General features: G+C 43.0%; 1 pseudogene; it reads left to right on the forward strand.

The window, feature by feature from the left end:
* Positions 1–120,790: 120,790 nt before the first annotated feature.
* Positions 120,791–122,145, forward strand: LOC148443049 (uncharacterized; annotated as a pseudogene).
* Positions 122,146–144,179: the final 22,034 nt, after the last annotated feature.

Raw genomic sequence — 144,179 nt, forward strand, 5'->3', positions numbered from 1 at the left:
ATCTAACACTCCCCCACTCCACACTCAGCAGCTCTTATCAAACATGAACAACATCCAGCCCCTGCTCAGCAGCTTTTATCTAACACTCCCCCACTCCAAACTCAGCAGCTCTTATCAAACATTCCCCCTCTCCACACTCTGCAGCTCTTATCAAACATGCACATCCAGCCCCTGCTCAGCAGCTTTTAACAAACATTCCCCCACTCCACACTCAGCAGCTCTTATCAAACATGAACATCCAGCCCCTGCTCAGCTGCTTTTATCTAACATTCCCCCACTCCACACTCAGCAGCTCTTATCAAACATGCACATCCAGCTCCTGCTCAGCAGCTTTTATCTAACATTCCCCCACTCCACACTCAGCAGCTCTTATCAAACCTGAACAACATCCAACCCCTGCTCAGCAGCTTTTATCAAACATTCCCCCTCTCCACACTCAGCAGCTCTTATCAAACATGAACAACATCCAGCCCCTGCTCAGCAGCTTTTATCAAACATTCCCCCACTCCACACTCAGCAGCTCTTATCAAACATGAACATCCAGCCCCTGCTCAGCAGCTTTTATCTAACATTCCCCCACTCCACACTCAGCAGCTTTTATCTAACATTCCCCCTCTCCACACTCAGCAGCTCTTATCAAATTTTCCCCCACTCCACACTCAGCAGCTCTTATCAAACATGCACATCCAGCCCCTGCTCAGCAGCTTTTATCTAACATTCCCCCACTCCACACTCAGCAGCTCTTATCAAACATTCCCCCTCTCCACACTCAGCAGCTCTTGTCAAACATGCACATCCAGCCCCTGCTCAGCAGCTTTTATCTAACATTCCCCCACTCCACACTCAGCAGCTTTTATCAAGCATTCCCCCACTCCACACTCAGCAGCTCTTATCAAACATGCACATCCAGCCCCTGCTCAGCAGCTTTTATCTAACATTCCCCCACTCCACACTCAGCAGCTTTTATCAAACATTCCCCCTCTCCACACTCAGCAGCTCTTATCAAACATTCCCCCTCTCCACACTCAGCAGCTCTTATCAAACATTCCCCCTCTCCACACTCAGCAGCTCTTATCAAACATTCCCCCTCTCCACACTCAGCAGCTCTTATCAAACATTCCCCCTCTCCACACTCAGCAGCTCTTATCAAACATGCACATCCAGCCCCTGCTCAGCAGCTTTTATCTAACATTCCCCCACTCCACACTCAGCAGCTCATATCAAACATGCACATCCAGACCCTGCTCAGCAGCTTTTATCTAACATTCCCCCACTCCACACTCAGCAGCTGTTATCAAACATTTCCCCTCTCCACACTCAGCAGCTCTTATCAAACATGCACATCCAGCCCCTTCTCAGCAGCTTTTATCTAACATTCCCCCACTCCACACTCAGCAGCTCTTTTCAAACATTCCCCCTCTCCACACTCAGCAGCTCTTATCAAACATGCACATCCAGCCCCTGCTCAGCAGCTTTTATCTAACATTCCCCCACTCCACACTCAGCAGCTCTTATCAAACATTCCCCCTCTCCACACTCAGCAGCTCTTATCAAACATTCCCCCTCTCCACACTCAGCAGCTCTTATCAAACATTCCCCCTCTCCACACTCAGCAGCTCTTATCAAACATTCCCCCTCTCCACACTCAGCAGCTCTTATCAAACATTCCCCCTCTCCACACTCAGCAGCTCTTATCAAACATTCCCCCTCTCCACACTCAGCAGCTCTTATCAAACATGCACATCCTGCTCCTGCTCAGCAGCTTTTATCTAACATTCCCCCACTCCACACTCAGCAGCTCTTATCAAACATTCCCCCTCTCCACACTCAGCAGCTCTTATCAAACATGCACATCCAGCCCCTGCTCAGCAGCTTTTATCTAACATTCCCCCACTCCACACTCAGCAGCTGTTATCAAACATTTCCCCTCTCCACACTCAGCAGCTCTTATCAAACATGCACATCCAGCCCCTTCTCAGCAGCTTTTATCTAACATTCCCCCACTCCACACTCAGCAGCTCTTTTCAAACATTCCCCCTCTCCACACTCAGCAGCTCTTATCAAACATTCCCCCACTCCACACTCAGCAGCTCTTATCAAACATGCACATCCAGTCCCTGCTCAACAGCTTTTATCTAACATTCCCCCACTCCACACTCAGCAGCTCTTATCAAACATGCACATCCAGCCCCTGCTCAGAAGCTTTTATCTAACATTCCCCCTCTCCACACTCAGCAGCTCTTATCAAACATTCCCCCACTCCACACTCAGCAGCTCTTATCAAACATGCACATCCAGCCCCTGCTCAGCAGCTTTTATCTAACATTCCCCCACTCCACACTCAGCAGCTCTTATCAAACATGCACATCCAGCTCCCGCTCAGCAGCTTTTATCTAACATTCCCCCACTCCACACTCAACAGCTCTTATCAAACATGCACATCCAGCTCCTACTCAGCAGCTTTTATCTAACATTCCCCCACTCCACACTCAGCAGCTTTTATCAAACATTCCCCCACTCCACACGCAGCAGCTCTTATCAAACATGCACATCCAGCCCCTGCTCAGCAGCTTTTATCTAACATTCCCCCTCTCCACACTCAGCAGCTCTTATCAAACATTCCCCCTCTCCACACTCAGCAGCTCTTATCAAACATGCACATCCAGCCCCTGCTCAGCATCTTTTATCTAACATTCCCACACTCCACACTCAGCAGCTCTTATCAAACATGAACAACATCCAGCCCCTGCTCAGCAGCTTTTATCTAACACTCCCCCACTCCACACTCAGCAGCTCTTATCAAACATGAACAACATCCAGCCCCTGCTCAGCAGCTTTTATCTAACACTCCCCCACTCCACACTCAGCAGCTCTTATCAAACATGAACAACATCCAGCCCCTACTCAGCAGCTTTTATCTAACACTCCCCCACTCCAAACTCTGCAGCTCTTATCAAACATGCACATCCAGCTCCTGCTCAGCAGCTTTTATCTAACATTCCCCCACTCCACACTCAGCAGCTCTTATCAAACCTGAACAACATCCAACCCCTGCTCAGCAGCTTTTATCAAACATTCCCCCTCTCCACACTCAGCAGCTCTTATCAAACATGAACAACATCCAGCCCCTGCTCAGCAGCTTTTATCAAACATTCCCCCACTCCACACTCAGCAGCTCTTATCAAACATGAACATCCAGCCCCTGCTCAGCAGCTTTTATCTAACATTCCCCCACTCCACACTCAGCAGCTTTTATCTAACATTCCCCCTCTCCACACTCAGCAGCTCTTATCAAATTTTCCCCCACTCCACACTCAGCAGCTCTTATCAAACATGCACATCCAGCCCCTGCTCAGCAGCTTTTATCTAACATTCCCCCACTCCACACTCAGCAGCTCTTATCAAACATTCCCCCTCTCCACACTCAGCAGCTCTTGTCAAACATGCACATCCAGCCCCTGCTCAGCAGCTTTTATCTAACATTCCCCCACTCCACACTCAGCAGCTTTTATCAAGCATTCCCCCACTCCACACTCAGCAGCTCTTATCAAACATGCACATCCAGCCCCTGCTCAGCAGCTTTTATCTAACATTCCCCCACTCCACACTCAGCAGCTTTTATCAAACATTCCCCCTCTCCACACTCAGCAGCTCTTATCAAACATTCCCCCTCTCCACACTCAGCAGCTCTTATCAAACATGCACATCCAGCCCCTGCTCAGCAGCTTTTATCTAACATTCCCCCTCTCCACACTCAGCAGCTCTTATCAAACATGCACATCCAGACCCTGCTCAGCAGCTTTTATCTAACATTCCCCCTCTCCACACTCAGCAGCTCTTATCAAACATGCACATCCAGCCCCTGCTCAGCAGCTTTTATCTAACATTCCCCCACTCCACACTCAGCAGCTCTTATCAAACATGCACATCCAGCTCCTGCTCAGCAGCTTTTATCTAACATTCCCCCTCTCCACACTCAGCAGCTCTTATCAAACATTCCCCCTCTCCACACTCAGCAGCTCTTATCAAACATTCCCCCTCTCCACACTCAGCAGCTCTTATCAAACATTCCCCCTCTCCACACTCAGCAGCTCTTATCAAACATTCCCCCTCTCCACACTCAGCAGCTCTTATCAAACATTCCCCCTCTCCACACTCAGCAGCTCTTATCAAACATTCCCCCACTCCACACTCAGCAGCTCTTATCAAACATGAACAACATCCAACCCCTGCTCAGCAGCTTTTATGAAACATGCTTCTCTCCACACCAACCATTGTCAACACGGGACAGGTACGGGATGCCGGTGCTCAGGATCCCGGTGGTTAAAATCACCTGCCGGTCGGTTTCCTAACCCTCCCCCTCTCCCTACCCTTACCCTAACCTTAGCCTGCCGATGTTTGCATTCTGCACATGCGTACACATCGCAGTACGCATGAGCGAACTAGTCCATGCGATCGAGAAGTGTTCGCTCACTGCGCATAGTCACCTCACCAGAATGAGTTACAGGAGAAGCCATTTGTGGGTGGTAACAGGGGATGGTCGATGGAAAAGGGGGAGTGATGGTGCAAACGCAGGCATGCCTGAGCTTCTTAACACCATTTCAGAGGCGTGCATAATTAAGATGCAGCATCATAGTACACGTCACATGGTTGTTTTGCACAGTGAAGCACTCGCAGTGTTTGCGGTAGGGTATGGTCAGCCACAAGTGCTGCGATAGCGTCCGATGGTACTCAATGTTACCGATGGTTGCATAAACATTCTGGAGATGACGTGTATAAGTGGGCGTCTTAAGACCGGCTGCTGGACATCTGCATACACGACGCGATCGCACGGTAAGACATAGTGGGCATGCTAATGCCTTGCCGTGCAATAACGATTTGCATACTTTCGCTGCGTGTTAACGCATCTAGCGAGCGGGTCTGAATGGAGCCCACAGTACCAAACATACACATAGACACAGGGCTCGATTGAGACCCGCTCGCTAGATGCGTATGCTCGCTAGATGCTTATGCAAATTCGCAAGAATGGAACTATAAAAATAGTAAATGGGGCGCTGCTGTGAGAAGTCTTCCCAGCAGCTGCAAAAAAAGGGAGGTAGTCAGCCTCATATAAAGCAATATAGAAAAGAAAATATGCAGCGCTGATAATAGATGCAGTTTAATATAAATTTGAAAATTTCAAAACAATACAATCATGAATATAAAAACATATCAGAATATTTTATGTGGTAATACTGTGGATCCACTGCGATAGTAAATAGAGGTCCAAATTACAACCTCATAGAACATGCATGATATCCTATAGGCACTATTTGCTGCAGCAATATAGACTGCTGGTTGAAAAAGCTACCAGGTGGTAGTGAAATGCATTGGTGGTTCTTCCTATACCAGGCACTCATCAATTGGACACCATTCAGGAACTGTACTGGAGTTTTATTCAACTTGGGACGCCATCTCTGGTTCCAGCATCAATCTTCTAGAGGTCTTTCCGTGCGTTGGATGTTCGCCGGTGTAATACCATCACTAATTTTGGGACCCTCGTTTCATCTAAATACAAGCTGGTAAACTTTTCTCCCATTGTTGGATTTACAACTATATCCCAAGTTCCTCTTGCGAGACTTTATATCAGTGTCCACCCGATTGACTTTATCTCCATCCAAGGCTTAGTAAATAGACCCCTAAGTGCAGGAGAATAGTACAGGAGTTGCAACTACTCTTTATCGCAAGAGGACAGCCTCTCAGGGTGTATCTATAATGGGTGCAGAGTGTACGGTGCACATGGGCCCCTGGGTCCAGGGGGGGCCCACACCACACAACCTGCACCCATATTATCTAATACTTACCTCTCCGAGGTCCCACGTCGGGTGTCTGAGCCCTGCATAAAACACCAGAAAATTTCCGCCATGGCCATTTTTCCAGCATCATGCACAGGAAATCGCCAGGGAAAATGGCGGCTGCGCCATTTCCCCTGCGACCTGCACATGCGCAGTAGACTCTGGGCACAGCCTAGTGCCCAGAGCATACTGATGCTGCAGTCGGCGGTCAGACTCATCAGTCTGCTGCCGGTCACCAGGGAGAGAGGAATGGACCCCGGACGGGGAATGCACATGGGCAATCTCAGTAGCTCAGAGCTCCTTCACAGTCGGGGGGTGCTGACAGGTGCCTACAAGTTGCCTGTCATACAAGAACAGTGATGCATTACTGGGACTTTGCACACTAGTCCTGTTGGTCCACTAGAAATCTTACCAGTGAATTATAATCAATCCGCCCCTACTAACAGACCCACAGCCTTGTATATGTTATAAGGAAGTGCCGCATAATAGCCATAGCTAAGTAAAACACTCTGTTGAATACATACAGACACAGCTGTATACTGTTACTGTTGCATAATACAGGAGTTGCAGCTGAAAGACATTAACAATCACCAAGTAAAACACTCTCCAGGAAAAATGCAGAATATGCATTGTATACAAGTGAGTGAACATAATAGTTGCAACAAAATTACTTTATTCAAATACAAGTTTTGCTAGGAATATGCAGACATACAGTAGCTGTTTATGTTAATTATATACCCATGTCCAACTGTTCCAGTAAGTGCGCCAATCAAAGAGTGGCCATAAATTGTCACACTATTGGTAAATTAATTATATTTAAAGTATAAGTAAATTGCTACTTAGTATATCTTGTCAGAGTGAATTGTAGATCTTCGGTAAAATGGTGACTGTGCCATTTGCATGGTGATTTCTGTGGCACCAAATGCAAAGAGTTAAATATAATTTAACGCACCCATTATACATAGATATGCCCATGTTGACATACACTAAATAGGAAACAAGCAGCATTGTGAATAATCCATATTTATATTTTAAATATCCCCTCCAGGGGATCCATATGTCCAGTGTAATAATGTGTAGTGGGGGGCAAGTCACCATGACATGATTCAATCCATATTGCATCATCAAGCCCCCGGTGAAGTGGGCATCGTCCATCAGCCTTATCTTTTCTCCTGGGAGTACAGGAGTGCTCACCATAATTTAGGATTCTCCCAGATATTCCAGGAGGAGAATAGAATGTCAAAAATATTATATTAAAAGTATTATTACCAGTTATTTATATAGCACACACATATTCCGCAGCACTTTACAGAGTATATTTGGCCAATCACATCAGTCCCTGCCCCAGTGGAGCTTACAATCTATATTCCCTATCACATGTACATGCACACACATACACACTAGGGTTAATTTTTGGTGGGAGCCAATTAACCTACCAGTATATTTTTGGAGTGTGGGAGGAAACCCACGCAAGCACAGGGAGAATATACAAACTCTGCACAGTTAGGGCCGAGATGAGAATCAAACCCACAACCTCAGTGCTGTGAGGCAGTAATACTAACCATTACACCATCTGTGCTGCTGTCTGTGCTGCAAGTATGGATGAAATGCTTATATAAAAGTGAATTAACATGGATTTTAAAAACATGCTTGCAAATTTATTAGCTTTTTGACCAAACCTATACTTAGTAAATTGTTAGTTAAATTTTTACTCATTATGCTTCATATACAACTGCTATTTGTTCATAATAAGTATCATGGAGTCTAATGAGCGATACAGTAAAACACAAAGAGGAAAACATACAGCCTGCCTTCATGGGATTTATTTTTTGTAAGGAGCCAAAAATAATATGTCATGTTGATAGATGAAATATGTTTTCTTATGACAATTAATTGGGGTCAGACTTAGGGGCTAATTCAGCTTTGCACGTAAGTGCAATCTTCCTGATTGACAGGCAGAGGCATATAAGGGGCGGTGCGGGGACGGTCGGTGTTCCCCGGAAACAGGGGCGTGTTGGCCCCATTTTCTGGGAGTGGCAAGAGGCCAGGATCTTCTTCGGCTGACAGAGATTTCTTGGCCTTTTCCTCTCAACTGCGACGGCCCATGGGTCACCTTAGCCAGCCGATGTTACGCAGATGATCCGATGCTGTGTTGGACAACGCAGCTGAGATAAGTAATGCACAGGACAGGAGGCGTGATGCCTTCTGCTGCATTACCATATCTGCAAGGATAGCAATTGCAAAGCTGCCTGCGTGCATACATCATATCTATAGTCTGCGTGCAGCTTTGCAATTGCGATCCTTGCTGAATCAGGCCCTGAAAGCGTTGTTTAGCCTACATCCTTAACTACTGATTGAACAACATATAACACTGATAAACAAAAAGAAAGAAGGGGTCCCTAATGCTTGCAAAATGTTTGCCAAACCATTTTCTCTGTTGTTTCATCATACATCTATTTTTAGTTTTAGATTTAGTGGTCATTTTATTTTAGGGCAAAAAGCCTTATGGTCGGCAAAACAGATGTACAGTATATAGCAAGGGGGAACAGTTTACTATTCTCAACAAGTTGTTTTTTGTCTTGCAAAGGACACAGCAAAAGAGGTAACTTTATTGAGGCAGCTGACTATCACTGTCCTGCCCTGGTGATATGTTGTTAATAAATAGGCTGTTTAATCTATTGCTCCTAGATTTACTTTTATAAAGGGACAAATGTTACATTTAGTTGTAGTTGGGTTTGTATTTTCCATATGCTTAGTAATCTATGGGCCTCAGTCAGATTTGCACACTAATAGCACAGTCGCAGCATCTTACTGCGCAGCAGCTGTGCTAAAATAAGCAGATGCAGCAGGAGACGTCTTGTGTAAATAGATGCCTTCTGCCAGCTTCTCTGATCCACTGCTACATCCAAAGACACAACATCAGATCCCTCTGTGTGAACATCGCTCATCTGAGTAACTCTCATGTTACTGAGGATGGCTGTGTATTTCACATTTCCGGGGCCAGAGTAGTTGTATCCAAGGACACAGCCACTGGCCTCGGCATGCCCAGAAAATTGGTCTGAAACACCCCATTTTCTATAAAGCTGTCCATCACTGCTCCTCAAATGGGGGCACTGCAACCGCCATGACTGACAAAGATGTGCACACATAAACATAAAAATTGTAACAGATATAATGGCGCTTTGGACAAAATATACTCCCCTGTTAATGTGGATCTGTATCCTCAATGAAGATTCTCAAATAGACATGTAAAGAGAGAAAAAACAAAATACAATCGTGTAATACTGTTTTTAAAGTATATATATCATGTTTTCATTAATTGTCCTTTTTCAGATTATACACTTCTTTCAATCCGTGAGAAAATAAATTTTCGTGGATGCACCCCACACATCTAACTCACAGCCTTAGGCATGTAATCAGGTGTATCACGTTATCTTTCTACCCACGCAGACCACCACCATGAAGATAAGAAATTCGGAGTTGCCCCCCTTGCATAACACTCACAAAAATCCACTTGGTACTAGGCACATGAAGTTTCCCGGAAAAGAAGTATCCAGACACTTTGTTCTCATTAAGTCAGCTCCAAATTGAATTATTCCCAAAACAAAGGTTGAATGCTAAAAACAGCCTTTTATTACAGCAAATTCCAAGTTCGAGATAAAAATAACAAATATATACCCAATAGAGTTTCAAATAGTCTCTAATACCGGACTTCTAGATGTTAGGGTTCCCACAAGAGTCCAGGTATATAGCGTCCTTCTATCCCATTGGGTAAATAGGCCAACAAATGAAGTCAATCGTCCCCAACCAATCGTCCCCCACCAATGCGTTTCGACCCTTTTGAAGGGTCGAAACTAGTTTGTGGGGGACGATTGACTTAATTTGTTGGACTATTTACCTAATGTGACAGAAGGACGCTATAAACCTGGACTCTTGTGGGATCCTAACATCTAGAAGTCCGGTATATTTGGTTTGAGTATTGGTGAAACTCATGTTCCAAAATATATAGGCTACATTGGTGAGCGCATGAGAGGGTATCCTATTATATAAAAGATGTGCACATGCGTGGTACAGTTCCTGTCAATGCACAGATTACTGAACATTGGAGTTGTACTATCGAGCTTGTGGACAACTCTGAATCAAGCCCTAAGTTCATAAATCTCAAAATTAGTATCTACTTAAACATGGAAGCTATTTAGCTCAGGTAAAAGCGGTGTATAAATGCTTGCAATGCATACAGAAACTAACCTCAGATGAGAGGTGATTGAGAGATGGTTAACCAATACTTTCCAGGGGTTGCTGAGACAGGATAAGCTGACTATCACCCCACTCCATCCCCATTTTTATTTTTGCAATTTTCTGGTTTCCACAACAAGTCATCACTAACTATTCCACCTGATGTTTCTTGACCTAGTCAGCCACTTGCCAACAGTTACTGTCAGCTGTCCACCAATGTGGTGTCAGCAGTTGTAGGAGTATAATTGCTGTCATTACCAGACTCTTTTGCTGGCATTTAACACGACTCACACTTCTTGGGCAATGTTGCAGCACATACAGTACTTTATTAGCCTTTTATCCCAGGCTGAATCCTTATTGGCCACTTACTGTTGATCAAGTCTGTTGGGTAGATGCTAGAGCACCAATCAGGAAAACTGGATGAAGGACAGTCAAGGAATACAGTAAATTGTGAGCCTTAATGTGCTCATTAGAGGAATACAGCAGTGCCAAGATAGGTTGACACAGGAACATGCTGGGGTGCTTAATAACAATGGTGATTAATATTAATGAAACTAACTTAGGAGAACTGTCCCTTTTAGTGCAAGCACATATAACACAAGAGTGTTTTCATTAAACATGCAGATCAGGAAGTGGGTAGACCAGCCCCCAGCCTCTCTAACCAACCCAAGCTATCTGTACACACATGACTTTTAATATTGGGCTACGGGATCCAAATTTTAGATCTCCCATCAGATTTACTTAAAGGGCTTTCTTTCTGGGGTCTAGTGCCACCCCTAACATACAGTAAATTCAGCTCCAGAAAGTTTGATACCAGATCCCAAGATGCAGTTTGGCAGTGACAGCAGTCTGACCACCCTGACGTCTGCTGCAGCAATTAAAATATTTTTTATTATTTGAATAAAGCATTTTATGAATTATTGTTTACAAATATAAAATTTTTCAAGCAAATTTATTTTTGTATGTAAAACTTTGGATACAAAATTTGGGCTTTCCATTCTTTGTATCTTTGGAAGTTACTTTATCCCCATTTATCCCATGTAAGTTACATTGAGCAGGAATGTGAATAATTGTTGTTACTGAACTATTTTAAATTGCATGGTCTTTGTATAATATAATAATAGAAATTTGGAAAATACATGGTTTTAGATTAATTACTATGTGAAACATCCATTACATCTACAGATTAGTTTTAAGCTACTATATATTAATTCTGAAGAATAACCTTGTCACTATAAATGTGTGCAGCATCATGTTTTCCTCCTCCAGATGACCAGATCCATGATAGATTGGAAATGTAAAATGCTATGTATCACAAATGATGTGATTGAAAGCATCGGCACTCAGATTGCATTATCTTGATCAATAAGAGAAACACTGTCATTGATAAACTGTTATCTTACTCAGAAAGCTATGAATAAGGATTCAGCAGTGAATTCATGTTTGTTTTTCCCCGCAAGTCATGCTTAGGACACATTTCTGTCATACAGTATCTAATGGAGCATTAATATTTAGGGACTCATTTTAGGTAGAAGTAAATAAATCTGAAGTGTGTCACTTTGCATCTTGGCAAAATACCCCCATACACCTAACCACTGATTGTCCGTTCCTGCACTGGGATCGGAAACACCAATCCGCCGGTCGCAAATGGCGTTTGCGTCGGCCACCGATGTTCCGCGATCCATCGGAGGATCGTGAAATTATACATGTTAACGATCAGATTTTGATCGTTATCGTCAAATCAGTGAAATCCAACATGTTGGATTTCACCGATCCTCCAGCCTGGCATCTCAGGATCGCAGCATTGCGACAATCCGTCGCTAGTATATGGGGGCCAAAACTCTTGTTGGATTACAGGGGTGGAAATTGAAAATGTGTGTTTAGATTTACAATGTGAGGGATGCCATAGCTTAACTCTAAATTTTAGTGTCAAAATAAAGCTGCTTAGTACTGTATTTGTGTGACACATGCAAATGCAGCCAGTATTTTCCCTGCACCTCTTCCATTGCTACATAGTTTGCCCTGGTGCAAATTTCCATCCTTAGCTGGATTTCTTCCTACAAGAGAACATTAATCTCAAAATATGAATATCTGGCAGGTTTTTTATTATACATTTTAATTTAATTTGAAAATCTCCTTTATTCAAGTTGACAAATCATATTGCAAGTATAGTATTCCTTTTGAGCTGTAAAATACATATAATAGGTTGGGCTTTGATATTCTATTCATAATGATAAGAAAACCAGCAGTGATTTACAGGAACGCCTTGGAAAATAGCATAAAAGTCATGAATTAAATAAATTTCCAGTCCAGTAAAAAATTATATTTAAGAAGTTCTCCAGACAACAGGTGGATACAAAAGACAGAAGCCTATACAGTATTGGTGAGTACATAAGCACTTGTCCCCATAATGGAAATGGATACTACTACACTCACAGTCTATGGAATTAGAGATGGTACTCCACACCACTCACCTGCTTAGATAACAATGAGAGGGATAGGGTATGACATACCAGCGGCTGAAGAGCCGCCGGTTCAAATCCCAACACTGGAAGCCCGGCTAGGACAGAATCCGGACTGGCTGCTAAGTATACTATCCCTCTCCTCTAACCCCCCTAACCCTCCTTTTGTTGTGCCTAACCCTAACCTCCCTGGGGGGGTGCCTAACCCTAACCCCATCCCCTGGTGGTGCCTAACCTTAACCTTCTTTCCCCACACCCTAACCCTAAACCTAAGTATCCCGGGGGGGTGCCTAACTCTAACCCACCCTAATGGTGCCTAACCCTAACACTCCCAGGGGGGGTGCCTAACTCTAAGTTCCCCCAGGGGGTTCCTAAGCCTATACCCCCTGCCCCTGCGGCTGTCGGGATTCTGATGCCGGTATCCTGATGTGTAAGAGGATACTGGCGTCGGTATTTTGCCCGGCAGCGTTATAGCGACCATCGGCATCTCTTCCGCCGGGATGAAAACTACATCCCAATGAGAGGGGGTAGCCATCTCCCAGCTTCCTTTGGCCCTGGTTGGATGCTAGAGGACAACAGGATTTAAAGGTAATATGTCGAATTTAGTGTCACATATTGTTTTAGGTTCTTTATAGAGAACAAATTTCCACACATTCCAACTAGATAAGTAATCCGCTAGGAATTGTGGCGTTTTTATGTCAGTCTCAAACAGAATTTCAAAGAGTAAAAGCTGATTTAATACATGTGAAAAATCAGGTGCAGATATCTCTTACATGCAGAGATGACGAAAGCACGAGACATTAGACATCACATACTGTATCTCATTTCAAACTGCTTTACTGTTTCAGTTTTATCATCTGCATAGCAATTGACATTGACAAAGTAAATATTTAAATATGCATGTCCATAATAAGTATATACTTCCTATACAGAATATTATAAAATGTATCAAAGTTATAACAAGATTAAGGCCCTATATACTACAATCCGCATTGCAAATTTAGGAAATATCAGTTGGATGTACTAACATCTGCATGCAGGAACAGAGCTTGCGATAAAGCTCTGTCCCTGTGAATCCCATCTGAACACTTCTTACTTTATTTTTCGCAAAATATACAGTGAGAAGGTGCCCACACATGCATCACCGGCTCACCATAACCCTCCCCGCGACTGTGATCGCCCCTCAGAAACCCCCCCACCCCGCGAACATCCCCCCAAATATCCTCCTTTCCTTCAGCTTACACTTACCTGCCTGGTGAACGGTGCTCCGGTGAGGTCCTCTGGGGCTCCAGCCAGCTGGTCTCCAGGCTCCTGCACTGTTTCCCCAATCACCTGCTCTACGCAGTAAACTGAGATCCCGGCATAGAGAACATGGCCGGGGTCACAGTGCAGGAGCCCAGAGACCAGCAGAGGACCTCACCGGAGCATAGATCTCGAGTTCCTGGACGCAGGTAAATGGGGTTTATTTACTTTTTTTATATATATATATATATAGTAAACAGTTTGTGGTCTACAATATTTAGATCACAAAGCTGATCTCAGGGGCCGGCTCCCGGCTCTGCTGTGCATGTCAGAGCAGAGCAGGAGTCGCAGAACCGGGGGAAAGTCTAGATAACGCCATCTGAAGGTGGCATTATTATCACAGCACTTTATCGATCCTTGATAAAGTGCGTTTATCGCATGAAACGCGTTGGAGGCTATCAGTGGAGACCACCAGGACATTCTGCACACCTAGCGGAACTCCCCGCATCCACACCATCACCCGCGGCACCCACCAAGTACATCATCACCCTCCGCAAGGCTGGGCCAGTCACGCCGGGATAGAACGCTGTAAACAACCCACAGCTGCAAGCCGTGAGAGACGCTTTACCACCAGGAGGCAGCAGTGGGAAGGAGCGCAGAGATTAACATCTCAGTACCATCGGCAGGGATCGCATCATCACCGGGACAAGACCAACGGGACTTTACTGCCACTTCCATTCCAGGATAGAGGTAGGGAAAGTCAGTATGTGATCCCTTGTACACCTTTTGGAAATTATCCTTGTAGGTCTCCATTGAATTATCTCAAAAGAGCTATAAATCATCTATGGTGTTTGTAAAACTTTTTTCCTTTTTTTCTTTTCTTCTCTCTCTGTTTTTCCTTGCTTGGTTTATTTTATTGGTTTTATTACATCAATAGCGCTCTTATCATTTTTTATCAAGTTATTATTATCACAGCGCTTTCCCCTGTCACAATACATTTTTAGCGAATCTGAGCAGATTACATTTACCATTAAAAGTATGGGAAATGCGATCTGCTTGCTAAAAATATACTAATTGATGAGCTTGGAGATGTTTTTCATGAAAACTGCTCCAAAAGCCCTTTACTATATTAATGTGATAGTAAAATAATGTGAAAAGGGTGTGTAAACACCTTTTCTCACATTTTTTTGTAAAAATAATATTGATAAATAGGGCCCATAGGGAGTTTTCTATAAGAGTGGAGTAGGCTGCAAAATATGGGGATTGATGTAGCAAGCAGTGAAAAAAAATAGAGAAGTGGACCAGTGGAGAAGTTGCCCATAGCAACCAATCAGCTTTGAGGTAGCATTTACAGGGTTAGATCATGATGTACTAAGCATTGGCAAGAGACAAAGTAGACAGTAGACAGAGATAAAGTACCAACCAATCAGCTCTTAACTGTCATTTTACAGGCTGTGGTAGAAAAATGACAGCAGCTGATTGGTTGGTACATAAATCTCTCTCCCCTTTATCTCTCTCCAAAGCTTAGTACATCTCCCCCACAATCTTTATGGAATGCAGCAATAAAATGCCACATTATGCGCTGATATGCTAACACTAGTTTAATTTGATAGAGAGGAATATTAATATTAGGTTCATGGGATGAATATATATAACACTTTTTAAAGCCATTAACAGTTTAGCAAAATTATACAACATTAACCCATATAATACAATTACATTATACATTTAAAGCTAACAATTATTTTACAATTGAAAAAAGGGAGTACTAATGTACCCTGAGTTACATAATAAACATTGACTTTTTGCGCCGTTCATAGGGGACATGAAAGGAAAAGTGTAAATGAATAGGGGCGAGGTAAAAATGTGTGACTAGGCAGTACTTTGATGTTGATTTGATCACAGGCTGTTCTGTCATCATAAAAAGAAATGTGTATATGCACCACTCATATGTTTCTTTTGGTGTGTATATGTTAATTATCTGCAATTTTACATAGTAAATGTTTTGTTCCTTGAGTGTTGGCAGCGGACGCCAATGTCAACTAATGGGCTGTCACTGTACTGTGTTTACAGAACTAGAAGTAAAATGTTTGCAAATGACAATGATGTACTTGGCAGATTCCAAACTGTGGTCTGCTAACATGGGCGTAACTATTAAGGGGTGCAGCTGCTATGAGGCCCAGAGCTGAGGGGGGCCCATTTTGCCTGTCAAAGTTACATGTATTATATAAATTTTTCACCATTGGGTGGTACATAGGGACCCTTACAAACTTTTTGTTATGGGACCTTCAAATACCTAGTTACGCCTCTACCTGCTAATATGTAAGACAGTTCATAAGCTGTTGCTATTTAGATTGTTTTCAAATGCAATGACAGCAAATGGCATTTTATGAAGAATATTTGCACGTGTAAAAGCTCCTTGCATTGTTTTACTCATGGTGAGAAGAAAAGTTGTCCTTTTTGGAAAATGGCGCAGATTGGACAGCAATGTATTATTTTGTTAATTGTAGCAAAGAACTGCTGGCCTGATGTTCTATTAAGAAAGGTAAGAGTGTGAAAGAGGACTATGGGTTTATTTAAAAAATGCATCAATAGAAATAATTTTTTATCAGCGCACAAAACAAAATCACTTATCGCTGCAATGTGTAAAAACAGTATTCAGCTGTCTCTGTGATACTAACCCAGACCCAAAGGGGTTACTTTACCACTGCACCAGGCCAGCCTCTGGGGATATGCACTGACTAGTCAATGCACAATAGAACTGATATCACAGATCTGGCTTTTTATATTCCAGTAATAAAAATAATTAAACACTAAATAAAAAATATTTTTTTTTAAGTACAGATTAAAAGTATTATAGTATTTTGTGTGTGTGTATATATATATACAGTATACTATATATATATATATATATATATATATATATATATATATATATATATATATAGTTATACAGAAAGCCCGGCTCGCCCACAAAAAATATGGTATGCTTGCTTAAGGTGCCTTTCCTGAGTGTAAAACAGGCACTCAATGTAGTAAACAGAGAGAAGGACGGCACTCATGAGGCTTCTTAGTAGGTTTTTAAATTAGTCCTTTAATCCTACGTTTCGGGGTCTCCCCCTTTGTCAGGGACAACAGTACAAAATAAAAATAGCAATTCACAGATATATTTACACACAAATAGTGTTGCTAAACAACTCACCAGAGAGACGCCGGCATCAGACCGCCCAGCCGCGCGCCAGACCCAATGGTCGCAGCACCTATGATATCATCAGCCGGCGTCCAACAGGAAGACATGCACAGTGTACGCGTAACCTAGCAACAGCCAAAGTGCCACTTGCAGGTGCGCTCTGAAAGAAGTAAAAAACAACACCATAATGTAAAAACTGTCCTGAACAACAATCGTTATAGCCAGCACAGTTGATTAAAATCATGGACAGTCTGCTCATATCATAATAAATGTTAGTCTTGAAAAATGAAATACATTTGTATGCAGAATTACATTCTATATGGATCATAATCTTACAGAAAACATTGCAACCCTAGTGTCTCATTGAGACCTCTAGGAGCAATGGTATCTAAAGAAAAGATCCAATTACTCTCTTTTTGCATAAGTAATTTATTTCTATTGCCTCCTCTCAATAAGGGGGGCACATGATCAATTATGATGGCTCTAATGGATGCCACCCCATGTCTATAATGGGCAAAATGCCGAGACACTGGTTGCTCACTTGTCCCTTTCTCTATGGCCTGTCATATGGCCGAACGATGAAACGCCATACGTTCTTTAAATTGCCTTCTGGGTTTATATATATATATATATATACACACACAATACCAGTCAAAAGTTTGGACACCTTCTCATTTATTGTTTTTTGTTTATTTAAATTATTTTCAACATAGATTAATACTGAAGACATCAAAACTATGAAAGAACACATATGGAATTATGTTGTAAACAAAAAAAGTTTTAAACAAATCAAAATATGTTTTATATTTTAGATTCCTCAAAGTAGCCCCCTTTTGCTTTGATGACAGCTTTGCACACTCTTGGCATTCTCTCAATCAGCTTCATGAGGTAGTCTCCTGGAATGGTTTTGAATTAACAGGTATGCCTTGTCAAGAGTCAATGTGTGGAATTACTTGCCTTCTTAATGTGTTTGAGACCATCAGTTGTGTTGTGCAGAGGTAGGGTTAGTACTCAGTGGACACCACTATTTGACTACTGTTGTAATCCATATTATGGCACCAATCACTCAACTCAGTAAAGAGAAACAACACTCCATCATTACTTTAAGACATGAAGGTCAGTCGATACGAAAAATTTCAAGAACTTTGAATGTATACTCAAATGCAGTTGCAAAAACCATCAAACGCTATGATGAACCTGGCTCTCATGAGGACCGCCCCAGGAAAGGAAGACCAAGAGTTACCTCTGCTGCAGAGGACAAGTTCATTAAAGTTACCAGGCTCAGATACCACTACTTAACAGCACCTCAGATCAGAGACCACATAAAGTCTTCACAGGGTTCAAGTAGCAGATAAATCTCAACATCAACTGTTCAGAGGAGACTGTGTGAATCAGGCCTTCATGGTTGTATTGCTTCGAAGAAGCCACTACTGAGGATTAACAACAAGAAGAAAAGAATAGTTTGGGCCAAGAAACACAAGGAATGGACATTAGACCAGTGGAAATCTGTACTTTGGTCTGATGAGTCCAAATTTGAGATTTTTGGTTCCAACTGCTGTGTCTTTGTGAGACGCAGAAAAGGTGAGCGGATGGTTTCTGCATGTGTGGTTCCCACTGTGAAGCGTGGAGGAGGAGGTGTGATGGTGTGGGGGTGCTTTGCTGGTGACACTGTTGGTGATTTATTAAAAATTCAAGGCACACTTAACCAGCATAGCTACCACAGCATTCTGCAGCGCCATGCCATCCCATCTGGTTTGCGCTTACTGGGACCATCATTTGTTTCTCAACAAGACAATGACCCCAAACACACCTCGAGGCTATGTAAGGGCTACTTGACCAAGAAGGAAAGTGATGGAGTGCTGCGTCAGAGACCTGGCCTCCACAATCACCCGACCTAAACCCAATTGAGCTAGTTTGGGATGAGTTGGAATGCAGAGTGAAGGAAAAGCAGCCAACAAGTGCTCAGCACCTCTGGGAACTCCTTCAAGACTGTTGGAAAACCATTCCAGGAGACTACCACATGAAGCTGATTGAGAGAATGCCAAGAGTGTGCAAAGCTGTCATCCAAGCAAAAGGGGCTACTTTGAGGAATCTAAAATATAAAACATATTTTGATTTAACACTTTTTTGTTTACAACATAATTCCATAGGTGTTCTTTCATAGTTTTGATGTCTTCAGTATTAATCTATGTTGAAAATAATTTAAATAAACAAAAACCACTGAATGAGAAGGTGTGTCCAAACTTTTGACTGGTACTGTATATTATATATATACACATACATTCATGTACAATATATATAAAACCACTAAACAGTGGAAGCAGTGCATAATAAAGAATTTTTCTCTAGATTTATTTAATGTGTTATCACCATCCTTAGCAATAATATAACAAGTATTATTGTGATACCTATACAGCTGCTATTCTTGCTAAATAGGCTTTTCCATGCCAAGGCAATATGATAAATCTTACCACCAGTTTGGTAGCCTTTGGTGATAGCAGTCCCACCTGCTGTACAAAAACGTTCACAATGCTCTAAACCAGTGAGGAGTGCTGATGGGCAGGGCCGGATTAAGGGCAGGGCGACAGGGGCGGTCATCCTGGGGCCCCCACAGACCTTAATCCGGCCCTGCTGATGGGTTGTGATAAACTCACCCAAATTCACATAGCGATATTTGAATACATCACAAGGATGTATTAAATATCGCATGCAGGGACAGAACTTGTGAGAAAACTCTGTCCCTGCGAATCTCTCCCCCACAACTCTCAGGGTATTTTTTGCAAAAAATACTCAGTGTGACTATGACCCCCCCCAACACCGTTCCACGCTAAACTGACACTTACCTGCATGCTGCTGCACCCAGGGATCGGTGTCCCACACCTACTCTCAGCTGATCAGTTCTGTAAACTTCAAGGAGGAGGTAGATACCTGCGCTAAGATTAATATGTGGCTGTATATGCTCAGTGCTTGCTGCGTACCTCCCTGGGAATACCCACCCCAAATACATGCAAGATTGTATCAATTATTGATGGAGGTCGGCGCTACACTTGGTGTAGTATGTAAGACTAACACAGTGGGTAAAGATAGAAATAGGTATTTTATTGGTAAAATTGGGGGTCACAGTGCCCCTATAATGAGTACTTAGTGCAAAGTTTGTAAATCACAGTGTGGATATTTAGATTCGGGACGGGGTATAGTATGAGATGGTAGGGGAGTGTATATCAGCTGGAGTACAGAATCAGTCAATGATACTACCTAAGGTAGTGCAAACGTAGTGAGATGCAGCTGTAGTAGCATCCACCACAGCTCTTCTATTTCTGTGAGTCAGTGTGGAGTCTTAATACGCAGGGTGTCCATGTCTGTGTCTGGCGGGGCGGCGTCCCGTATCCCCCAGGTGCACAAAACTTACCCTCGGCTTCCTTGTCTATTCACCTCCAGGTGAACGGCGTCCTCTTCTCCCATCTGGGATCCTCCGGTCCTTAGTTCCGCTATGTTGGGCAGTGTGTGTCAGGAAACACGCGCCGCTGGTGAACAGTGTCCCCACCAGCGGTCCGTGAGACTTCCGGGTGTATGCACTCTCGTGAGATTGTGCAAACTCCCGGGCTCAGCAGACGCTGCATGGTGGCTCAACTCGTTGCCGTGAGGAGACTAGGGAGTGGGACTTGGCTGTAGTGACGAGTCTGTGATCAGATTCGTGTATAACTTCCCAACGTGTATCGGCTATTGCCTTCCTCAGGGGTTAATGCTTGCCCTCTTGTTTGTTGTTTATATAGTCTATTACGGCCGCCATCTTTGTTTAGGTCTCATTAATCAGACAAAAGCGGCGGCCATCTTGTTTGTGGGCATATAGATGTTTTTCCAGCATCAGTATTTGTACTTCCATATTCTATATATGTATGTTCTCTGTCAATCCTCACCATGCCTAAAACCATATGTACATATATATATATACATATAAATGTATATGTACACATACATATTCATGGTACCAGTCTATTGGTGTGATACTATGCACCCTATTGGCATATGACATCCATAGTCAAGATAGAAAAAAGGGGGGGGTTTGGCATAGTGTGATAATGGTTTATTGTGTGATAACGGACTTCACTTCGTTATCTGCATTGTGGCCATGTGGTACCAGGGTTTTAAGTGTGTAAATCTACTTTAGCTCTTCTCTATTAAGTGTACCCTCGAAATCTCCTCCTCTCCAATTTTTCTCCACATAGACAATACCCATATATTTCATTCCTTTGGGGTCCTGCCCGTGTACTTCTTTGAAATGTAAGGATAGACAGTGTGTTTCTAGTCCTTTCTTTATATTGCAGCGATGTTCTGATATACGTGTTTTCAAGTTCCGTTTAGTCCGTCCAACATATTGGAGGTCGCATGGACATTGAATCAGGTAAATAACCCCAGTGCTGTTACAGCTAATGTGTTGTCGTACTTTGTATATCATATTTGTGGTGTTAGACTTAAAGTGATCAATTCTTTTCATTGTGCTATGTCCCTCTCTACAGTTCTTACATGTGCCACAAAAATAGAATCCTTCCATGATACTTGTATTTTCTAGAGTGATCTGTCTTGCGGGATTGATCCTAATATGGTTCCTGTCTAATTTCTGTTTCAGATCCGGAGCTTTTCTAAAAATTAATTGTGGTCTGTCTGGTAAAAAATCTGAGAGGATGTTGTCTTCTTTCAGAATATGCCAGTGTTTGTTTAAAATCTTCCTAAGCTGTTGGGTGTCTCTGCTAAACCTAGTGATAAATGCAGTCTTAAATTGGTTACTATCATTGTTGTTCTTGTTTTTATATAAAAGTAACTTAGTTCTCTTTGTGTTTACTAGTTTCTGGTATGCTTCCTCTACTAATTTCGCGTCATATTGTTTGTGAAGAAATTGTTCCTTCAAGTCTTCACTTTGTGTTTTAAAATCATCTATTTTTGTACAATTGCGTCTTATTCTGGTGAACTAACTAATTGGAATGCTTCTGAGCCAGTTGTGATGGTGTCCGCTACTTGACAGAATATAACTGTTCACATCCACAGGTTTGGTGTATGTCCTCGTGTGGAGTTGATGGTTCTCTATGTATATTGTTATGTCCAAGAAGTTGACACTAGTCTGGCTATAGTTTGTTGTGAATATTAAGTTGTAATTGTTATTGTTGATATGTCTCAGGAAATGTGTCAGTGATTCCTCATCTCCCTTCCAAATAAAAAGACATCATCTATGTATCACCGCCATAGGACTAGATTCGTGCCAAAGTTATGCCCTGACCAGATGTTATGGTCTTCCCAGAAACTCATAAAGAGATTGGCATAACTCGGCGCAAATCTAGTTCCCATGGCGGTCCCAGTTCTCTGACGGTAGTATTTCCCCCCAAACCAAAAATAGTTGTGTTGGAGAATATAGTCAATTGCATCGATAAGAAAATTGGTTTGTTCTATTTGTAGGGTACAATCTTGTGCAAGGTAGTGTTTTGTAGCTTCTATTCCTTGTTTAAGGTCTATAACTGTGTACAGCGACGTGACATCACTTGTACACAGCCATAGACCATCCCTCCATTGTACCTCTTGTAGGGTATTGAGTATGTCTGTGGTATCTTGAATGTATGATCTCTGTTTTTTTACATGCGTTTGTAGATACTTATCAATATATCTCGACAGATTTGCAGATATCGAATTAATCCCAGATATTATGGGTCTTCCCGGTGGATTGTCTGTATTTTTGTGAACTTTTGGCAAGTAGTAAAAGACTGGTATTACCGGGTGTGCTACATTGAGTTATTCATACTCTTTCTTGGTCAGAATCCCTGTGTCGTTACCTACCTTCAGTAAGTCTCTCAGAATTTTCTGAAATTGTGCTGTGGGATCCTTATCTAGTACCTCATAGGTGGAACTGTCGCTCTGTATTCTCTGTGATTCTAGGTTGTAGTCCAAGATGTTAAGTATGACTATACTGCCTCCTTTGTCGGCTGGTTTTACGACAAGATTTTGGTTATCACTAAGTTCTTGTAATGCATCTTTTTCTGCCTTTGTGAGGTTCATGGTTCTACCCTTGTATTTACTTTGTATATGATCAATGTCTTTCATGACTAATGATTCAAAACTGCTTATGAGATAACCCTTCAGATGTTGGGGATAGAATTTGGATTTAGGTCTAAGGTCTGTGTGTTTATATTTGTCTTGTTCCTGTTGTTTCTGTATGTATGCATTGTTGATATGGTATTTTGCTAGTGTGAGTTTCCTTGTGAATTTATGAAGATCCAGATATGTCTGAAATTTGTTGAGTTTAGCTGTTGGGGAGAATTTCAGCCCTTTGTTCCGAAGTTTTGTTTGAGTCTCTGTCAGTTCTATACTGCTTAAATTTATGATTCCATTGTCGATGGGAGCATGTTGGGTCATTTTATCGGTCTTTCTCTTACTGTTTCTTCCTCCTCTACATCCCCTCCTAGTGTGTCTAGTTTTCTTTTCTGTTTTTTTTCTATTGTGGTGCAGGGATTCAGTCACGTTTCTTGATCTAAAAAAATATTTCCCCATGTTTCTTCTTTCCTTGTATCAGTATTGATTTCTGATGTATTGATTCTGAAGCCTTGTTCTAAAGAATGCCTTGCTATAGTGTCATATTCATCACTCTCATCCAAAATATACGTAGAGAATGATGTGTCGAGTGTGGAGTCTAAATCTGATGCCTGTAGGTCCTCTGTCTGTCTAGTTATTTTGTTTGTATTGACTGCTATCATTTGTGTATGTAGCTTGGTCATATATTGTTGATAGGTCAGCAGAAGTCTTTTATATATTGGTGTTCTTGGGGGGTTGTCCCTACTGATGGTAGTTTGTCTTGTACTTTTGTTCTTATGGGGGGATTTGGTGAGTCATTTTTTCCCCTTGGTTTTAGCTATATTTTTGTTGAGTTTGTCTCTGATTATGTTAGATTTTTTTGTTGCTATAATGGTATCCTCATTCTTTTTTAGTCTTGTCTGAGCAATAGTCTCCAGAGCTTGGAATTCTTTATCCTCTTTGAATTGATCTAGGAGTGAGTTAAGTGTTGTTATTTCTTTATCTATTGTATCTAATTCTACCATATGTGTGTCGACTATCAAAGTGATCAGGTTCATTGAACATTCTTTAAGTATGGCATTCCATTGTGTCATAAATGGAAGGTTATCTGTGTTGTGTGTGGGGGATTTCTTGAGTCTAAGCCCTTTGGGAACTATGCCATTTGTTTTATACCAATTAAGGGTTTGATTATCCCACCACAATCTAGATTCTTTGTTCACCAATTTTTCAAGTTGGAGAACATTGTTACAGAACTTATGACCATTCTCCTGTAGTGTGGATGATGTTGTTAAGTCTGTAAAGAATACCTCAGCCGTGGCTGTTCTTTGTCTTCTAATTGTGTCTACAAGCCCCATATGTACAGAGCTGCGGGTCTCCTGGGTATTTACTGATAAACAGTGTAGTTAGTATCAAGGAGGAGGTGGAGACCTGCACTAAGGTGGCTGTATATGCTCAGTGCTTGCTGCAGACCTCCCTAGGAATACCCACCCCAAATACATGCAAGATTGTATCAATTATTGATGGAGGTCAGCGCTACACTTGGTGTAGTATGTAAGACTAACACAGTGGGTAAAGATAGAAATAGGTATTTTATTGGTAAAATTGGGGGTCACAGTGCCCCTATAATGAGTACTTAGTGCAAAGTTTGTAAATCACAGTGTGGATACTTAGATTCTTGACGGGGTATAGTATGAGATGGTAGGGGGGTGTATATCAGCTGGAGTACAGAATCAGTCAATGATGCTACCTAAGGTAGTGCAAACGTAGTGAGATGCAGCTGTAGTAGCATCCACCACAGCTCTTCTATTTCTGTGAGTAAGTGTGGAGTCTTAATACGCAGGGTGTCCAAGTCTGTGTCTGGCGGGGCGGCGTCCCGTATTCCCCAGGTGCACAAAACTTACCCTCGGCGTCCTTGTCTATTCACCTCCAGGTGAACGGCGTCCTCTTCTCCCATCTGGGATCCTCCGGTCCTTAGTTCCGCTATGTTGGGCAGCGTGTGTCTGGAAACACGTGCCGCTGGTGAACAGTGTCCCCACCGGCGGTCCGCGAGACTTCCGGGTGTATGCACTCTGGCGAGATTGTGCAAACCCCCGGGCTCAGCAGACGCTGCACGGTGGCTCAACTCGTTGCTGCGAGGAGACTAGGGAGTGGGACTTGGCTGTAGTGACAAGTCTGTGATCAGATTCGTGTATAACTTCCCAATACGTATCGGCTATTGCCTTCCTCAGGGGTTAATGCTTGCCCTCTTGTTTGTGGTTTATATAGTCTATTGCGTCCACCATCTTTGTTTAGGTCTCATTAATCGTACAAAAGCGGCGGCCATCTTGTTTGTGGGCATATAGAGGTTTTTCCAGCATTGGTATTTGTACTTCCATATTCTATATATGTATGTTGGCTGTCAATCCTCACCATGCCTATAACCATATGTACATATATATATATACATATAAATGTATATGTACACATACATATTCATGGTACCAGTCTATTGGTGTGATACTATGCACCCTATTGGCATATGACATCCATAGTCAAGATAGAAAAAAGGGGGGGGGGTTTGGCATAGTGTGATAATGGTTTATTGTGTGATAACGGACTTCACTTCGTTATCTGCATTGAGGCCATGTGGTACCAGGGATTTAAGTGTGTAAATCCACTTTAGCTCTTCTCTATTAATTGAACCCTCGAAATCTCCTCCTCTCCAATTTTTCTCCACACAGACAAAACCCATATATCTCATTCCTTTGGGGTCCTGCCCGTGTACTTCTTTGAAATGTAAGGATAGACAGTGTGTTTCTAGTCCTTTCTTTATATTGCAGCGATGTTCTGATATACGTGTTTTCAAGTTCCGTTTAGTCCGTCCAACATATTGGAGGCCGCATGGACATTGAATCAGGTAAATAACCCCAGTGCTGTTACAGCTAATGTGTTGTCGTACTTTGTATATCATATTTGTGGTGTTAGACTTAAAGTGATCAATTCTTTTCGTTGTGCTATGTCCCTCTCTACAGTTCTTACATGCGCCACAAAAATAGAATCCTTCCATGATACTTGTATTTTCTAGAGTGATCTGTCTTGCGGGATTGATCCTAATATGGTTCCTGTCTAATTTCTGTTTCAGATCCGGAGCTTTTCTAAAAATTAATTGTGGTCTGTCTGGTAAAAAAATCTGAGAGGATGTCGTCTTCTTTCAGAATATGCCAGTGTTTGTTTAAAATCTTCCTAAGCTGTTGGGTGTCTCTGCTAAACCTAGTGATAAATGCAGTCTTAAATTGGTTACTGTCATTTTTGTTCTTGTTTTTATATGAAAGTAACTAAGTTCTCTCCGTGTTTACTAGTTTCTGGTATGCCTCCTCTACTAATTTCGCATCATATTGTTTGTGAAGAAATTGTTCCTTCAAGGAGGAGGTGGAGACCTGCGCTAAGATTAATATGTGGCTGTATATGCTCAGTGCTTGCTGCGGACCTCCCTGGGAATACCCACCCCAAATACATGCAAGATTGTATTAATTATTGATGGAGGTCGGCGCTACACTTGGTGTAGTATGTAAGACTAACACAGTGGGTAAAGATAGAAATAGGTATTTTATTGGTAAAATTGGGGGTCACAGTGCCCCTATAATGAGTACTTAGTGCAAAGTTTGTAAATCACAGTGTGGATACTTAGATTCGGGACGGGGTATAGTATGAGATGGTAGGGGAGTGTATATCAGCTGGAGTACAGAATCAGTCAATGATACTACCTAAGGTAGTGCAAACATAGTGAGATGCAGCTGTAGTAGCATCCACCACAGCTCTTCTATTTCTGTGAGTCAGTGTGGAGTCTTAATTTGCATGGTGTCCAAGTCTGTGTCTGGCGGGGCGGCTTCCCGTATCCCCCAGGTGCACAAAACTTACCCTCGGCATCCTTGTCTATTCACCTCCAGGTGAATGGCATCCTCTTCTCCCGTCTGGGATCCTCCGGTCCTTAGTTCCGCTATGTTGGGCAGCGTGTGTCTGGAAACACGCGCCGCTGGTGAACAGTGTCCCCACCGGCAGTCCGCGAGACTTCCGGGTGTATGCACTCTGGCGAGATTGTGCAAACCCCCGGGCTCAGCAGACGCTGCACGGTGGCTCAACTCGTTGCTGCGAGGAGACTAGGGATTGGGACTTGGCTGTAGTGACAAGTCTGTGATCAGATTCGTGTATAACTTCCCAATACGTATCGGCTATTGCCTTCCTCAGGGGTTAATGCTTGCCCTCTTGTTTGTGGTTTATATAGTCTATTGCATCCACCATCTTTGTTTAGGTCTCATTAATCGTACAAAAGCGGCGGCCATCTTGTTTGTGGGCATATAGATGTTTTTCCAGCATTGGTATTTGTACTTCCATATTCTATATATGTATGTTGGCTGTCAATCCTCACCATGCCTATAACCATATGTACATATATATATATACATATAAATGTATATGTACACATACATATTCATGGTACCAGTCTATTGGTGTGATACTATGCACCCTATTGGCATATGACATCCATAGTCAAGATAGAAAAAAGGGGGGGGGTTTGGCATAGTGTGATAATGGTTTATTGTGTGATAACGGACTTCACTTCGTTATCTGCATTGAGGCCATGTGGTACCAGGGATTTAAGTGTGTAAATCCACTTTAGCTCTTCTCTATTAATTGAACCCTCGAAATCTCCTCCTCTCCAATTTTTCTCCACACAGACAAAACCCATATATCTCATTCCTTTGGGGTCCTGCCCGTGTACTTCTTTGAAATGTAAGGATAGACAGTGTGTTTCTAGTCCTTTCTTTATATTGCAGCGATGTTCTGATATACGTGTTTTCAAGTTCCGTTTAGTCCGTCCAACATATTGGAGGCCGCATGGACATTGAATCAGGTAAATAACCCCAGTGCTGTTACAGCTAATGTGTTGTCGTACTTTGTATATCATATTTGTGGTGTTAGACTTAAAGTGATCAATTCTTTTCGTTGTGCTATGTCCCTCTCTACAGTTCTTACATGCGCCACAAAAATAGAATCCTTCCATGATACTTGTATTTTCTAGAGTGATCTGTCTTGCGGGATTGATCCTAATATGGTTCCTGTCTAATTTCTGTTTCAGATCCGGAGCTTTTCTAAAAATTAATTGTGGTCTGTCTGGTAAAAAAATCTGAGAGGATGTCGTCTTCTTTCAGAATATGCCAGTGTTTGTTTAAAATCTTCCTAAGCTGTTGGGTGTCTCTGCTAAACCTAGTGATAAATGCAGTCTTAAATTGGTTACTGTCATTTTTGTTCTTGTTTTTATATGAAAGTAACTAAGTTCTCTCCGTGTTTACTAGTTTCTGGTATGCCTCCTATACTAATTTCGCATCATATTGTTTGTGAAGAAATTGTTCCTTCAAGGAGGAGGTGGAGACCTGCGCTAAGATTAATATGTGGCTGTATATGCTCAGTGCTTGCTGCGGACCTCCCTGGGAATACCCACCCCAAATACATGCAAGATTGTATTAATTATTGATGGAGGTCGGCGCTACACTTGGTGTAGTATGTAAGACTAACACAGTGGGTAAAGATAGAAATAGGTATTTTATTGGTAAAATTGGGGGTCACAGTGCCCCTATAATGAGTACTTAGTGCAAAGTTTGTAAATCACAGTGTGGATACTTAGATTCGGGACGGGGTATAGTATGAGATGGTAGGGGAGTGTATATCAGCTGGAGTACAGAATCAGTCAATGATACTACCTAAGGTAGTGCAAACGTAGTGAGATGCAGCTGTAGTAGCATCCACCACAGCTCTTCTATTTCTGTGAGTCAGTGTGGAGTCTTAATTTGCATGGTGTCCAAGTCTGTGTCTGGCGGGGCGGCTTCCCGTATCCCCCAGGTGCACAAAACTTACCCTCGGCATCCTTGTCTATTCACCTCCAGGTGAATGGCATCCTCTTCTCCCGTCTGGGATCCTCCGGTCCTTAGTTCCGCTATGTTGGGCAGCGTGTGTCTGGAAACACGCGCCGCTGGTGAACAGTGTCCCCACCGGCAGTCCGCGAGACTTCCGGGTGTATGCACTCTGGCGAGATTGTGCAAACCCCCGGGCTCAGCAGACGCTGCACGGTGGCTCAACTCGTTGCTGTGAGGAGACTAGGGAGTGGGACTTGGCTGTAGTGACGAGTCTGTGATCAGATTCGTGTATAACTTCCCAATACGTATCGGCTATTGCCTTCCTCAGGGGTTAATGCTTGCCCTCTTGTTTGTGGTTTGTATAGTCCATTGCGGCCGCCATCTTAGTTTAGGTCTCATTAATCGTACAAAAGCGGTGGCCATCTTGTTTGTGGGCATATAGATGTTTTTCCAGCATCAGTATTTGTACTTCCATATTCTATATATGTATGTTGGCTGTCAATCCTCACCATGCCTAAAACCATATGTACATATATATACATATAAATGTATATGTACACATACATATTCATGGTACCAGTCTATTGGTGTGATACTATGCACCCTATTGGCATATGACATCCATAGTCAGGATAGAAAAAAGGGGGGGTTTCGCATAGTGTGATAATGGTTTATTGAGCAGAGTTGGAGTAGTGGATATGGGAGGGAAGCCATAATAACACAGCTGAAGTTAGTGTTATTATCACAGGGCTCACTCCGCTATTTTTTTACAATTTCATTATAGTAAATTTGGACGGATCACATTTCCCATTACAAGTATGGGAATTGCGTTCTGCTTGCTAAAATATGCAAATTTAAGGGCTTGGAGGAGAGTTATGCAAATTCTCCTCCAAAAGCCCTTTAATACATTTAGGTGATACTCAAATAATGTGAAATGGGTGTAAAAACACCTGTTTTTCACATTATTTTAGTAAAAATAATATTGCTAAATATGCCCAATAACATGGTGTCTGGCCGGGGTGAGACAGGATGTGTACGCGATCCCACTGGTCGGGATGCAGTGGTCAGACTACCGACAGCGGCAACTTGATAGTCAGAATCCCGATGCCTGAAGATAAGTAGCCTAACCCTAAGCCATAACCCCCCCCTTAACCCTAACCCACCTTTGCCGCATCCTAACCTAAACCCTCCTCTCCCGCAGCCTAACCCTAACCCTCCCCCTGCAGCCTAATCCTAACCTAGTTCCTAATCCCTAACTTTAAACCTAACCCTAATACTTAACCTAACCCTAATACTTAAACCTAGAGTTCACCAATTTGCTAATCACGATCATATTTTGTTGGATTTCACTAATCCGTCGCTAGTGTATGGGCCCCTTAACTCTACATATCGGCCAATGTGTGAGTGTATTTATGTCCAACTCTCGTGCAACTCTGAATTGGGCTCTTAAACCTCACTGAATTGACAGTTCAAAGGAGAAAGTGAATGATTTAATAAAAATAACTTATCTATAGCTGTAATATTGTCTGTATTATTCAGATGAATTTATTTTATTATCAATTGACATTAAACAATTTAAGATGATTTCAAGATCATGTTTCAACATCATGTACCTTTTTCTAAATTTGCAACACAATGGTGCATTTGTAGTATTGCAGTAGAAGAAAATACTAAATAATCTAAAAAATTCAGCACCTGCACTTTTTCCATTTTATAAAGCTGACTCACATACGGAGAATATGAATTAACCCTTCTAACATGGTATCTTTAAGGATGAGAGAGACCAAATCAATGAAGATGCAATGTCCTCCAATCCTTCCCCCAACCCTTGTTATGACTGTATACAGGAGGTCATAAGACCTTGTAGGAAGAGAAGAGATTGAGGTCACGCTGGAGGTAACACCAGAATATAGATGAGCTTGAGAAAAGAACTACTGAATGTGAATTTTTCATTTCATACTATACTTGTATTATTTAACGTGGCTAAACATTTTAATGGTGAGTTACAAGCAAAAAGAATGTTTAGTGACTGCTGTAAAGAAATTTTTACTTTGGTAAACTCTATTGAGGTTAATTAAGCTGTCATTACAAAGCACACTGCTAACCGCTATTATTTTAACCACAATAAACTGCAATTTCAGAGCAAAAAAACATTGCAGTGGTGTAAGAAACGAAAGCAGTTAATCTGCAAGGCTGCTTATCAGATTATATCCCAGGAAATTCCAAGAGGGGAAAATGCTTTAGCCAGCAAAGGAGATAATTGCTGAAGGCAACTGAGAGAAGGGCCACACAACTTAAAGAGCAAGTAGCTTCTAATAAAATTGTTAAAGTAAATAATCTTATCCAGTCCTAAAATATATGATAACATAGGGTAAAAGCTCATTGTGAGGTCAATAATGATAAGGTTAAATACAATAGTTTATCATGCTGGACAAATACAAATTTGTTTTTAATTTGGACCCACATGTGGTTGGCTAATTTGACCAGATAAAGCCGGTTGCCTCACAAGTGACCAGATCATATAGGATCCTGCTAGTAACAGAACACACAAGCCAATAAAAGTCATCTGCTGACTAGAAATCAAACTAGTTTTTTTTTATCTCTCAGATTACTCAAGTACATGGGGCTGTGTGTTGGGCTAAGGAGAAAGGCTGCTGTAGCAGCAGTCAGTCCTCTCTCTCCCTGTGTAATATGCGGGGGGGAGCGATCGCACTCGCTTTCTACCCAACACCGTATCTGCCACCGGACCTGCCATCGGGGGCCTCCCTGTGCTGCATGCACAGCCGCACACATAGTATATTTTTGATTTTTTTATTAAAGAAGGGGTCTGGCCACACCTCCCTGATTTGGCCACGCCACCTTCCAGTATCAGGGCCCGATAGAGCTATCAGTGGCCCTGCCCATGTCGATTGTGAGCGTCTGAGGGGTGGTGCAAACGTACACTGATGATGATGACATCAAAACACTGCCTAGTTGCTGCTGATTGACTGGTGGCAAAGTAATATATATAGATACTTTCTTCATTGACTGTGCATTTAGTATAAGATTTTGGGGGCATGTCCTAAAACTAATTATATGATACTTTTATTTATACATTAGAAGACAAATTATACCTGCTGTCTTATAGAGAAGTAGTTCTCAACTCTAATCTAAAAGTACCCCAGTAATGTTTTCTGTATTTCTTTAATCATGCACAAGCTAATCAATTTAACTGGGTCATCAATTATCCCACCTGCTTCAACAGACAGAAAATATTACCTGTTGGGGATACTTGAGGACTGGAGTTGAGAATCCCTGTAATGTAGAGTTGTTAATAATAATAATAATAATAATAATAATAATATTATTATTATTATTATTATTATTATTATTATTATTAACAAATGTGTTTTTCATTATGTGTATCAGTATGTAAGTACACATATGCAACTACTGCAGAGATGAATGTATCTTGTGACGCCTCTTAGTATGCACTTGGTCATAAATATGTGATTTTTTTGCAGTATTATAGTATTTATAAAATATTTTTTAATGCATAAGCCCCCAACTCAGCACCAGTCTATAAGAATTATTTGATCGGAACATTTTTATACATAGATTTTTTTTTTTGTTATTTTTCTGCTTCAAGTTTCTAATTTAACAAGAGAATGTTCATTTGTTTGAATTTATTTGATGCTAGATATTGCGAAAGTCTAATAAGCCGAATGTTCATGTTCTTGTTATTTCAAGCAGACTGTCTACGAACCCTAGTATTATTTAATAACATTTAATACAGCCTTTTGTGAAACAGGGAACATGATAATGATGCCTCTGTGCAGCTAATTCATGATATTGCATATTAGCGATAAAAGAATATGCAGTAAAGTGAGACCTAGTTCCACAATGTGTGATCAAGTTGCATTAGTAAAATATATTTTTTTAAAGAGTTATGTAGAAGAAAAAATTATAGAGAACATAAAACATCTTCATAGAGCTGAAATAATAATACATGTACTATTCGAGATAAATTAGATTCCCATTGAGTTGGGGCATATTATACTGTACATCAGGGGCATAACTAAAACTTTGTAGGCCCCATAGAATTTTTTTTAAGACCCCCTCCCTCCCCCAAACTCAGGTCTCAACCTTTATATGTGTATATATATATATATATATATATATATATGTGTGTGTATATATGTGTGTATATATAGTCTCTGGATGCTCGGGACTCCCAATGTAGAGAGGAATGTCGCCCGGTGCCTTTCCCAAATAGTAGATATACAAATAGAGATACTGGATGGCACTCCTGGCTTCTGAACCAAAATAAACAGACTTGCACACTGCAAAGTTGAAATCGACGTTTCAGAGAATTAACTCTTTTATCAAGATACCATTTCAACTTTGCAGTGAGCAAGTCTGTTTATTTTGGTTCAAAAGCCTGGAGTGCCGTCCAGTATCTCTATTTGTATGTGTGTGTATATATATATATATATATATATATATATATATAATGTCCTGGAAGTGGCAGCACTCTTCAATACAGATCAACAGCATTCCTGGTGCTCATCCTCACAATATGATAGACATAGCCAGAAGAAATGGATGTCACTCAGGATGTCAAGATGTGGTAATTTTTGACATCCTGAGTGACATCCATTTCTTCTGGCTATTTATATATATATATATATATATACATACTCATCCTCCAGACGCGGCGCTCGTGGTACTTGATTCCAACTTTAATCCATATAATGCACACAGCAACGTTTCAGTGCAGTGAGCAACAATACATAAATGAATAGCGGAATGTACTATTCGCACCTCATCTGGTGTGCTGTAATAGACACAGCATCATAATTAGATTATCAGTTACTATAAATGCATCATAGTAGCTAAACAGGTTGCATCTTACTTGTAAAACGATAACTGTATTATGTTATGTATCAATATCTTAAATAGCCAATATATACATTACATATAGCGCAAACTCATTAATATATTGTGCAATTCAACGGAGATATAAAATACATATAGACACCATGCCATCTATTTACATAAATGATATACAGTATAAACTATAAATTGATCCTGGCATGAATGTATTGACAATTATATATTCACAGCTATATAGTAGAATATCTCAATACCTATATGATATCGGTCATATTAATAATGATCGCCTCTGCTTGCACTTGTACTTATGGACATCTATACTTGAATTGTTATTACTGTCTTAATTAATAGTTTAGCTACATTGTAGAAGCTGCCCTAACTTCATAGAAAGTTATGGAGCCCCAGGTGGTCATTGAGCCCCTTGGTTACAAGGGTCCCCAATCTATAGGTCCACCGGCTCTCTAGCTGAAGTAATTTAAGGGCTCGGCCACCAACCCTAACCATGTTAGGGACGTGATCAATAATGCGGTATTGCAACGCTATCTGCGTTGCGCTACCGCATGATTGACCACGTCCCTAACATGTTTGTCAACCTGCCAGAGTTTCAGCTGGGTTGGGTATCAGCACGCCAGGGTTTCAAGGAGGCAGTGGACAGCCGGGCCGCTGGCAGGCAGCACTGCAGCAGGGACCAGCAGGCTGTCCACCGGTGCCATTGTTAATCCAGCCCTGGGTGCAGGGGGTTGCTTGCTGGGCTGGCGGGCCCCCTAAGCTGCTGGGCCTCATAGCAAGCGCACCCCTTGCACTCTCTATAGTTACTCCACTGCTGTACATGTTTCCACTATCAAACTATGCAGACAACGTGGTAAGCTAGCCAAGGAATGGCATATATGGTTGTCCTGCTAGACCTAGGCTTTTAGAACAATAATACTACATATATTTTACATTAATTGGTAAACTGAAAGGTGTACAGCAAGCTGGGTAGCAGCAGTGAAAGTCACTTGAAGAAATATCATGAATGACATAGGAGATTGCCTTATTTAGTAACTGTTCTTATTAAGTACTGTAACTATTGGTTTATACCTTTACATCTTTTCATTGCCAGGACAGTTCTATATTGGAAGAGCTGTCTTGCCTGATAAGTATAGCCGCATACCGGAAATAAAAATGGCAGTATGCAGGTAAATAGGGGCAGGATGTATCGCAATCTAATTGCATTACTTGATCTACTGGGCACAAGCTTTGTAAAATTATAGGTTCCAGAGCTTTATGTATGCTTAACCATGGCAGCCCAATAGAATCCTATGGAGACTGCTGTACCAAGGGTCCGCAGCAGATATTGGAGATATTGGGACAGCTGGGCCACAGGTCTATAGAGATTTCTCCGATATCTGGTGCAGAACTATTTAATACATATAGGATCTATATGCATTGTGGTAAACCTCAGAAAACTGCCATATTACAAAGGTCCGCAGCAGACGTCTCCAATAGGATTCCATACCTCCCAACATGACCCTCTCCAGGAGGGACACAATGCTCTGGTCCTGGACTTCCCTGGTAATTTATGATTGGTGGCGGCTCCAGAGGCCGGGCTGCAGCACAGTCCAAAATTCAAATAGGGGAGTCACACCAACTGCCAGTGAGTCCCTGCCAGTGATGTTTGGCAGCGTGTGAAATGACAGTTGGTGTGGTTCCCCTATTTGAAATTTGGACTGTACTGCAGCCTCACCTCTTACCAGGGAAGTCCAGGACCAGAGCATTGTGTCCCTCCTGGAGAGGGGTCATGTTGGGAGGTATGGGATTCTTTGGGGCTGTGAAGTTACTACATGCATCGAGCTCTGGAAAAAGTAACTTTCTGGAACTTGTGCCTGTTAGAACAAGTATAGCGATTTTAGCACTTTTTTTTTTGCTTGATACATCCCGTCCTGTCTTACCATAGATTGATGAACATCAAGGCTTTTAGAGGTACCTTTGAAACTCTTTCCAGTTTTATGTAAATAAACATTTTTTTTATTTTAAGTCTTCTGAAACCTCTTTGGTTTGAGGCATATTCACATCAGGCAATGCTGCCTGTGAACTGCAAACTCAAAATTTGTGAGTGGTTTTATAGGGAAGGTCAACTCTAACCAACACCTCCAATTGTGTCTCATTGATTGGACTCCTTGATAACTAACTCCTGAAGCCACTTAGAACCCAGGGAGTCACATAGAATGTTAAAAACCATGGGGATTATTCATAGAGAAGTGAAGAGCCCTGCTTAGCTGAAAACAGGGATTTTCACTGCTTTTGGCAATTCATACAGGGGGTTACCATGGAGAAGATTATTTCTTCTCCAGCTGCACCCCCGCTTCATGTATGAATCCCATCACCATACTTTTGTATGGGGAGTGCGACTCATAGAAGAACGGAAAGCTCAGCTTTCCATTCCTCTGCAGTGTACAGATTGATGGCATAATCTGTACTGCGAAAAGAACAGAGCAAGGAAGTTGCATACTTCCCTGCTCTCTGCCCGAAACCCAGCACTGGCTCCGCCCCCTTTTGCCTAGCATCCATTGCAGCAGGTCTGACCTGACCTGCTGCTCTCAGATGCTGGCGCATGCACATTGGGAAGCAGAAGTATCGGGCATCCAATATGTCTGTATTCTCATTGCGTCCAGGGATCGCAGAGGGGCCATAACTGCACGAAGACGTCGGACAGGTAAGTCTACATGAATGGCTACTAAGCATCCCTATATATCGCACCGATGTGATGCGAAATAAAGTATAGTGATATTTTTCGTTAGCCACTTCATCTTCTTAATGAATAGACCCCCATGTTTTCACAGTGTCAGATTATAGACAGGGCAGCTGGAGTATTCGTCCAGGGACCTACATACACTGGGTCCCCCCACAATATACATGTCTAGATAATTGTGTAGAGCAAGTATACACATTTGTACACCCCATAATTCTGGTAGATATACTACTGTTTTTGAGTCTGACTGAACATAGGCACCTAAGTATGCTTTTTACTGTGCATATTTTATACATACTGTATATTCAGACTGCAAATGTGTCCTCCTCTAAATGAGCCTTCTGGTATACATTAATATGTACACAACTGCATGGGATGCAGCTGTGTAATGCAGGCCACTGGTTAGGAGTAAACGAAATGTCAGGGAATGACACATCCTGGCATATACCAAAAGAGCATTTGCACATTTCAGTCTGTGGAAATAAGTTAAGTAAAAGCTTTTTGCATTTCCGTAAAAATAAAGTAATGTACTTACACTGCATAATGTCTGTTAATTACAGAAAATGTAAAAAATACTGTAGGCTTTAAAACCATAAAAGAGTAAATGTTGCAAATGTTATTTTTAAAGAAATCTGTGATTGAAAACTGTCCTACTTAAGGATATGAACACCACATTTTCACATTTATTTTATTAAAATGTGACAATTCTTTAAACATGCAGCCATATTAAAAAAACACTTTAGCTCCCAAATATCATTATGTATAAATCAGACAAAATGGTGTAATCATGCAGGGGTTTTTTTCGATTGTATTAGCCATTTCCCTTTTACCGACAGAATCCAAAATCAGATAAATTATTTGTAAAGGAAAAAAGCGCGAATATACAGTCTACTAACTCTTTTATACAACTACAGGTTTTTTAAATGTACTCCAACATATCATAACATGTCAGAATGGTGGGCCTGATTCAGAGATTGACGTAATGCCGAGATTTACGCAGATTAAGAGATTGTTAGCCATTTCGCATGCGTGTAAGCCGCACTGAGCTCGCACAGCGAATGAATTACAATTACACTCACACAAAGGACTCACTGGCACAGTATTTGGGAGAAGTAACAGGGGGTGGTTAGAGAAATTAGCCATTGCATCCTTGCTGTTTACTGTTTAGAAATAGCAACAACACAGCCCCTCTCACCTAAATGGTTAATAAACCCCTCAGTCAGTAATCTGACACCACAATTAATTCAGTACCCACAAGATCTTAAAAGTGTGAGGGCTAGAACGTATGCTGGACCCATCTAGGGGTTTAATTATGCTCAGCCAGAGTTACCTGGCTTGCACTTCAATTCTAAAACCTTCCAGGAAAGCTCAGCTGTCCCAGCTTTTGTTCCTACTGATGACAGTCTAAGAAGTCTTTTACAAATGTGAAAAATAATTGGTATTGGTAGTGTATATATTTAATGTGTTATTGGGCATAAGCAGTTAATAATTTGTGCTTACTTGGTCTGTGCATGCACAACCTAATAAGGCTGTACATTTGCAGTAAACATGAAGAATGTGAAGATCGACTTTACATGCAGTTCAGGTAAGCATAGCGCCATCTAGTCATGGTAGCAGGTATGCGTCAAATCTGGAAACCTGATCCAGCCGCCTAAAGTCATTGCAAAAATGTATGGCTCCTGATGACATTGGGACCAACACAATAGAACTCAATGTTGGAGCATCTCTTTCACCTCTTGCTGGACTGCTTGCTGCTGCGCATCAGGGATGTGATACGGTCACTGCTTTACAACCACTCCTTCAGGTGTATTTATCTAGTGCTCTATTAAGACAGTGCGGCCTGGCAGGGAGAAAACACATCCTGATTATTGCGAACTAAGGATTCCGCTTCTTTTCGCTGTTTTGTTGACAAGGTGTCCTCCAGTGGAACTTCTGTATTGGATATAACATCTCTGCAAATATTTTGTCTGGCCGTAACCAGGCAAAGTGTTGCGGACTTCATTCCTCAGACTTTAATTGCACAGAGGTTCCCTCTCCAAAGAGGACTGGCCGTGCTTTTCCACTCTTCTCCCTTTCCAGAAGTAGGGCCTTGGAGACTTTATATTGGCGTTGTCTCTGTGGTTCCATTAAGACCTTAACAAATCCTGGAAAATTGTGTCCCAATATGATAGGATAGGAGAACTTAGGACCAACTGCGGCAACCACCTCATACAGGTGCCCCTTTATGGTGAGGTTCACTTAAACCCGGGAGAAGTTTTCTGTGGATCCATGAACGCAGAGTACTTCAACTAACCCTGGCACATTTTCTACTGCCCTGGGCTGGACAGCCAGGTTAGCTCACTCCCTGAGTCTATAATAGCTGGGATTTCTTGGCCATTCAGCAACACAGATTCCCACATTAACCAGGGTCAGGAATCTAGGGGTACCATTGTGCAAATTTGTGGGGTACATAGCACCCATACTAGCAACCCCACACTCCATATGCTCTGTTTTTCTGGGACAGACCGACCTTATATGACCTGGCTCTCTGCACTCATAGCAAATGAGCCTGGCATTTCCAGTGGTGTTTCCATAAGGAGGGTGACAGTTGGGGTCACAGGCCAATGGGGTGCCATCTTAACGGGTCGCTCATTCCCTGGTTTCTTTTCTGGCATTTTTGTCATATTTCCTGTGGTCTCATACTGCTCCAATACTGTAATTAATTCCTCTAAATTCTGAGGATCAGCATGTATGACTCAGTGCTGTATAGTCTGCCCTAGGGTTCTTATACATTGGTCAATAACCACTGTCTTTACAATCTGAGCAGCAGTGCAGTCTTCTGGCTGGAGCCAACTCTGCCCCTGTCAGGCGAGTTCTGTAATATGCTTCTGAATAGGGACCTCTGGTAGTAGAGACCATTCGAGGAAGCCCTGCGCTTCCCCAGAAGGAGTGAGACCTGTCCTGGCCAGAATAGCACTTTTGACTAGGTCATATTTCTCTGCATCCGCAGCGGACAAATCAGCATAGGCTTTCAGAGCATCACCAGTGAGATAGGGGGCAAGTGTATCAGCCCAAGTATCTACTGGCCACTTTAAACACTGTGCAACCCTCTCAAATATCAGCAAATACGCCTCTGGGTCATCTGAGGCAGACATTTTATTCAAATGCCCTGCAGCATTTGCTGTGCCCATTGATTGGTTCACTAATTGTAACATTTGTTCCTCTGTCTTTTGGTGAGAGGCCAACAAATTTACTATAGTGTGAAAAACTTCCTCCATTTTTACAGTGAGAGGTATATGTACAAGTGTAGGTGCTTTTATATAAGAGCAATGACAAGCCAGTATACACAAATATATATCTCTTTCCTTCAGTAAATGACTGTTTTTCATGTTTAACACAGAAAATGAAAACACTGCTTTTTTCTCTTCTAGCACTGCAGTGCTTAATTAGACCTCAGTAATATGTGTATCTTGCTCTTGTTCAGTCAACAGGTGAACTTAATTAGACAGCATACTAGCTGGTGAAGATACTAATCAGCATTTGTTATATCTCAAGCACCTTAGTAAAAACAAAGCAAAGTCACTTTTTTTTCTCAGTACACATAAACAGAACTGAACTTTTGTACAATGCATTGCAAGTTACAGTGTCCTTAATAGAACTGCGGTTTCTCTGGTTCGCCAACCATACTCACGTATACCAAACATTTTGCCTACTCAGCTCCTTTGCTACGCCATAGGTGTCTAGCAATTGTGCTGCGACACAGCAGTGCAGAGTCCCCGTACAGGCCATCATATGTAACACAGGGTTTAGAAATGAGGACTCCAGACAGGCAGGTACTTGGTAAAGCAGTGGTTTTTAACAGCAGCAAACACTGCACCTTAGCATAGGTGAGCATAGGCCTGGATATAGACAGGCACATAACAGAAAATAAGCAAGCAACATAAAAGTAAATGTCTCAGCAGCTGTAAAATCTATGGACCCCCCAGGTCCTGGCACCCTAATGCTAACCACCCTCAGCCTATCGCCTGGCCAGTTTGTCCAGCATCAGAAGCAAGGAGCATCAGGTGTGTGGGAGTTTTAAACCCTTCCTGTGCTCCAGTGATTATTCCAGCTGGGTCTGTGTACATGTGGAAACCTGGAATGCCACACCTCCACTGTTAATGCAGAATGCACAGGTTTCACTCCAGCCTCCCCTGGAGGGAGTTGATCCCACAGGAATGTGGGCAGTTCAGGTTAGAGACAACCCCTCTCACTACAAAAGTTAGAACAGTACCAAAGAGTAATAGATTAAAATGATAACTTTTTTTAGAAAGTGCACCAAGAACTGAAATCATACCGCAATGTCTTTGTAATGAATCCATTTCAGATGATGAGATCTTAATAGATGCAAAGTAAATGCATTAAATCAACGGGTTTCAACTCCAATCCTGAAGAGGTTAGGTTTATTTTGTCAACATTCATAATGTCGATGAAATATCGACATGATTATAATGTTGACAAACTGGTGTGTTCCTGCAGTGCGCATTCTTTTACCTGGTAACAGTTTCTGCAGCTCCAGTGGTGTCTTTTGGTTCTGGCAGTCAGCTGATCCAGAGTTCCAGTGGCAGTGAGTAACACTAACCACTAATCTTAACCCCTAAATCTAACCCACTCTCTAGTGCCTAATCCCTAATCCTCCACTCCCGTAGCTGGAATTGGTATGAAATACTGGCGGCCGGTTCGAGTCCCGGCAGCGGCAGCCCGACATCAGCAGAGATCCCGACAGCGGAAGCCAGACAGCGCTGGAAATCCCGATCATGGATAGGTAAGTATTGTCTAACCTAACCCCCCTAACCCTAACCCTCCTTAGGGGTGCATAACCCTAACCTCCCCCACAAGTGCCTAACCCTAATCCCCCCTCTAAGTGCCTAACCCTAACCACCCCCTTCCCCGCTGCCTAGACCCCGGGGGGTGCCTAACCCTAAGTCCCCCCCCGCGGTGACTAACCCTAACCCTCCCTCCCCCTAGCCTAACCCTAACCCTCCCGGGGGGGTGCCTATCCCTAAGTTCCCCCTGGGAGCCCTAAACCTAACCCTCCCCCCCACAGCTGTCCGCTCGCAGCGCCCGGCATCACTACGATCGGGATGCCCGGCGCCGGTCTCCTGGCGTCGGGGAAATGCCGGGCGTCTACATCTAGATGCCCGGCATTTCACCCTTGCCGGAATATGACAGTCGGGAAGCCAGCTGCTGGTATTTAGGCAGTCGGCTTCCCGATTGCATACCCCGCAGCTTAACCCTAACAATCCCCCTAGTGCATAACCCCAACCTTCTCATCATGCAGCCTAACCCTAACCATCCATTCACATGTTTTGAGTTGACATTTCAGCAATGTTGACATCATAACTAATCTTTCGGCAGCTGCCGGGCTCAGTACACCCCATCCTCCTCCTATCAGCTGGGCTAAAAAAGGGAGCAATCCTAAAAGGATCACCCACATGTGGCTGCTGGAAACCAATTGAGTCAGGCACTGCCAGGGGGCAGCTATGATCGAAGATAACAATAGGATAGCCCACCATCCTGAGCTAAATGCACTGCAGCAGTTCCATCTCCCCCTGTTCTCACCCCCTCCCAGCCAGCAGTGAGTCATGGGCTATCTTTTCTAAAAATGTCCTCAAAATTATTAATTTTTTAAATGAACAAATAATGTAAATAAGAGCTGTTTCTCCCTTATTCTGTATAATTTTATTAACAAATCTGCATATTTGTACATAAGGTTATACTTAATCAGGTTTTAAAGATATTTTATTTACATAATTTGATCATATAAAAATCGACAATTTTGAAACAAATTTGGAAAATTATTAGACAGTTGAGTGGATAAGAATAAGATTTTGCACTATTTTCTACTGTGTTTATACATCCACATATCAACATTTCTTTTTTCATGTTCATTCGTTGCTCTATTGTTTTTCAAGCCATGATCACACCTGCAAAGAATTGTTGCCATATATCCAAAATCTGGGACTGGGTCGCTGCGTCTCAATACTTACCTGGTTGAGTTGTTTCTGATTAATACTGGGAAAAGCAACAACCTCAGCTGACTCAGTATATGGCATTATCTTTTTCACAAAATAATAGTTTCTGTTTCATACAAATTGTCTGGCATTTAACGGGATTTGAAAATCCCCATTAAAATGCCTAAGTTTTATAAATAACGCTTAATTGTTCCACTGTCAGAATTGTCAGACACATATATTAGTTACTAATTAGTTACTAGACATTTATATTACATATCAGTCAGTAATGGTTTCACTACACTAGTAAGATAATTCCTGTTCCTCTGCTAATATATGTGACAGGTTATCTTAATTCTCTTTTAAAGCTGTAGGACAATATTAAATGTATAATATGTTGCAGGTGAATCTTTGTACTTCAAAGCAGGGCCGTGTCTAAGGAACTGATCCCTGTATGATCAAATTACAGTGTTTGTTGTGACATGGAGCATAATTATATAATTTGCATAAATATGCAAGTATGATAATAGGGATCACAATAAACATAAAAATCAAATGGATTGTCTATTAGGCTGCACTGTCATAACACATTAGAAGTAACTTGCAATAAACAAAGGCATTATTTTAGATTAAGGGAAAAAAATTCTAATGACTAACCCCTCATCTCCTTTTATCTAGAGATGTGCGCCAACCCTCGTGTTTTGGTTTTGGTTTTGGATCTGGATCTCCCCTGGTTTTGGATCTGAATCTGGTTTTGGATTTTTTTCCTTGGTGTTTTGTTTTCATGTTTTGGTTTTGGATCTGGATTTTTTCTTTAAAAATCATAAAAACAGCTAAAATCACATAAAATGGGCCTGTTTTTGTTCCTACAGTATACCGTATATACTCGAGTATAAGTAGACCCGAATATAAGCCGAGGTACCTAATTTTACCACAAAAAACTGGGAAAACTTATTGACTCGAGTATAAGCCTAGGGTGGGAAATGCAGCAGCTACTGGTAGTAATCCCCCCTCTTGTACTGTCCCCAGTAGTAATCCCCCCCTGGTAGTGCCCCCAGTAGTAATCCCCCCATGGTAGTGCCCCAGTAGTAATATCCCCCCCTGGTAGTGCCCCCAGTAGTAATTTCCCCCCCTGGTAGTGCCCCCAGTAGTAATACCCCCCCTGGTAGTGCCCCAGTAGCAATACCCCCCCTGGAAGTGCCCCCAGTATTAATCCCCCCTCTGGTAGTGCCCCCAGTAGCAATATCCCCCCCTGGTAGTGCCCCCAGTATTACCCCCCATGGTAGTGCCCCCAGTAGCAACATCCCCCCCTGGTAGTGCTCCCAGTATTAATCCCCCCCTGGTAGTGCCCCCAGTAGCAATATCCCCCCTGGTAGTGCCCCCAGTATTAACCCCCCTGGTAGTGCCCCCAGTAGCAACATCCCCCCTGGTAGTGCCCCCAGTATTCCCCCCCTCCCTGGTAGTGCCTCCAGTAGCAACATACCCCCCTGGTAGTTCCCCCATTATTAATCCCCCCCCTCTGGTAGTGCCCCCAGTAGCGATATCCCCCCCTGGTAGTACCCCCAGGTAGTAGCCCCCCCAGTAGAAAGAAATTAAAAAAAAAAAACACTTACCTGTAACCCCGCTCCTGGTCCCGACGCTGCTACAGGCTCCTCCTCCGCTTTGCATAATGGGAGAGACGTCATCATGACGACGTCTCTCCCATTAACCACTGCGGGAGCCGGAAGATGGCTCCCGCAGTGGGAGCAGCAGTAGCCGCTGAGAGTCTGACAGACTCTCAGCGGCTGCTGATTACACCAAACACATAGCTGCCGGCTCCGGCGGCTGTGTGTTTAGCAGTGTGTAGTGCTGACCGAACTCCGTCCGGTCAGCGCTACACACGTGGTGCTGGCTGTGTCACAGTGACACAGTCTGCACCGCGGCCCGCATGGTACGCTACTCAGCAGCGTACCATGCGGGCATGACTCGAGTATAAGCCGAGGGGGTGCTTTTTCAGCACAAAAAATGTGCTGAAAAACTCGGCTTATACTCGAGTATATACGGTAATTAACCTCAATAACATTTATTTCCAGTAATTTCCAATCAATTTTGACCACCTCACAATATTATTTGCTTAATCTAGTTAAGGCCAAAAGGTTGAATCCAGCTAGCTGGCTGACTAAGCTAAGTGACACAGTTGGCTGCACTAACATGTGGCAGTTCAGTTTCTAATTTCCAACACAGATACAGTGTGTTATACAGTGTGGGTTGGATACACCAATAGTGCACTTACTGTGACAGCAGTGTCGGGAGAGCGGGGTTGCTGACGGTGTCCTCAGTACATGGAATGGCAGTGCTGGCAGTGTCCTCAGTGAAGGGTACCGGTGATGTCGGCAGTGCGGGGGTGCCAGCAGTGTCTTTAGTGCAGATTTGCTGGCTGTGTCGGCAGTGCGGGGGTGCAGCAATGTGTTAGTGCAGGTTTGCTGGCTGTGTCGGCAGTGCGGGGGTGCCAGCGGTGTCTTTAGTGCAGGTTTGCTGGCTGTGTCAGCAGTGCGGGGGTGCCAGCGGTGTCTTGGTGCAGGTTTGCTGGCTGTGTCGGCAGTGCGGGGGTGCCAGTGCTGTCTTAGTGCAGGTTTGCTGGCTGTGTCGGCAGTGCAGGGGTGCTAGCGGTGTCTTTAGTGCAGGTTTGCGGGCTGTGTCGGCAGTGCGGGGGTGCCAGCGCTGTCCTCATTGCATGTTTATTGACTGTGTCGCCAGTGCAGGGGAGTTCTCAATGCAGGGGTCGGCGGTGTCAGCAGAGCGGGGGTTTCAGCGATGTCTTCAGTGCAGGTTTGCTGACTGTGTCGGCAGTGCAGGGGTGTTCTCAATGCAGGGTGTCAGCGGTTTCGGCAGAACGGGGGTGCCAGCGGTGTCCTCAGTGCAGGTTTGATGACTGTGTCGGCAATGCAGGGGTGCTGGTGGTGTCCTCACTGTGGGAGTGTCGGCAGTGTGGGGGTAGCTGACGGTGTCCTCAGTACGTTGGGCAGCAGTGCAGGAGTGTCGGCAGCGATGGTGTCAGCAGCGGGGGATGCTGCCAATGGGGGTACAGGCGGGGGTGCCGGCGGTAGCAGGGGTGCCGGCGGTGTCAGGCGGCGGGTAATGGCGGCGCCATCTTTTTTTCCTCCTTTGTAGTGTTTTAAATGGGCTTAACGCTGATATCTCAGCCAATCAGTGTTAAGCCCGCTGAAAACAAAACCTTGCGACTCGACAGAGGGGTCGCGAGATTTTGGCTTGGGGCAGGGATCCGGGGCAGGCAGGGAGATCCGAGCTGCGCTCGGATCGCCCTGGATCCCCAACATTCGGGTGGGTCTGGTTCTCAGGGAACCGGACGCACTCATCTCTTCTTTTATCAACTAGGATAAAGGCAGAGTTCCTACACCTGGAATTACAACTATCCTACCTCAGAGGTTCTCAAACTCGGTCCTCAGGGCTCCAAACAGTGCATGTTTTCCATGTCTCCTCACAAAATCACAAGTTAAATAATTAGCTCCACCTGTGAAACTTTTAAAATGTATCAGTGAGTAATGAGTACACTTGTGCACCTGCTGGGTGACCTGGAAAAAGTGAACCTTGTGGGATCCTGAGAATCGAGTTTGAGAACCACTGTCCTACCTGATACCTGGATCTTCAAATATTGAATTCTCCACATATTAAATTCAAAATCCTTTAAGTGATACCCCTATCAGACTATCAGCAAAACACTGGGTTATTGCATTTGACCACACAGCAACCCGGGATTTTGCCTATACCCTTTTTCCGACAAAATCCCTGGGATTTTTTACCCAGCATTTTGCCGGGTCGTACCTGGCTTAGATCCCGTTTCCACTGCACCCTCTTTCCGGGTCGCCTCCGTTTCCACTGAACCCGGGTTAGCCCAGCAAAACCTGTGGATGTCATTAAAAATGGCCTCTGGGTGAATACATCAGCAGCCAGTGCCCTGGAAGGACCAATCAACTGCTCTTGCAATTATGCGGATAAGAGCTGTTTCCACTGCAGTGTTACTGTGTATTACCCACTAAAAAAAACCTGCTCGATACCCAGGAACAAATCCTGGGTCAGTAGACCCGGGATTTTTTCCTTGGAGCCAATTCCACTGAGCTGCGTCCTGGGTAAACATAGCAATTAACCGGGTTTTTTAGGCAGCGGAAAAGGGGTACTAGTCTCAAAGGCTCGACCCGGATTTTCAACCCGAGTATATCCCTTTCAGACATAAGAACTGGAAAATAAATGCGTACGCCCCGGGTCTATCAACCTGGGAAATTCACAGGTCTCAGTCTGAGACCCCCATTCACACTACACCAAAGACCTGGGAAATTACAGGGTCGGATACGTTCACACTGAACCTGTGTTTGCCCTGGAATTTGGTGTGGATTTAAAGGGCACGCTTTGTTTTTTGTTCACAGTAATGACATAATATAAAAATGAGTATTTTTAGATTAAAGGCCACAAAGTTTGTTTGCTTCCAATGTTTTTTTTTATTGAAAACCAATAAATTTTTTACATTACAACAATATAAGAAAATTATGAATATAGGCTCTAGAAAGTTTCATCCTATACAAAGACAAAATTTTCACATAAAAATGTTGAACATAAATTAGTTTGCTCTCCAGTCATCTGGTACGGGCACCTGCAGTTGATGTCATCTGCAGGCACACCAAACAGCCAATGAGAAAATTTTCTTAAAACCCAGGTCTAAAAAACCAGGTTGGATGCATTTTCGCACCTGGGAAAAATCCTGGGTCGTTTCTGTTCACACATAGCAAAAACCCAGGTTGATGCACATTCACAGGCAAAAATCTGGGTTTTTGCTCTGTCTTAAAGGGGTATTAATTTCAAAGGTTGAACCCGGGATCTACCCTGGTTGCGGGGAAGTGTAAATGGGTAACCCGGCTCATCTGACCTTGGACCCATTTACTGCATAGGTAGAGCCGGCGCTTTGAGAACATCTACCTGTGTACAGTGACGTGGCCAACCTGGGAATAAGCCGCCTGTCTGAAAAGGGATCTGAACCAGGTTACATTTGGGTTGGACCCGCTTTCAAAATCCCGGGTACAACCTGGCATTTTGATCTGAAAGGGGTATAAGTGAATGCAATGTGCATCAATAGCAGCTTAATACCCCTTTTCCACCTAAATTCCGGGTCTGACTCGGAGTTGGAACAAAGTTCCTATCCGGATCAGACCCGGAATTTTGCCGGCGCCAACTCGGGATATTCCCGAGTCAGTGCCGCTCACACCGCAGTTGGGTCTGCATAGATGACGTCATCTCCAAGCGCCACTGAAGGCGGACCAATCGGCCGGCTAGCAGCGCACTCCAGGTCATCGTGACCCGGAGTGCGCTGTTCTCATAGCAGGGTTTAACGGGTTACGCCCATGTTAAACCCTGCTAGTTACCTGGGTTGGATTGCCGGGTCACTCGACCCGGCGATCCAACTTTCTCCCCTTTTACACCAGGGAGCTGCCCGGGTTAACCCTTCAAAAACCCGGGTTTTAGCTCCGGTGTAAAAGGGGTATAAATAAATATCAGATTAAGGAGAGCTGGGTTCCTCAACTTTTTAGCAAGATCAGGTGTGTGCATTCGGTACAGCAATGGTTCTCAGACTCCAACCATTACAGTCCAGGTTTTAAAGATATCTATGCTTGAGCACAGGTAACTTAGGCCCTCATTCAGAGCCGTACGCTCTGAGCAGAGCGCACGCTCTGAATGAGGGCCGCCCTCCTAAAAAATGGAGCGTCCTCCTGGACGCTCGTATAGCTGTGGGTCACCACCCACAGCCTATATGAGAGTGCAGTTTGATGGCCGCGATGGTCGTGACCATCGCGACCATCGAAACTGCGAGCCGGAGCCTGCAGTTGAGGTTTTCAACCGCAAGCCCCGGAGTGATTTTGGCTCTATCAGAGCCAAAATCACTCCCACTGACATCACTAGTGATGTCAGTGGGCCGGCTTCTGACGGGAGGCGTTCCCATGGGAACGCCCCCGTCAGGGAGGCACGCCCACCAAAGGGGGCATGCTGTCAGTCAACATCGACAGCACGCCCCCTTTGAAGAGACACTACGAGTGAAGGAAAATCCTTCGCTCGTCGCGTCTGGCGCATGCGCACGACGGAGCTCCCTCCGTCATGCGCATGCTCAGTGCAGAACATCGACCCACTTGCGAGCAGACAGCCGCTCGCAAGTGGGTCTGAATCAGGCCCTTAATTTCTACCTCAGTCATTTTGATTTAACCATCAGGGCTGAAGCATGGATGTCCTTAAACCCTGCACTGTAATGGTGGAGTTTGGGAACCTCTGCAGTACAGTAAACATGTTAAAAATAATAGAAATAGATGTGTATAAGGCGCAGACTTAGAGTTAATTATGCTAATTCTTCTCAAAAATACATCATATTTTATTTCTAGGTGGATAAGCAATAAATAGTATGGTTTGACAGTAATACTTAAAATATTGGTTGTAAAATGAATTCAAATTCCTGAGCATTAATGCACATAAGCGGATAAGACTATTCCATAAGAAGTACAGTACATGTATATAAAAACAATTGATATAAATAATAAATGTACAGTGAAAAATAATTTATAATTGGATATTTCACTCTCCTCAGAGGATATGTAACAATAGTCCGATTTATGTATCCATAGTCTGTATTAGAAAAATGCAAGATAGTAACTCCTTGGTTTTAAAGTCCCGGTGTGCGCACCTCGAGTTCCGGGGTTTGAAAGAAATCATGGCCTGCCAGGGATTCCGATTCAAAGTGAGTTTCAAGCCCGGCTATTGGTGACAGAGTTCCGATTTGTGTGGATCTCAGGGTGGTGTTGCTGCAGTACGTATGTGGGTAAGTGTCCCCCCACCCCGCCTGTGTGTGCCAAGTGGTGGTTCTCCCTGTTGATGCGGGATCCTCTTGCCTCCTGTTATAGTGGGTACACACTACACGATATGCTCCCTTAGCGATATCGTGTAGTGTTGTCCCCGGCAGGCTGTGCTCAATGTCGTTCATGACATTGAGCACAGCCGCTGAACGATATCATTAACGATATCATTCAGCGCCGGGCTCTCTCCCCCATTCCCTGACATGCAGCAACCTGACGAGATCGTCAGGTTGGCCTGCATGTCAGCCCGATGAACAATGATGATGAACGACCCGCGGGAATGCGCGTCGTCGTCATCGTTCATCTTTTTGGTGTTAAAAATGGACGATAAAGTGGACAACTGAATGATAACGATATCGTTATCGTTCAGTCGTCCACTTTATCGCCCAGTGTGTACGCACCATAACTGCTTGTGGAGTTCCTTGTTCATGTCGGCAGTCCGGACCAGTGAGCGAGGATTTCAGAGGGGACGTCCGGCAGTGAGTGTGCAAGATCTTCCTCGCCGGACGTTGTCTTCCAATGTACTGCACTACACAGGGAGGGGCGTAGCCAATGCGTTTTGCCTGTCCAATCAACTGCGGGCTTCGTCAGGGCTATGTATGGATGTCTGTTCCTGGAGTTCCTTATAAAGGGCCTGCCGTGGCTCTTCCTTTCCTTTTGGTCTTTAACGCTTTCGTTACTTGTTTGTAATCAGCGAGCAGGTGATAATAACAGGTGTTGGTCTTATACATCTGATATAGTAAAAATTTGTGAATAAAATTGCTGAATATTTTAGAGACGAGAAGGTTCATTATGTGAATAAAGAAGTGTTACTATTTTTAATGTTTACTTGTAATTTTAATGGAATGAGTTCCATTCAAGTTGCTAGATATGGAAACTATGTTAATATTAGGGATGAGCGGGTTCGGACTTCTGAAATCCGAACCCCCCCCCGAGCGCCTCCGACCCAAGTCGGGAACCGAGTCCGGCTCGAGTTTTCCCGCCTGACTTGGAATTGAAATCAAGGCAAAACGTCATCATCCCGCCTTCCGGATCTTGCGGGTTTTGGATTCTATAAAAGGTCCCCACGTTGGTGCCATTTCTCACTGCAGCTGTGGACAGTGAAGAGGGAGGGTGGGAGTTAGGGCGGGCTGGGCTGTGTTGTGCTGTGCTGCTGTTGTCCATAGGGGCTGTGTCCACTCCTCCAAAGTCCAGAGGGGCTGGCTGGGCTGTGTTGTGCTGCTGTTGTCCATAGGGGATGGCTGGACTGTGTTGTGCTGCTGTTGTCCATAGGGGCTGGCTGGGCTGTGTTGTGAAGTCAGTTGTCCATAGGGGCTGTGTCCACTCGAAAAGTCTATAGGGGCTGGCTGGGCTGTGTTGTGCAGTGTCCCATAAAGGCTGTAGTCCTAAAGGGATGCTGTAGTGTTGTCCAGAGGGTGATCTGTCCATCAGGGGTGCTCCCCCCAAGTGCAAAAAAAACATTTATTTCTGTGTTTGTGAATTTTGTGCACTGTAGCTGCACGTGCATCAACAAAGGAGCAGCGCCAAGCGTGCGCCTGTGTCGTAAAGGGCCGGCTGGCTCATCTCTTAAAAGGTGGTGTAACCCCAAAGTGCACTTCAAAAAAAATAAAAAATTCTTCTTTTCTGTGTTGTGAATTGTGTGCACTGTAGCCGCACGTGCATCAACAAAGGAGCAGCGCCAAGCGTGCGCCTGTGTCATAACTCTGTTAAAGGGTGGTGTAACCCCCAAAGTGCACTCCCAAAAAATTTTTTCATTCTACTTTTCTGTGTTGTGAATTGTGTGCGCTCTAGCCGCATGTCCATCAACAAAGGAGCAGCGCCAAGCGTGCGCCTGTGTCATAAGTCTGTTAAAGGGTGGTGTAAATAACCCCAAAAGTGCACTCCAAAAAAAAGAAAAAAAATGTTTTTTCTGTGTTTGTGTGTGAATTGTGTGTGCAGTAGCCGCACGTGCATCAACAAAGAAGCAGCATCAAGCGTGCGCCTGTGTCATAAGTAAAGGGCCAGCTAGCTCATCTGTTAAAGGGTGGTGTAACCCCCAAAGTGCACTTCAATAAAATTAAAAAAAACTTTTTTTCTGTGTTTGTGTGTGAAATGTATGCACAGTAGCCGCACGAGCATCAACAAATGAGCAGCGCCAAGCGTGCGCCTGTGTCATAAGTCTGTTAAAGGGTGGTGTAACCTCCAAAGTGTGCTCCACAAAAAATAAACAATTCTTTTTTTCTGTGTTTGTGTGTGAAATGTATGCGCAGTAGCCGCACGTGCATTAAGAAAGGAGCAGAGCCAAGCGTGCGCCTGTGTCATAAGTAAAGGGCCAGCTGGCTCGTCTGTTAAAGGGTGGTGTAACCCCTAAAGTGCACTTCAAAAAAAAATTCTTCTTTTCTGTGTTGTGAATTGTGTGCGCTGTAGCTGCAGTGAATCAACAAAGGAGCAGCGCCAAGTGTGCGCCTGTGTTATAAGTCTGTTAAAGGGTGGTATAACCCTAAAAGTGCACTTAAAAAAAAAAAAATTCTTCTTTCCTGTGTTGTGAATTGTGTGCACTGTAGCTGCACGTGCATCAACAAAGGAGCAGCGCCAAGCATGCACCTGTGTTATAAGTCTGTTAAAGGGTGGTATAACCCTCAAAGTGCACTTCAAAAAAAATAAAAAATTCTTCTTTCCTGTTTTGTGAATTGTGTGCTCTGTAGCTGCATGTGCATCAACAAAGGAGCAGCGCCAAGCATGCGCCTGTGTCATAAGTCTGTTAAAGGGTGGTGTAACCTCCAAAGTGTGCTCCACAAAAAATAAACAATTCTTTTTTTCTGTGTTTGTGTGTGAAATGCAAAATTTTCTGAAAAATGACAGGGATGTGTAGGAGACGCTTTGGGTGGCCCGAAAAATTTCTGGCCACTTTTGCCATTCAGCGGCTGCGTGCCGAAGACTGGAGCACCAGCAAACACTCTTGAACCTGCCCCATCATCACCTGAAACAAGAGGTTGTGACGCGGTGGAACTCAACCCTCTATATGCTTCAGAGGATGGAGGAGCAGCAGAAGGCCATTCAAGCCTATACATCAACCTATGACATAGGCAAAGGAGGGGGTATGCACCTGACTCAAGCGCAGTGGAGAATGATTTCTGTGTTGTGCAAGGTTCTCCAGCCCTTCGAACTTGCCACATGTGAAGTCAGTTCAGACACTGCCAGCTTGAGTCAGGTCATTCCCCTCATCAGGCTTTTGCAGAAGCAGCCGGAGAAAGTTAAGGAGGAGCTAAGACAGAGCAATTCTGCTCGGCATATGGGACTTGTGGATGAAGCCCTTCATTCACTTTGCCAGGATTCCAGGGTGGTCAATCTGTTGAAATCAGACCACTTCAATTTGGGCCACCATGCTTGATCCTAGGTTTAAAGCCTATGTGGTGCCTCTCTTTCTGGCTGACATAAGCCTGCAGAGGTGCAAAGACCTGCTGGTGAAAACACTGTCAGTTGAAGCGGAACGTGACATGTCAAAAGCTCCTTCTTCATTTTCTCCCGCAACTGGGGCTGCCAGGAAACAACTTAGGTATCCTAAGCAACTCGCTGGCGGTGATGCAGGGCAGGCAGAGCCAAGTTTGGACATATGATCTGTACTGAAGGACCTGGAAACTATTTCTGACTCGTCTACTGTCACTGCATATGATACTGTCACCATTGACAGAATGGTGGAGGATTACATCGGTGACAGCATCCAAGTAGGCATGTCAGACAGTCCGTACCTGTACTGGCAGGAAAAAGAGGCAATTTGGAGGCCCCTGTACAAACTGGCTCTATTTTACCTGAGTTGCCCCCTCCCCCTCCAGTGTGTACGCCGAAAGAGTGTTTAGTGCAGCCGGGAACCTTGTCAGCGAAAGGCGTAGGAGGTTGCTTCCATAAAATGTGGAGAAGATGATGTTCATAAAAATGAATTATCAACTCTTCCAGAGGGACCAGCCTCCAGAACGTACAGAGGGACCTGTGGTGGTGGATTCCAGTGGGGACGATGTAATACTCTGTGAGGATGGGGATGTACACAACACTGAAGAGGGTGAGGATTCGGTGGATGAGGAGGATGAGACGACATCTTGCCTCCGTAGAGCCAGTTTGTGCAGGGACAGATTAATTGTCAGCTTGTTTTGTAGGGGCCCAAATGAACCAATCATTTCAGCCACAATCGTGTGGCAGACCCTGGCGCTGAAATGATTGGTTTGTTAAAGGGTGCATGTCCTGTTTATACAACATAAGGGTGGGTGAGAGGGCCCAAGGACAATTCCATCTTACACTTCTTTTTTTTCTTTGCATTATGTACTGTTTGGGGCCTAGTTTTTCAGACTGCCATCCTGTCTGCCACTGCAGTGTCACTCCTAGATGGGCCACGTGTTTGTGCCGTCCACTCGTGTCGCTTAGCATAGTCATCCAGCTACCTTGGTGCAACCTTTTGTACTAAAAACAATATTGTGAGGTGTGAGGTGTTCAGAATAAATGGGTAATGAGTGGAAATTAAGGTTATTGAGGTTAATAATAGCATAGGAGCAGAAAAACCCACAAATTCTGTGATTTTTAGCTGTTTTTATGCTTTTTATCATAAAAATACAGATCCAAAACACAAAACCCAGAACCCAAAACACGGAAGGGTGGTTTTGGCAAAACCAATCCAGATCCAAAACATGAAGAAAGATCCAGATCCAAAACCAAAACACGAAAAGTGGCCGTTGCACACCCCTAGTTAATATAAATAAAAGTTGGGGGATAAAGGACTCCTGGGTCAGAATATGTGAGGACAGTTAACTAAATATGGCACTTAGAATGTAGGCAATCTGTATTCATATTCTATGCATATGTGGATGATGTGATATGCTAATTTGGTCTTTTGGTCTTAATATATGATGCTGGAAGTTGTAGGTGAGGGTGATCAATAAATAACAGCTCTAAATGCTGCCTCCTTTGGATTCTATATTTCATATACAGTAGATAGGAGTTTTGAAATGAAGATTCTTTTATTTGGGTTTCTTTTTGATACCATTCTTAATGTTGCATTTTCAGCAAATTCTTCTTTTTGATAAATTGGTTTATTCTTTCTCTACCTCTGAGATTGAATTATCTGTGGCGTCGTAACATCGCAATTTAGGAAGACAAGACACTGTTAAAGAGGTGTAGCTATATAACCTGATGTTCTTGAGAGGTCTCCCATCTCATTACTTGTCAGGCCCTTCCCTGTTTAGAGTCCAAGTTCGGAAGTGGTTGGGCGGTGTCAGGGAGGTATGTAAGTAGTGACCCCTATAGTGTCTTATTGTCTCCCAAAATAATTGTTAATGTAAATCGATGCTTGTAATTTAAATTTTGAGAATTATATATTTACTCTTTCAGGAAATAGGAAAGTTCGAAGTCGATATTAAGTCCTCTTGGTTTGAGTGTCTTGAGTTCGTGAATCCATTTGGATTCTTCTTGCAACATTATTTTTATATAGTCCCCTCCTCTCCAGGGTTTATTTATTTTTTTTGATTGCATGAAAATGTAGAGTGCTTGGGTCCCATTATGGACATTTTTGTAATGATTCGATACACTGTGGGCCTCAAATCTTTTCTTGATGTTGTTAATATGTTCTCTTATTCATAAGTTTAGATTCCTTTTTGTGCGGCCTACATACTGGAGGCCGCAAGGGCAGGTTAGGAGGTAGATTACCACTTTGTTTTTACCCAAAATATCCTATTATTTCAGATGAAATAATAGGATAGGGAGAAAAAAAACATCGGCGAAAAACAGGGACAATCGCCGAAAAATCCTGTTTCTCTCGCCGCTAATTGGATACCCCCCTTAGTAGTGTATCCAATTGTATCTATGATATAATGTTCCCTAGCTGTTGAATGTTCATGAAGCAGTAAATGTTGCCTCATATTATTGGAAACAGACATAGGGTCTCATTCAGACCTGGTCGCAAGCGCTGAGCGCTCTCAACCTGGTCGATGTTAAGGCCCTGCGCATGTGCAGCGGCCGCACTGCGCGTGCGCAAGCCCTGGAGCGAGAGAGAAATTCTCTCGCTCCGGAGCTCACTACAAAAGGGGCAGCTGTTGATGTTAATCGACAGCTCGCCCCGTTTTGTAGGCGGGGCGGGGGGTGGCTACACAAACGGATGTGTTCCTAACGGAACGCCTGCCGTTTTGTGGGTGGCCGCACTGACATCAGCAGTTATGTCAGTGGGGAGCTTCCTGTTCGATCAGAGCAGGAAGGTCCCTGGGGCTTGCGATTGCCGAGACCCAACCTTAGCGTCTCGTCGCAAGCCCTGATGGTCGTGATAGTCTTGACCATCGTGACCATCACCCTGGTTGGTCACTAAAGCTGTGGGTGGTAACCCACAGCTTAGCTAGCGACCAGGAGGCAGCGCTAAAAAAAACAAGCGGCCGCCCTCATTCAGAACGAGCGATCGCTTCTTGCGAGCGCCTCTGAATGAGGGCCATAGTGCCCTCACATATACTGATAAATGACAAAACATACTGAACCTTTCTCTCTTAATAAACTTTAAGAAATAATAAACAATTTAAATTATTGGTGGTCTTTTAAATGAATGCAAATTTATTTATTTAATAATTTGCTGCATAATAGTCATTAAATGGGTAGCATTACTGACAAGCAGCATTGGGGCCATATATTTCATTCTTATCAGAGCACCATTTGCAAGGAATTAGAGTGTTTTTCCCATATTACTGTGGGTTTCCTTTCGACTAGATTTCTCCTATAAATCAAAAAGTATACTGGTTGTTTAGATGGTTTCCTGTAAAATTGACCTCAGTGAATATGTGCCTGCAGTTTTCAAGCTCAGCTGCAGCAAGACTGCATAAGAATAACAGATGGCCAAATAGGATTCAGGGACATTAAATCCTGACGCTGGGTCTTAAATATAAAAACAGTAAAAAATTGCTTATAAAGGAGTTAAGCTGAGAGGCTATGGGCCTCATTTATCAACAAGTTTTATCATCCACAACGAGTGACAAATCTCATTACGTATGATAATGGTGCTCCAGCCAATCAGCTCCCAACTGTCATCTGTTTCATCTCTCCATTTTTACTTGTCCTATGTATTTCTTTCTACATTTTCTCTTTCTTCCTTCTGCTTCTCTTCACTTTCCAGTATCCCTTGTTTCCATTGCTTTAACCTTTGTGTCTTGCCTTCCTTCAGCATGTATTGCCTTTTCCTCCACCACGGGCAGGCCCCCACACAGGATGTAGCACTATTTCTAAGGTGGGGCAGATTGGTAATTTAAGTCTTTGGGTGCAAACCATATGAACACGTACTTAAGGAGAAGAGACATAAGCTGGATCCCAAGTCAATGGAGTGTATCATGCTTGGCTACTGCAAAGAAAGTAAAGGATACAGACTATGGAACATTACAAACAAAAAACTTAGAAAATCCAGGGCATGGTGTTCCAAGAAATAGCAAAATCTCATTTGAAGCAGAAGAGCGGCAGTACAAGTTTGTTGCGCTGGATATATTGACAGCATATAAATATAATAACATCTGTTTTGTGGACATAATGCTTTTAAAAAGAATAATCCTACATACCTGCTTAATGTTAAGTTAGAAATATATAGATAGACTCTTTCTCATAAAGAATGGAATTATGCATTTGCATACTGTAGATTCATATTATGTCTCTGAATACTTCTGAACTCACTGAGTGTTCTAATTGAACAGATAGTGATCCTTTATCATAAATGACACAATGCCATGTTCCAACAACAATCGAAATTACTTTAAAGGTGATAACCTAGGTTACATTTAACTATTTGTGTGAACATTGGTGCCCTAATTTGATGAATACACAGAATAGAGCCTTCACTTTAATGGTGCAACTTTGCAGCATTGCTAGGTGGTTACAAAAGCAATGTGTATCTCATAAATGGGATTGGTTTTCTCTCACCAAATAAATGTCATCCAGAATACAGCTTCCATACAAATATACTGCAACTGTGTCTTTATTCTTATGTTGTGGCTGATGAGTGTCCTATTGAACTGGCCACCTGCTGTGGTGTCAATCTGTTGATGTGCGTACAAAGGCGCACTATAGGCTCATCATTGACCAAACCATCAGACATTACATCTGAGTCGCACTGTGCATGCATCAACTTTCACAGTGAGGATTTGACCGCAGTGTGAATCACAGTCAGGGAATGTTTGTGGGAGGTAACGGGGGAGTGGCAACAAAAATCAGGCGTGTCTCGACAGTCTGGGGGCATGTCGCAGACTACAACTGCAATCCTCAGTTCCAGCAGCCATTCTGAGTAACCATAGGGTAACTCAGAACTTCAATAATCGACTGACCTGCATCTGATGCTGTGTCTTTATATGCAATTGATTGGATTTGCAAAGCCCCGTTGGATGCCTGAATACAAATCAGCGTGAGATTCGCATATTTTCACACAGCCACTGATTAGAAATTCCCAGCAGTAGTGCCATTAGAGTCCATCTCTGGTAACCATCAGAATGCATGTGCATTGCATTTTGACACATATGCAGAGGGAAACCATCGACCACTTGTGCCTGATGGCTTTCCTGCATCCACCTCTGAATCACCCCCTTTGTCTTTATTACTGGAGCTGAATGGTGCACTACAAGTCTCAGACTCTGTGCAGTTTCACTGTTGATGGTACTAGGTTGCAAGTTTCTCTGTATCCTCTGATGATGGAACTGGAACTTTATCTCTCTCTCTCTCTCACTCTCTCTCTCCCCCCCCCTTGCTGCTGTAACTTGATTTCCACAGCCAACAGCCTTCTTTCTCAAGGGCTAACAGCTCTCTCTGCATGGCTCACATGGCTGTTCCTCATAGGCTCCAACCCATGGGTCGCTTAAAACACCCCCTTCCGATTTGCGGGCTCCCCTCTCTGCATCCCAGAACATCATGGGGAATGTAGTTTTCCTGCAGCCATGCTGACAGAGTAAGTAATACCACGCAACAGCAGGGTTGTACAGATATAGAGCCTGATTCACTGCGGATCGCTATTACGATCGCAGCTGCGATTACACACGGAGGTTCGCTGAGAAAATATGCTAATGAATGCAATCGTAAAGCCATCACACAGCCAGCATAGAGACGCTCACTACCGCTATCTCACATCCGTAATACCGTCCAGACCTGTGTATACATTGGTAACATCAAGTGACATAGGCCCCTCACGCAGAATTACAGCAGGTCTGACCTTACTTACTCATGACCTTAAATTGCTAACCTCGTTGCACGCAGTGAGTACACAAGCTGCGTATGACGTCTTAGTGGCTAATTTATACACACCCATGCAACGGTGTTCAAACGGACAGGCTCGCCTGCATTTCTCTGACCACTCTCACGTCACCCCCCCCCTCCCAGACGCTGACCTCCTGTCACTCACTCTGCGATGGCTTTCTTTCTGTGTGAGTGGTCGCAGAGTGACCGCAATGCGAACTCACGCACGCGCACTGCGAAGCATATGCATGCGAAGTACGCACCATCGGCCGATCTGCATACACTGTTGCAGTTGCGAACCATGATGAGTGAGGCCCATAATTTGTTAAGTTAAATATTTATTCCTGAATGAAGAATTACACGCGTATTATATACATATTTCACTAATTTTGTCAGTTGATAAAAACAGTTTTATTTATACCAAAACTAAAGAGGGTGTGAATTTGCATTTTAAGTGTTTGGTTATTTAGCTGTTCAATCAAGAGATACTCCAGACATAAAGCTAGAAGCTACATAAAGTTTCTGAATCTTCCTCAATAGACAGCAGTGTTAAGATTCTGAAATGAGGAGTACTGCGGATATATCATAATTAGTTTATAAAGAACAGAAGAGATTGTTTGTTTTGTCAAACTGAGTACTTTTCTTATTGCAATACACAATATTAGTGTGTAATATCATAGTTTCTACAAGCTGAGATATATTAGAATTTCTTCTATTTCCTCCATGTCCTTAGATGCGAATATTGGGCCTGATTTAGAGATGGACACTAATATGATCACAGCTGCGATTCACACGTAACGCAGCTGCAAAAAATGGTAATGTCGATGACGCATACCTGTGTAAATATCGGTAACATTGCCTCACATAGGCAGCCATCTTGCTCTTGTGGCAGGTTTGGCCAGCTGCAGCCTTGGGTGCTCTCCTGACACGCAGAGCTGCATATGTACCCTGCATTTTTCTGATCACTCCTTGTTACCACCCCCAAACGTACAACCTGTCACTCACTTTGCAGTGGATTCCTATGTGCATTCGCGATCGCAGTGCAATCACTGTGCGTGTGCAGTGCGGCTTATACACATGAGCAATGGCAAACAACCGCTCGATCTTCGTGAGAATCGCAATAGTGTCCATCTTTGAATCAGGCTCATTGTTCCAAAACACATCCAACTTACACCCACACCTACAATAACATACATGACACCAAACAGTAGAGGGAAAATGGCAACAGATTTTTATTAAAAAAGCTGAGATTTCCACCAATTTCACCTCTTTGATGCAGAGGATGACTGAGGCTCATCCTCCAAACATACACCCAGACTGCTTGTTCCCCACAGTGATAGGTAGAGTACCCCTTCAAAAAATAAGCATGTCCCCACTATTACAGACGAATGGTGGGGACTTCCTATAGTATAGCAGCTGGGAGTGTTTTGGAGGTAATGGCGGAGTGTCCACTGTGGAAAATGTCAGTTTGTTGTAGAGTATATGGGTGGGAGGAGTATATGGGTGGGCCCTGTCACCCCCATAATGACACCTGCTACAGTGGGTACCTATGTTTGAAAGAGGGGATTCTTTTAAATGATGTGGCTCACTAGTAGCTATTGTCTGATAATCACCAGACATTGAGGTCTGATTTGGATAAATGAATTCCTACTTTTCATTATATATCGCATCAGCTCGATGCGATATAAGCTTAGCTAAATAGCAATTCATGTAAACATGCCAGATCCTGTTTTCAGCTGCGGTCTGGGAAACAAGGAATCGGCAGCCAGGTTCGTTCTGTGCATGCGCCAGGGCGCAGTGCAGGAGAGGCTGCAGTGGCTGTTGGGATGTCAAAGGGCAGAGCCAGCACAGTGTGCCAGGCAGAAGACAAGAAAGTAAGCAACTTCCCTGCCCACTTCGTCACGGTGTTCAGACTACGCCATCCTGAGATGGTGAATCTGTACACACAGGAGAAGTGGAAAGCAGATGAGAAAACGCAGGAGGGCACTACGAGCCTCATTTATCAACGGGTTTTATCAATCATGACGAGTGGTAAAACTCATTACATATGATAATGGTGCTCCAGCCAATCAGCTCCCAACTGTCATCTGTTTGAAAAATGACAGTTGGGACCTGATTGGCGAGCACCATTTATCATATGCAATGAGTTTTAGCACTCATTGTGATTGATAATACTCCTTGATAAATGAGGCCCTACATGTCCTATCACAGCCATAATTACACCTGTAAATGTAGGGTCACCCAAATGTGAAAGAGGGGTAATCCCTATGTCAAATTATGTGGCCCCTTAGCAGCAATATCACCCAGTGTACACAGTCTAACACTGTCTTGAAATGACAGTTAGAAGCTGATTGGTTGCTTTGGGCAACTACTCCAACTTATCTCTCTCTTAGCTTGACCTAAAGACCAGATCTCCCCCATCTTGAGTCAAATGAAAAAGGGGTCCTCTCATTTAATAACTTAACAAGCATGGTCACATTGATGTGACCGTAGTCAGCTGTGCTCTAACTGACACGATCACAACCAATGCAACTGCGCCACCCCAATGTGTCCCCTGCCTTTTAAAGAGGAGATCTATTCTGCACATTTCCTCTGGCTCACCAGAACCCCAGGCAGTGATGCAGCAGTCCGTGAATGCCAGCATCACTGCTGAAATAGCTCCTCAGAAAGCCGTGCGAACGGCATTCTGGAGCACATGTGCCGGGACAAAATTGCGAGCAGGGGAATTTTGTTCCCCCCTGATAATCTCTGCAAGTGCAGAAATCAGCTGCAGCAGTGGGGACTGGTCATCAGTCTCCCTTGACACATGCTCCACTGCGCTCTGCATGTGTGGAGAGGAGGGGTAATGCCCTATGGGGGTGGGGGGAATACCCCTGGGGGGCACTTACAGTGGGGAATGGGTTTCAAAAAAGTAATTTGACACTGGAGGGGGTAAAATATTAATAATAATAAAATATACACTGGTCACATGGGGTGCAAAAAACAGACCACTGGGAGGACTATTGCCAATGGAGGGTGGGAGGTAAGTTTACAACTGGGGCCAATGGACATGTGGGGGTACAAGATACCCCCTAGGCATTTTTTTTTTAGAAAATATTTGCATATATTTTTGAAAAATACCTTTTTAAGGTCTATCCAATTCCAATTTTTTGGTGGAAAAAATCATCAGTTAAGTGGTTAATGCAGTATGTTGTATTTTTTCAAATAAATGGTATGCCTTCTTGGGATAAATATAAAAAAGGTCATCATTGTCAAGTGCAGAATTTTTTGTATACACTTAGAAGAATGTTTATTTTTATTTTGCAAAGGTGGATTAATGTTGAAACAAGAAACAGAAAATACAGTGTTTCCATTTATAAAAAAAATCATGTTTACTTTAGATTTATCTTTTTTAGAAATTTCAATAACAAACACTTTTTTTTGCCCACTTTGGTTAAATTTTATTCAACGTGTTAGTTAGAATAAGTAAAAAGATGAATGGGATTTGCTGAAAATACAAACTGCTGAAAAAAACAAGGTATAAATTGTGTGACTACTGCATAACGAAATCAGTTATATTGATTTTGGAATGTAATGAGTGCTAACGTCAAAAAAATGATCTCCGCACAGTGGTGACAAAAACCCTCAGTAGCGAGAGAGTTAAGGGATGGGGCATACCAAGGCAACTCACTGCCCACTAGGCCATGTCCAGTGTCAGAACTGTTTAAATTTGGTTAAGGGCTTGGCATAACTCTAGCCTCCCGTGCCCAAGCTGTGCACTCAAAAGAGCAGAGCGGTGGTCTGTAGGCACTAGTCTGGCGCATACACTGTAAACCCAGTGCTACTTTGCTGGTGGTGGGTAAGACTACAGTGGACTTTTTATGTATAAAGAAACTATAGTAATTTTATGGTTAGAGAAATGTGGTCATTTACTGTGGTGGTCATTTGCTGTGAAGAAAACTTGTTATGTTACAGTATGTTGTCCCATACACACAGTAAATGTATGCTTTCAAATTTCGAACACGTCTAAAAAAGCGACACACATTATTTTGCATAACCACCCCAAAGACACTAGACTGTGACTAATTAGCATATTTGCTCAAAAAGGTATTTTCTACACATTTCAACAATTATAGATTGTAATGATAAATTATCAGGAATTCTCATATGAGAAGGAACGATTGGCTTTATATATGATTAATACATTTATATTGTGAGTGACACACATATTGTAATTTTATTATTAAAAATCTATCCCAGGTGTAAAAAAGGGCAAGCAATTGCTTCTAAAATTTTGACATTGTTGCGTGATTCAACACATACTTCAGAATTTAATTTGAACTATTTAAAATTCAAATTTTCCACCATAATGAAATGTATCATGGATCGATTCAGATATCTTCATATCATTGTATTTAATAATTTGTCGAAAATACACACATGTTGACTTTCTTATAATTCAAGTACACAATCAATTCTCAAAATAGGATTTTAACGTGTAAAGTCATTTTAACAGCACAGCACATCTTGTACGGTTAACAAATAACATAGCATACATATTGTATGGTTAAAAAGAAAAAAAAATCAGCACTGTGTCTATAATTTTCCACCTTTCAAAGACCTGAGGATGTCTTGGCTGCTGGTTGATATAATCGGAGACCATTGCTAGCAATTTTCAAATACTGTAGTGGGGTAGACATACTGTAGCATTACCTAATTAATAGCTTAGCACTAATCCTTTTAAATACTTTTATAGAGATGTAAGGTATCTCCACAAAAGAATGTGGTAAATAATTCATATATATTTTTTTGCTGGCAAAAAAGTAATAGTAAATGAATGAAAACATTTATTTTGTTTATAGTATATATTAAGGTTATAAATCACCATTAAAGGCTGTATATAGTACTGGAAAAAGTGTTAGTAAAAGCTGATAACATGAACTTCCTATGACATACTTTATATTTGATTGCAAAGAAAGGAAATTAAATCCCATGATAATATTTGCTGTATTTATTGCACTGTTATCTGTTGAAACAATAGTGCTGAGTGTAAAGTAAAGTAAATCTAATAAAACTGTCACGGTACATAGGTATTAAAGTAAATATAATAAGTCAGCTATATTTTGTTTGAACTGTTTTCAACAAGGGGCAATAGACACATTATTAAAATACTTTCTATAATTATAATAACACGTCTTTTTGTCTTGTGTCTTGCGGTTAGATACTGTAACTGCATTCATCCTACAGTATGCAGTATACAGTATGCAGTAGATGCTAAGCTATAACAAGCCATAAGTACTCTCCATTACTGTATAACACTGTTGTTCATATGGTGGTCTGTAGACAACACAACTGATTTTTCCTCAAGACCATTAAGTTCCAAGGTAGCCTCATTAAATTTAATCTAACGTGAAACTTTTGTGGTCAATTATATTTTTTTAATATTATACATTGTTTTGGGGCACACACAGTTGGCCCATGGTCCAGTATCATTAAGAATATGTGACATGTATTACTAATTTATTTTAATACTAAGCTCCTACATTGATATTTCACTAAAGGATGACATTTCTGATTTCCATTGATCCTTACCTCTTGCACTACGCTTGTTAAATGTGAATTTCCTTCTCTGTAAATATTTGTAAACCTCTTTTGTATAGACACTTAAAAGTCTTATTTAAGCCTTTACCTCATCTTTCATGTATCATGTTTCCAAATCCATGTAGACACATAAAAATATTTTGTAGGTAAACCAATTTCTTTACCAAACCACTAAATTAAGACTTTAGCCCTAAACTCTAATTTATCCTTTCAAAGATCATTTGACCCATAGTTTGCAGCTTTTTAATTAACTACTCATTGAGAGAGAGCTAATGTAAAATACAATCCTCTCCTCCTACTGTATCTCTGGGCTGTTAATACAATCAGCAAATCGATGTTGCATGTTTTTCCTGGTTTGTCCATTTTTTCTGTTAAAATACTGTGGTACATGCTTCCAAATGTAAATAGGCCCTTCTGGTCAGACCAGGATCCCTTACTAGCCTTGGTCCAATACACCAGTGCCCCATGCACCCCCCTAATGGTAGCCCTGCCAACAGCTCAGGTGAACAGCAAGGGTAGGCAGTGGAAGAAAGTCAGAAATTTACAGTATGTGTCCTGTTCTGAATGATCAGTGGACCAGGTCCTCTCCCAGGCATTGGGGAGGTATCAATGTCAGCCATGTCAGCTGAATAGTTAATTAGCGGTCTCTGCACTCCTCACTGCAATTTTAGACTTCTTAGAGAAGAACTAATGCACATTGCTATAAATTAATACTGGCATACAGAATATGAGTTGTATATGTTCTATAGTACTAAGTACCTTTGAAGGCCTACAATTACATGTAATAAATGCACAGCAAACACAGCAAGATCATATTTTAAAAAAAATAAAGAAAGAAAAAGAAAATAGGGCTCCATAGATTCATGGAAACATGACACATTTTTGCAAAAACCAGTCCTTCTGAATATCCAGAATTGAGTTAAAAAGTTAACTAGTTATATACTTGTAAAATTACCTGGTACTTTTTACATTAAACTTTATCTGAGGTGCATATTATTGTTTAACACTTAAGTGCTTTGAAAGAGCATTGGGATTACTTTTTAGAAGCACTTAATTGACATTTACTCCAATGTTTTGAATTATACTGTTAAATGTTACTCTATATGAGTTCAGATAGTACTTCAAAAATGTCAAACCTTTTACCTGTAAAACATTCTATAAATGATATAAACAAGTGTGACATGTAAATTATACAGTATTATGCAATAGAAAAATATTTCGATGATACATTTCCAGTATTTTTCCCTTGGTATTTTTTGTTTTCTGTCACTGGACATCTGGACAGCCTCTTTAGCATTGGAAAGCCAAATCACATGCAGATGTCCATCTGAATCAGACAAAAAAGCTTCGTAATGCAGAAAAAAAAATGTATTCTATCCAAGACACATGTTCTGTTGGACTTCAATAACCGCTAAGTCCTGAAAGAAACATTATGTTTGGTCCACAAAGAAACTGACATCCTAAGTAACTGAAAATGAGAGCTAAAAAATTATCAAATAAACCAAAGACCATATACAGTGCATACAGTATGTTATAAGCCTCCTTATAAAATAAGGAGGGTGTTATCGTAATATTATTTATTGTAAATGGGCTCATAAATGTTTGTCTAATAACTTTTTTAGTTTATCGGTAACAATATCAGACAGGACGTTTTGGTTTAGTCGCCACGTTATCATCTCCCACAAAACATATATAGAGTATTCAATATTTATACCTCCCAACATTTATAAATGCAAAATCAGGACAAAGTAAGCCCATCTCCTGATGTACCCAATCCCTGCTTCCATTCCACCAATACGCCTGGTTTTGGGTGCATCTCCTCCCACATAAGCTCTGCCCATTTTATGATCCAAGAATAGTGACTGTCCCATCAAAATCAAAATAATTGGAGATATGAATACTTTGAGTAACTGTGTATTTTTTATCACTAAACCTAATTTTACAGGTTTAACTAGCTGTAAAAAAACGTTTGTGACATTATACAAATGTTTGTATATCTATAATTTCCCATACTAATTCAGATGGTCATATTGCATGTGCCCTTGTGATATGCTTTTATCTTTTATCCTTTTTGCCCTCTTTTTTCTACTTTTTTAACTATTTAATTTGTAACAATATGCAGGGACTGTTTTTAAAAAAAAAAAAACAACAACAATATACACAATTGGTGAACCAGTAGCCATGGAGAGGTGTGTGCAGGGTAGAGGAGTGCAAAAGTGTTGGGGCAAATGTACACAACTGAATATTTGGTGTATGAATATAATAATTAACTCTCAACAAATTTGTGAGCCACGGGAGGATTTGCAGGGTGCAGATGGCACTGACTGGATTTACAGTTATGGGGGTCAAGCAATTTTTGGGGGTGCTGCCTTAACACTTCATTGAACCAAACATTGTTTTACTTGTTTTAAAACTTTTTAAGTTACAAATATCAATCAGTTTAATTATCCAAGTAAGGATGTGTTAGTTAATAAACAAATCACATAATTAATAAAGAGTATGCACTTCAATTTATTTTTTCAGGGATACAGTATACAGTGATGTATTTTTGTGGCTAAATAAACAAATATAATGAAACCTTCATGCAGTTTTTATATTCTCTCATACACACACTGGTATACCCTATCCCTCTCTCTCTAATTCCTGGGCATGTAGCAAGTAGGGGTATTTCTGTGTGTGATTTTGTGATGTCATTCATCCATATTGGTATTGTTTAGTTTACACGCTAATAAAGAGAATGTCTTGGGAGGTGCCACCTACAGTACAGGTAACAATAAAATTACAAAAACACAGAAAAAAAAGAGGGTTACCTTTGATAGGTACACTGGCATTACATAGAGAAAATATATAAAATATAATAAGTTTTGGCATTCATTAAATTATTTATTTGAGAAATGGCATGAAGTAAAGTATTAAAAACTGGGTAAACAAAAACAAATATGGGCATCATGTCTGGAAGAATATATAGTATGTGAGTTAAAAACATATACAGTCTACAAATATACTGTACCAGGTGCCAGATCCTACGAGCACAACCTACTGATAAAGGTTGAGTATGCTACACAAAATGCAAAATACCAGTGATGAGATTAACCTTATGGGAAGATTACAAGACAAGGTAACTATATAAATTGTGTGTAAAAATATATGCACACAAATCAGGGTGAAGATAAATATGTGGAAAATGAAATTTAGGACAACTATAGAGACATATTACGGTATGATAGATATCGGAAGCTACTGTAATAAGAACCTAAACCGCAGATATACAGTACAACAGTGTGGTAGTACCTGTCACTAGCATTTTAGATACAGTTATTTATAAATTAAGGGTCTCATTCAGACCCGCTCGCAAGCGCCTATGCGCTCGCAAGCGGGTCGATGGTGGGGCACTGCGCACGCACTCCGGGGCTCGCTACAAAAGGGGCAGCTGTCAATGTTGATCGACAGCTCGCCCCATTTTGTAGGTGTGGTTGGAGGGTGGCCAGACAAACGGAGGCGTTCCTGAAGGAACGCCTGCCATTTGTAGGCGGCCCTACTGACAGGGTAGGGTGCTTCCTGCTCTGTTAGAGCAGGAAGCTGCCTGGGGCTTGCGGTAGATGAGGCCCTACCACAAGGGTCTCGTCGCAAGCCCCAATGGTCACGATAGTATTGACCATCGCGACCATCAACCTGGCCACTCGCTAAAGCTGTGGGTGGTTACCCGCAGCTTAGTGAATGGCCAGGAGGCCGGCTCTTAAAAAGAAGTGGCCGCCCTCATTCAGAGCGAGCACTCACATTTTGATCAGGTTCTATATACAGTTCCTTCTGACATATGCCATAATATGTCTTCTTTAGTTGTTCTATATTTCTTTTTGCATATACCAAAGGGTTGAATTAAAATAGCCCATTAACATGCACTTTGGGGGATATTTTTATGAAGATAGCATCCAATAGCACGAATTCAATAACAAATGGCAAGTCGCGAACATCATAACAATGTTGCATGCAGGACATATGTGAAGTACATGAAAGAGTGGGGAATTCATCCTGAACACCCCCAAAATGTTAAAATAAGATAGCAGTACAGTGTAGAAGGCTATCAGTGGTCATAAGCCTAGTATTGGAGGCAGCTAAATTGCATCAAATGGTTGATTATTGCAACTTTTATAAATGATGGAAAATGATAGCTAGCAAATGTATTTCAGCAATTAAAAGTGTCCAGAGTATTTTGGTGTACATTAAAATAGTTCTAATAGTGATTTTTCAGTACTCATACAGTATATACAAGTAAATTAGGGTTAGCTTTAAAACATTGTTCCAATTAATACAAAATTTTACGAAAGTGGGACTGTCTGGACCTTGGAAAGAGTGTTACCCCTTCTAACAATATTACACTATTGTGTGTTTTTTTTCTTTATTTATACAAAATGAACTGTCAAAGGAGACCCAGGGCAAGATGTAAAAGGTTGTGTGAGTTTTGAAAAAGTGCGAGTATAGAGCTACTGTATATTAGCACATTTTCAGAACTCACCCTATGTAATAGGGCTTGTTATTTTGTTATTAACCCTAGTGGATGCCTACATTGAATGAAGAGGATGTGATCTACGCTAGGAATAGGTGAGTATTGATTTCTGCAATATTCACGTAATTTTTTTTTACTGTTTACTTTTCTTTTTTTTTTCTTTTTTGTCAATTTTTCAATAAAAATTGTTTGAAAAAAAAAGAAAAAAGCCTTCACAGATCTCATTCATTAAAAGGTCTGGGTTTTCATAGGAGAAAACTCACCCAGACTCGCATAATGTAATTGCCTTGACCTAACAAGTTTGTAGGCTATTACATTTGGTGAGTTGTGAGACAAACTTTTACCTTTAAATGTGCGAGAAGGTCTGAGTTTGTCTCACACAAAAAACTCGGATCATATTACATCTTGCCCCAAGTGAGAATTTGGAATGCCGTTGATGAGAATACTGTCAGATGAAACAATCCTTAGCGCAAGTAGTGTCACTGTATTTATCTGTATGTAAAGTACAACATTTTAACTCAAAGATTGAAAACTGGCCTGTTCCACCATGAGATACTAACCTGAATTATAGGTTGTGGCATTCTTAATTCTCTTGTCACCCAAAACCCCACACTAATGCATCTGCTCTACACAATTTCTGAGCATGATTTCACACAATGTGCAATGCCATGATATTTAGGGAGGAATTCAATTAGCCTCGATAATGTGGTCATTTATTGTGTGGTACGTTTTTGCACCCTTCGCGTGTGAATTCCGCTTATCGAGTTGATACACGCACCCATTTTTTTGCACAATTCAATCCCAAAAGTTTTGAAGCAGCATTCGGGCAAAAAATTCTTCCTGCTTTTACCAGCGATAAGTATAGGTGAAAATGGGGAAATCTGTCTGTACCCAAAAAAAAAGACAAAGTGATATAGGATGACAGGTGTATTAGTGAACCTAATAAAAGTATTTGGGGCTCTTAAATTGTGTCAAATGGCTGTTTAATGCATATTTCAAAAACAGTCAAATAATGATCGAAAGCAAGTTTTTTTGGCAAAATAAATGTGTTTTTCAATTTGGGGGTGCATAAAAATGCCTATAAGTATATATTTGTATCATTTAAAGACAAAATACACATATAACACCCACCTGCAATCTTTAAAACACATGTCCCATTCATATAGCACCCCCATATACCTATCCCACATCAATGAAACCATTTTCCTGCATTTTGCACTTTTTCACAGCTAATAGGATCCTGCGATAAGTACAAATTCGCACGATAAGCAATTTTTTGCAGAAAAGCGGCTAATTTGCGGCTTATTGAATGCCTCCTTAGTAGAGATCCTTTAATTTCCCTCCATTTTCCAATTACCACCAATGCTGGTTTGGTACTCTAACTATCTGCAAGGAAGGATGTTGTCTGCACAGGTACAGTATGGGATCTATAATTCAGAATGCTTGGAATTTTGGTTGTCTATATTTTGAAGCATCATACACAAAATCTACTCAAACACAAATAAAACAGACTCTGAGCACTGCCCTTTTCATTAACCTGGTAAGCAATGCTATTCATAATAAATGCAAGTAGAAAAACAATTGTTGATCATGTCTTTTTGTATGGTTACTGAAAAAAATAACAAATGTTGTTTTGTAGGAATATTCTAGTAAAGATAATAGCGGGGTGCCATGGAAGTGCCCAGAGACAGTACAGGACTTAGCAGTGCCCTTGGAGATGTGCTCTGGTGAAGAGGAGGCAGAGCTGTGCCTACAAAAGAGATTCTTCCGTTCGGTTGTGGCAGTCTTGAGTCTGCAAAGATTGAAGCATAGTCAATCAGTTGTCAGCAGTTTAAAAATAGCACCTCCAATCACAGTTCTCTATGTGTGGGACAATCAGCAGCAGCTGCAGCAATCAAATCGCAGCTCTTAACACCATAACTCCATCCCCTCGACTCCTGCTTGTATTATACAGCACTAAAGGGGAATCCAGTTCAGAGGAGAAGGGGAAGCAGCTACTGAAGACTTCTAGCTAGACAAAAGAACAGAAGAGGCGGCTTGCAAAAGAGCTTTTGCTTAGCCTCCACTGCCCAGGCAAAGACTGCGTCCAGCTGTGGAGTGGCACTGACCCCTGCAGGGAAGGGGTAGTGCATATGAGTTTGGCCAGAGCAGGTAAGGCTCCATTGGGGTACCTATATAATATTATTAATACTGGGCCTCCAGGGTATTAGTCCATGAATTCATCAGGCAGCAGTACAGTGGCCTCTAGTATAATTTGGACACTAGGCACCAGTATAAGTCAGGCACTAGGCCCAAGGCCGCTTGTAGGATATCACTGATATAATTAGACTTAGAGGGAGGAGTTCAATAGTTTTGTTGGGGCATCCAAAGTAATGGGTGTCTGTCAGAGCAATTCAACTGTTGCTCTGATTGGGTATCTTTTATGTTTGATGAGACCAAAAGAACCGGGTTTAAATGCGCAGAGTGGCTAAAACCATCTAAAGTCTGTGTGTTAGGGTGCCCAAACCATGGACTTATTGCACATTTCCGCTCACCATCTCAGAGGCTCCTGCCCCTTGAGTAGGCTGCAAAGAGTCAGGATATCTGCAATGAGATTTCCCTTTTATAGTAAGACAGGTGTGGTAGGCGAGCGGGCCAGCATTTTATGGGAGGGGACCACTTTTTTGTATGCTTTGCACTAGGCACAGCGCCCCCTAGTGTCCATGGACAATTCTGACACCTGACAGATAGACTTCCTCAGTCAGGCCTTGCTTGTTTATTCTTTGTATTGATTTTTTTTTCAGTGTATTGCATTGTATTTTTTTAGTCTTGTTGGGGACATAGAGTGTCAGGGTATCTCTTCAGTATTCGGTCAGTGCATACACCCAGTCTGTTAGATTGTTATGTGGTTAGGGTTGGGTGGGTGGCACACACTGTCTAGGCCACATTATTCTATTTGTTGTAGGTTGGATGCAGCTGTTCTTTTCTAGGAACCCTGTGTAAATGTTGTGATGAGACTACAATAAAGGGGAGAAGAGTGACCTTGGTAAGTAGCGTTTATTTTGTGTGTCCTTGTAGGCTATGTTTGTCTGAAGTACGTGGGTGAAAGACTAATATTGTATCCCTGTCCATTTCTACTCTAGGCCAAGTCTGTCTGATGCAAGCTGTTAAGACAGACTCAAGATGTTAACCATAGGTCAGGTTTCAGGCGGGCTTAACTGACAGCTGTCAGCTCGCGTAAGTGCATAAATAGGTATCAGTAAGGGGTCTGAGTTGATTGGTCCAATGCCGATGATCACCTGATATGGCAGCTTGAATAGGCAGCCTCCAATCCTGTCCCTGTCTTGCTGTCATGTCCTAACACCATTCTCCTTCCAGGGAATCCTGCATTCCAGGATCATCTGTGCAACACCTCAGTGGCCTGAAGATGTGAGCAAATGAAGCAAGCTAAGTGTACGACTACACCTGCACCACACCATCCACACCTCTGACATACACCTGCATTGCTATTTTTATTTATTTTTCTTATCTGTCCTGATATTCCGACCTGGGGACCTTTTATGCAAAATTGGTATGTAATGCCGCCGGATCTATGCCCGGGGGATGAAATACAGACACCAGAAGGCCGAAGCATGAAGATCCCGTCTGGGGCAGGTAAGTACCCTCTCCATCCCCTAAACTTAACCCTCCCTTAATTGTGCCTAACCCTAAAACTCCCGGGGTGGTGCCTAACCCTAAGATCCCCCGTGTGTGCCTATACCTAGCTCCCCCTCCCCACACCCTAAACCTAGCCCTCCTGGGGGGTGCCTAACCTTCCCCATGGTGCCTAACCCTAACCCCCCCTCTCCCTAGCCTAACCCTCCATGGGGGGTGCCTAACCCTAAATCCCCCCGGGGTGCCTAAACCTAACCCACCCCCAAACAGCTACATGCTACGATTTCCCGCTTACCTTCGTTCTGGATGCCGGCCGCCGGGATTTCGTTGTCTGGCTAAAGATAGGCATCGGGATTTAGACGCCTATTTTTAGTACCAGGTCAGGTTTCCAGTGTCGGGATTCTGTCAGCCGGCATTCCGGACACCGGTAATTGAACTGCATTCCCTTTTATTCCTGTTTAATGTAAATTAAACTAAAACATTGTCACAAGCCGTGCACTGTGAACGTCGGGTGATTGTTTGCTGAATTCCTCCCCATCAGTTGTCCATCATCCCTGGTCTGTTTTGGATTGGCTCCTGTGGCTATTTCTTGCTGGTGCGAAGGCTGCTCTGATGCCGGTGATAGCGTTGTTTTGTGTTTCTGGTTCTGGCTTAGTCTCCTGTTTGTTCAGTCGAGTACCCAGTCCTCCTGTCAGCTTTGTTTATCCTGCCGTTTGTGTCATCCAGGCGGCACGGTCCGCATACCACCTTCCTGCCGTTTGTGTCATCCAGGCGGCACAGATTGCACTCCTGTGTCCAGAGTGCGCAATCTAGCGTGCATTTGCTTATGTCAACCCAGAGGCACAGGCAGCACCGCAGCGTCCAAAGTACACAACTCAGGGCCTGATTCAGACCCGCTCGCGAGCGCTCGTAAGCGGGTCGATGTTGGTCCAGTGTGCATGCACATGATGGAGCCGACTCCATCGTGCGCATGCGCGAGACCCAGATAGCGACGGGCAAGCCGTCGCTCTGGGTCTCGTACCAAAGGGGGCGTACTGTCGATGTTGAGTGACAGCACACCCCCTTTGGTGGGCGGGCCAGGGGTGTGGCTGGCCAGATGGAGGCGTTCCCATGGGATTGCCTACCATCTGGGGCCAGCCCCACTGACATCACAAGTGATGTCAGTGGGAGTGCTTTCGGCTCTCTAGGGCTTGCGGCAACGAGACCCTACCACAAGGATCTCATCGCAAGCCCAATGGTCGCGATGGTCTTGACCATCGCGACCATCTTCCTGGCCGCTCGCTATAGCTGTAGGCCGCTCTAAAAAAACAGAGGGACGGCCCAGATTCAGAGCGAGCACTCTGTCAGAGCGTCCGGCTCTGTATCAGGCCCTCAGTGTATAGTTGCTTGTGTCAATCCGGCGACACAAGTCGCACTCCTGCATCTAAAGTATGCAATCCAGCATACTGCCGCTTGTGTCAACCCGGCAGCACAATCCGCACTCCCGTCTCTTTAGTACGCAATCCTGTGTACGGCTGCTTGTGTCAACCCAGCAGCACACGTCATACCTCAGCGATTACCAGCCAAGACCTGCCAGCCCACAAGGCTGCTTCATGGTCCAAAGGCCGCAACTTGTTCTTCGGCCCACAGGCCACTACTAGCCAAGCCTTTCCAGTCCACAAGGCTGCTACACGGCCCAAAGGCCGCATCTTGTTCTTCGACCCACAGGCCACTACTAGCCAAGGCTACCCAGCCCACAAGGCTGCTACATGGCCCAAAGGCCACATCTTGTACTTCGGCCCACAGGCCACTACTAGCCAAGGCTTACCAGCCCACAAGGCTGGTAACCCACGTGGTAACCCACGCATCTTGTTTTTCGGCCCACAGGCTGCTATCAGCCAAGACCTACCTGCCCTCAAGGCTTACCCACTGCCCAAAGGCCTCATCGTGTTCTCTGGCCCACTGGCCACAACTAGTCAGGGCTTTACCAGCCCTCAAGGCTGCTACACAGCCGCAGCTGACCAAGTTATCCAGCCCTCAAGGCTGTTGCTGGACTGATTAGTGGAGGTACCTCTATCCATAACAAACATATATGCGAAAATACAGTACAATATACAGTATTGCATTTAATGTTCTCCATTTAGCTAAGAAGGCTGGGGGTTTGAAGCTACAGTAGTTTTAGAAATATTAATAATATATTCGAAAAACATTTCTTTTTAGGCATAATGCTAATGCAATTCTCAAAGTATCGCTAACTCTACAGCAAGCAGGCGCTTTTGGCAAGAAACCTTACAGTACATTTTTCTTTATTCTTTAATAGTTGACACTATCCATCATACGCAGTGTTAAATTGACTTTGGGCTATGTTTAAAAATACAATACCTTATGAACTTTTATTGCAGAACTGAGGAGTGAGAAGGAGCTAAATTAAGAGATTTACCTTCTATAACATTTCCTGACAGTACCGTTGAACCAAGCACTGTGAGGTTTGTGTTTTGGGTTCTCACTCAATGAACAAAGCTCTTTTTATCTGTCAACCAGACATCAAATGAGTTTTTCTCCAGCACCATTGAAGCCTCAGGGAACAATCATTAGCTGTGATATTAATCAACATGGAAATAACTTCCTCTCCTATAGGAATGCTTATGCTTTGCCTCCCTTTGATGGCAGACAAAATTTGCAAGTGGCCCAGATTTCACCTCACTTTAAAATGTAATTTGTATTAGACAGCACACAGCTAATCTATTAATTAATATTTTAGATGAATATGCTACTTGCATGCATGATACTTAATAGCACAACTCATTGTGCTGATAAGATACTGATCAAAATGTTTATGTATTCCTTTTTACTGCTGACAGACAGTATGCAATGAATGTTCCCACAGGCAAGAACAGGCTCTTTAGAACTATTTCTAGGTAAAAGTCTAACGTAGAGATTTATCAAAGTTTTATTACAGTTAGTTGTATGCTGAAATAAAAAGCTGCTTTTCCATTTCAGTTCAGATATTCTACTTAAACAACGAAGCTGGTCTCTAGGGTAGGGTAAATAATGAATTCAGATGACATCTCAATTCTGGTTAAAAAAAAATACAAACACCTAAATTTGGAAATTGAGGCCTGAAAAAAACATCAGTTTACCCATCTGCAAGTTTGAATTCATTATTTATTTTGCTCTTAACAGAACTGGCAGTTTGATTCACCCTCCACCACTGCTCAATTCACTTGATTTCAGGCAATTTATAATGCCAAGAGTTCCGTGACATAATATACAGTATGATATGATGGTGAGGGGAAAACGTGTAATACTCTCTTTATACATAGACAATGGGCATTAACTATTTTCATTAGTTAAATGGGCTTCTTTATCTTTGCTGAAACAGCACCCCTTTGAATATATCAAGTAATAGGGCAATTTCTCGGTTGTCTCAATATACCATGGCCAAAAGTTTTGAGAATGACACAAGTATTGTTTTTCACAAAGTTTGCTGCTTCAGTGTTTTTAGCCGTTTTTGTCAGATGTTACTATGGTATACTGAAGTAAAATTACAAGCAAGTGTTGAAGGCTTTTATTGACAATTGCATTAAGTTTATGCAAAGAGTCAATATTTGCAGTGTTGACCATTCTTTTTCAAGACCTCTGCAATTCACCCTGGCATGTTGTCAATCAACTTCTGGGCCACATACTGACTGATGGCCATCCATTCTTGCCTAATCAATGCTTGGAGTTTGTCAGAATTTGTGGGTTTTTTCTTTGTCCACCAGCCTCTTGAGGATTGACCACAAGTTCTCAATGGGATTAAGGTCTGGGGAGTTTCCTGGCCGTGTACTACTTGATATATACCCCAATTGTCTTCAGCATTGAACAGTAGCAATATCCGTTCTAAAGTACTCTTAAACTCAGCTCAGTAATCGCATAAATTGACTGCCACTCTTTACACTTACAAACTCAGGCATTTCTACTAACTCAAACAAGATAACCATCACACTGTTTCTGCAAACCCAGTCTCTTGCACAAGTCAGGCTTACACAGTATTTGAAATATAGCAGTCTCAGTAGCTCTGCAATTTTCAGTATGTCAGCACCTCTCATAAACTCTAGTAATAGCTCTGTAACAGTTGTCAGTAACTCTCAAACAGTAGGGACCTTTAACAGCTGTTTCACTCACTCAAAGCCTCAATCTCAGCTGCGGCTACCAGTGCTGACACTCTGTCTCCGGCTTTCAGTAAGTCTTAGCTGCACTTCTTCATCGGTCACTCAGCTTTCCATCACTGGGTATTCAGTGGCTTCTGTCACCTCACCACTTGAGTGATAACTCAGGGGCCTATTCATGATGTTAATTATCTGACCCTGATAATTAACATTCTGAGTCGTCGCGGCTGCCGGAGCAATTCATCATTGCTCCATCGTGGTGACAGCTGATGCGATATCAACTGTCCCCGTGAGACAATTCACTGCTCCTTTTTGGGAGGCCACGCATGCGCACAAGAGCCTCGACGTCCGGTGGAAGGAGCCGGACAAGGGCGGAGGGATCTGAAAGGATCCCTCATTGCCACCCGGAACTCCTTCCCATATGGAAGGAGCAGGTTGCGATTCCGGAGCAGGAGCATTCATCATCTGAAGATGGCGAATGCTCCCACAGTCAAACTCTGAAAATATTATATTTTTGGAGCTTGATGTATGGGGACAGTGGGCCATTCCACAAAAGGAAGGTAAGTAGGAGATATCCGTGATATCTCCTGCTTTACTTTCTTGATGAATGGCCTGATAACTTTATTTTTACAAATGCGGTGAAAATGTGCATTTTCACTTGCTTTTGTGAAAATTAAGTAATGATGAATAGGCCCCTCAGTCTCTTGTCTCTCACAGCAGACCTGCATCAGGTCATCACACTCTGCACGCGAACTCAACTGTACATGTATAACCACAAATACACTCTCCTGTTGCTGTATTGTTTCCGTTTCAGCACATAATGGCTCCACCTTGTGGAAGCCTCTTATATTGCAACTTCCATTGGCTCCTGTCAGGTCCAGGGGTATTACAGTTAATTGTCAGCTCATTATACTCTGGTTACAGGATCTAGTGTTCAGAGTGAAAATATGACACTCATGTAGTGTTTAAGGCTTACCCTAGGCAACCACTTAGGTTTGGGTTTACCTATTTGTGGCACTGTCCCTAGGCAAAGATCCCCAACATCCAAGGAGCCAGAAAGGGGCAGAGGGATCCAAAAGGATCCCTCTTCACAACCCAGGACTCCTTCCCATAGCGAAGGATCAGGGTGAGCAGCGAGTGCAGGAGCATTCGCCATCTAAAGATGGTGAATGCTCCCACAGTCAAGCTCTGAAAATATTGTATTTACAGAGCTTGATTAATTCTGTCCCCATACTAGTGTATGGGGACAGCGGGCCATTCCGCAAGAGGAAGGTAAGCAGGAGATATCTGTGATACTAGTATATGGGGACATCGGGCATTCCGCGAGAGAAAGGTAAGCAGGAGATATCTGTGATATCTCCTGCTTTATCTCCTTGATGAATGGCCGGTAACTTAATTTCTACAATTGCAGGTGAAAGTGTTCATTTTCACATGCTTTTGTAGAAATTAAGTTATGATGAATAGACCCCCGAAAAAATAATTTGTTGGTAACATCAATTTAGGGGGGTGGTTTATGAAAATTATTTAGACCATACTTGATCCCCTCTCCAGAGCTATGGAACTGCAAGTACAACTAATGTGTTACCCAAAATTTTGCTTTATTTTACTGTACAGGCAGAATGTGACAAAGCATATCCAAATGTGCTCCTCCAACGTGTTAAGTCTTCGGTTGGTGCTGCTGAAATGCATTTCAATACGACCATCCAGCACTGAAGCTAGTTTGTTATTCCTTCATTTATTATATGAATATTAATTTCTATTATTCTTCTTGGTTACACAAACACAATTTAAAATGCATGAGGCTAATAAAAATGCATGAGGCTAATCACTGCGTGCTCACCATCAGCGTGACCTTTGTGCAGAGGAGGTCACATAACATGGAAGTCGGCTGCTCCTGTTAGATCATGAGAAGTCGGCTGGTGTCCCAAGGCTGTGGAGGTGGTACTTGAGCTTGAGTACCACATAGTCTTGCTAATTTCACTACTGGTAGAATGCATACCAACAGTGAAAAACCAATGCTCGAAACCTTTTCCATCACACTAACATATTTGTCTTAGTTTACTCTATTAGTATCCCATTTCAATTACCATTTTTCTATACTTCTGTGATACTGTTATGAATAATTAGCAATTCCTTTGTTCAACCAACATGATTGGAGCTTGAGCACAAGCTCTGATTGCTTTGCTCTGGGCACATCAACCAGCCTGGGACAATAGAACCAAGCACTTGACCATTCTGCACAATATGGAAAAAGTTGTCCAACAATACACAATAGTTTCACTCAGGAATGTAGCATAGGCAGATCAAGTAAAGCAGGTGCTCTGGGTGCTGGCAGGGGCAGATAAAGGGTTTTACTTATTTATTTTTTCATATTATGTGTCATCGGTAGACTGCGATGCAAATTTGAATGGCGCAAGAATGATGGGAGTGCCCCATTCAAAATGCACTGGCCATGTGCTATCTATTGCTGCATGTATGCAGCATACAGCCACTCTGTTACTATACAGATGCAGCTTTACACATGCTGCACCCCCAGACAGCTGCTATTCCACTTGGTTGCTAAATTCTTTCTCCCCCTTCCCTAACTGTTTAGCTGTCTGAATTACTACAGCCATTTCTCATCTCTGTCATCTCTTTATGTCGGTCTGTCCACCCCTTTGGTCATGGTGTCCAGAGCCGGCCCTAGGCATAGACAAACTAAAAAAATGCTTAGGGCATTTGGAATGTCTAGGGGCATCCAAGCCTGCCTAGGGCCGATGGTGGCTGGGCAGAGACTCTGGCAGCTGCTACTGCCGCTGCATAGTGTCCGCGATCGGAGCTCAGCTGACAGCTCCGATCAGGCATGGCAGCAACAAACAGTGAGCGGGAACAGCCGGCAGCAGTTTGTGGGGGCAGCGCACCTGGACAGTGGCTAGTGGTTAGCGCCCTGCAGACTCTGAGGCGTCACACAATCAGAATGAGCTTCTGCGCATGGGCAGGGGCTCATTCAGGACTATAAGTTAATGGTCACGGGAGGGCTGCTGCACCATGGGCCTTTGTGGAGCTCGGAGTAGTGACTCACACTTCATGGCTCTGGGTTCCGCCTCCAGCAATCATCACACACAGCTGCAGCCTGCCAGCCTGAGATGGGAAAAGCGCTGCCCGCGGTTTGCTGTACCTTGAGTTGGATGGCTCTGCAGGCTTCGCTTAAGTAAAGTAAGTTTGAAACTTGGAGAGGGCTGGGGTGCTGTGGTGCTCTGTGGTGCTCACTGCTGGGAGAGGGGTGCTCTGCTGGGATAGGGGTGGTGGGTGAGGGTGAGTGCTGCCCGCACCCCTTTTCAGGATCTCATGGGGAGGGGGGCACCTCCCAAAATCTTGCCTAGGGCACTAATTTGGCTAGGGCCATCTCTGATGGTGTCTATCTACTTTACCCCTCCTATTATATCTATCCACCCATCTCCTATCATTTACCACTACCAGACACTTATTCTCAATGCCCCGCACTACTCATTGTTCCTCTTGTCCTGTACCTTCTCTAGTCATCACTTCTAATGAACCAGAGGATGACAGATTGTGATTAGCAAAATTACAGAAGTATAATGGCAATACTTGTACCACCACAATACCTATTCTGTTTATAGATTCATTTCCTTTAATCATTAAAAAAAAAATTATGTTTTTAAACTTAAAGCCCAAGTCGGTCAGCTGGTTAAAATATTAGCATGTCAAAATGGTAAGCAACCCACTACCCCAGTTGTATTTTTTACTAAATTGTGGCTATAGGGTTTTTTTTCATGTCTGATAAGTAGGAATAATACAAAAATGTTACATATCACTAGAAAAGGGTTGGGTCATATGCACGCATGCACGGTGAGATTCAAAGATGGTAAGATCAGTTGTACGATTTCCCTTGAAATTCTTCCCTTTAAATTCTTCAGAAGATGTGGTCAAATGGTGTACGATTGATCATTAAGATCATAGGATAAGATGCATAGAAGTGTATAACATCGTACACGATCAGTTGAGATCTCTCTGCAAAACCATCTGATCTGCTCGATTGTACTCGATTAATCTAATAAATAGCGGACATGACGTATGGTGCGTGCGGCCAGGGGGCGTTTTTATCAAATAAACGAGCGTATGTTTTGCTCGCTCGTTCAGACTTAGAGGTGGGAACAGACTGCAATTTGCGAACGGATCATTTGAATAGCCACCCTTTGTTTTTGAACGAACGACCACAAATAGCGAACGGCTCTGAATCAGGCCCATTGTATGAGGTTATAGCTATTGATGTTATTCATAATTATACAAATTATTTTATATTCCACAGAGAGTCCTCTATTTGTACTATATAGTTGTTAAAAGAATTCTGTAAGTTATTATAATAGGATCACACTAAGGGACTGTTCAGTAACATAGCATGATACAGAGGTGTACGCAGTACATCACACATTCACAAATGCAAAAGTATCTAAATGTCAGCTTGAGCATTTCTGTACTTTCATGCGATGGACTGAGCTAACCCTGCAACAACCACTTTGCATATGTGGGCAATGCTCAACTGCACTGGTGTGCCTGATCTCTACGCCATCGATGCACCATCGGTCGCAACATCAACTCCCTGAGCAGCCCCCGGCTGGTGCACAGCCTCCCTTGTAACTGTCTCAAAATATGGCCACGGTGGCTGCGGTACTGCGAAAGAGAACACAGCAATGCCGAAACATGCCCCATGACACCTCCTCTTTTTGTGATCACCCCCCAGTTTAAACCCATGGATCGCAGATGCCATCTGAAGTCATAGTGTACGCATGAACGCCATCACCCACATTGGTTCACGCGTGTGCAGTAAGGGTTTTCTAGACTTTTTGCGTATGCGCAGTGCACCTATCAGGGCCATAGCATGTAGTGCTGCTAAATGTGTGCTTTGGTGAAATAGCCACTTTAAAAAAGGATTGTCCTAACATTGTAACTTTGAGAAGAGTAATGAAAATCCAAAATGTTTCATTCGTTTTTGTATTGCTTTTTTAATGTTCAAAGAGTAAGGAGATCATTCCAGGCATCCAGTCTGTTAGATATACTATTGTGGGTTTTGTATAGGTATGACATTTCTACTTGCCAGGTATGAACATATTGGGCAACTGCAATAGTTTTCTCTGTATGAGAATTACCTATGTAGCCTAGAGCCTGATGCCTGAGGCAGAACAGATGTGAATATATTTGGTAAAATGTATAATTTACATAGCACAAAAAAACAATTCTACACTGTAAAGTGCATTTTCCTAATATCCTAGTTTCTGCAAATACACTGTGTACAGACTACACTGTAAGACAGCTGTGTTCCTTTTATAACAGCAACTTATACACAAAGACTTAAAAATTTCTGTATTTGGCAAAGACATATACACAGTACAGTATGTGTGGATGTGTATAGAGATCAATAAACTATTTGCTTGGACAGTGTGCGCGTGATAGCGTTACGCTTTCACACTGCTTCCAGCTCTATTAGCACGTCTCCTGGCAAGAGAACATTCATAAATTGACGTGAAAATATTTATGTTCACTTGCAAATTTACGTGGAAAAAAAAATATTTATCAAATCCTCATTAAAAATGCAGGCTGTGATAACTATGCCCCTAAGGGGCATATTCATCTTCACTTAAATTTTACAAAAGCAGATGAAAATTAACATTTTCACCTGCAATTGTAAAAATTAAGTGTTCAGCCATTCATCAAGAAGGTAAAGCAGGAGATATCACAGAGATCCTGCTTACCTTCCAATGGCGAATGGCCCGCTGTCCCCATACACTAGTATGGGGATAGAATTCATCAAGCTCCGAAAATATTTATATTTTCAGAGCTTGAGTGCGGGAGTATTCGCCATCTTCAGATGGCATTTGCTCCTGCTCCGGGCTCGCAACCCGGGACTCATTCCCATAGGGAAGGAGCGGGTTGCATAATTATAAATTATAAATTCACAAATAAGCTGTTACTGTCTATGTTTTACACAGGTCTTTTTACATACATGGAAATGTAAGAACTGAAATGTCCTAATGCTTTGCTAGTGTTTAGACCACATTATAGAATATATTTTTGACCTGTAGACCACTTTGAAAAGAGAGCAAAGTCTATTTTGGGGATTTTCTGTCAAATATACACAGTTAAAAATATATATAAACATAAACAACTTCATAAAACCAAAGTCATAGTAATCTCTAACATAGTATAATAAAGTAATGTACTCTGCTTTATCGTTGCGATATATTTCTTTACTAGATGTTTTAAATACCAAACCTTTATTTTTGTCTTTTTAATCATAGTACAAACCTGTGCACAAATGTACAGTACATCATGCATACAAGCATGAGTGCTGTGCATTATATTGTTGGCCCCTTTTGTCAATTTACTGTGCTTAACCCTAATATACTGGACCAAAATCATGTATAATTATGCTTTTCTGTTTGATTGTTAGGAATCCTGTACCTTAATGCAGTAGTGTTTGCGCTCATTTGGCAGTTTTCACAATAAAAATAACTCAATATTGCTGATGTGACAAGTCCTGGTGCACCATAAATGAAGCATCTGCCGCTTCAACTTCCCAGACTTTACACAGTATCAGATTCAGCGCCTGATTCAGAGCTGTAAGCTACAGTACTAGCATCGCTGCTGCATCTTTGGAAACAGAAGCGATAATAAAATATGCTAATGCCGCAGCAGGCATCTGAGGACAAAAGACGCCCCGTGACGGCATCGCAGGTCCAAGTGCTGCATCAGGAGACATAGGGCAAAATTTACTAAGCAGCGGATTCTAAACCCCAGCGGTTTGGCGACGGTTTTGCTATCCGCAGATTTACAAAGGCCAAAACCACTACAAAACCGCCGTCAAAACACATTTTAGAGTAAAATAGAACAGGATTAAGGCTAAAATAACTAGTCAGTGGATTTGGTGTCATTTAGAAACTGCCGTCAAACCACCAGGGATTAGAACCCACCTTCAAACCGCCACCAAACCGCCAGGGCTTAGAACCTGCCACTCAGTAAATTTTGCCCATAGTTTCAGATAATTTACAATAAATTTATACCTGCAGTGGTTTCAAAAGAACAGGGGTTGGCATGGGTGTCAGAACGGGTGGGGGGGAGCAAGGGGATGGCTCGCCTCCCCCCAAACACTTGAAAGACACGGCGGCCATGCATGGCCAGCACCTGTAATTTATAGCAAAAGGCTGCACGGCTCCTGCACTGCACAGAGGAGGAGGTGTCTCTAAATATATAAAGGAAGGAGACATTCTTCAAAGAAAGAGAAGTATTAGAAAAAGAGGACATATTCTAAAACTGGAGGGTGGTAGGTTCATGGGAAGTTTGAAGAAAAATTACTTCACAGAAAGGATAGTGGACAAGTGGAATAGCCTCCCATCAGAGGTGGTAGAGGCTAAGACAGTAGAGCAATTTAAACATGCATGGGATAGACATAAGTAAGGATCAATAAGGGTTGAGGTAACAATATGTTTAAAAATGGGGCAGACTAGATGGGCCAAGTGGTTCTTATCTGCCGTCAAATTCTATGTTTCTACGACACAATAAGACACATACAGGAAGATCACGGTTGCAGCATCGGCCGTATGAGCCTAAAACTACTCAAAATGGCCATAACAGTTCCGTAGATGAGGCAACTAATTCTGCATCAGAAAACACAAATACTGGCCTCACCACTCTCAAAAAATGGGGGTGACATGCTCCATTTTTCGGGGACACTACTCATTCTCACCTACAAACCGACATGTTGTAGCTTAGGGGCATTGTGATTCTAATCACAGAAAGTGACCTGCACATGCTTAGTGCAGATTCTGTCCATGAGCAGATCTCCAACAATCATCATGGTTGTACGCAAAGAAACCATCGGGTTTGTGTACAACCCTGAATCAGGCCCATTGGTTAGTTTGAGCTGAGCCACAAACAAATAGTAAATTTAATAACCCTAATTAAACACTGTGCAGACTTTTCTGATGCACATTCACAAATATTGTCATTATTGAATACAAAGAACTCAAGTTCCTTATACAGCCTTTCATAATTGGTCCGAACCATGCAAAATCATTTGACGACTGAGCTGCATGTTCTCTGCCCGCAATAAATTACCCCTGTTGTTATAATATTGCTTACAATGTGTTCATTGCTTGCTAAAATGCTCCTGGGAGCACTGCAATTTAAAATCTAATAGAATAAAATCAATGACTATGTTATTATTAGCATGTAATTGCTCTGAGAAACGTGTGTGTTCATTTAATGAAAATCAGAAGAATATCATTAAGAGTTATAATGATTAGCAGCCACAGCGTCAACGAATTGGTCATTTTTTCTCACCCCATTATAACCCAGCTGTAGGAAATATGTGTCTTTGAAGATTTTTTACTTAAAAGGAAATATTTTCATAGGTGCATTTTGCCTATACTTTGTATTTCCATAATAGTTCAGATTTACAAATGAATATAACTAATAATTCTGTACCTTTTGGTAGCTATCATGCTGCTCGCTTTGCTGAAATAAATGGAGATATTAAAAACAGAGGTATAAAATAATCATAATAATAGGCTTTAAAAGGAAGAATGCAATCATCCCTAATCATATCAAGGTGAGAAGGTCTTACTTATTCCATACAAACCCTCATCAAGTGTAAGGAAATTTATTTATACAGTATATCTGTATTGATTTACGATTTGTAACTCACCAAGGAGCTACGCTTGAGCTGGGTACACACTTGTCCAATCCTCTGGGAATTCAACTACTGACCAGACTGTGCAATTTTCATCCAATCTGACCTCTGACCTACCAGTTGGTCCAACATTGATAGCGTGTGTACACTCACACAACCTCTGATTTCATCCAATCCTGATTGTCTGGTCTTATCCAAAGATTTTGCCCAATCGTCAATCTGGCCAATATAGAAGTATGTATGCTCCTGCGTCTGGTTTGTCCAATTCTTCTAATTCATCCCTCAGCCGTGAGTGGCAGCCGCTCTGCTACAAAATGGAAGTGTGTGTACGGTGACACAATCCTTTCAGCAGATGGTTCCAGCAGATGCAGTTTGGAGACCTGCAGCTAAATTGGACAGGAGCATACGCGGAATTAGTATGCAATGCCAGCAGCTGATTAGCCGCCGGATGAAATACCAATGCCATAAGACCGAAGGCTCTACATCCTGACTGGGGATGGTAAGTACCCTAACCCTCCCTTAGTGGTGCCTAACCCTAACCTCCCCTCCGCTGGTGCCTGACCAAAACCTCCACTTCCCACACCCTAGATCTAACCCTCCCGGGGGGTGCCTAACCCTAACCTCCCCCTGGTGGAGCCTAACCCCCCCTTCCCCTAGCCTAACCCTCCCCGGGGGTTCTCGGCGTCAGGATATAAATAGGCATCAGTATTTCGAGGCCTATCTTTGATCCCAAATTGGGCTTTCCACGTCAAACACATATATTGAGTGTTGTATCTGTTGTAAACCTAAATTTATTGAGCAGAATCTGGACTGTTAATCACAGAGTGAATTTGTAAAACAAACAACTAGCACCAGGGCAGAATATTAGGGAGTGGTTAAAGAGCGAATTTGTACAAAGTATTCCTTAAAATGCATTTATTTCCGTATAAAAACTACTAAAATATGCAAAGCTCGTGCTGATGATGAAACCCCTTTCTTGGTGTGCTTTACCCCCCCCAGGTCCTGAGCAAAAAACTGCGTTCTCTGATTATAGTGTCCCTACTCTCAGTCCCTACCCATGAATTTCAGCGAGGGGCAACTCCATTCAAATGTATTCCAGAGTGCAGCTGCTCCTCCTGTAACCCAGGTCAGAAGATGTGTAGGGGGTGTGGTGATGATATGGACTAAAATGGAGCTCACATCTACTAATGTGAACAATGAATCCCCAGTCTAACAGGGAGCGTAGCTGTAATTTATACACAACACAGGATGGGATGACGATATAGGCTTGGGTGCTGGTAGAATCTGGAGTGATGTATACATCATCCTCTTCACATAATATTAATTTGTCCCCGCTGGAATCCACCATTACAGGTACCTCAGTAAATTTTTGCACGTAATTGACGGTAAAGGTCTTTCTCATAGAATTTGTATTTCATTTGATGGACATCATCTTTTCCACATTTTGGGGAAGTAGTCTCAGGCCGATCACTGACAAGGTTCCCGGCTGTGCTGAAAACTCTTTCTCAGTACACACTGGCGGGTGGGCAGCTCAAGTAAAGCAAAGGCAGTTTTGTTTGAGGGCCTCCAAGGAGTATATTTACTAAAGTTTCTAAATATGAAGTGTTCATGTTGCCCCTAGCAACCAGGGCCGGCCCTAGCCCAAATTTTTTGGTAAGCGAGTATATTATTTGGTGCCCCCCTATGCAGTGCCCCTTTTACAGTGCCTCCGGTAGTGGTGCTCCTGTACAGTGCCCCTTGTGCCCCCAGTAGTAGTCCCCCTATACAGTGACCCCAGTAGTGGTACCCCCTATGCAGTGCACCTTATATAGTGCCCCCAGTAGTAGTCCCCCCTGTGCAGTGCCCCTTGTGCCCCCAGTAGTAAACCCCTTATATAGTGCCCCAGTAGTACTTCCCCCATGTGGTACCCCCTATGCAGTGCCCCTTATATAGTGACCCCAGTAGTAATCCCCACATGCAGTGCCGCCAATAGTGGTAGCCCTTATGCAGTGCCCTTTAAACGGTGGCCCCAGTTGTAGTTTCCCCCTATGCAGTACCCCCAGTATTGCCCTTTATATAGTGCCCCCAGTAGTGGTCCCCCCCTTGTAGTGCCCCCAGTAGTAGTCCCCCCTCCTGTAGTGCCACTTGTAATAGTCCCACCATTGTTGTGCCCCAAGTGGAGGTTCCCCCCCTTGTAGTTCCCCCAGTAGTAGTCCCCCCTTGTAGTGCCCCCAGTAGTAGCCCCCCTTGTAGTTCCCCAGTAGTAGCCCCCCTTGTAGTGCCCCCAGTAGTAGCCCCCCATTGTAGTGCCCCCAGTAGTAGCCCCCTTGTAGTGCCCCCAATAGTAGTCCCCCCTTGTAGTGCCCCCAGTAGTAGTCCCCCATTGTTGTGCCCCCAGTAGTAGTCCCCCCTTGTAGTGTCCCCAGTAGAGACACGTAATAAAAATAAAAAAAACCTTACCTGAAACCCCGCTCCTGCTCCTGCCGCCGCTATCAGCTCCTCCGTCCATCCTCCCGGGCCGCTTTGCATTATGGAAGAGACGTCATGATGTCTCTCCCATTACCCACTGCGGGAGCCGGAAGATGGCTCCGGCAGTGGGAGCAGCAGCCGATGAGAGTCTGACAGACTCTCATTGGCTGCTAATTACAACAAATACACAGCTCTGTGTTTGGCACTGTGTAGTGCTGACCGAACTCTGTCCGGTCAGCGCTACACACGCGGTGCAGCCTGTGTCACAGAGACACGGTCTGCCCACGGCCCGCATGGTACGCAGCTGAGGTGCCCTCCACTATGTGGCGCCCTACTCAGCTGCGTACCATGCGTAATGGTAGAACCGGCCCTGATAGCAACCAATCAAATGCTGTCTATCATTTTCTAAAATGCAATAGAGAAATGATAACTAAATTAAACTTTAGTAAATATATTATTATACCCCCAAATTGCCTCTTTTTCCTGCCAGTAGTTATTTACATGTATCTCTTTCTCTTCAGATCTGTGGGGGTCATTCAGACCCGCTCGTGGGCGCAGGACGCTCGCAAGCGGGTCGATGTTGCCCCACTGCGCATGCGCACAACGGAGGGAGCTCCGCTGAGCGCATGCGCGAGACCCGGATAGCGACGGGCCCTCCGTTGCTCCGGGTCTCGCACCAAAGGGGGCGTGCTGTCGATGTTGATTGACAGCACGCCCCCTTTGGTGGGCGTGCCGGGGGCATGGCTGCCAGACGGAGGCGTTCCCATGGGAACACCTACCGTCTGAAGCCGGCCACACTGACATCACTAGTGATGTCAGTGGGAGTGATTTTGGCTCTGATAGAGCCAAAATCACTCCAGGGCTTGCGGCAGCGAGACCCTACCACAGGGTCTCTGTCGCAAGCCCGATGGTCGCGATGGTCTTGACCATCACGACCATCATCATGGACGCTCACATAAGCTGTGGGTGGTCACCCACAGCTATGCAAGCGTCCAGGAGGCCGCTCCATTTTCATGGAGGAGGGCCCTGATTCAGAGCGAGCGCTCTGGTCAGAGCATTCGGCTCTGAATCAGGCCCTGTGTCCGTTGGGAAGAAAAACAATGTTTTCATCCCTTCTGGGATGAAAATCCACTCCCAGCAAGCAGGCATGGTGTCCAAGAATTTCCAAGAAGGACACAATGTAAGACCTTAGATCTGAAATGTTGCATTTAATGCTCTGTTCCACTTGTTCACTTATCTGATCTGGCTAAGTGGACAGTGGGAACAACGGCAGTTTGAAGGCCACTAACTAACTAACTAAGTTTTTTTAATGTCCCTGTACAGGTTAGGAAATGCCTTTATGGAAGGTTTGTAAAGGATTATTTAAGTCAATTGTTTTTGGAAAGCACACTTCCTGGTCCCCTTCTGGGATGAAAAGCCACTCCTAGCCGCAGCAGCAGGTGCAGGATTCTCAAGAAAGACACAACGTAAGGCCTTAAATCAGGGGTAGCCAACCTCGTTCTCGAGAGCTACTAACAGTTCATGTTTTCCAGACCTCCAGACCATCTAGCTGGTGTACAGGTGTAGTCATTACTCACCAACACATTTGGAAAGATCCACAGGTGGAGTTAATTATTTATTATTACACTTGTCATTCTGTGAGGAGACCTGGAAAACATGCACTGTTGGTAGCTCTCGAGGACCAGGGTTGGCTACCCTTGCCTTAAATCATAGATCTTACGCTTGTCCACATATCTTTGCTGATTAAGTGGCACTTGGAGGCCACTAACTAACTGTCCCTGTACAGGTTGGGAAATGCTTTTGCATGAAGAAAGCACTACTAGAAGTCTTCCTGGTCCCCTTCTGGGATGAGAAAATCCTCTCCCAGCAGCAGCAGGCATTGTGCTCAAGGATTCTTCTGGGGCAAGGACTGATATGAATGTGTCAAATATTTTTTTGTAAATGTCTCCTCCCCTCCCCTTCTCTCTCATAAATTTTCTTCGGAATCAAAAAATGAAATTAAATTTACAACCAATCAACCCTTCCTGTCCCTGCCCTGCCTTCAACTACATACATACTCCAACTCACTCAGGCCTCTCTTGAATAATAAAAACATTTGTTTCCTGATGTGCCATGGTGGAAGTTGAATTTCCACGTGTTTGTGCCACCCACTGCTGCTGCTTAGCTTAGTCAGCCAGCTAGCTTGGTGCAAATTTTGGGCCTAAACTGGATGAAAACAATATAGTGAGCTGTGAGGTGGTCAAAATTGACTGGAAACGAGTGGAAATAAATGTTATTGAGGTTAATAATACTGTAGGAACAAAAACAGGACCATTTTATGTGATTTTAGCTGTTTTATGATTTTTTAAGAAAAAATCCAGAACCAAAAACAAAACCAAAAAACAAAACACGGAGGTGAGGTTTTGGCAAAACCAATCCAGATCCAAAACCAGGGGAGATCCAGATCCAAAACCAAAACACGGGGGTCGGCGCACATCTCTAATAAATATAAGGGATAATAAAACATAATTGGTAATAAAAAAATAATAAGTAAATCATTATCTACAATAATTAATCTCCAAATATCTCTGCATAGAGGAAGGAGAACCTGTTTCTTCTAACAGATATAAATAAATGTGGGGGATGAAAAGAGGAAGGTAATTGGAATTTAGATCAGGGAATTGAGTTCAACTAACTCATAGGGCATATTCAATTGAGCGCGAGGTTTAGTGAGGAAAAAACCTTGTGCCCCTCGCGCCCAATTTTGGATTATTATGGGTATGCGCGCTCCCGATACCCGCGACATCCAATAAAAAGAAGTGGTTGTGGAGTTTTCAGCTCTGAAAACCCTGCGCCGTGTAAAAGAAATATAAAAAAAATTCTACACTTACCTGCCCGGGGGTCTCCGGTGGTCTCTGGGGCTCCCAGTGGCCTCCCCTCTATCTTCTCACTGGAGAGGACGACTGCTGGGAGTCCCGGGGGCTACTGGGAGGCATAAGGGCTGCTGGGAGAGTTCTCCCAGCGCCCATTACAGGTGGCACACTGACACAGGGGGGACACACATCGGGGGGTCACACACACAACACTCATACACACACACTCACTCATACAGACTTACAAACACTGACACACACTGCATACTCACCGCTGTGCAGACCCAACGCTGGATGCAGAAGTCAGCGCTGCAGAAGGTGAGTAATTAAGAACTAATTAAGCTAATTGGAAACTTCCAATTGCTTATTTAGTCCTCAGGGGGAGTGCCGCTGGGGTCCCAGAGCAAGTCCCTCTGATTTTTTATAAAATTAACGATTTTATTAAAAATCTGACTTGTTCTGGAGGTGCAAGAAAAAAAACCTCCCGGCGCTCAAAATAGAAAAAAACACGCACCTAATGGAATAGCAAAAATTTCGCACCTGCAGGAAAAACCTCGTAGGTGCGGGATTTTTGCTATTCTCGCCCCCAATTGAATATGACCCATTGAGTCCATGTGTGTCTCTTGCTCCCCCTCTTTTTCCATTTCTCTGTCTCTGTTACTTTTTCTTTCCCCCTCTTCCCTAACCCCTCCTCTTTCTCTCTTTTCTGCTCTTTCCACTGTGTCTCTCTTTCTCTTTCTCTCTCATACTGTCTTCATCTTGCTCTCGCCATCTCTTTTCTCATCTTCTTTTTCTCCTCCCCATCTTTCCTATCTCCTTAATTTGTGCTCTCTCCTCCTTTTTTCTGTCTCTCACTTCCTCTTTTTCTCTCTGCCTCCTCTGTTTTCTCTCTGTTGTTTCTCTTTCTGTGCTTCCTTTCCAGTCTCTTAGTAATGTTGTTGCTCTAAAGATAGGTAACTGGTGCACAGAGACTGTGGTCAGAATGGTGTGCTTGGGTAAGCTGCTTTCTATTTGTAGCATATTACTGTAGACCCCTTGGTACTAATAGAAGGTTAATTTCCTACTGTATATAACATACTATGTTACAGGTTGAGTCTCTCATAATCAAATATTCTGAAATACGGAATATTCTGAAATACAGATTTTTTTTTAGCATGACTGAGATAGTGAAACCTTCAGTTTTTGATTTTTCAATGTACACAAACTTTCTTTAAGGCAAAAAATTATTAAAAAATGTTGTATAAAATGACCTTCAGGCTCTGTCTATAAGGTGTATATGAAACATAAGTTAATTTAATGTATGTACATAAACTTTTTTTGACCACAAAATTATTGAAAATATTGTATACAATTACCTGCAGACTGTGTGTATAAGGTGTATATAATACATCAATTCATTCTGGGTTTAGATTTGGGTCCCGTTCCCAAGATATATAATTATGGTATGCAAATATTCCAAAATACATAATATTCTGATATCCAAAATACCCCTGCTACCAAGCATTTTGGATATGGGAGACTCAACCTGTATTCAGATAAATACTAGCATTGCATGGTATCCACCTTGGTAATGAACATTCTTTATTTATAGACAATTTACACTCTCAAAGTTTAACACTCCTCAACATAACCTTCTAGTAGTATTGTTAGTGTGTGCTTATGTTTATTTTTAAAAATATCTGTCCTTATGGCAGCAGCCACATGCATTCATTATGAATGTGCAGCAGATGTGCAGGTGCCTAGTTCTCCTCCTGCAGTTATGTGGACAAACACTGCTTTTGTAAGTGGATGGTGGATCAGTGTGCTGGTGAAGCTGGCCTATGGAGGTGGTGGCAAGTGACCCTCATTGGTGGCAGGTTTAGCCATGATCCACTGTCCAGCTCTCACTGTGCATGTTAGAGACAAACACCTTTTTACAAATACAGTATATAGTAGATAATATAGTCTAAAACACATGTTTATCATCATTAGTATTTATTTAAGGGCTGATGAAACCCTGCCCCTGACACACAATACGCTCCCTTATCACTCAGCCATAAAACAATAACTGCTTACAAGTGTCAATCTCAATTTCTTAAACAGGCTACTCTCAACTTAACCTCGGGGGTTTAAAATGGTCTCAGGCCTATAGTAAGCTTTACACCTCACTTCTCATGTAAGCAAAGTTCAATGAGTGTACAGTATGTCGACAAATCTTTGGCTATGCAAAGATGGATAAGGCTAAATACACCGGTTTTCAGGTTTACCTTTAGCGACTAGTATAGTGTAGATGCAAGGACACACTGATGGTGACTAGTAGCAAATAAAGCTAGGATAGGGAACTGACATACTGCAAGATTTGCATTTCTCCCAGGTGACTATAGGGTGTAAGTTTACTAAGAATCAAGTTTGGGTGAGTTTGGTTGTGTTTAAACTCACTTTGCTTCACCAAAACTCGGGAGTGTTTTCCCTTTTAAAACTCGCAAATTTACTAAGAAGTGAGTTTAGCTGAAAGTGAGTTTTCCGATGGTGAAGCAAAGTGAGTTTTTTCCCCCAAAATTGCGAGTTTAGATGCGAGTTTTCATGTGAGTTTAAGGTGAGTTTAAGGAGAGTTGAAGGTGAGTTTAGGTGAGATCACTCACCCGAGATTGCAGTGTTTCCTCTTCCAAGCAGCCTGCACATATCAGTGAGATATGTGTAAGCTGCTTGTGTGTTAAGACCTGTATAAAAAGGGTACCCCTACGCAAATTTTTTACCCCTATAATTAAAACCAGAACTGGCCCTGCAGCCAGGTGCTGGTACCTAATTTACGGTGGAACCCTATTCATTTTGTTCCCCGTAATTTTAGGTACCAGGACAAGCTGGCAAGTCCGGGGCTGGTTAAGCTTTTAGGGGGGCACCCTACATAATTTTTTTACAAAGAAACAAATATATATTAGGTATTCAGCCATAAACATACACAAATCACACTGATCTGTGTATGTTTCTGCCAAACTCGCAGCTCAGGAGGTGAGTGTTTAAAACTTCAATTTAACTGTGAGTTTGCTACAAACTCACCCGAGATTGTAAACTTGATTCTTAGTAAATTTGTGAGTTTCATCTTTTCCATGTAAAGTACTTCCTAGTTTGGCCGATGGTGAGTTTAGTTGTGTTTGCAAACTCGCATGAGTTTGGACAGTGAGAAGAGAAAACTCACTTCCAAACTCGCACCTGTTTGGGCTTAGTAAATTTGCGAGTTTGAAAAAAAGGCTAAACTCGCATGAGTTTGCAAACACAACCAAACACAACCAAACTCACCCAAGCTCGATTCTTAGTAAATTTACCCCTAGGTGTCAACATGCACTGCTGCCAGGATGCTGGATATGTTGGAAATGTAGATCACCATTGACAAAATGTCACAAATCTATTTTTAATACATTGTAACCCCACACCTACCACTCAGGGGTATGGTGAAAATCTCTATTGGTATTGGCACTAGGGCTGTGTATACCTAGGACGGGGGGTCATATTTATTTTTGCAGCCCTCTCTCATGGGAAATCCAGCAGTTGGTGCCAACGTGCCTAGGGCTAGTAGCATGATAGCGGACCGACCCCCTGTCGGAACACACATTATGTTCTTTTTTTAAGTCTCATTTTTATGCATTTTTTTATAGAGAAGCCTGCACAGATCCTAGGGATCATCAGAGATTTAAAACCATAGCAGATTTGCAACAGGCTTGTGGTGAGATACTGGTTTAGAAAACAAAAGGAATTAAACAGTGAGTTCTTTTTAGACGGTCAAACTGACCTTTAGTAAATACTGTATTTTGGGCTTAGAACCCGATGTCAATCTGCTGCTGGTTTCTATTCTTAAACCTAGCAACCCTGCTGCACAATGTACACTGAATTCTCACCCTAAAAATGTGTGTATTAGCAGAAACAGGTAGCCGCAGTGTCCTCATAAAAGAATGTTATCTGATATTCCATGCAGTACATTCGCTTTAAGTCTCCTTGATTACATGCAGCCAGGAGTGTGCCTACCCTTATTGCATTTTTAATAACCTGCTAGTGTCAGCATATAAGACGTTAACATTGCCCACAATTAGAAATTGCCTGTGTATAGACACTTTCCAAAGATAGCAACATACCAAACATGCTAAAAATTGAATAGTGTGTAATAATGTATATTACATTTCATGACTATGGTACTGTGTGTCCCAAGCCACATATTTCATCCATGTGCTCAGATGAGTTCACTGCAACAATACCTCTAACTTAATAAACAGCCAGATAAATGTACAAAGAATAGGGTTGAAGTATCTATTCTCTAGTAGAAAGGGGATGGGTGCTCTCTCACTAAACAAACATACAATGAGAGGATAATAGCAAAACCAATTTCAGAACTACAAAAAATATAAAACAAGAAATAAATAACTTGAAATAGATGCCATGGTAAAGTTTTGTCTGATTATTTTCCTAGCTAAGGTATTTTTTTCTGAGTGACAGATAATTCATCTTTTTGCCAGTTTCTATCCCCTGGGATCAGTCAAAGCGCAGTTATCAGCTAGACCTACATACAATATTTCCAGCAGGAAGTCAGATGTGATGGGGTCTCAACCCTTCCCTGTAAAAGAGGTGTTTGGGTTAATTATGATGGATGCCACATCACATGTCAAATAGCAGGCACATTTTACATCAGGTATTTTTCTGTAATTTATTAAGTTGAGCAAAAAAAATATCCAGGCTGCCGAGCTATAAGGTCAAGGAGAAAGGGACAAAGTGTAAAATATCCAATTAAGCTCTGGAAAGTTTCACAGAATTACTGTAGGTTGTATGGAATTTAGATTATTTTTTCATGCACCTTCAAGGTCCATTTACGAAATCAGGATGGCATGTTTTAGATAGACAGCAATTTTAATAATACCAACCTACACTTAATTCAATATTAGCAGTTATTGTCAGAAATAAAAGGGACACTTTGTTACTAATATACATAATTAGGCACTGTAGGGAAAATTTTGCATGTGTCAGCTTTGCAGAACATTAAAGACCTGTCACCTATACGCAACCGCACATTACACAGATATCTAAGCAGAAAGCATATACATCAACTATGTTATATTTACTGCATATTATAGCCATATAGGGGATTTTTACCATTTTTGAATATTGCTATTTATTAGAATGATTTTCACCAATTTCACTATGAACAAATGTATTAAAGCAAAACTGTTTAAAAATGACCACAAAAGTAATTTTTTTTAACATGACCAGCCATTAATCGCCATCCTGATTTTTTTCTATAAACAATAGAAATTGCTGGATATATTAACATGTGGTTACACAGACACAGACCACATGTTAACCTGCCAGAAAAAAAAAAGACCAACAAAAGAGATGACTGTGACTGGTGAGATAGCTGAAATTGCAGATACGGTATCTATCTAGGGATTCCCAGGCCAATGTTAAATAGCATTGGCTCCCTCCTCCTCCAGTGGGTACTAGGGTAAAAAGAATAAACAATAAGTACATATTTGTGACCACATTACATTTAAAAAAAATTGTGCCTCCATATTGAATAAAAAATGCCCCCACTTCCCCACCCCCTACAGTTAATTAAATATTACCGCACTTTTTGCAAATAGATGAGCAAGGAAACAGGAGCGAACTTATGGAAATAGTATAGGGTATAGCTAGGACCAAAAAAGATAATGTTTGGTTGTGTTAATGAATTGGAGTGAATTGTAGAAGTGAATTTTGTAGTGTTGTTTTGTCAACTGTTTTTGGTGTGTCACCATACTAACTTTATTTCACCCAATAAAAGTAAAAAATTAAATATAATTAAGTTTGTTGATCTCATTTGGAAACTCTAACTCCTGTGTTTGTGTCTTTATTTTATTTATATGTTTAAGTTATAGATATTTAAGCATTAAAGGGCTTCTAGGTGGAGATAAATGAAAGGGAGTTTAATAACTTGGCATAATAATAATAATAATAATAATAATAATAATAATAATAATAATAATAATAATAATAATAATAATAATAATAATAATTTATACTGCATTTTATTCCTATGAGTTGATCAAAAGAGAACTTTCTTTCCAATACCATCATTGTGAGGGATCTTTTGCAATGTATAAAAGCTGATGTTGGATATTTATACCCCAGTTCTCCAGAAGTCTATACATTAGGGTAAAAGTCATCAATAGGCCCCTAATGATCCCGTTATTTAGGTATCCGACTCTCTGCAAGTTGCAGGATCAGATGCCAAATAACCGGAGCAATTCAACCTGTATTTTCACTAGGAATGTGCAGGCTCGGATAGGTTCGAGTTTGCACGCCGAGTTCGGATTTTTCCCTACAAAAAAACGGAACTCAGAAAGAGGCAAAACGTCATCTTGCATGGACAAACATCATCATTCCTGGACAGGAATGATGATGTTTGTCCATGCAAGATGACGTTTTGCCTCTTTCTGAGTTCCGTTTTTTTGGAGGGAAAAATCCGAACTCGGCGTGCAAACTCGAACCTATCCGAGCCTGCACATCCCTAATTTACACTGATAACTACATTTACACTGCCGGGTTTGACCTGAGTTCCCTCTTGAAAAAACCTGTGAACCAACACCATCTGAAAATGTAGGTTCTCACAGGCAAAATTAATATTACAGTAGGTGGCCACATCAGTCCCCTAATAATGAATGGGCCTGTTACTAAAAACATGTGGCAACAAGCGATACCGCAAGTGTTATTAGTAATGATTAATCAGTGGCGTCACAAGGGGGGTGCAGGCCACACCGGGTAACACCATCAGAGGGGGTGACATCAAAATAGCAGAGCTGCTCTGCTTATTTGGTGTCACCCCCTCGATGGTGTCACCGAGCAGTCACACTTGTGAGAGGCAGGGGAGAGGCTGTTTGCTGTCCAGCAGCTGCTGCTGTGCTGAGCTGGACTTGCTCAGCAGAGCAGCACAGTAGCCCCTAGCCTATCCCCTGCCCATTGACTGCAGAGGACGGGGGCATGACGCATCCCGAAGATTGTTAAACATAAGTGGGCGTGGCTTCACGACACAAAGCCACGCCCCTTCCGTCCATGCGTGCCAGAGGCACGTGAGAATATGGCCCCGGACCGACCACCACACAGGGTGTAATAAAGGTAAGTGACGCCACTGTGATTAATAGATCCCTTAAATTCTTATCAGATATTGCTAGATGCTCTATGGACTACAGTACCTTTTTTAAATGAATTTCAAACACTACAGAATTAGCGTTTTAGCACATAGACAGCAAGTAATTGCAACCTACAGTATTTTGATGAATGGTTCCTAGGTTGTAAAATAAATGCATAATGAGCATTAATAGTCTGAATCGTAAGTAGCGTCAATGTCGGATGCAGTAAAACAATGTTTTTTATATGCGCATACATCTGCGTCACATTGCGCATGTGTTCTGATGGTGTTCGTACAAAGACCCAGCACAGATTTGGATGTACAGTCTTTGAAATATATTAGGCAGTCCTAAGCAGCGACAGTGAGGTAGCGTGGGGGTATCGGTAAACAGACGCACTGAGATATTGCTGAGCCGCTCACATAAGAGGCCATACTCCAACGGAGAAACTGCACCCGTCATAGGGCAGATGCAAGTTTCGATGATACGACCGACAATGGCGTCTAATGATGGGCCAAGCAGTATTTCAGCGCCTAATGACACTGACAGTGGGTGTCTAAGTCCTTGCATATTCGGACGCATGGATGTACATCAGGGATGGGCTTTGTATCGAAATTAGCATAAAGTCGCAGACATGACTGCGTCCGACTCAGAAACAGCCCCTAAAAGTTTAAAATACAATTGGTCAAAAAAAAATTAAAAAATCATATTACACTTTCACTCATAAATACATATTTTTTTTATATAATCAAAGTAAACTGGCCAAGGTATAGATTTTCATGATTGCATGGTCTGTAATTACTGCTCACTATTATGTTATTTGTTTTCAAAGTCTGCATGACATGCAATTAATTACTGTTTATGCTGTATCATAAATATGGTTTAGCCGATTTGTGATTAATTTTAATTTTAGCTTTTAAATAAATGACCATTTCGAATGATGGTGAAAACAACATTTTAACTGTATAATTATTATTGTTATTACAGTTAGTTCAACAATAAAACCACAGCGTGTGGAATTTTAAACATCGCTAAATCACTTTAAAAGTTCAAACTTGTTCATTTATTTATAAGCCAAGATTTTGCTCATTCTACCGTAGTACGTCTTAAACAGCCAAATCAATGATGCTTTTCACAGTATTACCTTTAAAATATTGTTTTAATATTTTAGCATACTGGATGTGTGTGTGAATATTTCATTTTGTAATCCACAGCTTAAGTCTAATGATATATCCTTCTATTTTCCTGTTTTGTTTCTCTCTATGATTGGCTCTCTCTTCATTTTTGTATTTTATCATGCAGTGTTCTGTAATCTCTTTATGAATCTCCCATTTTCACACCGACATCAACACTTTGTAAAATGTATAACCATCTCTGCACAGGGAAACGTAATGCTCTTCTGAGTTTCCTCCGTGCAACAATTGATGGAACCTATCCTTCAGAAGCTACAGAAGCAAGAAGCTTATTAATGTTAGCTGTCTGACAAATCAATTATTCATGCTTTAATCTTCTTGGAGGGACCTTTACCTCTCCATCTTGTTCTCGGAATGAAAGTATATGATGTATTTTGTAGGTGAGTCCATGCAAGAGAAGCAGCAATCATCAAAAAGAGTATTTCAGATTCGGACAGTAAAACAATGAAGTGTATTGGTCTTTTCGTAACGGTGGATTTACTATTGTGAGATGCTAGTGTTTATTTTACACTACAGAGAGCATGTTGAGGCCGATTGGTGCACATGACATCTCTATTAGAGAATGAGGGCATCAATTTTAACCCATTCACTATTTAGTCAGTGTTGAACTCAGTGGCACAAAAATATTTAAGTTTTTAATGTACAGGTTGAGTCTCCCATATCCAAAATCCTTGGGACCAGGGTTATTTTGGATAAAGGAATATTCTGTATTTTGGAATAACTGCAGACCATAATGAAATATCTTGGGAGTAGGACCCAAATATACACACAGAATGCATTTATGTGTTATATACACCTTGTACACACAGCCTGCAGGTAATTTTATACAATATATTCAATAATTTTGTGGCTCAAACAAAGTTTGTGTACAGAAATTAAATTCATTTATGTTTCATATACACCTTATACACATAGACAGAAGGTAATTTTATACAATATTTTTAATAATTTGTGCCTTAGACAAAGTTTGTGTACATTGAACCATCAAAAATCAAAGGTTTCTTTAGCTCAGTTACTCCAAAAAATTTTCGTATTTCGGAATATTCCTTATTTCGGAATATTTGGATATGGGAGACTCAACCTGCATTACTATTTCTAGAAAAAAAATTACTGCATATAATCATGAGAGCAATAGATTAAAAGTCAGTAATGCCTCCACATAAAAAAAAAAGAAATAGCAAAACAATATTGTGCTTGTTTAACTTGTAATCCATGTATTATGAACTTTGGTACTTACTAACATTAAAAAAATTGGCTAAATTTGGCAACCGTGTACTGCAGTGCAGGCTCCATCCCAGCAATTCAGGATCTGGAAATTCCCTGAGTGAAAAGAAGCTCAGATAACTGCAGGATAATTCTTAGTAATGATGTATAATGAGCACTATAGTGTAAGAAAGCATATAATATACAATAATAAAAATATTAAATAATGTTTATAGTAAGGATGAGCACCGACCCCTGTGTTTTGTTTTGGATCTGTATCTCCTTCGTGTTTTGGATCCGGATTTGATTTTGCCAAATCCTCCCTTGCGTGTTTTGGTTTTAGATCTGTATTTTTTTTTTTTTAAATGGATCAAAACTGGTAAAATCACATAATTTGTGTTTTTATTTGTTCCTACAGTATTATTAACCTCAATAACATTAATTTCCACTAATTTCCAGTCAATTTTGACCACCTCACAATATTGTTTTCATCCGGTTTAGGCACAAAATTTGCACCAATCTAGCTGGCTGACTAAGCTAAGTGGCAACAGTGGCGGCACAAACACATGGCAGTTCAGCTTCCAACATGGCACATAAGGAAACATATGTTTTCATTAATCAAGTGGCCTGAGGATGGAGTATGTATGTAATTGAAGCAAGGGACAGGAAGGGTTGATTGGTAGTAAATTTAATTAAATTTTTTGATTCCAAAGCAAATTTATGAGGGAGGAGGGGAGAGCATGGGTGAAGTCCCATTTTTTGCCCACAAAATCAACTTGGTTGTTCAGAATATTTTTTTTTAAATTAAAGGGGCATGCAGGAGATGCTGTCTGTAGCCATAAACATTTCAACATTTATGGACATTTTTGGCATTCAGCAACCGCATGTCAAAGATTGCAGCAGCTGTGGCAGTTCAACTTCCAACATGGCACATCTTGATGTAAGAGGGGTGCGGTGCGGTGCCTGCTGCCATGCAGGTGTACTACCCTATCTTACCTCGCGTCGCACCCTCTCACCTTCAGGCCGTATGATGAACAGACGGTCCTGGTACACCAGACTGGACACGGACATGATTACCTAGAAGGGAGGAGATACTGTGAGAACCGTCCTTCCTCAATGTCGACCGACACACCCTACCGGATTGAGGACCAAACAAAATGGATTTGGGTTTTAAGTGAAGATAATCACTGCCACTTTTGGCCTCAGATCCCGAGTTTCATCTATAGGTACTCACGTGCCAGGTGAAAACTCGACCCAGAAGGAATATAGACAAAAAGAGACAGACAGTGAGAGACAGTACGCACACAGATATTTCTCACAGTGTCCACTCTTGTTCTTTGTCTGCTCACTCGCCTACAGGTCCCAGTAAGGAGATAATCAAACACCACAGCCAAGCAGGGCCTAAACCTAATCTAAGTGTGTCACGCTACTACACATACTACAACAACATTGTCCTCAACCTACCGTGTGTAGTGAAGCATGTTTAACAATAAACCATTCAACTTTTATCCTGCATGGAAAAACAACAACCACGGTAATCACACTACAGTAAAACACTGTACTGTTCATTTAAATGTTTGCTACCTGCCTAACTAGAGCTGGCCAGCTTCTCTTCTAGGTGACTTGGAATTACACAATATTTTACTGAGCCTGACAGTTCTCCACGGGTTACTTGGAGGGTGAGTCGTACAAATTCTCACACCTCTGGTTTCTATAATTATGCAGGGGCCCACCTATTAGTTATGACTACTGTGACCTGGGCCTACTGCCCAGTCACTCTCAAGGGCTCAGTTCCCTGGACCTAATGCCCAGGGTCTTACTAGTGGCTCAGACTTTTAGCCTGCCTACTGCAGGGCACAGAAAGGACTTTGGCCTAATGCCCAGAGTCCCTTTCTATAAGGTGGCCTCAGGCCTTGCCTACTGGTGGGGATACACTGAGTGATCTGGGCCTAATGCCCAGAGCACCTTAATGAGGGCTCAGGCCTATGGGCTTGCCTATCTGCAGGGCTTTTATTAATCAATTGGGCCTAGTGCCCTCCTCTATGTGCACAGGCCTATGGCCTGGCTGATGGCCACGGGTCTAGTGCCCGCCTACTTTCATGATTAGTGACCTGGGTCTAATACCCAGGTCACTTGCACCTAATCGGGGTAATTATTCTCTATAGGACCTAAAGCCCACTTAAAGTGCTCGGGCCCAGTGCCCGCCTATATGCCCACAGGCCTAATGCCTGACTGTGCCCCCATGGGCCTAGTGCCCGACACCTGGTGTTCTTGGGAGGGGTTAATGGTAGGCCTCACAGAGGGCCTACGTGTATGGTGGAAGAGGCTGCGAGGGAGGAGTTTCATTAGCTCTTTAACTTTCCACCCCCACAGTCCTCTCCGGTCCTCAGCCTCATTCTTCTGCCGCTGGACCATTCTGGCCAGTGGCACCACCTCTTCTTTTCTTCCTCCAGCCAGTGCTGCCTATCTTCCTTCTTGATTACAGCGTCTTCTGACCTCTTCCGCGACCACTTGAACTTTAACCGCTATGCTCCTTTTTTCTTCTTCGGGAGGTCTTCTCCCCTCCCTCTCTGCCGCCAAACTTAATCTTCCTACTCTTCGAGTGGGCAGGGCTATGATGCAGCAATTGGCTCCCGCGGAAGATTCCTATTGGCTGCCAGTCCGCAAGCCGTGACTGGCTCGCAGTTGGAGCCTAGTATAAACCAACAAGCGGTCCCGGTGCCGGACTTCCACTGCAACTGACACTTGATCAGTGCTGGGAACAGATACTCCGTCCCAGCACCAGCTTCTCACCACCTCTGCTTACCCAGCACTGGGAGCAGAAACAGCATCCCAGCACCAGCTGCCAATGTGTCCTGCAGGGGGCACATCTCTTCTGTTGTGCCATTGCTAGGATCAGACACTCGGTATATTAAGACCTCCGGCTGAGGTCAGATAAAGTCCGGCAAGGTAGTGTGACAATGTCAATAGTAGGTATCTCTAATGTTTTTTATGAATACACTGCGCTACCACTTACAGTGTCACAATATGTGTTGAATATTACACTGTGTTTCCACTTAGTGTCAAAACATTTTTATGAATACACTGCACTGCCTCTTAGTGTCACAATATGTGTTGAATATTACACTGCGTTTCCACTTACAGTGTCAAATTATATTTTGTGAATACACTGCGCTACCACTTACAGTGTCACAATACGTGTTGAATATTACACTGCGTTTCCACTTAGTGTCAAAACATTTTTTATGAATACACTGCGCTGCCACTTACAGTGCCACCAATATGTGTTGAATATTACACTGCGTTTCCACTTACAGTGTCAAAATATTTTTTATGAATACACTGCACTGCCGCTTACAGTGTCACAATACATGTTGACTATTACACTGCATTTCCAGTTAGTGTCAAAATATTATTTATGAAAACAGTGTGCTGCCACTTAGTGTCAAAATATGTGTTGAATATTACACTGCATTTCCACTTACAGTGTCACAATATTTTTTATGAATATATTACACTGTGGTATTACTGACCAACAGTGTCACTCACAAAGCAATGATCAATAAAAATAACACAGCCCCCTGGACAGAGCACCAGATTGACAACACAGCCCAGCAAAGCAAAGTAAACCCCTTTATGGGCAACACAGCCCCCTGGACAGAGCACAGCACAGCACACCCTGCCTGGATTGGACAACAAAGTCCAGCACAGCACACCCCTGTATTGGACAACACAGCCCAGCACAGCACCTCTGTATTGGATAACACAGCCCAGCACAGCACACTACTGTATTGGCCAACACAGACAAAGCACAGCCCTGACAGCCAGGGACTCAGCAAGCAAATGGCGCTGATCATCGCGGGGAGGGACTTATATACAATTCAAAACCCGTGAGAATCCAACAGCGGGATGATGGCATTTTGCTTCATTTTGGGATCCAAGTTAAGAGGGAAAACCCGAACTGCATATGGATCCAGGCCCGGATCGTGAAGTTCGGGTGGGTCCAGTTCTCTGACAAATTGGTCCCACTCATCTCTAGTTTATAGTCCTTTTGTACATTGTGGGAGTGTGCAAAAATTCTTTGATTTTGAGGTCCATTTTTAGCATCCACTTGGTCCCAATATATACACACTTGTGTCTTGCTGCTTTACCTAACTCACCGTACCTCTGTTTGGTGAGTCCTCAGCTTTTATCTGCTGTAGATCTGGCAATCGCTGTTCTTCACTAGCGGCAATACACTGTTCTGGTCCGGCGCCCCTCCCATTATGTCAGATGTCGGCTGAAGGGTACATGTGTTATGGGTCTATGCGCTAAATAAGAATTTTCAGAATATACATCCTCTCACCTACTGTGAGAGCTGAGTGAAGGGAAGGGCCAGGAAAGGCATGGCCCCCACATAAGATTTTGTACAAGGTCTGGTAATACACTGTTCCACTCCTGCTCCCTCCTATATTTTGACTTCATAATGTTTTTGACTATTGAACACATAACTAGCCCTTCCCACACTAATAACCCCCATACTATTCTATAACCTACAGTAATCTACTTAGCACCCTACATAATAGACACTCTCTCACATGATGCAACCAACTACTAGGATGACCAACTTTCTAAAGGGTCAAACCGGGACGCATACTTACCAGCCCAAAATAGATTACAACAATGCGTTTCTTTCAATATTTCAAATGGAGATAGTGATAGGAGAACTGCATTGGTACCAACACAGTTAAATAGGCTTTCCCATGCTTGTTTAATAGGCTCCACTACTGTATGCTTCAAATAGGGAAGCTATGCTGGAGGTAACCAGCCAGGAAGGGCTTGATAGATAGAGAGAAACGCTATATCCAGTGAAAACAACCATTTACGACAGACAGATATATGACTTTTCTCCCTATAATAGGCATATCTTCTACTAAAAGTGCTGGTAGGGATGATGTTAATGTAAAGATTATAATAATGTGCATAACTGGTGAAATTTCTGTTTCTGGCTTTATTTATAAAGCTGTTCATGTAGAGAAAATCTCAGATTATTTGTACAGTCTCCCTACTTTCAACTGATTTGACCCATACTCAAATAATGAGAAAATAACTGGCCAGCAATTCAGTAAACTGCGGTAAGCTCAGCAAAAGTTGTACTGCACATGCACAAATACAGATGAACGTTGAAGTGTTCTCTAGGCATGTGTGACCTTATTGGCTCACTCATGGCTCACTCATGGCCAGTGTAGAGACAAGTGTCTCACTTAATTGCGTATGTGTTCATGATTGGAGAAGAACCCCACTGAGGGCTTTTTAGAAGTTCGACAGGGGACCAGGGTACTGCAGCACATAAAGCAGGAAGACACTAGAAGGTATTTCTTTTTGAATAACTGCATATAATATAAAATTATTGCCACAATAGCATAAGTTAATTACCCCAATCTAAAAGAAAATTCTTCATAAGTGGAGTCCTATTTGGTCACTAAACCACGTATCTTTCAATTTTTATTAATGAATTAGGTTAAGAATATGTATTTGAAACTTATTTTACACAATCATAGTTAAAAAATCTTCAGAAGGTATTTGTGTATGGTATATTTGGAAATACAGTATAACATAGAGTTCAGCATCACACTCATTGCAGTCCTGGTTGCTTAACGGATTGTTGGGAAGGACCATTCCGGGTGTTGATGACTATTACATCATTGAGAAACAGGAGAAATATTTCCACAATGTGAGACTAGGTTTCCTGACATATAGTATGCCTGCATGAGGATAAAGCAACTGAATCAAAAAAGAATAACCTTTACAGCATGAAAGTCACCTGTATCTTCTGTGTACTCTCTTTTGTTTTTTTGTTTTTTTAGATGGACCTATGTTTGATCTGACACCAAATTGGAATACCCTGATAGAGCTTTCATGAGATAAATACAGGGAGGCACCCAAGACCAGCATGACCTAATTCAATTTATAACTAAAGAAAAGGTCAATTAATTAGGGGAATATTTATAAACAAAATGTAGAACATGTTTGATTTTGGGTGTATGGGACATATGACTATGAGGAGCACAAGAAAGATACCAGTTGGACAGGTACAGTCTTGATGCAGAAGGTAACATGCTTTCAGCAGATGAAGGTAATAGTCGACAGGTACTGTATTTTGTGCAAAGTTTTGGCATAATCAAGGTCTTATATTCTTCCTGAGTGTATTATAAGTGGTTGTCCCATTCCCCAAACTCTGAAGAAGTGTTTAAGAGAAAGAAATACTGACTGCTATGATAAACAAATGACAAAGGTACATTAATACTAATATTCAAAGCAAAAACTAATCCAACAAGAAAATAGTATTAATTTATCAAAATTTGGTTACCAGGATAAAGGGTATAATTTTAGGGAGAAAATCTGACATAACTTGTTGCACCCACAGTAAATACTTTAAATGAAAAAATAAATTCTAGGTAAACATAATTCTCCATTGGATAGACCCAAATAAATAGTTTTCAAAATCTGGTATATATATATTATTCTTTCTTGAAAAAAATTTCCTTTAAGTATCCAATGTTAAGTATTAAATGTTTACTGGTATTTTTAAAAGTCTAACAACCAAATCTATCACCCAGCTATAGAAATTAATATTAGGGATTCAATAAAATACTTCAATACAGAATTGGACAATTTGAAATATGATTGTACTTTCAAATTATACAATAAAGGGGTGAATACTGAATGAAGTACAACAATAAATAATACTTTCTGTACGTTCTTAAATGTATCTTTATTATTTTCATTATATGCATAGTTTTCACATTTATATAATTTCCCATAACTGTGGAGCCCATATCAAGTACCAGTCACATGAACAATTCAGAAATTCCTGACTATTCCATGGCGAAATATACAACCTTACCCCTAAGCATTTACATTGTACCAAAGAAATATTTGAATCTTAGCTTATAAATAGTATCCCAGTGGCTGTTGGAGGTCAGCGTTTTCAGGACTGATCATTGCTTTCATATCAACCACATATGCACTTGTATTATTGGCAGTAGTTTTTTTAATTGTTTGATGGAACTCCATGTTTTCTGTGCAGACTTCTCAATTACTGTATTTTACTTTAATATCTCCTTCCCCTCTTTCACACTGCTCTGCTCCTAAAACCTCCTTCATCAAGTGAAATATCAAAACCTCGACTCCACCACCTTCTCCTTTTTGCATGAATCCCTCCTGTCTCCTATCACTGACCTAGCCTGCCTAAACCAGGCTTTTATCCTATACAACCGTTTTGCACCTGTAACTTTGGTCAGCCTCCTGCAGACCAAGCCCAGTCTCTGGCACCAATCTGAGAAATTCTTCCAATTATGCTCCTGCACTGCTGAAGGCCTATGGAGGAAGTCTAGCTTTCTTGCTGACCTCCTTCACTTCAAATTATTCTCTCTTCCTATACTGTAGTTCCACCCTCACACTTCCCAAACAGACCTTCAAGGTTCTCATCTCCCAATCCTCCAAACCCCAGTGGCTCTGTGCCACTTTTGTCTCCCTTGTCTCCCAACTCTTCCCCTTCCCTCTCCACTTCGGACTTTGCCTCTTTGTTCATTGTCAAAGTAGAATCTATAAGGCATGAAATCTCTTCTATCCAAGCTACTACCCCCATTTCCCCCCATCCTCTCTATACAACTACACATCCTTGTGCTTTTTACTCCCAACTATCAGGGTGGAAATCCAAGCTCTACTCTCTACTTTTCTCCTGTCTAAATAACACCTTCCCTACCACCACTTCTGCTCACTTGACAACCTTTCCTCCTTTGCTAACATTTTTTCCTCCTCCATTAAATATGCCTTCATGTTCCCAGCCTCAAAATAAAACCTTTTAACCCCACCACTCTATCAAACAAAACCATCCAATTTCTATCCTTCCCTTTACCTCTAAAACTGTAGAGGCTTGTCTGCACTGACCTCTCCACCGTTCTCTCTTCATAACTGCCTCCTTGACAGTGGGTACGAGTATTCATGATATCTGGTGCAGCTACAGTATGACTACTTGCACAATGTTCTAAACCCCGGCGGTTTGGTGGCGGTTTGACGGCGGGTTCTAAACCCCGAGGATTTGATGGCGGTTTGGCGGCGGTTTCTAAATGGCAGCCCTGTTATATTCTAAAATTTGTTTTGACTGCAGTTTTGCAGTGGTTTTGGCATTAGTAAATCTGTGGATAGCAAAACCACTGCAAAATCACAGTCAAAACTAATTTTAGAATAGAATAGAACAGGGCTGCCATTTAGAAACCGCCACCAAACCGCCGGGGTTTAGAACCCGCCGCTTAGTAAATTTTGACCTAAGTGTGTATGTGAGTGTATACCAGAACTAGAGGAAGGGCCATTACGTGCACTGATATGGCTGCTGAGCTTTAGATATATGGCACTTCTCTGATATGTATCATGCTATATGCTTGCTGCCATTTATGCATTAATAATTACATTTACTTTTTAATTTAAGATTGGTGTGCAGACTTTTCCTGCATTTACCTTGAAGGATTCTGTACAAATAAAAAAGTCCAGCACCAGTTTGGTGATGGAAGTTTATGGTTTTCTTTATTCTTCTCTAGTATTTTATATATATAGTGCAGTGTGACGTACATTTATATTGCTGTGGAAGAGGCACACTTAATAACACAGGTGATATTGGGTGATATTATAATCCTTGCCCTATATGTACCCTGCAAATCATTTTAGAATGTCGAAGCATGTAAATAATTTAAACGCTCCAGATTAGATGTTGCTCTGTTTCTATGAAAGCTAGTGACCTAAATGGATGAATAAACTGTGCTGTTAGTAGGGATGTATACACAGCGGAAATTGTTATTTGCTTCCCTATCAATATTTAAGAAATAGACAATCAAAGCACTGCATTTATATTATCATAGAATTTGCTTTGCTCTTGTTAAATTTATCATACTACCATCACCAACTTAAAAGAGGGCCTATCGCAGGGGTGTTTTATCTCAATGTGTAGATGCTAATCCATATTATATTAACTTTTGCAATGTGTCTTACTTCTCAATGCAGTCTTATTTACAAGGTTTTTGTATTACTTGCTTCACCAAATGTGATAACACTGAGTTTTTCAAAAGCTGAGAATCATCTAAGCCTTGGAGGAAGATAAAGTGGATGGAGAAAAAAGTACCAACCAAGCAGCTCCTGTAATTTTTCAAACACAAGGCACACCTAACTAGCAGGAACAGCTAACACCAGCAAATTAGGAAATACAATAAGTGTCTTTATGTAGGCTTTGCCCAATCAGCTGAGTCATTTGAGCATACATATGAAAAAAGAGCTTGACTGATCACCTGTGATGCAGAAGCCCTGAGAGCTGTTAAACACAGGGCAGGAGCTGTCTAATTAACTGCTAAGGACTACGGATCATAGAAACCATGGTGGAAAGCAGTTGCTTAGCAACCTCAGTAGACAGAAAAAGTAAACATTGGAAGAGGGCAGTTCAGAACAGAAAAGTATAACATTATCACCAACCCCCCTTTCCTCCTGAGGAGATGCAACTGAACCCTCAATAAGACGTCTTGGATTGTTTCTATGGAATTTCTTTCTTAATTTTTCTACATGGAGATCATTTAGGGGCACTTACGACTATTCTTCAGGGCCATAGCCCTTCCAATGAGCCAGATACTGGAATTGTTTTCTGGCAAATCAAGAATCAAGGATATCTTCTATATGATATTTAGGATGTCAAACAACACAAACAGGAGGCATTTGCATAGAAATATTCCATCAGAATGCTCTGGATCTGAATTCAGGTTTCAGTAATGAGACATTTAACACTGGGGATTTTCATGGATAGTGGCAGATCAAGTTTATAAGCAACTGGATAATGATAAATGGTCCAATATATCTGGGACAGAATTGCCATGAAGGCTGTTGAAGCCAGATTTTATTTCTGGCAAAATAAACTCTATCCTCAACTATGAACTGAAAATGTTGACAATGGTAGACTGAAAATTTGTTTAGCCCTGGCTTCATCTTGAGCTTTCTTGAGGGAGTTTTGTGCCAAATGCCAAATTTTGTTGAACTGGGGTCCAGGCTTACGTATAGAGTAGAATAAGGCAACCCGAGAGTGAAATTTAATGGGCAGAAATACAAATTCAGCCCATGAGAAATTCTCATGCCAGTTGTTAGAAAATTTTGAGCTGTAACATATGAGATATTGTTCAAGTACCTGGTTGATCCGTTCTGTCTGCCAGTTAGATTGGGGATGATATGCTGAGGAAAATGACTTCAATTACTAGACTCTTGCGAAAGGTTTTCAAGAATAATGCTATACAGAGACAATATTTATTGGCCCACTACCACCTAGATGGTGTTATATTATTTGTATAATGGAAGATCAACAATAGATTCCATGGTGATCTGGGACCAAGGATATTGAGGGACCAGGAGAGGTTTGATTGTCTAAAGGGGCATTTCTCAGGGTTTTAACTTGAGTGCAGTTGGGACATGACTTCACAACATCCCAGAGGTCAGTGTAGAGATTGTGCCACCAGGAGGAAAATGTAAGGCGCTGAAGAGTTTTTCTAATGCCAGGATGGCCTGCTTCCTGCACTACTTCTGTCCTTAATCCTTTTGGTACAAATAACTTGGACTGAGAAATTTGAGGGGCGACCTGTTTCTGTGCATTTTGGAGTTTGGAGAAAAGAGTCCTAGATACAGCTGCAATTATTTTGTTGGAGGTATTATGGATTCTGGAGATAAATGATCGGATTGCTGAGGTACAAAACTCTGAGAGAGAGTGCATCTGATTCACGTTCTTTGACCCAGGTGGATAGGTAATAATTAACTTAACTCAGGAAAATAATAGAGACCTTCTAGCTTGTCTGGGATTCAATCTCTTAGCTGATTCGATTTACACAAGATTTTTTATGATCAGTGAATATGGTGACCACATGCATGGCCCCTTCTAACCAATGATTCCACTCTTCTGATGCCTAATTCATTGCCAACATCTCACTATTGCAGAGATCATAATGGCTTTCCACTATTGAGAATATCCTAGAGAAAAATGCAGAAGGATGTAATTTGTAATCTGAAGGTCGCTTTTGAGATACGATGACTTTGGCCCCAATGTATGAGGTCTCTAAAAGCCAATTGGATGAATCCACTTCCTTTCTAGTCAGTATTGTCAGCGGTGCCACCAGAGCAGGAAACTCTGTAAAGCTTTCATGTTTGTGGCCTGCACCCACTCTTGTATTGTTGTTGTCAGGATTTGTCTTTATTTGCAATCACATTTTAACATATAGATGGTAAATTTAGCTGGGTTCACATCTAAGGATTATCTGTCCAACCAGCCAAATAGTTGATTGGTTGGAATGAAAATCTGGTAACGTCTGGGAGTAAATGACGATCAGCAATTTGCTCCTAAATGCCAGAAAACAGATGAAAATGGCTCAGACAAGTTTGTTAAATGTTTGATCTAAACAATTTGTTCAAACAACAGTTTTTGTCCATTTATGTTTTATTAAAATTATACTTTCACGGTGTATGTTTGTTTATTTATGTATTTCTTTAGTTGTGGAACTACAAGTGCCAGCGGGCCCGTAATGCCCCGCATGCTGGTATTTGTGGTTCTCCAAATACCAGCATGCAGGGGAGGCTTGCTGGTACTTGTGGTTCTACAACCAAAGACAATATGGAAACTTTAATTTTACACTTTACACTATCAACCCAGCACCCACCGCCCTAGGGTGCCGGGGATAGCCCCGGGCTATCAGTCTAGGCCTGGGGTGCCCTGGAGAGGGGGACCCCTTTATTGGGGGGGTCCCCAACTCCCCAGGGATCCCCGTCTGGACTGACTAGCAGTCAGGGATAATGCTTTGGCCGGGGAAACCGGTGAAACGTTTTCCCTGGCTGTGGCATTATCCCCCTGCTAGAAAGAGTTCGGTGCTGGTTCTGGAATTTTCAGGGGACCCCTACTCATTTTGTCCCCTGATTTTCCAGAACCAGGACCAGCTCAACAAAGCCCTGTGCTAGTTCTTAATATACAGGGGCCCCCTACGCATTTTGGCCCCTGTATTTTTAGAACCAGAACAAGCTTTATAAACCCCGGGGCTGGTTATGCTTTTGGGGAGGGGGTGCACATCATTTTTTTTTTATTTTAAAACATTTAACATAAGTACACACAGAAACATGTACATATCTCATGGATATGTGCATGTTTCTGTGTTAATCTGACCTGCTCAGGATGTACTCGCTACCTGAAGCAGGTCTATTATTTGGGGACTTTTGGTAATCTTTTTTTTGCGAGTCTGAAACAGACACTCTATTACATTGGGCGAGTTGATTGTTTTCAATGTGAAAACATCTGGATGCGAGTTTGAGAATGGAGAGTTTTAGTAACTCTGAAAAATGCGAGTTTTAGTTAACAGACACCCTATTACATTGGAGAGTTGTGAAAAATTGCGAGTTTAGCACCAAACTCGCAATTTACCAAAACAGACTACCTATTACATTTGGCCCATAGACTTGGTTATTAGAGACATAGCGACAAGTAGTACACTTGGATTTACCACATTTAAAAATGCATTTTGGTCTGTTTTGCAGGGCCGTAGCTAGGGTAGTACGGCCAGTGCCATCGCACAGGGCACCACAGGTCAGGGGGCGCTGTTTGGGCCTGTCAAATTTCTGTTTATTATCATTCTTGCTTGTAGCTTCCTCTTATTTCATCCCAGCATCTACTGGCCTCTCCTATCTCTTCGCTGGCCCTTCCCGATGAGTACATTCCCCTTTTTGGGTGCATTATGTCCCTTTGAAAAATGAGGGGGGCACCAATGCTCTTTCTGGCACAGGGCACCAAAAAGTCTAGTTACGGCTCTGCTGTTTTGTAACCAGTTTGTTGTAGCTGGGTACAAGCAATGTTTTGAGAAACTTGTTTTTATTTATAAATAACCAGATGTCTTTTTGTGATACACTTTTTCAAAATGGCATCATGTTTTAAAATGTCATAATTTTTATTAATAATTTTCTTGATCACAAAGGAAAAACTATTATATTTAGAGATGAAGGCTAGATCTTTATTTGTCTGAACATCTCCAGTACAATGGTCCCCATATTTATATTTAGATTTACTATTACCTTTTAAAAGGGAAAGCCTGTCTATAGCTCTGACATCTTTTAAAGCTTGATTCAAGAGGTCTTCTGGGTATCTCCATTCCTTAAAAGTTGGTACTAAGCTCCTGCGCTGTGATTTTATTTATTCCTTTGTAATAGATTAAATGGGTGAAGCTGATAAGTAACACTCAAGGCTTTGCAGGAATGAGCAGGACTTGCTGAACGGAGTTTACACAGTAACAGTAGAGGATACCGTGGAGCCAATATTCTGAGCGATGCAGTCCAGGTAGAGATACAGGAAACACCAGTGGCGTAACTAGGATATATGGAGCCCAAGGCAAATAAAAAAATGGAGCCCTCCCCAACGTGTGTGCGTGCTGAAGGCATGAGGGCCAAAAAAGTGGGCGTGGTCACATGCCACAAGGGGCATGGCTACTGAAAAATGGGGCATGTCAACATGACACACATCCCTTTCTCGTCACTCTGGAAACGTTCCTTTCCATTACATATGCACCTTTATGCCCCAAGTAGTAGTGCCCCTCTTGCAATGCCCACTGTAGTAGTGCCTCTTATGCAATGTCCCCGGTAGAGGTGCCCTTTATACAGTGCCCCAGTAGTGCACCCTTATACTGTGCCCCCCTATGCAGTGCCCTTTTTACAGTCCCCCCTATGCAGTGCCACCAGTGGTGGTCCCCCAGTAGTGCCCCTTATACAGTGCCCCTAGTAGTGGTCCCCCTTAAGAAGGCCCCCAGTAGTGCCCCTTATACAGTGCCCCCAGTAGTGATCCCCCCTATGCTGTGCCCCTTATACAGTGCCTTCCATAGTGCCCCCCGCAAGTAGTGCATAACAGACAGACAGACACAAAACACTCACTAACTTACCTGAATCCCCGCTCCCGCCATGCCCACCGCTGTCTGTTCCTCCATCCTCCCGCTCGGTACTATGGGAGATATGTCATGGCGTCTCTCCCATCATGCACTGCAGGAGCCGGAAGGCGGAGCTCATGAGTGGGCTCCAACTTGGCTCTGGCAGTGGACGCAGCAGCCAACGAGAGTCCATCTGGCTCTCATTGGCTGCTGAAACACACACATTGCCACCGGGTAGTACGAGTGTACTACCCAGGGTCGGCGGCGATGTGTGTGGAACTGTGTAGTGCGGACCACATTCACTGCGGTCTGCACTACACTGAGTGACTAGGGCGGGCCTGTACAGTGGCCGGTGGTGCCCCCCTCCCGCACTGCCAGTCCCACGGAACCCAGGGCATGAGCCCCCGGTGGCCCTGCCCTAGTTACGCCACTGAGACACACAGAAGTTGCACTGGTACTGGATGAAGCACCTGAATGGATTTATATAGGGCATCCTGGATGTGGAATGGCTGCAAAGATCACATGCAACCGGACTGGAACCAGACTGGCTGAGTAGCGATCACCAGATTTGACAATAGATGGCGGCACCCATGTCTCCAATGCAGAGGATGTCTAGAAAACCTGTCCTGCAGATAGGTGATGAACCATTAGAAAGCGGCAGTGCTTATTACAAAAACAGTACAATTACAGTATATAGCCCAGAAAAGTGACTTTGCTGACTTTGAATTCGCACTTCTCCAGTTTGGCATGCAAAGGGTTTTCCCACTGTTTCTGGGGCACTTGTCATACATAAAAGTGATGATTGTATAATGATGAAGAATACATTTAAGATATCATCAAGATACAAATGTGTTCAAAAACTCTGTAAGTACATCATTAATCAGATCCTGGGAGACTGCTGGGGCATTGCTGAGCACAAAAGGCTTCATAGGATCAGGACTCATAATGACATAATCTACCATGTGTCTCCTTCCTTAATTTAGATCAAGTTAGATTTGCCCCTGTGAGGTCTATTTTGGAGTATATAACATCTTCTTTTAGTTGATTAAATACCTCTGTAAAAAGGGTTAAAGCATATTCATAGTCAATCCTTAGTCTAAATCCCTTGTCTTTTTTAGGCATAAAGAATAATCTAGCCCCTATAGGGGATTTAGAGGACCTAATAAATCTAATCTGAAATTTTATGAGTGGAGAGTGAAAAAGGACATCCTTTGGGTAGTTTAGCACCCGGGTTTAGATCAATAGCACAGTCATAATCTTGATGTGGAGACAGAGCATCGGCAGATTTTTTACATCATCATAGGCCGCAGATGGTGTAGGAAGTTTAACTCCTGAAGAGGTAATAGAATGAAAATGTATGGTCAGACAAGACTGATGACAGGTGTCACTCTATGATGAGATCTAGCCACTGGCCCAATCAATGCTGAGGTTATGGACCATTAACCATGGGTACCCAAGGATAACAAAGTGTCCTGGTGACTGAATGACCTAAAAATAAATAACTTCCTTGGGGAGAGCTCCTAAAGAAAGTTCCAGAGGATGAATTGTAAAATGAATGGGGCCTCAGGAAATTGGTACCCCATCTAAGGATGCAACAGAAATGGAAAATTCCAAGGATTCTTAAAGGAATCACCTGAGATACAATAAATGTCTCATCAATAAAGTTTCCTGCTGCTCCACTGTCCACCAGTGCCGTAGAAAACAAATAGCAACCATTGATTAGGATTTTTAAGGGTACTTGTAGGGAATTTGAACCGATACTGGAACATACCTAGGGGTAACTCCCTCCTATCACCTATGGCGATGCAATTTCTGTTTTTTGGGGACACTGGGCAGCAAAGTGACCTTTTAGTCTGCAATATAAACAAAGATCCTGCAGGCATCATTTGGTCTTCTCCTCCTCAGAAAGTTTATTATGACCTAACTGCATGGACTCTGGATCATTATTAAGAGGGAAGGCATTATGATCCCTACTTGGGCCAGTTAGTTTGCGTTTATGACAATGTTTGTGAAGGCAACAATCCACTTGGCCAGCTTGCATCCAAGTTATTAGGAAAAGGATACTAAACTAAATCATCCTTCAATTTCTCATTCAAAGCTACATGAAACTGACATCTCAATGGTGAATCATTCCATTTAGTTTCATTAGCTCATCTTGCTCTGCAAAACTTCGTCCTTGTTTAAGGTTCCATAAACTTGTATCCGCAGAAGAGGTGCCGTCACAGTCATCGTACAAGGGGCCTAATGCAAAAAATAATTTATTTACCGAGTGAAGTGCCTCTGAGTTAGGATCCAGACTAGATGCCCAGGTTTTAGGGTGTCCACACAGTAGAGATATCACTAGCCCCACATACTGCTGTTCTGAGCCAGAGGAAATTGGCCTGGGGTACAACAGACAGCCTTGCATTAAACTTAAAAAAGATGACCCATCTTCTAAAAAGTTATCTGGCCGTTTAAAAGGGCAGTTCAGAACAGAAAAACATAACATTATTTAATTGCTCAAATCTCTCATTAGTTATACCCCTCTAGTTGGTTCTTCCAACATCCAAGGAGTGTAGTGTACTCTTAAGAATCCTTACTGAAGGGAGAGATTAACTGTGAATGATTGCGACTACTGAAGTGACATCCTCAATATTAAGCAATCTGACATATTTATTTGGATGTATCACATCAGGACTAGTCTCCCTGACACAATGTTCTGTAATTCAGATGACGATCTCAGGATCCTGCTCTGCAATGTTTCCACTCCACTCTCCACTGAAAATTCTCTTCACATTGTTAACCATAGTGATGTCAATTGCACATTTAGATACAGAATATGTGCTTCATTGAACTTGCCTCACTGGATTTTAATCACACAATTGTTAAATAGCTTGTACACAAACATAGATACAAACTTAGGTCCTCATTAGATAAAGCTTTTACTTAAACAGGACTCAAGTTTGTTCTCATCCTCAAGTCTTTTAATTCCCAGTGAGCGGAATTAGGCTTAATACTGGTATGACGATGTTGCCAACTAAAGGTGCAAATCTTGTTAATTATCCCAGCCTCAAAGTCCAGAAGGGCTAGGAAGAGTCCCATCATTTTTAAGCAAGAGGTTGGGCTGTTATCCGTAGTGGGATGCTGTTTCTTTTTAACACTTAAGGGTTTATGTAATGGGTGGCGAGCTGTAGCCGCTGAGAGGATTGTCATTAAGAACTATCTTTAGCATAAAAAGAAGAACAAGGTGTCCTGGGATTAAACGAAGAGACAGAAGGATTTCAGCAAGCCAATGATCTGTGGTTAGATGCCTGGAACACCCTCCCTGCCAAGTTCCTCCAATAACTGTGTGCAAGTGCAGCTAGAAAAATTGAAGAATTGATGCTGCTTTGCAGGCAAAGGGTGGTCACACCAAGTATTGATTTGATTTAGATTTCTCTTCTGTTCATTCAATTTGCAATTTGCAGACCGCCTGTACACACAGCAGGATGTCTCAATATAACTGCAGATATATTGGGTATTGGCTGTGCAGTACAGCCAACCCAATATGTCTGTGAACTACATCATTCACAGACATATCCAGGGCCGTCTCTTCCATTGGGCTTGTTGGGCAGTTGCCCAAGGGCCCAAAGCATCAAGGGGCCCGCCAGCCCCCCTGCAGTGGCAACCAGTTTTTTTCTTTTTTTTAAAGCACCATTGTGTTCTGATTCGCCAGCCCCCCCAATGATGAGCAGACCCCTCCGCGTCATTGACGAGTACTCACCCACCACCGTCAGACGTTACTACACCGTCCTGTCTGCTATATCCGCCTGCGCCAGTCAAAGTCTCTCTGAGAGATGACTGCTGACTGGCTGCCTTGATACACGAGCTGCAGCAGCTCCGCCCAGGCCTGCTGCTGGCTCCCTCTAGTGTGCCGCTGCCACCCGCCGTGCAGTCTGGTGCTGGACTGGTCACTCGAGGATCCGTCGGGTCCGTCGTCCTCCCAGTCTCTCTCAGCCTCCTCAGGAGTCAGGACAGGAGACTCCTCTCCTCTGGCAGACGAGCCACTGCGTCCCGACCGGGTGACCCGGCAGGTAAGAGCCTGGCCCTGTTTTCCGCAACAGGGTTTGACTGGGCAATGGGCATTGCGTCCTCCATTAAGGTTTGGATTTGGGAACGGATGTTACATTCTCTACTCCCACTAAAAAAAAAAAAGTGCAATAAATACCAGGCACCAATACGGGCAGCCAGCAGGCTGTGTCACATTTAACATTTTTTTTTTAGATTTAAACTGATTTTGTTGAAAGTACTACTAAATCTAAAGGTTTAATTTTATTGTAAATTTTTTTCCCGTGAATGGGAGGCCAGGGGCCTGAGTGCATTGCTTTGCCCAGGGCCCACACTGCTGTTAAGACAGCCCTGGACATATCGCTGGTACACGCTGTCCGACGCACCCAAGATATATTGGCCGATCAATTGATCAGCCAATATATCTGTCAGCATTAGGAAATAATAGCTAGATAACCCTGACAAATAAGGTTTGTGTTTATTTACTGGTCTGTGGTATGTCTCTTATGAGAATAGGTGTAACACTTCTGATGTGGTGGGATGTCAGTGAGTGGATCGTACCTGCTGTACTTCTGGAACCTGCTTGGGAGTGGATAGCCGGATGGAACAGGCCCGTTGCTTTTCCAGGCTCCTCCTACAGCGGCAGAGAGACACAGGAGACACCCCCCCTAGAACCTAGCACAGTAATAATACACTTTGAAAGTAACATTAAAGTTTTATTGTGCTGGAGCACTATGTCGCACTAGTATGGTATTGGGTAAAGGTTAGAACATGCAAAGGTTCACAATATCAAGTACAAATAAAATGGCTTTCGTGAACTTAGAATACTCGCTTCTCAGCAACCAATATAAATGGACAATAGCTACTTTACTGTTGGCTAACAATCACAATTAGTGCATCACAACATCAAGCATGACCAGTGCATCACATCACAATTTCTTAATAATTAATTATAACCAACTGTTCTGGTGTAAGGTCTTACTGCAAATAACCAATAAGGAGCACAATGTCCCTCTAGGTGCATCCTTGAATTATTGTCCCTTAATCTTCCCAGTACAGGCTCTCATCAGTGAACATAAACATAAAGGAGGTTCAGGGAATCGCTGTATACTGAGATGTAGGAATGGCTGTTCTGCCACTGTAACTGTGGCCAATCAGAACAAGTACTCTGGTACACTGTTGTTAGAAGTATGATTATTTATTTATTAACAGCTTCTTATATAGTGCAGCATATTCCGTTGCGCTTTACAATTGGAAACATAAATAGAACAAAACTGGGCAATAACAGACAGATGCCCCCAATAGCCTCTCCTAGTTTCCCTCATAAGGCTGGCAGAAATAGGGATGGCCATCGATGTTCCCATAAGTAATTTCCATCAATGCACACAAACCATCTATGGTGAACCATCAGTAGTTTGCACCCCCTTGATGGCCACTGCCAGGGAATGCCAGGCCACGAGCCAATCAAAAATGGGGGAGAGGCTTAGTGGCCGCCTGGGGTGGGGCTCAGCTCCATCCTGTAAAGAGAAAAAAAAATCATCGTTCTCAGTCATTCATCGATGGCAGAGAACCATTGGTTCTCTGCCATAGATGGCAAAACTAGTTGACATCGGCCAGCAACCATTGATGTTTTGAAAACATCGATTCCATCCTTAGGCAGAACCATCTCCAAGGGAACAGCAGCGCCCTAACTCCCAGCCATTAATCACTTCCATGCTGGGAAAAACACTGCTGGTTTGGGGGTATCACATAGGAACTGGGAATTTTATTAAGTTTTTGTCCTGAGCAAATATATATATATATATATATAAAACTTGTTTTGTTACTGGTATTTAACAGCTGAAGAGTTCCTGACTGCCCAACTTGCATGCAACGCCTCAGGCTCTGCTCCAGAGTTGGGATTATGCTGTTATCTGAGCAAACTGGTTTGTATATTGAATTGTATTCTGAGTTTATCTCAGAGGCATTTGTCAACAAATCTCTGCCTCCATTTTATCTCACTCTTAACCAGTAGCGGATTTACCGCTAGGCACCCCAGGCGACCGCTCAGGGCCCGGCGGATCCCAAGGGGCCCGCCAACAGCTGCATTGATTGGAGAGCATTTCTTATTTATGGTGGAATCTGAGCTTCACCAAATATGTCCGAGCTCTGGGCTGGCCGAGGTCTGGGAAGCTGTCAGCGCAATGCACGCCTGCATCCTCCTCTCACATTCTTCTGTTCCTTGTGCGTGTGACCAGTCATGATGCAAGTGCGTATGATGTCACACGCGCAATGAGAGGAGCCGGGTGCGTGCAGAGGAGTGAGCTGCTGTCCCCTGACCCCTGCCAAGGTATGTGTCTCTGATGCCTGTCTGCAGTCTGCAGTGTTTGATGTAAAGTACCAGCCGTGGGGTGGGAGGAGTGGGGGACACACTATCACATTCTGGTGCGGTGCTGTTGTACAGACCCAGACCCTCCAACATGACCCGTTCCATTAGGTACACCTGTGCTGAAACACCTGTGTCATCATTTACCTAGTTCAACACAGGTGACTGCAATCATACATTAGGTGGGAAGTCCAGGAGCAGAATGTTTTGTACCTAATGGAATGGGTCATGTTGGGGGGTAGGCAGACCCGATCTATTGTCTGCCACTGAGAACTGACCTTTGTCTCAGGTTGGGACCCGCTGAGCAGCTATTTTGTTCTTCGGGTTAGGCAGCAAGCCTCCCAAAAATGCTGAGGCAGAGGAAAGTGAAAGAATTTCACTTCCTCTGCCTGTGAATAACGCGGCGCGCACATGTGCGCACCCGCGGGTCACTTGCACGCTCATGTCACATGCACGCCCGCGGTCACGTGGGCATGCGCCTGAGCCGCGAATTTAGATTTTTTTTCTGTCGGCGCTGGTATGGAGGACACAATATCTGTCTATGTGACAGACTCACTGCAAATGTCCTCCATGGCTTGCAGTTATAAGCATTATAAGGGGAAAAGAGCCCACAAAAGGGCAAGACTTTCCCCTCTACTTCCTCCTCTTCAGAGGATATTCATATTAGGAAGAAAAAACGTTTTCCTATCAGAAGTTTTGACACTTCTGATTCTTCTGACTCTGGGGTAGAAAATCCTCCTCAGCACTGTGACAAGTCACCTTCCTGTTCAAATGTAAGTTTAGTCCCAGGGAGACCTGTTCAGGTGTCATTCCCTTATTCCCTGGAATTGTCCGTAGAAGACAACAGGATAGTGCTCGGAGCAAACACATCACCTCTGCCCATAGCTGGCAAGATACCTCTGCCCATAGCCGGCAACACAAAGGTACCCGCCCTCAGCATGTGGGGTCACCTGACAGACAGTCGCACACTTCCCACAGGGACCATGGCCACTTTTCCTAGACTGGGAATCAGAGGAAATTACCAGAACCTCCGCCTCATCCCAATGTGGAGAATATAGCGAGATTCAGATGGCCAGGGTTGCTTTAGCAGGGGAAATACCGCCCACTAAGTTATATTCCACACACTGAGCCTTAAAAAGCAACTCTGAGGTCCAAAAATTTGCACAGCTGGCATTTAGAGCAGCACTTGTCAAAGAAGATGAGTTGGTGTTATGATCCTACACGGGTCTACCAGACATACCTGCACTGTTTGCTCCTAATATTGACCCTGCTCTAGCCTCCATAGTGGGAGAAAAGAGGCGCAACGATTCCACAGACGTACCATGAGACAAATTCAATATAAAATATCCGACGCAGCTGGCCCACTGCTCTTTGTATTAGATAAAGCAGAGCGATAAGGGGAATCCAGCGTCTCTCTGGAATCTCTGGTGGCATCCAAGCTTGCCCTCCTTAAGGCCATTAGCAGAGCAACACTCATAATAGGCCAGACGTTCAATTATATCACCAACACCCGCAGGTTCAGATGACTTACTGGCGCAGGACTCGCAGACCTAGCGCCTAAATCATTAGAATTCCCTAACCTTACTGACGCAGATCTCTTCGACCCTCAGTTTATAGAGTAGGTTAAAATAAGACATAAGGCAAGGAAGTCCTTTTCAGACCTCAAAAAAGTAAATGAGCCCTTCGAGAGGCCCTTTCTTTCTCAAGGGGGTCAGACTTCACGAGCCACAGGTTCGACCCAAGACTTCCAAGGCACAAGAAGACCCCAGAGAGGAGACTTTGTGCACCAATCCAACAATACCCCAAGAGGATTGTACTCTAAAACTTGGAACAATGCCAAGAGAGGCATTACGGTAAGTTCACCCATTACTTAACTACGGTAAGTTCACCCACTTTCCCTTCTCTCCACAAAACTCTCAAACAATCATATCTAGAGTGGCAAAAGATTACCACAGACAAGTGGTTGCTGAAAATGATCCGTTCAGGGTTAAACCTTCCTCTAATTCCTTTTCCACACCAAGCGGGACATATTCCCCGTCCAAGGAATTGCAGCCCTCTGCTAGACGAGGTACTGACTACAGCCCTCCAACAGGGAAAGATAGAACTGGCAGACATGACGGCAAAAGGCTGGATCAGCAACTTATTTACCATAATAAAGCAAGATGGCTCTATAAGACCGGTATTAAACGTCAAAGTTTTAAATCAATATTTGAAACCAAAACACTTGCACGTGGAAGGTATTCCAGACATTCCTTACCTCCTCACAAAAGACTGCTTCTGCGTAAAGATAGACCTGAAAGAAGCTTTCCATTCCATATCAGTTCATCCGAATCACAGGCGTCTCCTAAGATTTTTTTGGAGAGACTCCTTATTCCAATGGAAAGTTATGGTGTTTGGCCTCTCTTTCACTCCCTACACCTTTACACGGGTCATGAAAGCTGTAGTGTCCCACTTACGTCAGCAAAGCATTCAATGTATCATTTACCTAGACGACATACATATGGTACACTCAGACCACGACACCCTACTGAGACACAAAGACTCAACCCTTTCACTACTAACAGACCTGGGATTCATAATAAACACTCAAAAGTCAGTGTTAGCTCCGACCCGGAAGATAACATTTCTCGGTTTCGATCTAGATACCCATTCTTTCTCCCTGGCAGTCCCTCTAGAAAAATGGCTAGATATGAAAGAGTACATACAAAGGACTTCTCAGAAGCGCAGATTATCCCTCCGCTCCCTAGCAAGGATTATTGTGAAAATGTTTGCATATCCCCTGGTTTCAGACATGTGCTCTTATCATGCAGAGAGCTTCAAATGCTCCTAAGATCTCTGCTTCACGCCCACTATTCCTGGACAGACACTATTTTCCTCTCCAGAAGAGTAAAAAACAGAACTGTTCAAGTGGAACAGTCTCCCTGTACCTCCTCCTCGCCCACTCCTAGACCCAACACCCCATATTACAATCACTACAGGCGCATCACTAAAGGGTTGGGGAGGCTTCTCTCAAGAGAAAGCACTCATGGGCACCTGGTCACCCTAAGAATCCAGTCCCTTCATAAATGTACTAGAACTACGCGCAGCAAAACTGACTCTAAAAGCCCTAGTTCCCGAACACACGAGAAGGGTCTGTATACAGCTATGCCTGGACAATACGACCCCGGTGTCATACATACAGAATGGGGGGTACCAAATCACTGTCCCTATGCAAAGAAGCATTAGAGATATGGGATTGGGCAGTCCAAAGGGACATCATTTTACTGGCAACCTACATCCCAGGAGAGCTCAACAAACTCGCAGACTCACTATCCAGAGAAAGAATCTCCCTGGGATCTGTAGCATTGACAAACCAGGTCTTCCTAAAAATACTCCAAACATTCGGAAACCTAGAAATAGACCTCTTCGCCAGCCCCACGAATGCCCAAGTTCCATGTTTCGTGTCCAGAATATGGACAAAAGGGGTATGGAGAATGGATGCAATGTCTTTCCCTTGGACAGACCTATCTCGACCCTATGCCTTCCCACACCCTGCCCTCCTCTTGAAAGTCCTACAGAAAATCAGGAAGGAGCGAGTACCCAGTATTGTGGTAGTATATCCGATATGGCCATCCAGGGTATGGTTCCCCCTGATCAGCCAATTATGCATAGGACCCAAGATTCCCCTTGAGTTATCCAAGGACTGTTTCCAGGGAACTCCAGACATTCTGGAAACACTTCCCCAGTGCATGTGGATGGCAATATTACTAGGTTGCTAACAGATCCAGCCCTAGCATCCCCCACAAAAGCCCTATCAATGCATCCTTAAGACTCTGAACTAGAGCCGATAATTAAAGAATTTGACCTTTGGCGGTCCCAAGGGTCTTTTTCAGACCAATCCTCTCTATTACATTTAGCCTTAGACTTCTTAGCCTCTAAATATGAATTAGGCCTAGCATCGGCCACTATAAAGTCATATGGTTCTGCCTTAGCCATCATGATCCCAAACCTAACAGATAATAAACTTTACCTTTGTCTGTTAAGGGGTATCTGCATCTCCAGGCCCTTACAACCTAAGTACCCCCATACCTGGGATATCGAACGCTTCCTCTCTGCCCTAGCCTCTTGGGAGACAGAGAACAACATTACCTTGTTATCCCACAAGTTGGCATCCTTGTTAGCTTTAGCGATAGCAGCCAGAGGAGCTGGATTAACCCTTATACATACCTCAGACCCATGGTTATCACGGACTCCTACAGGGTACCACATCATTCTTAAAGGTCATACAAAGACGTCTTCGTTCAATAGCCCAATAGTAGAATTCGATTTGATACATGACACTTCAGAACCTAACCTGTGTGTGGCTTCATGCTTATCATCTTACTTGGCCCTCACAGCACCAATAAGGGACAATATCACACAGCTATTCATCACTTGCAGGAAACTATTTCGCCCAGCAAGATCCTCTACTATTAGAGGATTGATTGTGACATCCATGAGGGAAGCTGGGATAGACACTGACCACTTCAAAAGCCATTCCTTAAGGGGAGCAGCTGCAACAAGAGCAGCAGCTAAAGGCATGCCATTACACTCGATAATGCTAGCAGCAAGGTGGGCCTCAGCCCGTACCTTTGCAAAGCACTATTGGAGACCAACCGATCTACAAAAGATTGAGTTTCTCAGAGAAACCACCAGGTATGTGGTAGTCTACCCACCTGCTGTTGCTAGGTGGCAAGCCTCCCGAAGAACAAAACACTAGTTTGCAGGAATCTATGACCTGCAAACTGGATTTGTTCTAGGGAACAGGATTGCCACCTAGCAACAGCTCCCACCCTACCCTCCCTTTTCTTACTCTCCTTTGCTAGGTCTGTTGTTTCCTCTGGAGACTCTCACTCGATGTCTACTAACCTTACCTTTCTCATCCTTAAGGCGCACCAAGGAACCCAAAAAAGCCTCAAGCAACCATCAATAAAGAACAGAAGTAACCCGGTACTCCGGACAAGATTTCTGACCAAAGTTTGGAATAACTGTTTCCTGTCCAGTTTGGAATCCACCATTCAAACCATTTTTTCCTTCCAGAAAATCATCAGTTACTGTTCAATAAAAATTGTTCTTGTTGTGAAGCATTTACGGTTTCATCCTTTTTTCCCTTTCAAACTAAGGTCAAAAAAGGTCAAAGGCATAAGGTATAAGGTATACAGGTTTACCTTCTCTCACACCATTACACTCTGGGGACTGGATTGTCACCAGCGACCTTCCGAAAAAATCTAAATTCGCGGCTCAGGTGAGCGTGCACGTGACCCGCGGGAGCACACGCGTGCACGCTCCGCGTTATTCACAGGCAGAGGAAGTGAAATTCTTTCACTTTCCTCTGCCTCAGCATTTTCAGGAGGCTTGCTGCCTAACCCACCTGCTGTTGCTAGGTGGCAATCCTGTTCCCTAGAACAAATCCAGTTTGCAGGTCATAGATTCCTGCAAACTAGTGTTTGATGCAGCCTCTCACAAGTCACTCTCCAGCCCTGTCATCAGATGAGGCAGACTTAGGCTCCAGTATCCCTGTGCTACCTTATGGCTCCAAGCCCTAGCACGGCTACACAGCGCAGCTGCCTCTACACCTCATTCAAAGGATGCACCACAGCTCCACATGTACAGTAGCTTACCCGTCCCTCTTTCTCTGATTGGGCAAATCACACAGAGCAGTATCCCTCCGCCACAGTTTTTCTGACAGGGAAAATCACCTAAAGCTGTATCACTCCTCTCCTCTTTATTTGACAGAGAAAATCACAGGAGTCAACCCAAATAGTTTCACAATATATTTCCCATAGCTGTTCTATCTATCTATCTATCTATCTATCTATCTATTTATCTATCTATACATACATACATACATACAGTACATACATAATTATATAGGAGCATAAATCTACAGGTTTGGCAACTGCTAGTAAGTTTAATGGCAAAAATAGAATAGATCTGTGGCGCTGCTCCTTAAATTGTTCAGTCTCAAGGATAGGTGGTACTACTGGAAGTCTTTTTCCTCCTTCTAACAATATGTGTCACTATACTCCTTTTTAGCAAGCAGGTGGCAGCTTAGTCCTTGAAAATGCCAATTGGTAGGTCGGATAATCTAGGAGCAAAGGGGGGAACAAGGACAAGCGCCTGATAGTGTAGTAGTTAAAAATACCATGAATTAAATGTATATATATTCCTATGCACGTACCATAGATATACTTGTATGTTAAGCATATAAGGAAACAATCCTTAGATCGCAGTCAAAAGACGTGACCTACAGCTTATGTTTCTCCGCCCAGGAAATCACCGACCAGATAGCTACAACCTTATTGGAGCAGAATAATTTGCTTCCATAGTGTGGTATATTTTGTAAATATTCAGTTTTAATATACAAAAATACACATATCACACACAAAATAAACAAGAAAAAGTAGCTTATCTTATAAGTCACAGCGATCAATTCCTGTTGGGGTACCTCCAGGTATAGTTAGTATGAGTCCATTCAAAAGTCATATAAGGTAGGTATAGATGATGTATAGGGATGGTATATAGATACACCATCCCTATACATCATCTATACCTACCTTATATGACTTTTGAATGCGATCTAAGGATTGTTTCCTTATATGCTTAACATACAGGTATATCTATGGTACGCGCATAGGAATATATATACATTTAATTCATGGTATTTTTAACTACTACACTATCAGGCGCTTGTCCTTGTTCCCCCCCCCTCATTTGTTCCTAGTAATTTTAAATATTTAAATATAATAAATATTGAGTTGCTTACTTTCACAAATGTATATTTTATACAGCTACCACATTTAGTAACATATTCTTTTAATTTTTAATAATGTGTAATCTTAGTTTATATGACTTCCAAATCTTTCAATAAGCAATATTTATTGACTGAATCACGTGAATAAGATTAATGATAAAATTAAACAATTTGCACTAAAATCATCATTTGAGGCAGATCATAACTTGCAAACAGATGTATTAGCTTGAACAGACCTGGAATAATGTGCAATGACAGCCTTGCTAGCACTAAGGTTTTCTAGCAGAGGTATCAATATTCTACTTTAAAATGACTTTCTAGGCATGCTCTGCCAAACATTACTTTCTGGATTTGCATAGCTTACAAAAGTAGGATTATATATATGGAATTGAAAAAATTTGTCAAAATAAAGTAATGTTGGAGAATCAAAAGGTAAATATTTTATGGATAGCCTATTTAAGTTAAAATGCATATCCATAAAAATGTACTTAGTTTTGCAATACCTGTGCACACCTTTGATGTTTCTATATTTCCCAAGTTATATAACTGTTAGATGAGGTTTGGTGCATACAGATGTGTCCACATACACCTAGGGGTTTAATTACTTAAATGCAGCATTATAGAAGTAGAGGTGTTGCCCATAGCAACCAATCAGATACTACTTATAATTTATCTAGCACCTTCTAGAAGATAATACCTAGAAACTCATTGTATGCTATGGGCAACATCTCCTCTTCTATAAACCCACACTATAATAAATATACCCCCTAGCATCTATAGGCAATATTGCGCAAGACACCTGGCGTGACTGAGACGCCTAAAAAGGAGTAGCATAGCGTAGTTTTCTTTCAATTTTGCATCTTGTTTGCATCACAGATGGAACAAAATACCACTCGAAGTGTACTAAAGAAGCTGGGCTAAAGGCCCCCACACATCAGAGCGATATCGTTCCAACCAGCCAACTAGCTGGCTGGTTGGAACGATAATCTTCCTGTGTGTGGGAGCAAACCATAGTCAGCCGTTTGCTCCCACACGCTGATAAACGTCCAAAAACGGTCGTTCCAACTAGTTGGTGAAAATCAAACTTGTTTGATTTTCACCAACTATCGTTCTAGTGTAGGGGGAAAGTTCCCCCCAACTGAACGATAAGTAGGTGGACACTGGCCGTAGTGTCCGCCTACTTCACCACTTGCCGGCTGTACTGCCCCTGTCAGCGGGCGGACCAGGTCCTCATAACAAGCTGCACCACGCAATCACAGGTTAACACCCCCCTGCGATCACAGCTGCAGCACCCGCGGGTACAAACTCCCCCTCTCCACGCAATCATCGCAGCACCCCCCGCGGGTACAAACTCCCCCTCCCCCCCGCGATCACAGCTGCACCCCCCCGCAGCTTCAGCCCCCCCTCCCTCCGCGATCATAGCTGCAGCACCCGCAGGTACAAACCCCCCTTCCCCCTGCGATCACAGCTGCAGCCCCCTGCGGGTACAACCCCCCTGCCCCCCCGCGATCACAGCTGCAGCACCCACGGGTACAAACCCCCCTCCCCCCGCAATCATAGCTGCACCCCCCCGTGGGTACAAACCCCCACCGTGATTACAGATGCACCCCACCGTGGTTGCCCCCCCTCCCGCGGGTGTACCCCCGCAATCACAAAGGCACCCCCTCCCTGTAGGGGACAGGGGCAGTACAGCCGGTTGCCCCCCCCTTCCGCGGGTGTACCCCCGGAATTACAAAGGCACCCCCTCCCTGAGGTTGCCGACCACCCTCCCTCCCAGATCCCGATACTCACCTGGTCTATCTCCGGTGCATTGATGAAGCCGGAGTGCTCCAGACCTTCCTCCTGTCACTGTGACACCTGCCGGGATGCTGCCTGACTGACCTCCGATCCCTGGGGTACTGTGGATGGCCTCCCTCTTCAGGTTGTTGGACGGTCCTGATGCCCGTTGGTACCATACTGTGTGTGTGTGTGTGTGTGTGTGTGTGTGTGTGTGTGTGTGTGTGTGTGTGTGTGTGTGTGTGTGTGTGTGTGTGTGTGTGTGTATATATATATATATATATGTATATATATTAGGGGTGTGCACCGGCCACTTTTCGTGTTATGTGTTTTGGTTTTGGATCTGGATCTTTCTTCGTGTTTTGGATCTGGATTGGTTTTGCCAAAACCACCCTTCCATGTTTTGGGTTCTGGGTTTTGTGTTTTGGATCTGTATTTTTTTTTAAAAAAGCATAAAAACAGCTAAAATCACAGAATTTGTGGGTTTTTCTGCTCCAATGCTATTACTAACCTCAATAACCTTAATTTCCACTCATTTCCAGTCTATTCTGAACACCTCACACCTCACAATAGTGTTTTTATATCCAAAAGGTTGCACCGAGGTAGCTGGATGACTATGCTAAGAGATACGAGTGGGCGGCACAAACACGTGGTCCATCTAGGAGTGACACTGCAGTGGCAGACAGGATGGCAGTTTGAAAAACTAGGCCCCAAACAGTACATAATTCAAAGAAAAAAAAGAGGTGCAAGATGGAATTGTCCTTGGGTCCTCCCACCCATCCTTATTTTGTATAAACAGGACATGCACACTTTAACAAACCAAACATTTCAGCGCCAGGGTCTGCCACACGACTGTGGCTGAAATGATTGGTTCGTTTGGGCCCCCACAAAACAAGCTGGCAATTAATCTGTCCCTGAACAAACTGGCTCTACGGAGGCAAGATGTCGTCCTCATCCTCCTCATCCACCGATTCCTCACCCTCTTCAGTGTTGTGTACATCCTCATCCTCACAGAGTATTAATTCGTCCCCGCTGGAATCCACAACCACAGGTCCCTTTGTACGTTCTGGAGGCTGGTCTCCCTGAAGAGTTGATAATTCATTTTATGAACATCATCTTCTATACATTTTGTGGAAGCAACCTCCTACTCCTTTCGCTGACAAGGTTCCCGGCTGCACTAAACACTCTTTCGGAGTACACACTGGAGGGGGGGCAACTCAGGTAAAATAGAGCCAGTTTGTACAGGGACCTCCAAATTGCTTCTTTTTCCTGCCACTACAGGTACGGACTGTCTGACATGCCTACTTGGATGCTGTCACCGATGTAATCCTTTAACAGACAGACGCGCGCTTGTCGCTGCTGCTTTAAGGATGCAGGTGCGGCTACAGCCCACACATTTCACAAAGACAGAAAAAAAAGATTTTTTTTATTGTTTGTGGAGCGCACTTTGAGGGTTACACCACCCTTTAACAGACAGACGCACGCTTGTCGCTGCTGCTTTGAGGATGCAGGTGCAGCTACAGCCCACACATTTCACAAAGACAGAAAAAAAAAGAAGAATATTTTTATTGTTTGTGGAGCACACTTTGAGGGTGTCACCACCCTTTAACAGACAGACACACGCTTGTCGCTGCTGCTTTAAGGATGCAGGTGCGGCTACAGCCCACACATATCACAAAGACAGAAAAAAAAGAAGAATATTTTTATTGTTTGTGGAGCGCACTTTGAGGGTTACACCACCCTTTAACAGACAGACGCACGCTTGTCACTGCTGCTTTAAGGATGCAGGTGCGGCTACAGCCCACACATTTCACAAAGACAGAAAAAAAAGAAGAATATTTTTATTGTTTGTGGAGCGCACTTTGAGGGTTACACCACCCTTTAACAGACAGACGCACGCTTGTCGCTGCTGCTTTGAGGACAGTATCATATGCAGTGACAGTAGACTTGTCAGAAATTGTTGGCACGTCCTTCAGTCCGGAACAGATGTCCAAACCGGCCCTTGACTTATGACACAGGTGCACGCTTGGCGCTGCTACTGTGTTGATGCACGTGCGGCTACATCGCACACAAGTCACAAAGACAGAAAAAAAAAAGGTTTTTATTTTTTGGAGCACTTTGAGGGTTACACCACCCTTTAACAGACAGACGCACGTTTGTCGCTGCTGCTTTGAGGATGCAAGTACAGCTACAACCCACACAGTTCACAAAGACAGAAAAAAAAAGAAGAATATTTTTATTGCTTGTGGAGTGCACTTTGAGGGTTACACCACCCTTTAACAGACAGACACACGCTTGTCGCTGCTGCTTTGAGGATGCAGGTGCGGCTATAGCCCACACATTTCACAAAGACTGAAAAAAAAAGAAGAATATTTTTATTGTTTGTGGAGCGCACTTTGAGGGTTACACCACCCTTTAACAGACAGACGCACGCTTGTCGCTGCTGCTTTGAGGATGCAAGTGCGGCTACAGCCCACACAATTCACAAAGAAAGAAAAAAAAGAAGAATATTTTTATTGTTTGTGGAGCGCACTTTGAGGGTTACACCACCCTTTAACAGACAGACGCACGCTTGTCGCTGCTGCTTTGAGGATGCAAGTGCGGCTACAGCCAACACAATTCACAAAGACAGAAAAAAAAGAAGAATATTTTTATTGTTTGTGGAGCGCACTTTGAGGGTAACACCACCCTTTAACAGACAGATGCACGCTTGTCGCTGCTACTTTGAGGATGCAAGTGCAGCTACAGCCCACACAATTCACAAAGACAGAAAAAAAAAGAAGAAGATTTTTATTGTTTGTGGAGCGCACTTTGAGGGTTACACCACCCTTTAACAGACAGACGCATGCTTGTCGCTGCTGCTTTAAGGATGCAGGTGCGGCTACAGCGCACACATTTCACAAAGACAGAAAAAAAAAGAAGAAGATTTTTATTGTTTGTGGAGCGCACTTTGAGGGTTACACCACCCTTTAACAGACAGACGCATGCTTGTCGCTGCTGCTTTAAGGATGCAAGTGCGGCTACAGCCCACACAATTCACAAAGACAGAAAAAAAAAGAAGAATATTTTTATTGTTTGTGGAGCGCACTTTGAGGGTTACACCACCCTTTAACAGACAGACGCATGCTTGTCGCTGCTGCTTTGAGGATGCAAGTGCGGCTACAGCCCACACAATTCACAAAGACAGAAAAAAAAAGAAGAATATTTTTATTGTTTGTGGAGCGCACTTTGAGGGTTACACCACCCTTTAACAGACAGACGCACGCTTGTCGCTGCTACTTTAAGGATGCAGGTGCGGCTACAGCCCACACATTTCACAAAGACAGAAAAAAAAAAGAAGAATATTTTTATTGTTTGTGGAGCGCACTTTGAGGGTTACACCACCCTTAACAGACAGACGCACGCTTGTCGCTGCTGCTTTGAGGATGCAAGTGCGGCTACAGCCCACACAATTCACAAAGACAGAAAAAAAAAGGAGAATATTTTTATTGTTTGTGGAGCGCACTTTGAGGGTTACACCACCCTTTAACAGACAGACGCACGCTTGTCGCTGCTGCTTTAAGGATGCAGGTGCGGCTACAGCCCACACATTTCACAAAGACAGAAAAGAAAAGAAGAATATTTTTACTGTTTGTGGAGCACACTTTGAGGGTGTCACCACCCTTTAACAGACAGACGCACGCTTGTCGCTGCTGCTTTAAGGATGCAGGTGCGGCTACAGCCCACACATTTCACAAAGACAGAAAAGAAAAGAAGAATATTTTTATTGTTTGTGGAGCACACTTTGAGGATGTCACCACCCTTTAACAGACAGACGCACGCTTGTCGCTGCTGCTTTAAGGATGCAGGTGCGGCTACAGCCCACACATTTCACAAAGACAGAAAAAAAAGAAGAATATTTTTATTGTTTGTGGAGCGCACTTTCAGGGTTACACCACCCTTTAACAGACAGATGCACACTTGTCGCTGCTGCTTTGAGGATGCAAGTGCGGCTACAGCCCACACAATTCACAAAGACAGAAAAAAAAGAAGAATATTTTTATTGTTTGTGGAGCACACTTTGAGGGTGTCACCACCCTTTAACAGACAGACGCACGCTTGTCGCTGCTACTTTAAGGATGCAGGTGCGGCTACAGCCCACACATTTCACAAAGACAGGAAAAAAAAGAAGAATATTTTTATTGTTTGTGGAGCGCACTTTGAGGGTTACACCACCCTTTAACAGACAGACGCACGCTTGTCGCTGCTGCTTTGAGGATGCAAGTGCGGCTACAGCACACACAATTCACAAAGACAGAAAAAAAAGAAGAATATTTTTATTGTTTGTGGAGCGCACTTTGAGGGTTACACCACCCTTTAACAGACAGACGCACGCTTGTCGCTGCTGCTTTAAGGATGCAGGTGCAGCTACAGCCCACACATTTCACAAAGACAGAAAAAAAAGAAGAATATTTTTATTGTTTGTGGAGCACACTTTGAGGGTTACACCACCCTTTAACAGACAGACGCATGCTTGTCGCTGCTGCTTTGAGGATGCAGGTGGAATCTAGACAGGATTTGGAACCGGGGACACACTACCTCCATCAATTGTCTAAATCCCACTGCACTAATGGCGGATACCAGACGCACGTCTAACACCAACATAGCAGTCAAGGCCTCAGTTATATGTTTTGCTTCAGGATGACTGCTGTCGTACTTCATCCTCATCGCTAGGGACTGTTGGAGGGTCAATTGTTTAGTAAAAGTAGTGGTGTTCCTACTTCCTCTCTGGGATGATGAACAACTCCCAGCAGCAGCAACAGCACTACGAGGAAGTGGTTCTTGATCTTTCCCTATTTTATTTTTATCGGAGAAAGTTTGGTCCTCCATTTATGTTATATTGATATATACGTGCGGCTAAGGCGCACACAAACACTGAAAACGCTTTGCGCAGCTCCTTTGTTGATGCACGTGCAGCCACAGTGCACACAATTCACAAACACAGAAAATATTTTTTATTTGGTTTGGAGTGAACTTTGGGGGTTACCGCACCCTTTAACGGTCAAGCCAGCTGGCCCTTTACTTATGACACAGGCGCACGCTTGGCACTACTTTCTTGATGCACGTGCTGCTACTGCGCACACAATTCACAAACACAGAAAATATTTTTTTATTTGGTTTGGAGTGTACTTTGGGGGTTACAGCACCCTTTAACGGTCAAGCCAGCTGGCCCTTTACTTATGACACAGGCGCACGCTTGGCACTACTTTGTTGGTGCACGTGCGGCTACTGCGCACACAATTCACAAACACAGAAAATATTTTTTTATTTGGTTTGGACTGGTGCGCACTTTGAGGGTTACACCACCCTTTAACAGACAGACGCACGCTTGTCGCTGCTGCTTTAAGGATGCAGGTGCGGCTACAGCCCACACATTTCACAAAGACAGAAAAGAAAAGAAGAATTTTTTTATTGTTTGTGGAGCACACTTTGAGGGTGTCACCACCCTTTAACAGACAGACGCACGTTTGTCGCTGCTGCTTTAAGGATGCAGGTGCGGCTACAGCCCACACATTTCACAAAGACAGAAAAAGAGAAGAATATTTTTATTGTTTGTGGAGCGCACTTTGAGGGTTACACCACCCTTTAACAGACAGACACACGCTTGTCGCTGCTGCTTTAAGGATGCAGGTGCGGCTACAGCCCACACATTTCACAAAGACAGAAAAAAAAGAAGAATATTTTTATTGTTTGTGGAGCGCACTTTGAGGGTAACACCACCCTTTAACAGACAGACGCACGCTTGTCGCTGCTACTTTGAGGATGCAAGTGCAGCTACAGCCCACACAATTCACAAAGACAGAAAAAAAAAGAAGAATATTTTTATTGTTTGTGGAGCGCACTTTGAGGGTTACACCACCCTTTAACAGACAGACGCATGCTTGTCGCTGCTGCTTTAAGGATGCAGGTGCGGCTACAGCGCACACATTTCACAAAGACAGAAAAAAAAAGAAGAATATTTTTACTGTTTGTGGAGCACACTTTGAGGGTTACACCACCCTTTAACAGACAGATGCACGCTTGTCGCTGCTGCTTTGAGGATGCAAGTGCGGCTACAGCCCACACAATTCACAAAGACAGAAAAAAAAAGAAGAATATTTTTATTGTTTGTGGAGCGCACTTTGAGGGTTACACCACCCTTTAACAGACAGACGCACGCTTGTCGCTGCTGCTTTGAGGATGCAAGTGCGGCTACAGCCCACACAATTCACAAAGACAGAAAAAAAAAGAAGAATATTTTTATTGTTTGTGGAGCGCACTTTGAGGGTTACACCACCCTTTAACAGACAGACGCATGCTTGTCGCTGCTACTTTAAGGATGCAGGTGCGGCTACAGCCCACACATTTCACAAAGACAGAAAAAAAAAAGAAGAATATTTTTATTGTTTGTGGAGCGCACTTTGAGGGTTACACCACCCTTTAACAGACAGACGCACGCTTGTCGCTGCTGCTTTGAGGATGCAAGTGCGGCTACAGCCCACACAATTCACAAAGACAGAAAAAAAAAGGAGAATATTTTTATTGTTTGTGGAGCGCACTTTGAGGGTTACACCACCCTTTAACAGACAGACGCACGCTTGTCGCTGCTGCTTTAAGGATGCAGGTGCGGCTACAGCCCACACATTTCACAAAGACAGAAAAGAAAAGAAGAATATTTTTATTGTTTGTGGAGCACACTTTGAGGGTGTCACCACCCTTTAACAGACAGACGCACGCTTGTCGCTGCTGCTTTAAGGATGCAGGTGCGGCTACAGCCCACACATTTCACAAAGACAGAAAAAAAAGAAGAATATTTTTATTGTTTGTGGAGCGCACTTTGAGGGTTACACCACCCTTTAACAGACAGACACACGCTTGTCGCTGCTGCTTTAAGGATGCAGGTGCGGCTACAGCCCACACATTTCACAAAGACAGAAAAAAAAGAAGAATATTTTTATTGTTTGTGGAGCGCACTTTGAGGGTTACACCACCCTTTAACAGACAGATGCACACTTGTCGCTGCTGCTTTGAGGATGCAAGTGCGGCTACAGCCCACACAATTCACAAAGACAGAAAAAAAAGAAGAATATTTTTATTGTTTGTGGAGCGCACTTTGAGGGTTACACCACCCTTTAACAGACAGACGCACGCTTGTCGCTGCTGCTTTAAGGATGCCGGTGTGGCTACAGCCCACACATTTCACAAAGACAGAAAAAAAAGAAGAATATTTTTATTGTTTGTGGAGCGCACTTTGAGGGTTACACCACCCTTTAACAGACAGATGCACGCTTGTCGCTGCTGCTTTGAGGATGCAGGTGGAATCTAGACGGGATTTGGAACCGGGGACACACTACCTCCATCAATTGTCTAAATCCCACTGCACTAATGGCGGATACCAGACGCACGTCTAACACCAACATAGCAGTCAAGGCCTCAGTTATATGTTTTGCTTCAGGATGACTGCTGTCGTACTTCATCCTCATCGCTAGGGACTGTTGGAGGGTCAATTGTTTAGTAAAAGTAGTGGTGTTCCTACTTCCTCTCTGGGATGATGAACAACTCCCAGCAGCAGCAACAGCACTAGGAGGAAGTGGTTCTTGATCTTTCCCTATTTTATTTTTATCGGAGAAAGTTTGGTCCTCCATTTATGTTATATTGATATATACGTGCGGCTAAGGCGCACACAAACACTGAAAACGCTTTGCGCAGCTCCTTTGTTGATGCACGTGCAGCCACAGTGCACACAATTCACAAACACAGAAAATATTTTTTATTTGGTTTGGAGTGAACTTTGGGGGTTACAGCACCCTTTAACGGTCAAGCCAGCCGGCCCTTTACTTAAGACACAGGCGCACACTTGGCACTACTTTGTTGATGCACGTGCGGCTACTGCGCACACAATTCACAAACACAGAAAATATTTTTTTATTTGGTTTGGACTGGAGTGTACTTTGGGGGTTACAGCACCCTTTAACGGTCAAGCCAGCTGGCCCTTTACTTATGACACAGGCGCACGCTTGGCACTACTTTCTTGATGCACGTGCTGCTACTGCGCACACAATTCACAAACACAGAAAATATTTTTTTATTTGGTTTGGAGTGTACTTTGGGGGTTACAGCACCCTTTAACGGTCAAGCCAGCTGGCCCTTTACTTATGACACAGGCGCATGCTTGGCACTACTTTGTTGATGCACGTGCGGCTTCTGCGCACACAATTCACAAACACAGAAAATATTTTTTTATTTGGTTTGGACTGGAGTGTACTTTTGGGGTTACAGCACCCTTTAACAGTCAAGCCAGCCGGCCCTTTACTTATGACACAGGCGCACGCATGGCACTACTTTGTTGATGCACATGCAGCTACCGCGCACACAATTCACAAACACAGAAAATATTTTTTTATTTGGTTTGGTGTGTACTTTGGGGGTTACAGCACCCTTTAATGGTCAAGCCAGCCGGCCCTTTACTTCTGACACAGGCGCACACTTGGCACTACTTTGTTGATGCACGTGAGGCTACTGCGCACACAATTCACAAACACAGAAAATATTTTTTTATTTGGTTTGGACTGGAGTGTACTTTGGGGGTTACAGCACCCTTTAACGGTCAAGCCAGCTGGCCCTTTACTTATGACACAGGCGCACACTTGGCACTACTTTCTTGATGCACGTGCTGCTACTGCGCACACAATTCACAAACACAGAAAATATTTTTTTATTTGGTTTGGAGTGTACTTTGGGGGTTACAGCACCCTTTAACGGTCATGCCAGCTGGCCCTTTACTTATGACACAGGCGCACGCTTGGCACTACTTTGTTGATGCACGTGCGGCTACTGCGCACACTTTTCACAAACACAGAAAATATTTTTTTATTTGGTTTGGACTGGAGTGTACTTTGGGGGTTACAGCACCCTTTAACGGTCAAGCCAGCCGGCCCTTTACTTATGACACAGGCGCACGCTTGGCACTACTTTGTTGATGCACATTCGGCTACTGTGCACACAATTCACAAACACAGAAAATATTTTTTTATTTGGTTTGGAGTGTACTTTGGGGGTTACAGCACCCTTTAACGGTCAAGCCAGCCAGCCCTTTACTTAAGACACAGGCGCATGCTTGGCACTACTTTGTTGATGCACATGCGGCTACTGCGCACACAATTCACAAACACAGAAAATATTTTTTTATTTGGTTTGGACTGGAGTGTACTTTGGGGGTTACAGCTCCCTTTAACGGTCAAGCCAGCCGGCCCTTTACTTATGACACAGGCGCACGCTTGGCACTACTTTGTTGATGCACGTGCGGCTACTGCGCACACAATTCACAAACACAGAAAATATTTTTTTATTTGGTTTGGACTGGAGTGTACTTTGGGGGTTACAGCACCCTTTAACAGTCAAGCCAGCCGGCCCTTTACTTATGACACAGGCGCACGCTTGGCACTACTTTGTTGATGCACGTGCGGCTACTGCGCACACAATTCACAAACACAGAAAATATTTTTTTATTTGGTTTTGACTGGAGTATACTTTGGGGGTTACAGCACCCTTTAATGGTCAAGCCAGCCGGCCCTTTACTTATGACACAGGCGCACACTTGGCACTACTCTGTTGATGCACGTGTGGCTACTGCGCACACAATTCACAAACACAGAAAATATTTTTTTATTTGGTTTGGAGTGTACTTTGGGGGTTACAGCACCCTTTAACGGTCAAGCCAGCCGGCCCTTTACTTCTGACACAGGCGCACGCTTGGCACTACTTTGTTGATGCACGTGCGGCTACTGCGCACACAATTCACAAACACAGAAAATATTTTTTTATTTGGTTTGGACTGGAGTGTACTTTGGGGGTTACAGCACCCTTTAATGGTCAAGCCAGCCGGCCCTTTACTTATGACACAGGTGCACGCTTGGCACTACTTTGTTGATGCACGTGCGGCTACTGCGCACACAATTCACAAACACAGAAAAAATATTATTTTTTTAGCACTTGGGGGGAGCACCCCTGATGGACAGAGCACCCCCTGGACAACACTACAGCACCCCTTTAGGACTGGGACACTGCACAGGACTTTGGAGTGGACACAGCCCCTATGGAGAACTGACTGCACAACACAGTCCAGCCAGCCCCTATGGACTTTGAAGTAGTGGACACAGCCCCTATTAACAACAGCAGCACAGCACAACACAGCCAGCCCCTATGGACTTTGAAGTAGTGGACACAGCCCCTATGGACAACAGCAGCACAGCGCAGCACAGCACAGCACAACACTACTCTGCACTACACTACACTACACTACACAGCCCAGCCAGCCCTAACTCCCACCCTCCCTCTTCACTGTCCACAGCCGAGTGAGAAAATGGCGCCGACGCGGGTACCTTATATAAGATCCAAAACCCGCGAGACCCGGAAGGCGGGATGATGACGTTTTGCCTCGATTTCAGATCCGAGTCAGACGGGAAAAGTCGAGCCTGACTCGGATCGGCCTCGGATCGGGGGGGCTCGGGGGGGTTTGGATTCAGAAATCCGAACCCGCTCACCCCTAATATATATACACTCACACACACACACATCTATATACATATATACATATATATATATATATATATATATACACATATATCTATATATAGATATATATATATATATATATAGATAGATATATAGATATAGATATAGAGGTTAGGGTTAGGAATGGGATTGAAATGCCGGTGGCTGAAATCCCAACAGCAGATGCCCGACGAAGAAGATCCCGACTGGGGTAAGTAAGTTTACTAATCCTCCCCTCTCCTCCCCCTAACCCTAACCAACCCTCCCCTAGGGGTGCCTAACCTCCCCCCATGGGTGCATAAAGCAAACCCGCCCTCGCCGCACCCTAAACCTAACCCTCCCGGGGGGTGCCTAACCCTAACCTCCCCCCTAGTGCCTAACCATAACCCCCCTTACCCTTGCCTAACCCTAACCTTGAGATACTGTTTGTTTTTTTTGTCCCTAGATGCCTACTTTGGAACGAAGAGGACCCTACTTCGCATAGGAGACGGTGAGTAAGGTTTCTTATCACAGGTCCACTATGGACAATCTACTGGACAAGTGGACCGATGCTACAGGGATACATAGGTGAGTATGAGTACATGTGTGTGTGCATGTATGTGTACATGTGTGAGTGCATGTATGTTTAATAAACTTATACTTTGTACGGTGTGTTTGTCCTGTGTTTATTTTAATTTGCAGTGGAACTACAGGTACCAGCGGGCCCGTAATGTCCCGAATGCTGGTACTTGTGGTTCTCTAAGTACCAGCATGCGCGGGAGGCTTGCTGGGACCTGCAGTTCCACAGCAAAAGACAATATTAGTTCATCTATTTTTTACACACACTATATACAATCAACCTGGCACCCACCGCCCAAGGGTGCCGGAGATAGCCCCAGGCTATCAGCCTGGGCCTGGAGTGCCCTGGAGAGAGGGACCCCTTTATTGGGGGGAGTCCCCAGCTCCCCAGGGATCCCCGGCCTGGGCTGACTAGCGGTCAGGGATAATGTTTCGGCTGGGGGGCCCAATGAAAGGGCTCCCCTGGCTGTGGCATTAGCCCCCCGCTAGAAAAAGTCTGGTGCTGGTTCTGGATAATACAGGGGGACCCTACACATTTTTTCCCCCTGTATTTCCAGAACCAGGACTGGATCAGAGTCCAGTGCTGGTTGCGCAAAATACGGGGGACCCCTACGTCATTTGTCCCCCCGTATTTTGGCAACCAGGGCTGGTTCTGACTAGCCTGGTGCTGGTTGTGCTTAAGTACGGGGGACCCCTATGTCATTTGTTCCCCGTATTTTGCTCACTACAAAAGGGGCGGCTGTCGATGGTGATCGGCAGCTCGCCCCATTTTGTAGGCGTGGCGGGGGAGTGGCTTCACAAATGGAGGCGTTCCTGTAGGAACGCTTGCTGTTTTGTGGGCGCCTGCACTGACATCAGCAGTGATGTCAGTTGGGAGCTTCATGCTCGATCAGAGCCAGGCTTAAGCTCCTCCCCCGTATTTAAGCCCCGCCTCCTGGTGACATCATCTGTCAATCACCAGGAGGAAGCAGGTTGAAAAGGGGCGTGGCCTCGCGGGGAAAAGGGGGCGTGGCCTCGCTGCAGTGCAAAAAAAGTGTCCTTGGAGGGAGAAGAAGGAGTGTGGCCATCTTAGGCTGGGGCCGCGGGACGGGAGGAGGGAGTTCCCGCGGTTCCCTGAGGTTCAGGGGAGGGAGCATGGCTGCTGCCATTAGCCACATCTCATATGTACAGGGGAATGCCCCTGTAATGCAGAAAGGGGCCCCCTGCAAGAAGCCCCTAGGCTATAAGGGGTCTTGAAGCCCCTGGATACAGACAAGGGGGGGGAGTCACCCTTCCCCACAGTCCTGCAAGGGAGCTGCTATATGAGAAGCAGCACTGTTGATAATGAGACTCCCTTATTAGAAGAGGATTGGGGAGTGCTGCAGAGGTAGCAGCTGGAAGCAGAGTGCCTGTTTGAGTGAGGAAGTCACTGCAGAGGAAGTGCTGCCTGATGCTACAGTGGAGGATGAGAGATCTCCTGTGAAGAGACAGCCCATGTGATGAGAGGGTGAGTGTCTGTGATGCGTAGTGCTGGATCCCTGGTTGATAGCCCCTGGAGAAGTGCCCCATAGTGAGGGAGGGCTCAGTGCAAAATGGCAGTGTGGCTAGAGGGGAGTCCTATATAAGAATACTGTGTAACCATGTGCTGAAGTAGAGAAGCCCAGCAGTGAAAGGGTTAATGGTCTGCATGAAGTTGCCAGCATGTCAGATGAAAGGTCCCTGGATAGTGGGACTTGTACTAGAGGCAGAGTCCAGGGATATACAGGACGTTAGTATGCCTGAAGAAAATGTATGCAGGGTGATGGAAGGAGAGAGGGTCCCTGTGTAATGGGATGTGCCGCACGTTAGCAGTCTCTCATGAGGATAGAGATGAGTGCGATGAACTTCGAATCTGGAGTCCCCTGTATGCTGTATGAAGTTTTTATTGGACTGACATGCGTATAACTACTGAGCCCAGCGACACCGGGTATGTGCTACTATTTCACTGCTGTGTCATATGTTTAAGTCTGCGCTGGAGGTGTTTGTTTGGAGTGGAACGTAACTAATCTTCTGTAACCATTAAGCGTAAAATACAGCATTTGCCATCTGCTGCAAGAATTGTGCTGGAGGAAGATGTCGAAGTAGAGCTTGTAACCGTTACGCTTACTGTGCTGGAGGATATGGAGGAATGTAAATAAAGTTTTCCTGTTGCTTCATGAGATGGTCTGGCGCCCAACATTTCTTTATTGCACTGCACCTGTTGTCCACATGTGTTCCCTCCATCAGGTACTTTGTACTAAGCACCCGAGTATTCGGGGGCCCTGCTGGTCATGGATGCCATACCCACGCCATAGCCGGAGCAAAGAAGAGTCACCGTGAAGAGGTGAGAGTCAGTATTCAGGTACTCCATGTAAGTGTACCACAGTACCAGTAGGGTTTCACACTAACACCACCTACTTTTGTGTTGGGCTCTGCCTACAGTTGATTTATTCCAGCCTGATGCCACTTTTTTCATTTTCCAGGGTCTACAATCAGCCCCTGCTTGGCACAAAAAGAGCAGCGGCCATTTACTTGTAGCACATATCTTCTTTATTCTTTTACTCAGTGTTTCCTCCATGGGGGACTCAGAGTTATGATGTCACTGTGTTGAGCCCAACTGGCCTCATGGAGAGTGCTAGGCTCTCAAGGGAGGCAGGGAGATCAGTAAATATGCTGTTTAGGGTTTAGAGCTTTCCCAATTAAGTACAAAATTACTTTAAAACAGGAAATAACCCAATGTTTTGCTATTAAAAGCATTGACTTTTACATTTCAGGCTTAAACAAACTGGGAAGCATCTGTTGCAACCCACCACTTAATAATTAAATCCCCATGTCTGCTATTGGCTTTCCCCCACAGCTCTGTCATCTTGCAGATATCAATCATTTAAACAGAGTAGTGCTAAAAGTTGTTATGGTGCGTACACATGGTACGGTTAAAATGGTAACGATATCGATCATATTGTTATCGTTCATATCGTGCATTTTTCACCCCGCAACAACTTGCGATGCACGGGCAAGTATGGTCGATATCGACCATCGCCTGTGCATATAGGCCAACCTAGTTGATATCGACTAGGTTACTATAGGGACTCCGTTATAGTTGTTGGTGTGTTGGTGGTGTGCTGGATGATCGATATCGATCGTCCAGCCCACCCAGGAGATCGAACAACGATATCGTTATCGTTGTCGATCATCCTGACTGTACGCACCATTACTCTACTATACTAGAGAGTACATCTCGCAAATTAAAACAGATTTATGTTCTATTTGAACATTTTACCAGATAGAGGAGAGGCAACAGGGTGTCAAGGCAGAGAGGAGCAGTCCCAGAAAAGCCAGCGAGGTCAAAGTGAACTTTAGCACATAGGGTTTAGACTTGTATTGCATTGGTTCCAGCTGTATGTAGTTAGGCTACGTTAGAAAGCGGAGGGATTAGTAACAGATTGCATGGGCTCCAGCTTTGTCTTACAATATACTGTACATGTATCATACATTGTTACAAATGAATCAACCTAATGAGCTAACAATAATAACAATCAGTATATATATATATATATATATATATATATATACTGTATATATAAAATCTACTATATAGAGAGAAGGACAGACAGCACTCTGCAGATTTATAATCCGTGAATAAAAGCCCTTTATTTCCAATGGCGTTTTAGGGACTACACCCCCGCCTGCAGGGACATACAATAAACTACACAATACAACCAAACACCTTATATCACCCTCCCCCAGACATTAATTATCCCTATTTGGCTCATCTGTCAGACAGCATCTGCAGAGGTCTGGAATATGTGCTGCAACTCGGTCGCGCGATGGATGTGACATCATCAAGTGGCGCCTGCTCAGGTGTATCAAACAGAGTGGGCTGACGATGCATTCCACCAGTCATCGCATGCATACCAGCATTGGTAATGCCGCTATGCATGACAATCACTGCAAAGGACCGCTCTGTCAGTAGGAGCAGCCCATTGCGGTGGAGGGACTTCTGGGTCTATGACCCAGAAGCCCCTCCGGCATGGGTAACACCGTCAGGAAGATCACACTCTGGGGCTTAGTGCATATGAGAAATGCACATTTTCAAAGTTTGACCACATTTTTCCCATTGATGCATCTTGCCCAATGTGATAAAGGGACAGAGCGACAAATCTTATATTTAAAATTCATTGGTCTGGTTTTTTGTTTGTATGTCTTTCTGGTTATACATTCAGAAGTCTCACA

The sequence above is a fragment of the Taudactylus pleione genome, unplaced genomic scaffold (assembly GCF_031769625.1).
Source record: "Taudactylus pleione unplaced genomic scaffold, aTauple2 ptg001339l, whole genome shotgun sequence".
NCBI classification, from domain to species: domain Eukaryota; kingdom Metazoa; phylum Chordata; class Amphibia; order Anura; family Myobatrachidae; genus Taudactylus; species Taudactylus pleione.